The sequence below is a fragment of the Capra hircus genome, chromosome 11 (assembly GCF_001704415.2).
Source record: "Capra hircus breed San Clemente chromosome 11, ASM170441v1, whole genome shotgun sequence".
Taxonomy (NCBI): Eukaryota; Metazoa; Chordata; class Mammalia; order Artiodactyla; family Bovidae; genus Capra; species Capra hircus.
Window position 1 is genome coordinate 81,009,266 of NC_030818.1, and position 144,179 is coordinate 81,153,444.

Sequence of the window (144,179 nt, forward strand, 5' to 3'; positions counted from 1 at the left end):
TCCACTTTAGTTTATCCAGACTGGAGGTTAAAAACGCAAATGCATATTGAAACCAGGAAGATATATTCTTCAATAAAGTAGGCCCTGGAGAAGACGATAATGGTGAATAGTGTGGCAAACTGGAAGAGGCATGTCTTGTTCAAATCTGGAATAACTAATCTGTTCCAGCTTCTTGTTGCCACGAGAAATCAGTCAGAGTGTGATCAAATCTTCTAATTTTCCAAGGTACTTGGGAATCTGAATTTTATATAAAATCTTCTGATTTTTAAATGGGAGGCTTTAATTAAAATCTTCTTGAAATACTCTTCAGGGGCAACAAACAGAGGTTAAAGCCTCTAGGCTGCCGCCACAGACTGAAATATTTACAAATATAAACTAGTTGATCCTAGAAAACATTTTAAAAGGATTTTCAATCTTTGAAGTTTCATGGTCTGAATTATATATTTAAAAAGTACTCCTGAAAATGTCTTGGAGAAATTCAATGGAAATCAGATAGAAAAAAACATTCACTACTATAGGTAAGAGACTTTGCTCCTTAAGCTAGAGTTTTAGCAGTACAACTTGGAATTGGACAATTTGTTGGAAATTTGACAAGTAGATGCATTTGGTGATGGATTGGATAGAGATAGGTTAAAGGAGGAATATGGATCAAAATTCATTATACATGAGGAGCAAGAGAAACTTCTATTAAAGTGGAGGAAAGAACAGGTATGTGGTATTATAATCCCCATTTTACAGGTAAGGAAACAGATTTTGAGAGATTAGGGAACTTGCCACAAATCACACAGGAAAAAAAAAAAAAGAGTCAGACCAGGGCTTCCAATTCTTAGTTCAGGATTGCTATCTCTACCTCATGATCCCTAATGTGTTTTCATTGTTTTGACTTGAATGATAGTAGGAGTTGCTGAGTGCTTTTGTTTAGGTGTAGTCCTTGGTACAAAAGGTAGTGCCTCAGTGATCTCTGATGGTTTCTCAACTTTCCGGAAATGGAATGAAGAATCACAAATACTTACCCACAGCCAAGGTTACAAAAGAAAATTATATTGATGGAGTGAAGAATTACAAACTTACTCTTATGCTGTGAAAGAAAGGAAAGGTAGTGAAAAAAGTGGTAAGAAAATAATTACATGCGGTGTTAAACTGCTAGTGCACGACAACCGCAAGTCATGTTTTTATTTATCTGTTCTAATTAACGTCTAAGAAGTTTGAGTGATTAACACTAAGTTTCTTCTGTGCTGTCTGGCTTCTACATTTCTAAGCTATAACCAGTTAATTGCTCCCATGGGCTTCCCTGGTGGGTCAATGGTAAAGAATCCGCCCACCAATGCAAGAAACGATCCTGGGTTCTGAAAGATCCCCTGGAGAAGGAAACGGCAACCCACGCCAGGGTTCTTGCCTGAAAAATTCCATGGACAGAAGAGTTAAGAAGATTCCAAGTTAAGCATCTTGGAAACCATAGTCTCTGTATCCTTACTTTCTTTGCATTTATTGTTGCCTGGGAGGGCTTATGAGTTCTACAACAAATGTTCTTGCTATTGATCAAACTACTGGGCAAGAATGTTCAGGGGAATGGCCATATGTAATGTGAAAGAGTGGGTTTTCTCACTCACTGGAGAGAAGGCTTGTAAACTGTGCATAGATACTGTAATGTGCAGATGCTGTAATACTGCAGGATCTGTGAGGTGGGGAAGGAAAACCAACAGACATGAAACCCATGAAACTGTATACACAATCCATCTGCAACCTCAAAATGCCAACTAGATCTCTCAATGACTCTGGGCTGCTTACTTATACTTGCATATTACTTGAAATCAGAAATATGGATAGACTCTACATAGACTCCATGGAAACAAGTTTTATCAGAAGGATGGTTATGTCAGCCTGTTTTTGAAACATAAACCAACTCACTGAAGACCTCTGAATGTGTTTTTAAAGTAGATAGGGAAGGATGAGACTATGCAAGCAGGCTGGAACACTGAACCATCTATTTCCCTGGTTGTGATCAAGCTTATTGCTAGGGCTTCCTGTTTCTTTTCTGGAGGTAAAGACTCTGAGAGAGTAGGCAGAAACCCTCTATAGTAACATTTCTTCCTAGAATTTGGGGGTAAGAATTTTAAGAAAAAAAAATCCTGACTTCAAGGATAAAGAGGAATGTTGAGAGATAAATCTGGGCTTCAACCCGCTGTCCTGGACAAATGGAAAGATCAGAAACTTTCCCTGGGTATGAAGAGACCCAGTACGAAAATTATCACCACAGAGTGGAGGGTGGGAAGACATGTCTCCAGTGTTCAGTAGGAAAATGAGGATGGAAGTTTTCTAATTGGTCAAAGGTGGACAAGTCACCATCTGGGTGGAAAAATTCCCATAATTCCTGACATTATTTCATGTGGGAACGTTTGAAGAGAAGATTGGTCCAGAGAAGCCTGAACATGCTCAGGGGGAACCCAAACTTCCTGGAGATATTGCAAAAAGATAGAGTGACACTCACATGGAGAAGGTTGTTTGAGCCCGTTTGATTAGAAATGGAAAAAGACAGGATACCTTAGTTGATGTCTGCATTATGCAAGTGTGGACTGTCCACTTGGTTGTTATGTTTTAGCTTGTAAGTAGCTTGAATGGGGCCTTTCTAAGTGGTGCTAGTGGTAAAGAACCTTCCTACCAAAAGAGACATGGGTCCGATCCCTGGGTCAGGAAGATCCCCTGGAGGAGGACATGGCAACCCACTCCAGTATTTTTGCCTGGAGAATCCCATGGACAGAGGCTACAGTCCACAGGGTCCCAAAGAATCATACAGGCCTGAAGTGACTGAGCACACACACAGCTTGAAGGGAGGCCAGGCAAGAAAACCCAGGAGTAGAGAGAATAACCCAGGATACTACGGTGTGCCGCCATCAGGGTCTTAAGAATCCAGTTTGGGAATCAGGACACCTTAATGTCTCTCCTTGAGAAGCCATGTGCTGCTGTGGAGGCAGCTCAAGTGCTGCAGGGTCAGACAGACTTGAGTTAGAATCCTGTCCCTGCCAGGCTGGTTATGGGACCTAGTCTAGTATTTGAGTCTTATCATGGCAAGTACTTCATTATTGCTGATTGTTATCATCTCACTTTGCCTTGGAGGGTGCCCTGCACATAAGGAGTTCAGTGTGATTTTGTATTAATGACAAGTTATAGCCTTGAATGAGATACGTTTGAGTGTGCACTTGCTCTGGCTTGTCTCTGAAGTCTAATCAAAGCATCATTACCTTCAGGGGTCCTGCTGTTTCTTCACTCTCCTCTTAGGGCAGTAAAGGGTAGTGGTTGAGAGTATAGCCTTGGGTTTTGGTTCCTAGGTCTTGCTTATAATTTGTCTGGCTTGGGCAAGTATCTTAACCTCTCTTTGTTTCATTTTCTTTATCTATAAAATGCAGAATACAACAATCCTGAGCAATCTGAAAGGATCAAACAGATATATGTGGAATGTTTCAGTACAGTTCAGTTGCTCAGTCATGTCCGACTCTTTGGGACCCCATGAATTGCAGCACGCCAGGCCTCCCTGTCCATCACCAACTTCCGGAGTTCACTCAGACTCACGTCCATCGAGTCCGTGATGCCATCCAGCCATCTCATCCTCTGTTGTCCCCTTCTCCTCCTGCCCCCAATCCCTCTCAGCATCAGAGTCTTTTCCAATGAGTCAACTCTTCGCATGAGGTGGTCAAAGTACTGGAGCTTCAGCTTTACCATCATTCCTTCCAAAGAAATCCCAGGGCTGATCTCCTTCAGAATGGACTGGTTCGATCTCCTTGCAGTCCAAGGGACTCTCAAGAGTCTTCTCCAACACCACAGTTCAAAAGCATCAATTCTTCTGTGCTCAGCCTTCTTCACAGTCCAACTCTCACATCCATACATGACCACAGGAGAAACCATAGCCTTGACTAGACGGACCTCAGTCGGCAAAGTAATGTCTCTGCTTTTGAATATGCTATCTAGGTTGCTCATAACTTTTCTTCCAAGGAGTAAGCATCTTTTAATTTCATGGCTGTAGTCACCATCTGCAGTGATTTTGGAGCCCAAAATGAGATGTTTAGAAGGGTAGTAAATGCTCAGTAAATTTTAGCTGTTATTAGTATAGGCTTCCTTCATACACTATTCATCTAAGAGATACACTTCCTTTGACATCAAAACAGAGGAGGGCCAGGGAGGGGATGAACAGGTGCATTCTTCTGACCCTGAAAAGCTACTGGACTGGACTTCTCTGGTGGACCAGTAGTTAAGAATATGCCTGTCAAAGCAGGGTACATGGGTTGGATTCATGGTCTGGGAAAATCCCACATGCCATGCAGCAACTAAGCCCGATGCCCCACAAGTACTAAGTCAGTGCTCTAGAGCCAACAAGCCACAACTACTGAGCCTGTGAGCTGCAGCCACTGAAGCCTGTGTGCCTAGAGCCCGTGCTCTACAGCAAGAGAAGCCACTGCCCCATGCACCACAATGAAAACCAGCCCCTGCTTGCTGCAGATAGAGAAACCCTGAGCACGGCAATGAAGATACAGCACAGCCAAAAATAAATAAATAAAATTTAAAAAATACTTTAAAAAATCTACTGAATGAATCTGGACCTGCTTCCCACTGACAGAGCTGTAGAATACACTGAGTATGAGATCTGCTCAAGGTCTCAGTTCAGTTCAGTTCAGTTGCTCAGTCGTGTCCGACTCTTTGCAACCCCATGAACTGCAGTATGCCAGACCTCCCTGTCCATCACCAACTCCCGGAGTCCACCCAAGCCCATGTCCATTGAGTCGGTGATGCAATCCAGCCATCTCATCCTCTGTCGTCCCCTTTCCCTCCTGCCCCCAATGCCTCCCAGCATCAGGGTCTTTTCCAGTGAGTCAGCTCTTTCATCAGGTGGCCAAGGTATTGGAGTTTCATCTTCAACATCAGTCCTTCCAGTGAACACCCAGGACTGATCTCCTTTAGGAGGGACTGGTTGGATCTCCTTGCAGTCCAAGGGATGCTCAAGAGTCTTCTCCAACACCACAGTTCTGATGAAGCCAAACCAAATTGGCTCATGGGAACCCACTGTGCTCCTATTACTGCTCTTGTACTAAGAATTTCCCATTGGCAAGGGTCAAGCTTAAGTGTCTTGTCATTCTCCAGCATGCAGTACAGTTCATAGAATGATCATTCATTTACTCATTCATTCATTCATTGAATATTTATTGAGCACAGCCCTTACCAGGCAGCAAGTATGTAGTGGGTGAGCTTGAGAAGCCATGCTAGAGGATGGTAGGGGTCAAGTGGGAAGGAACAGAGTCTCACTGTTGTCCTTGTTCACACAGTGACAGTAAAGAAAGTGGAGGTGGTTATAAGAAACACAGCATCCTGGACACTCCCCTTGCAGACTCATAGGAGAATTCTGGGCAGCTAAGTTTCTGCCTGGCTGGGGGTCAGGGGTGAGTCATTGATTATGCTGCTTGAGGCTTACACAGACAACTTTTCCTTCTCACACAGACCACTTTGTCTTCTGTTTTATTTAAGATTGGATATATGCCAAGAGGGGAAGCGAGGTTTAAGTAAAGCTCAGAATAGAAAGTGAGATCTATACTTGGCTGAAGGCCACTCTTGCTGCTCTTCCTTTGGGTTCTGCTCTCATTGGCTGGGCTTCCTGCCTGCCAGGGTGGCTTCAAGGTTACAGCCCTCAGTTCCAGCACTTGCTTTCTCTCTGAATGTTCAGTAGAGGATTTGAGTGTGTTCTCCTTCCATCCCACTGCTGCACACTTTGGTGTCCTCTAAGTTAATGATTTTGATGTTCTTCTTTTTTTAAAAAAACTATTTTAAAAAGCAGATTCTGTAAGGAAAAAGAAACAAAACAAACAAAGAAATTAGTAATCCTATACCTGTATATAGATTTTGCCAACTTTGTGATAAAGCACTCTCACACTCAATATTTTATTTATCTGCACAACATCACTATAAATCAGGTAGGGAATTTGCATCCATCCCATGGATCACTGCCATGTTCAAGCACTGTGCTGTATAGAAACATTCTTGTACACCTCTGATTGCATTATATTCAGAAATGAAAGTCAAATAAATGGTAAAGTCATAACTGGAAATCATATTTCATGCTTTCTACCCAGTTTTCTGACTACTAGTCCAAGTGTTTACTAGAATTTTGTTAAAAGGAAGAGCGATGAATGCACATCCTCACTGGACCCATTGATTTAACAAGTGGTGGCTTAGACGGTAAAGAATCTGCCTGCAATGTGGGAGATTCAGGTTCGATCCATGGGTTGGGAAGGTCCCCTGGAGAAGGAAATGGCTACCCATTTTAGCATTCTTGCCTGGAAAACTCCATGGACAGAAGTGCCTGGCAGGCTACAGTCCATGGGGTCAAAATGAGTCAGACTTGACTGAGCGACTAATGTGCTTTAACAAGCTTTAAGAAAATAGCACCCTGAGGAGGTGCAGTCGGTCTTAGAAAATGTTTCTGTCACCTCTCAACTTAAGTACATCCCTTTCAAATTATCTACTTATGTTACGGTACAAATGGTGAAACTTTTGCTTCTTCTGCCTGAGGATAATCCATCCTAACATGTTTTTTAGCTTATTTTTCTCTGAATTCCTCATTGTCTCTTAATACTGATTCTCCTATATATAGAAGGAGATATTGATTAGATCCTCTCTCCCTTCTCTATATACAGTAATATCCTCTTTATGCAACTATTATCATCTGCACTTCCAATTGAAGTATAGTTGGTCTACAAGTTTGTTTTAATTTGTGCTGTACAGCAAAGTGAATCAGTTTTATACATATATTCTTTGCCAGATTCTTTTCCATTATAAATTATTATAAGATACTGAATGCAGTTCCCTGTGCTGTATAGTAGGACCTTATTGTATATCTATTTTATACATAGTAATGTGTATCTGTTGATCCCAAACTCTGAATTTATCCTTTCGCCCTACCCCTTTGGTAACCATAAGTCTATTTTCTGTGTCTGTGAGTCTTGTTTCTGTTTTGTAAATAAGTATAAGTGATATATGATATTTGTCTTTTTCCGTTTGACTTGCTTCACTTAGGATGATACTCACAAAGTCCATCCATGTTGCAGCAAACGGCATTATTTCAGTCTTTTTATGACCAAGTAATAGTCCATTTGGGCTTCCCCAGTGGCTCAGTGGTAAAGATTCTACCTGTAATGCAGACCTGGGCTCGATATCCCCTGAGGAAGGCATAGCAACCCACTCTAGTACTCTTTCCTGGAGAATCCCATGGACTGAGGAGCCACGGGGGCTATAGTCCACAGGGTCACAAGAAGTCAGACACGACTGAAGCGACTGAGTCCACAGTATTCCATATACCACATCCCTACAGACCATTTGTCTTCACATCTCCATTCAGTGCTTCATGTATGCTTATTAAATTAATATACGCTGCTGCTGCTAAGTCGCTTCAGTCGTGTCCGACTCTGTGCGACCCCACAGACGGCAGCCCACCAGGCTCCCCCGTCCCTGGGATTCTCCAGGCAAGAACACTGGAGTGGGTTGCCATTTTCTTCTCCAATGCGTGAAAGTGAAAAGTGAAAGTGAAAAGTGAAAGTGAAGTCACTCAGTCATGTCCGACTCCTAGAGACCCCATGGACTGTAGCCTACCAGGCTCCTCCATCCATGGGATTTTCCAGGCAAGAGTACTGGTGTGGGTTGCTATTGCCTTCTCCAAATTAATATATAGTTAGTAGGAAATGGCAGCTATGTGCCAGGTGCTATTTTTATAACCATGCATTCAGCCATATTTCAATACCTTGGTCTTTAACAACAGGGTGAGCATGTATTGGGGTACTCGCGAAAGTTCAAAAGGAAATATCAGCTGGATAATATAATAAAGCTAACATTTCTGTGCCTGTTTTTGTTCAGAGAAGCTGAAAATTTATGTGTTGGCAGTGAGAAACTTTCATGGTCTTTGTTATGAGAATAACATAGAGTCTAGTTACTCACCAAATGGAAGGTTCCTAATTTCACACCCTTTGCACTGCTTTCCAAATTTTTAGTTTGAATATTCATAAGCCCCTTAAGATGAATTATGTTGAAATAAGAACTGTCACTATGTGACTCAGGATTATCAGAACATTTAGACCAGAAAATAACCTGAAAAATTTGGGTAAATTTTGAGTATCATACTCTCCCCTTATTTGGGAGAAAATAAGAGATCTGAGGAAATTGCTTATTTGTAAAGAACCATGTAGTTAGCTGTGAACTCCTTGTACTGTAAATTCAAAGAGCGGTTCATAAAACCTGCACCCCACTGAGAATTGGAGAATGTAAAATAACGGATTTTAGATGGTCTCTCATTCATTTTTATCAACCCGGAAATAGGAAAACTGAAGCATAGATTTATGGAGTTACCTGCCAGATAGGGCACACATGATAGAACTGATCCTCAATGTTCAGCGTTACTCCGTGAAGAGGAACTGAACCTTCAGACTAGATGCTCACACTCTGACCTTCCACGGCAAGTGTCACACTGAAATCAAACGACTCATTTGCTTTCTCGTCTTCTCTTTAACAAGTGGCCTCTGAGAGCAGACCTGTGTGTGATGTTTATCTGTACCCCAGGCATCTAACACAATAAAGAGATCATTGTTGAGTATGTGTACGTGGCATGATAGGTACTATGTTGGATGCTTAGTGTACAAGGATGTAAAAATGATTTAGGTCCTAAAATAGACCCTTATGTCCACAATATGTCATTTAATCAATTCCAAATATATTTTTTGAACCCTTGTCATAGGGCAAGCATTAAGGAGCTGGATGTTCAGTGGTGAACAAACCAGAAATGGTTTCTACCTACAGGGAACTTAAGATGTGGTAAGAGAGAGATGGTAAATAAACACTAATAAAAAGAGAATTCTGACTAATAATACCTTCTAAGAAAGGAAAATGAAAATCACTCAATCTTGTCCGACTCTTTGCAACCCCATATGCTATATAGTCCATGGAATTCTCCAAGCCAAAATACTGGAGTGGGTAGCCTTTCTCTTCTCCAGGGGATCTTCCCAACCCAGGGATGGAACCCAGGTCTCCCACATTGCAGGTGGATTCTTTACCAGCTGAGCCACCAGGGAAGCCCCAAAATACTAGAGTGGGTAGCCTCTCCCTTCTCCAGTGGACCTTCCCAACCCAGGAATTGAACCAGGGTCTCCTGCATTGGAGGTGGATTCTTTATCAGCTGAGCCACCAGGGAAGCCCTCTAAGAAAGGGAAGAGCATATAAAGTTATGAGAGAGACGATAGCAGTGTGGAGGGCATGTGATGTGCTGTGGGGGTTCAGGACAGGCTTCTTTGTAAGGAAAGAATGCTTGAACTGAGACCTGAGTGATGAGGAAGATATGATCAGGTGTCATGAGAGGAACATCCCAGGAGGCTGTAACAATATGTGTGTGGTGGCCCTGAAACAGGAATGTGATGTGAAGGAGATGCATCTCATTGAATGCAAAGGAGAGGGTGGGGGCAAGGTGAAGTGGGAAAGGTGAGCAGGGGCCAGATCTTGATGGGAATGATAAGGATTTGAATTTTATTTTAATTGTAATCCAATTTTTAAAAATAGTCTTCTTATTTGAGAGCAGCGTTGACTTTGAGAATTATTGAGATAATAGTATGATGTTTCCATATATATCATATCCAGCTTCCCTATTATTAACATCTTACATTTATATAGTACATTTGTCACAACTTTAAAGAATCAGTATGGATACTTTATTATTAACTAAAGTTCATATTTTATTGATTTACCCAGTTCTCCTCTAATGCTCTTGTTTGGTTTCATTATCCCATGCAGGATAGTACATTAGGTTGAGTCTCCGTAGGCTCCTATTGATTGTGACAGCTTATCAGACCTGTGTCAGATTTATATTTCTATCCAATTATCTAGCGCAGGATGCTAGGGCTCCATAGGTTTGTCAAATATAGGAACACTAATGTCTCTCTCATCTCTATCTTTACCTCTATCATCTCCACCTTACATGTATTCACAACATTAAAATTGTCCTGCATATCTGTTCTTCATTAAATTGAGGCACTCTTAAGGGTAGTCCTAGACATAGATACACAGACACTTCTCTGTAGAGCTTATTTTTACCAGCTGCCAATGGCTGCCTTTAGGAGTCTCTCTTTGGAAACTTTCACTTATGTAAGTTGCATAAGACACATAAATAATAGTTTTTGAATTTTAGAAGAGCTCTATTTAGTTTCTGCCTGAGTTCCGGGAGTACTTTGGGTTCCATGGCAAACATATCATTTTAATCCCCTGGCATCTTGCTTTGGGTGGTATCTTTGTTTCTACATGCCTACCATTTCCTATACACTCCCTGTCTTCTCTTTATTAGCAAGAACAGGGGACATGTGGAGCCAACACCTCCTTTAACTTTGAACTATGATGAGTGACTACTTTTCAATATGTCTGGTTCTAGAAAACTAAGAAAGTGAAAGTCGCTCAGTCGTGTCTCATTCTTTGTGAGCCCATGGATGCAGCCCATGAAATTCTCCAGGCAAGAATCCTGGAGTGGGTAGCCGTTCCCTTCTCCAGGGGATTTTCCCAACCCAGGAATTGAAGCCAGGTCTCCTGCGTTGCAGGCAGATTCTCTACCAGCTGAGGCACGAGGGAAGCCCAGAAAACTAAGAACTTTCTACTATATTCCTGTTATGAAGGAAATAGTGACCCTTGAGCAACATTGCCCCTTCCTCCCACATGACTCGCCCTAGCTTCTCAGCCATGTTGGCCTGAGAGGACAGCGCAGATAGATCACTTCCTGCTTTTGTTTTTCAAGGCCCACTTTACTTCCCACACCAAAAGGCTTAGGTTTCCCGAGCAACAAATTTTCCTTCAAAGTAGTCAATGGTGTTTGCCTAAATATATTTTTTGCTCACTCAAATTTTGTTTATAAACATAGACCCCCTTCATTTCTTTCACCTCCAACTTCCTTAAAAGGCTTTTCTTCATACAACAAAGAGTAAGTGTGGAAAGGCAATGGCACCCCACTCCAGTACTCCTGCCTGAAAATCCCATGGACGGAGGAGGCTGGAAGGCTGCAGTCCATGAGGTTGCTGAGGGTTGGACACGACTGAATGAATTCACTTTCACTTTTCACTTTCATGCATTGCAGAAAGAAATGGCAACCCACTGCAGTGTTCTTGCCTGGAGAATCCCAGGGACAGGGGAGCCTGGTGGGCTGCTGTCTATGGGGTCACACAGAGTTGGACATGACCGAAGTGACTTAGGAGCAGCAGCAGCTTCCGACACAAATTAGCAGAGCAAACACAAGTATGCATAGGACCAGTTAGTTCAGGGCCGATCTTATCACATGCTTTGGAGACTTCAGGGCAGATAGAACCATATCATATTCCTAATAAAAATCCTTAGTTGGTAGGAAAAAGCTAAATCGTGAATAAGGAAAGGAGATGGAACAATGGATATATAAGGGAAGATGATTCTATCTCAGAGGGGACAGTCAGTTCAAGTGCCCTTGGGGAACAAGAAGGCTAGAATGATTGGGACAGAGCCCATGAAATGGAGACAGAGATAAGAGAAGCAGTCTTGGTGTTCTACTGCTACTCAACTAGGGACTTAAACGCCTTGGGAGGATTTTAAATAAATATATAAATAAAGATTTTTTTAAAAAAAATATTGAGCAGAGAATTTAGATGATCTCACCTAAAAGTATCACCCTTGCTGCTGTGTGTGGAGTTTGGATTGTCAGAGGACAAGTGGGGAAGGACAGAGACAGGTAAACTATTATACCAATCCAGGCAACTGGTGATGTTAGTTTGATTTGGATGACAAAAGTGTTTCATTTGTGGATATTATCTAAAGGTACAGTAATCAAATATTGAATTATTTAAGGAGCATGAAAGGAAGCTATGATGTCAAGGGTGATTTCACTGGTTTCGGCTGTAGAGACCTACAGAGTATAATTGCCATTTACAAAAATAGGGACTCCTGGAGACTCCCAGGTTGGAGTAGGTGACATGCAAGCTATGGGCTTGGATATTCTGAGATATATATTAGATGTTCAAATAGAGAGACTGTACTAATTTACTAGGGCTGCTGTAGCAAAGTACCCCAAAGTATGTGTTTTAATTGACAGAAATGTAATGTCTCACAGTTGCAAAGGCTAGATGTCCATGACTTCAGGGTCAGCTGGTTTACTGGCTGTGAGGGAAGGATCTGTTCTAGGTCTTTCTCCTCAGCTTACAGATGGCTGTCTTCTCCCCATGTCTCTTTACATTTTCTTCCTCAATACACATCTGCATTCAAACTTTCTTTTCTTATAATCACACTGGATTAGGAGCCTCCCTACTAACTTCTTTTTAACTTGATGACCTCTCTGAAGACCTTAATGTCCAAACAAGATCACATTCTGAGGTCATGGTGGTTAAGGACTTTGAGACATGGATGTTGGGATGGATGCACACAGCCTATAACAGATATTAAGCTGTTTGGGAAAAGTTTGGAGATGAAACGTGTATTTGCTGTATAATGCACATTTGTTGTTATTTGGTTGCCAAGTTGTGTCTAACTCTTTGTGACCCCATGGATTGCAGCACACCAGGCCTCCCTGTCTCTCACCATCTCCTGGAGTTTGCCCAATTCATGTCCATTGAATCGGTGATGCCGCATAATGCACATAAATAATATATAAAGCCATGGGACTGCATGAGAACACTGTAATAAGTGGAGACAGAGATGTTTTCAGATGTTTTAACTATTAGAGGTGAGTTCCAGAAAAACATCTACTTCTTTATTGACTATGCCAAAGCCTTTGACTGTGTGGATCACAATAAACTCTGGAAAATTCTTAGAGATGGGAATACCAGACCACCTGACCTGCCTCCTGAGAAATCTGTATGCTGGTCAGGAAGCAACAGTTAGAACTGGACATGGAACAATAGACTGGTTCCAAATAGGAAAAAGAGCATGTCAAGGCTATATTCTGTCACTCTGCTTATTTAACTTATATGCAGAGTACATCATACGAATGCCAGGCTGGAAGAAACACAAGCTGGAATGAAGATTGCTGGGAGAAATATCAGTAACCTCAGATATGCAGATGACAGCACCCTTATGGCAGAAAGTGAAGAAGAACAAAGAGCCTTTTGATGAAAGTGGAAGAAGACTATGAAAAAGCTGGCTTAAAACTCAGTATTCAGAAAACTAAGATCATGTCATCTGGTCCCATCACTTCACAGCAAATAGATGGGGAAACAATGGAAACAGTGACAGACTTTACTTTTTGGGCTCTAAAATCACTGCAGATGGTGATTGCAGCCATGAAATGAAAAGACACTTGCTCCTTGGAAGAAAAGTTATGACCAAACTAGACAGCATATTAAAAAGCAGAGGCATTACTTTGGCAACAAAGGTCTGTCTAGTCAAAGCTATGGCTTTTCCAGCAGTGAGGTATGGATGTGATAGTTGTACTATAAAGAAAACTGAGCACAGAAGAATTGATGCTTTTGAACTGTGGTGTTGGAGAAGACTTGAAATCCTTGGAAAGCAAGGAGATTCAACCAGTCCATCCTAAAGGAAATCAGTCCTGAATATTCATTGGAAGGACTGATGCTGAAGCTGAAGCTCTAATACTTTGGCCATCTAATGTGAAGAACTAACTTGTTAGAAAAGACACTGATATTGGCAAAAATTGAAGGCAAGAGAAAGGGATGACAGAGGATGAGATGGTTGGATGGCATTATTGACTCAATGGACATGAGTTTGAGCAAGCTCTGGGAGTTGGACATGGACAGGGAAGCCTGGCGTGCTGCAGTCCATGGGGTTGCAAAGAGACGGACATGACTGAGCAACTGAACTGAACTGAACTGACCTGATCATCACTCAGACTCATTCTGAGTCTTCAGTTACATATATTTTCAAAATTATAATTCTGCCTAAATTCTGAGTTTGTGACTTTCTGGGACACTCAGGGTTCAATTCAATGGGCCTTTCTTTCAGAGAAAAAGGGCACATTGTAGGATAGTTAAAATCAAAGCAGAAACTTTGTATATAGAGGGTGAAGGTTCTGATGGACTCTGATGCCAGTAGCTGTTGTTTTCTTTAAAATGTTCACTTCTGGAAAGTATTTAGCATTGTCTTGGAGGAACTTTAAGTATATTAAGGAGCTTTGCCTTGACTGAATGATATTTTGATAAAAATGGAAATAGGAGACCTATTTCAGGTGAATAGCTCCCACAGTGTCCTGGACATGAACTAACAATTATAGGCATTTTCCTTCAGTCTTTTGTTAGTTAGTGATATACAATAGATCATTTTGCTTATTTTGAGCTTTCTGAGTGACTGCAAATCATGGTTTGGCCATGTTCCTGGAAAGGTGGTTTCCATTAATCTGGTTGTTGAACATTTGCTGAGTACTCTTAGCAAATCATGACTCTAAGGGGGAGAATGTGATGTTGTTCCTTTCTGGGATGATTCTCCACACAGACAGGAAATTATAGAAGGAAAACCATGATGCAGAGGTGTGAATTCTCTTCCTAGCTCTCTCTCCAATCTAGTGAGGACTAGATTGTCCAGGGACTAGTCACTTATTCCTAGACTTTATCCAACAGAGCAGGTGTGGACTTGGTGACTTTTGAGATTTTTCCTAGATATAATGTTCTATAATCTTATGACTTGAAATAATCTTTAATTTTTAAATGCCATCACTGTTTCCAAGGGGCTTAAACAGACACACTTCGCCTAGTTTTGTGACTTGACATGAGCGGTGGTATGACATTCTGGATTGGAAGAATAAGAATGTTCTCGTTAACAAAATAGCAAGCATGTTTCAAAAGCAAGTCCCCAACACCCTAAACCTTCCCTCCGGTGTAACTTTTTTGCTTTTGCTCTCTTTGTCTGTGACTCATGTTCCATTAAAATGTGTTTAGTGATATTTGTGAGTGTTAGACTTCAAAGTGTTCAACTTTCCTGAGAAATGTATTTTAAAATGTTATCTTTTGATCGCACTTACAGATTGTTACTTAGGGCTGTTTTTGTCTTATTTGGGTCCAGTTAAGGGCATTTCAATGGCACCCCACTCCAGTACTTTTGCCTGGAAAATCCCGTGGATGGAGGAGCCTGGTGGACTACAGTCCACGGGATTGCTAGAGTCGGACACACACGACTGAGCGACTTCACTTTCACTTTTCACTTTCATGCATTGGAGAAGGAAATGGCAGCCCACTCCAGTGTTCTTGCCTGGAAAATCCCATGGACGGGGAAGCTTGGTGGGCTGCCATCTATGGGGTCGCACAGAGTGGGACATGGCTGAAGCGACTTAACAGCAAGGGGACTTCTTGTCACTTTGTGCTCTCAGATCAACACTAAAAAGTGTGATTGTGTGCATAAGAGGCTGCCTTTGGTGAATACTTGTCCACTTTATACCTATAAGGCCCAGGAATCTCACCTTCAGCTAAGACGACACCTTACAATAGGTGTTCAGAATCTAAAGTTCTCCTTGAGTTTTGGCTACCCACCCACAATACTGGGCACATTCATTTCCTGTCCGATATTATTCTGAATTATCCACAAAGGAAACACAGGATGATGTCCCTTCAGTGGCACAGAAATTACCCAGCTGATAGCAAACACAGAGGTTGCCTCTTTCTCCAAATACTGAATTCCATTTTCTTCACCCGGAGTCTTCGTTGGCAGACTCTCTTCTCATGAGACTCTAACTTGTCATTTGCTCTTGAATTAATTAAATTAAAAATCTTAAAAGGCTAAAGCTAGATGTAAACTTGAAGATAATTATACTCATGAGAAAACATGGTTAGTGGTAAAGCAAGTTGTTCGAGGTCACACTGAGATGAGGAGTGCCAGACTAGAACACATCTGGAATTCTGATGGAGCCCTAGGCACGAGGATGAGGTGCAGCCCGGGCTACATCCACACATCCTACATTGCTTCCCAGGGAGTCCAGGTTTTTTTCCCCTAAATGAGACTCTATGTTTTTGATGAAATACAAAGTTCCATTTACTTAGAGGGGTGGGATGTGGGGTGGTCAGAGGGAGGTTCAAAAGGAGGGGGATATATGCATTGGTATTGTTCAGTTGCTAAATCATGTCCAACTCTTTGTGATCCCATGAACTGCAGCACACCAGGCTTCCCTGTCCTTCAGTATCTCCCTGAGTTTGCTCAAACTCATGTCCATTGAGTTGATGATGCTATCCAACCATCTCATCCTCTGCCACTCCCTTCTCCTCCTGCCCTCACTCTTTCCCAGCATTAGGCTCTTTTCCAATGAGTCGACTCTTCACATCAGGTGGCCAAAGTGTATACTTATGGTTGATTCATGTTGTTGTATGGGAGAAACCACCACAACATTGTAAAACAATTATCCTCCTAAAAATATCGGGAGTTGGTGATGGACAGGGAGGCCTGGCATGCTGCGGTTCATGGGGTTGCAAAGAGTCGGACACAACTGAGTGACTGAACTGAACTGATATTAAAAATAATTTAAATAATAAACTTTGAGAACTAACTGCTACTTTAATGGGACTGGCGCATTATGAATTTGGGGATGAAGGGTTTTGTGTGGAAGTAGAGATTTTTGTGTGCTCCTTTATTGTTTTGGAGGGATAAAGACCAGGCAACTTCTATAGATTATATGAAAGTGAAAGTCACTCAGTCATCCCCAGCTCTTTGTGATCCCATGGACTACAGAGCCCATGGAATTCTCTAGGTCAGAATACTGGAGTGGGTAGTCTTTCCCTTCTGCCGGGGATCTTCTCAACCTAGGGATGGAACCCAGGTCTCCTGCATTGCAGGCAGATTCTTTACCAGCTAAGCCACAAGGGAAGCCCAAGAATAGTGGAGTGGGTAGCCCATCCCTGGCCAGAGGATCTTCCCAGGCGAGGAATCGAACCAGGGTCTCTTGCATTGCAGGCAGATTCTTTACCAATTGAGTTATCAGGGAAGCCCAATAATTATGTAAGTTAGGTTATTTTCCTAAAGGTAAGTGAAATCTATTCAGAAACGGTGGGGGTGTAGATCTGCTTCATCCTCAAAACTCTGTGCCCATAGATCCTTCTCTATAGGTGCCCACAAAACCATGGATCTATTTCAAGAGGATAAACCATAAAGGAGAGAACTTAAGCAGAACTCCTTTTCCTTTTCTAATAATTCAGCTCAGAAGTCCATAAGAACCCTCCTCCCTTCTCTTCCACATTTCCAGATCATGAGACTCCACATCTTTCTGTGACTCCCTCCATTAAAGCACTTATCATGTGCTACAAATGTCTACTTATTTGCTTCCTCCTACCCAGCTTTTTGAAGTCAGGGACTAAGTCTCCTTTTTGTGCTCATACAGTATTTAGCAGAGTGCTTGAGACATCGTGCATGGTTAATAAATATTTCAATAAGTGAATAAATGAGCAAATGTGCAGTTGTATATAGAAAATATTGGGCTGGTCAATAAGTCTGTTTGGATTTTTCCAGAAGATCTTATGGGAAAATCCAAATGAACTTTCTGGACAATCCAATTATCCTGGGTCTTTTGAAAAGCAGCTGTCAAGGCAGGATAAACGGTGGAAATGCTTAATTATGGAAAACACTGGTGAGAGGGATAAGAGAGGGAGCTGGGAAAAGTTGGAGGTGCATCAGACTGCTGGACATCTGACCTGGAGTGAAGGAGAAGAAAGAAATGGGGTGGGCTTGGTAGAAGCATCCTAGTGGAGGGAGCAGCCTAAGGAAAGTGGGGGGTAAGGACATGGGAGAGTCCTCAAGCCAATCCTAGCCATCCAAGGAGTACTAAGTCTCCTTGGGATAGGCCTGTCTTAGCTGTCTGCATAGCCTTGTGGGAAGTCAGGCAAAGACTTCAGAGCATAGCAGCTGGGGAACCTCAGCCATTTATAATCCCTTAACCGGAGGTCTGTGAGGGGCATCCTAATAGTTGAGGCACATATGGAGGATTTTTGCCTTGTTTCTGAGAGCTGCTTGGGGGATAGAGGTTTTACGGGTTGCTGGAGAGCTTGACAGAGGCAAAGAAATGACTGAGCTCCCTGGGCACTGATTCTGCTTGCTTTTCACTAGTTGAGAATGCGGTCTTACTGGTGCTATTTGTGAATATAAACGTAAATATGAAAGAGCACTGAATACTGTTGTAAGCTGCTCAGGAACAGAGATGTTTGCTCGTGTGTAGAAGGGCAGGAAGTGGCCCGCTTGTCTTGTTCCTGATCTGGGAGGAAAGGCTTTCATCTTTTATACCTCAACTTAATCAATAAATAAAATGAAAGGGCAAGGATGCAGCAAGACTTTGGCTTCTTTCTCAGTCCTGGGGGCACCTCACCTGCCACTAGAGGCAGGAGATCTGTTGTAGACACCAGGTCAAGGAAAGTGGAAGTGAAAGTCGCTCAGTCCTGTCTGACTCTTCGCGACACCATGGACTATATATACAGTTCGTGGAATTCTCTAGGCCAGAATACTGGAGTGGGTAGCCTTTGCCTTCTCCAGGGAATCTTCCCAACCCAGGTCTCCCTCATTGCAGGTAGATTCTTTACCAGCTGAGCCTTAGGGAGGCCTAAGAATACTAGAGTGGGTAGCCTATTCCTTCTCCAGCAGATCTTCCTGATCCAGGAATCAAACCAGGGTCTCCTGCTTGCAAGCAGACTCTTTACCAACTGAGCTATCAAGGAAGCAGGTCAAAGAAAGGCTGCAGACAAGCAAACATCTGCTCTGTATAGTGCTATGGTGACCTTGCTTTGGTTAGGCCGCACGGAGTTCCTGGCTAAGTAATGTGTGTGAGGGTGCTCAGTTGCTCAGTCGTGTCCCACTCTTTGTGACTCCATGGACTGTAGCCCGCCAGGCTCCTCTGCCCATGGATAAGTAAACTGGGCAATAAAGCACACGTGTGTTAGGAGGGCTCTTCCGTCCACCCTTCCCACCTGAACGGTTGCCCTTTCTTTGGTGTAGTCTCTACTTTTTACGTTCATAGCATTCTGCTCACTTTTTCTGGTCCTTGTTTTCTTATTTTGTCTGACTTCTGCACATTTGATATGCAGGTCTGATTTTATAGTTTAACGTCACGTGAGCTCAGTGCCTGGCACATAAAAGATACCCCTCAGTGATAAAAACCACTTGATCATTTGTGAACTCACTCTGTTTCCTTAACTTACATCTCTGCATTCTTTGTTTCACTCCAAATATTCATACATATAGGCACAGTTAATAGTGGTTTAGTCGCTAAGTTGTCTCTGACTTTGGTGACCCCATGGACTGTAGCCTGCCAGACTCCCCTGCCCATGATATTTCATGATAGGCATAACTGTAATGTTTCCCCTTCCCAGTAGTTCAGTGGATTCTGCGAGCTCTCTTCATGATTTCAGGCTTTAGTTTCAGTCAGGTGCATTGAGTGCTCTAGCCTCTGAGACACAGGGGAGGAGCAATCAGGACATGCTTGATGAAGAGGCAGCATTTGAACTGGTCTTGCAAGGGGAAGTATGACCTGGATGGGGCTTCCCAGGTGGTTCAGTGGTAAAGAATCTATGTGCCAATTCAGGAGACCTGGGTTTGATTCCTGGGTTGGGAAGATCCTCTGGAGAAGGAAATGGCAATCCACTCCCGCATTCTTGCCGGGAAAATCCCATGGACAGAGGAGCCTGGTGGGGCTACAGTCCATGGGGTCACAAAGAGTCGGACACGACTGAGCTCTCACTCATGCTCTGCATGCAAGATGTTTGTCACATGACTCAGAAGTGGTGGAGCTTGGATTTTAATGCAGATCTCATTGATTGAATTCCATGGTCTTTCAAGCATTGAAGTGTCTTCTCTTCTTCAACCCCTTCATAGATTTGCTTCTGAGGGTCAAGGCTGGCTTTTAACAGAAAATTTCTCTTCAGGGCCAGCTTCTTGGAACAAGCAATATTTAACTGGCTTGTTGCCTCAGTGTAGCATTTAGCAGTTCAGTTAAAGTATCTGAAAGGAAGTAATAATAACTAAAAGCAACTCCCTGTGAACATTCTTAATTTATTTGGGATCCTGAATTCTGGATTTTCTTCTACTCAGTAAGGGAAATTTATTGCCCCTTTATATCTTGCCTTCCTGAGTGTTTGTGCTGTCAGAATCTCTGCAGACCAGGACACTTCTCTAGAATGATCTTGTTTTATTTAACCTAAAAATGTGGTGGTGGTGGTTTAGTTGCTAAGTCATATCCAACCCTTTGTGACCCCATGAACTTTAGCCCATCAGGCTCCTCTGTCCATGGGATTCCCCAGGCAAGAATATTAGAGTGGGTTGTCGTTTCCTTCTCTCAGGGTTCTTCCCGACCCAGGGATCAAACCTGCATCTCCTGGGTTGGCAGGTGGATTCTTTACTATTTGAGTCACCAGGGATGCTCCTCAACCCAAAATGTATTATCTTGGGAATCCTAGGAGGTTCAGAATTACTAAAGTCATTTCCCTTTTCTTGAGGAGCCTGTTTAGTTACAGGAACCAGATGCATACATGTTATGCTCAACATGTTATGTGACAGGCGTTCTTCTAATCAGTGCAGGTAAGAGTGCCTCTAATTTCAGAAGGACCTACTAGCTGATATTCTTTCCATCTCAGTTTTACAGAGCAGGAATCTGAGGTACAGAGATATTAAGTAACTTATCCAAGATCACGTGGGTAATAGAATAATAAAGCAGAGTTTAAATCCTAGAAGATTGATCTCAGAGCCCACACTCTTAACCCTGTCTATGGCTCTGCTGCCTCTCTTTAAGTGAGGCCACCCTGCATTCCAAAGTGAGAGCATAATAATTAATGATGTTGAAAATCTGATTTAGATGAGTTCAGAAGGTGGAGAGCTAAAAAAAAAAAAAATCCTTCTCACCTACAGAGGTTGACATGATATATAGGGTTTCTACTTATTATCTCTTCATTAATCTATTCCTAGATGAGAGCTATTTGAGAATTCCACAAGTATACTTCAAACTTCCCACCTAGCTTTCTGGGAAAATATGTAGCGATTCAGTGGTCTGTCATAGGAAGAACCAGGAGTCCAGGCAACTTTAGTTGAGTTTGAAGCACATTCAGTTCCTTGAGTGTATGGCTTCACTGTGCCTTGAGTTCCTTCTTGGTAAAATAGACACAATACTGGGATACAGAGAAAGTAATTGGATCTATACAGAAAGAAACATTAATATTCTCTAATAGAAAATCTTACAGATATATAAAATATGTTACCAATACCCACACTTTCAATAGTTTGCCCTCTTTGAATCTGGTGTATGAATAGCTTTAAAAGCCTATTCAATTTCTGAGCTCAGTTTGTGAATTTTAAAAATTCTACCTCCAAAATATATTTACTCTGCTGACCCATCCTTCCTTTCCTATTGATACCTTATGTCAAAAAACTGAAGTACAGCTATGTTAGTTTCTCTTTATTCCTAACAGAAGTTTATTTCAAGCCAACCTAAATGTATAGATCAAAATTAATCTCTGAGTCCCCGCGTATATCAAGTATGTCATTCTTCATATAAAACATTTCAAAGACTTTAGACCAAATTCTACGGCTCATAAGACCTTGTGTTTATGGTCTCCTACATAAGAAGTCTCCTTCAGCTCTGTTGAACTTTTTCCCCATTTGAAGATGGATCCCACGTGTTTCATTCCATTTCCAGTCCATGAAATTATATTACTCCGTCTAGGCCCATTTAAAACGGTAACTTTCTTCAGAAGATTTTTATCATCCCTCTAAATTAGCATGCTCTTTCCCTCCTTTAAGCATGCATGCCACATTTCATGTTTTACTGTTTGCCACTTTTTAATTTCCCTTGTGTTAGAGGAATTTGTAATGATCTCATCGTCTAGATACTGCACTCCTGACCTCTTGTTCTTTTCTACTTTTTCCCACAGTACTTATCACAAAAGAGCTGTCACCAGATTTCTGGTGAGATGCTCTCAATTTTCTTTTCTGAACTCTTTATGTTGACTTCTATTTGTGGGACAGTTTTAAGCATTAAGATTGCCAGGATTTTTGCATCAAACAAGGGTTTAGATAAGAAACGTAAATTCCTCATTTACTGTCTATGAAACTAATAAGGTTCCATGGGATGTGAAAGACAAGAAAGACATTGCAAGAAGGCTTGGAGTAATAAAAAAAAGTGAGAACTTTAAGCCTAGAACTTGAAGGGAAAAGTCCTAATATTAATGTTGGGTGACTATCACCTCTGATGAAAAAATACCTGCTTTAGCTACAGATGCTGTGAATAGTACATAGCAAAATGTTTGTGGATGAGTAACAGTAGAAATGGACATTATTAATATAATAATACACCCCTAAAGACTATTAGGTAAACTCAGTGGTTTCTTTATGGAGCAAAATTCTGTCTTTATTTTTAAAAAATCAACCATTTGAAGCCTGTACTCTTTTACTGATTTTGCTCAAGGAGAGAACTTTAAAATAGCCTTCCTCTTAGACTCATTGCATGGCAGCTGTGCAGTTCCTTGGTCCATTTCTGGATTAAGCTGTAGAGCATGTGGAAGTATTTTCTGAAACCAGCTTGGGGGCAGCAATAAACTACATCTCATCATGCAGGCTTATAACTGTGATTTTTTTTTTTTTTTTTGGCCTATGCTGATCTGAATTGCTTTTGTCTTCCCAATTCTGTGGCAGTGTGAAGAACTGGAGCACAAAGGAATGCTTGAAATGCAGTTTGTTATTTGGGAAATAGAGTTGAACCTGACAAAGATTCTAGAAACAGGTAAACAAAACTATAATCAACATGTGATCTTGTAAAAAAGACTTGTTATCTTATGAAGTCTCAGTTTTCACCTTTTAAAAGTGGGGATGTTAATAAAAATACACACTCTATAGCACAGTTATGAGGGCTAAATGAGATATGAAATAAAGGTTAGGTATGTTTTAACTGCAATATTAAGCAAATTATGGTAAATTTAGGGCTTCCCTGATAGCTCAGTTGGTAAAGAATCTGCCTACAACGTGGGAGACCTGAGTTTGATCTCTGGGTTGGGAAGATCCCCTGGAGAAGGGAAATGCTAACCACTCCAGTATTCTGACCGAGAGAATTCCATGAACTCTATAGTCCATGGGGTTGCAAAGAGTCAGACATGACTGAGCGACTTTCACTTTCATGGTAAATTTATATGGTTGTATGCCATGCAGCATTTAAATAATACTATAGAATAATGACATAAAAAGCTATCAGCGAAAAAAGAAGTGACGACATTAACCCCAAACTCATCATTTATGCTTGTGTGATTGGGTCTCTAGAAACCTTCATTTATTTTGATTTTTCAAGAAGCATCAACTCTCCACACATAAACAAGAGATAGGGGAACTTGAAGACATATTCTGAGCTTCTATGACTCCAGATTCAGTGACAGGTTTTTACACTCAGTACTGTTTCTTGCAACGTACAGGACTGTGCTTAAGATGGAAAGTTGTCCACCAAATACTTATTTCCCTTCCTGAATGTTGTAGAACTAGGTACCTATCAGTTTTACAGCTCTGCAAACCTGCTGCCACCTCCTTGTGCAGACAAGTAACTGGCAAATATGAGCAAAAATAATATGCAGTTTCCAGACTTGACCCCTAAATACTCATGCTCCTTCGTGGATTTTTCCCTCTTCTGGCTGTCAACAGTGGATGAGGTGATCTTGAAAACCACATATCCAAGATAATAAGGTTTCTGACAGCCTGGGTCTTTGAAGGAGAGCCTGGAGAGGAGCCATTCCACCGACCTTTACACTAGTCTAAAACCGGAAAAGGGTCTATTGTGCTTGACATGGTATTTACTTTAGGGCTTAGCTGTTACAGCAGTCTGCCTACCATAACTAATACACTGGAATTTGATAGTTTACCTTTTTGATATTTTCCAAGCCCTGAGCACAATGTTTTATTTTATTTCCTGCTATGAAAAGAAGAAAAAAAAACAATCCAATCTCATACTGAGTATTACTGAGACAATTTTCTAGCTATATTTGGTTATCTCTGACTCTTCCTGGCTACTCCCACAGAGGTTACTCAAGCAATTTTCTGGACTTGTTTTCATTTTGTAAGATCTTCTGATCAAAGTTCTTAAATATATATTTAAAGTGCTTTCATGATAGATACCAATATAAATCTTTTCTAAGTAATTTTCCATCTCTCTCATTAAAAATATTATATCAGGATGTGGGAAAGAGAGCACATAATCAAAAGGATAAAGTAAGAAGTGACCTTGAATACAAAGTTTATGTCTTTCATCAACCTTCTCTGTGAGCTTTAGTGAGATATTTAATTTTACAAGGAACTGTTCTGTGCACTAAAGTGAAATGCATAATTTAAGTTCCCTAAGAAATTCTTTCAGCATTTTTGTTTTGTTTTGTTTTAGTTCTTGGCAGACAGCCAAAACTTGAAATAGGAATTATAGATTCTGAACAGTATTAAGGGGGGAATTTAGGAATGTGCTATATTCTTACATTTTAGATTTCAATTTTTTAAAATAAAGTAAGGAAATGACAATACCTCACCTTTTTCACTGAAAAGAAATGGGCATTGTGATCCTTTGAAGATGAGACATGAATCATTTATGGGGTCCTTGGAGATACTGGGTTATTTGCCAAGCTATTTCCTGGGCTTAATACTCTATTCTAACTTTAACCATTATAACATTTCAGTTTTTTGACATCTTCCAAATGTATTTATCTTTCAAAAAATGTCTATTTCCCCCCTTTCCCTGCTGGAATAAAGTTGTCATGTTTGGTTGCTTTTGCCAAATGACCCCTCCTCATAAACCTGATGACTTTTTCTCAAGACTTTTTCTTTTTGGCCACTTAGAAGCATTCAACACTTTTTGTTTGTCTTTTTCTTTCCTTGAATTTTCTGACACTATTTAAATCTTGTTCTTTCATCTAGACCCCAGGTATCCTTTTGTATTCTAGAGCTTAAAATAAGCCAAGAGCTGAGTGAGTGTGAGGTCTGGGGACAAATCAAGAAAGGAAATTTCCTCTAGTCCCTCCATTGCTGACTAAAAATCAGAAACTAAGCATTATTGAATGCTTAGTTTCTCATGAAAGAATCCATTTATATAGAGGCATCTTAGTATATTTTATTTATTTATTTTTCATAGTACATTTTAATATTGGTTTTATTTACTTTGGAATTTGTATAAAATTCTATTTATACTGCATATGTCTGCTACAGGAGTGAAAAGACATCTCTCAGGCAAAAATTCCTTTCTTAAAGAGGTATTGTTTAGGGAACCCCTCCTTTGTTGCAGGCGCTGGGATCAGTGTTGCAGTCAGCAATGGACAGATGAATGTGAGGAGACAGAAGTGGTAATGTTAATGACGTTTTCTGAGTTTTTAGAAAGCGTACTATCTGTTAAAGATAGAACGACAATTACAATTACCCAGACACAAAGCAGGATTTTGATAAGTGACATAACAGAGTACCTAAGCTGTTGTTTCTAAAGGGAGAAAAAGTTTGTACCCAATTGAGATGGAAGTTTTCAGAAAGTAGTAGCGTCTGAGAGTAGCCTTGTAGGATGCAGGCACTAAAAGCTAAGCAAGATGATTACATTTGATTCTGATTTGAAATTAGATGAGAAAAAACAACCCAGGGACATCTGTGATTATTCTGACTGACCATAATTAAAGTTAAAGTGAGGGAGAGGGATCTAATTAATTAAAATAGGTCTTCAGGAGTTCCACTTTGTAAAGCTTTCAAAATCCAGTTTAGGCATTGCTACTTCTCAGTTGCCCTCCTTGTTATTCTTTTCCCACCTTCAGCATCACGTGTTACCCTGTATCACTTCTGTTGGTACATTTGCTATTCCATTTTTTTTTTTTTTGGTGTTTAAAAAGCATTTATTCTTCTTATATTCTTCTTTTTTTAGCTTTATTTTTAATTGGAGAATAATTGCTTTACAATAGTGTGTTGGCTTCTGCCATATAACAACATGAGTCAGCCATAAATATACATATGTCCTCTCCCTCTTAAACCTTCTCCCCACTTCTTACCCCATCCCACCCCTCTAGGCTGTCACAGAGTACTGTGTTGATCTTCCTGCATTATATAGCAACTTCCTTTTAGCTGCTATCTATTTTACATATGGTAATGTGTATGTTTCAATGGTACTCTCTCAATTCGTCCCACCCATTCCTTCCCACACTGTGTCCCAAGTCTGTTCTCTATGTCTGTGTCTCTATTCTTGCCCTGCAAATAGGTTTATCAGTATCATTTTTCTAGATTCAACTACCTAGCAATCCCACTGCTGGGCATACCCTGAGAAAACCATAACTGAAAAAGACACATGTACCCCAATGTTCACTGTAGCTCTATTTACAATAGCTAGGACATGGAAGCATCCTAAGATGTTCATTGACAGATGAACAGATAAAGAAGTTATGGTACATATATGCAATGGACTATTACTCAGCCATATAGAAGAACATATTTAAGTCAGTTCTAGTGAGGCGGATGAACCTAGAGTCTGTTATAGAGAGTGAAGTAAGTCAGAAAGGGAAAAACAAATATTATATATTAATGCATTTGAGCATATATTTGCTGACATTCTCTCAAGAAGATAGAAAGTTCATTGAGACAGAAGCAGTATCTTATCTCTATGTTTCTGGAAACAGGGTGAGTGACTACTCTATAGAAAGGCAGTAAATCTTTGCGGAAGTCAATTAAATTTAATCAAGAGATCTTTTGTCTAAATTTAATCTTTTCCTAGGGTACTGTTGAGTTAAATGTGGTTAGATGCCTCATGGAGTTATTGAAAACCCCAATAAAACTTTAAAATACATCTTTAGTTTTGATGTGAACTTTAACTGTAGGCTTGATTCATAAATAAATCAACTGTATTTAATAAAAAAAATGTTTAATAATAGGCTATGAGTTTACCAAGGACATAAGTGGGTAGCTGGAAGCCATTTCATAGCAGATTACCAGAAATATGGAATCTTCCCAAAGTTTAAAGTTGCAGAATGATTCACCTAGAAACTATATAATTATTTCAGCTATTAAAATTTTATCTAAAGCAATTTATATTTACAGAGCAATGTATAGCAGAGACATTTGTGTTTCTGAGTGAAATGGATGCATAGTTCCTCTAATTTAAATCACTTTAGACCATATCATTTAAGTCTATTTAGCTCAGAACAGAAAGATTTGTATAATAAAAAAAAAAAATTGAAGGTTAAAAGAATTAATCACTTTTAAAACCTGTTTTGTATTTGATGACTCATAAAGCTTCTTAAAGTAAATTTTAGGTTAAATTATAAGAAACTGAACTTTGCAGTTAGACAGACCATGGTTTTCCTCCCTGTCTTGTACCTTGCTAGCTGTTTGGCCCTATATGAATTACTGAACCACACTGAATGTCAATAACACATCTATGAAATAGCTGCAATATATATCCGGCAGGATTGTTTTTGGAATGAAATAAGATTATGACTTTCCCAGTGGCTAAGACAGTGAAAAGTCTGCCAGCAATGCTGGAGACTTGGGTTCAGTCCCTGGGTCAGGAAGATCCCCTGGGGAAGAAATGGCAACCCACTCCAGTCTTCTTGCCTGGAGAATTTCATCGACAGAGGAGTCTGGTGGGCTATAGTCCATGGGGGTCACAAAGAGCCAGACACAACTGAGCAACTAACACTTTCACTTTCTTTCATGGTTGTGAAATGCCTAGATCCCTGGTCATCTGTTACCTGTGCTCAGAAAACATTGCCATCTTTACAAAGCATGCTTAGAAAGGGGTGATCCTGGACAATTCTCAGGACAGATAACACTGTCAAGAAGTGGGGTGCGTTTTTATCAAACCTTAAGGAAGAAAAACTGATGATGTGAGAGATATGTGGGATTACTCTAGTTACTGAGTGCTGACAATCTGATGTATGTCTCTGTACTGTTTTAATTTATTCCTTGGCATCTCAGTTCTTCTCCATGACACGTGAAGGGGTTATTCTAGCTTGAGATACAAAATCCAGAGGCAGATGCTGTTACCTATAAGCTCAGCTTTTCAAGGCAACAGTTTCATTGGAGACAGCTCTGTAAATTGACAGAAGAGTGAGCAAACGATTTTAAGTTGCAGGATGACAAACTGTTCTGGCTTGGCCAATACCGAGGGATTTCTGGGGAACAGGATTTTCAGAGGTTACAACCAGAAAAATCCCTGTGCAGGGCAAGGCACAGAGACAAACCTGGTCATCCACTGGGGATTTATAAAGCCCCCAAAACTTGGAGGCAGGGGGGATATGCGGTGGACTGTGTGGAGGGGGAATTCTGGCCCTTTGAACAGTATTCTGTGGGTTGCCAGGGCTGTTTACCTAGTTTCTCACCCTTTGGTAATCAGCATCTCTAAATGTGTGTGAATTTCTCTTTATTTCAATCTGCAATTACGTGTTAAGTTCCAAGATTATTTTCCTTCTGTTTGAACATTTCTCTTTAGAAGATTTATTTTAGTTCAGGTTTGTTGGTGGAAGACTCTCTCTTTTTCTATAAGTGTGATTACTTCATCTTCATTTTTTTAATGGCATTTTCACTGAGTATAGAATTTCATTTGGCATTTCTTTCTCTCTCATAATTTTAAATATGTCTTTTCATTTTTGTTCCATGATTTCTATCAAGAAGTCAGCAGTTTCATATCCTCCTTTGTAGGTAATACATCCATATTTCTCCAGCTAATTTTAAATATTTTTCTTTTCCTGTGTTTCCCACCAGTGTGTCTATCATGTACTCTGCTTCCGTTTTCTTTGCATATATTTTTTCTAAAATCTTCAGCGATACTTGAATCTGTGAGATAGTATCTTTCATCAATGTGGAAAAAAATTTTTCAGTCACTCTGTCTTCACCTCCATCCTTTTATCGTCTGAATAATAATCCTTCTGGGACTCTGAATGAATGAATGAATGTGTTAGTCACTCAGTCGTGTCCAACCCTTTGCGACCCCATGGACTGTAGCCCACCAGGCTCCTCTGTCCACAGAATTCTCCAGGCAAACATACTGGGTGGGTTGTCATTTCCTATTCCCAAGGGATGGATCTTCCTGACCCAGGGACTGAACCTGGGTCTCCCGCATAGCGGGTAGATTCTTTACCATCTAAGCCTATCCTTCTGAGCCTCTAGTTTACAACATTCATCTAACCTAATTTCAGATTTGGAAGTTGTTAGTGCAAGACTTCCATTTTTCCCTATATATTATGATACTCTAGTAAATTCTCAACAATCATATCTATTTTCTCCTATTTTGAAATAGCTATAATATCTTTATCAACCATGTACTTATTTCTAATGATTTTTTCCCTCATGGATTCCAGTCATATAATTTTTCCTCTTTTCATATCTATTAATTCCTGATTAAATGACAAAGGTTGTATAAGGAAACTATTTAGAGGTTATTTTTCCTCTAAATGAGCTCATTCTTTTTTTAGTAGATTATTATGTTCATTCAATCAGAGACTGTCCCAGTGTGAGTCCTAGAAAGGTTGGGCATACCATTAAACCACTCCTGACCTTTCAGAGTTTTTAACTGAGAGCATAGAAAAATCTATGTAGGGAGCTTGAGGGATTTGGGGAGAATCAAATTAAAAGGTATGGTCACAATATCCTTGATCCAGTGGCACTTGGACAGGATGGCATGAAGTGAGGAGCCCCTCACTGTATGAGACCTTCCAGACACTTATGGCATGGACGCCACTGTTCAGAAGGGGAGGTAGTTACAGGAACTCCTAGGAGCCAGAAGAATCAGAGAGGAGGCTTAGAAGCAGGGTGGGAAGTATCAAGGTCATTGTGCTCCAAAGGAGAACAGTGGTTTGGGGCCTTATGACTAGTAACTGTCCAGGGAGATTTTATGGGACATACAAAGCGGGCAGACTCTAAATAGGTAAAAATCTGCATGTTTGAGCTATTTTTAAAATATCAATAATTGTATCTGTAAAAATGTGAGTTTGGAGCAGTCAGGTTTTTGAGCTAAGTGTCCCAGTCTGTGGTGAAGAAATAAACAAAATAGGGGCCAACACGCAGAAACCTTCTTTGGCTCATTGAGGTAATAGTCTACAAGCTCCTTTTCTGGAAGAGGAAGAGAGGAAGCTGATGGAGGCAAATGATCAGGGTCTATATGAAGAACAGTGATACCTGTGGCTGGTCAGAATGTGGAATACATGAAATGGAATAATGGGGATATAGTTGTTGTTACCTAGTTGCTAAATCATGTCCTAGTCTTTGTGACTCCATGGACTATAACCACCAGGCTCCTCTGTCCATGGTATTTCCCAGGCAAGAATACTGGAGTGGGTTGCCATTTCCTCCTCTAGGGGATATTCCCGACACATGGATTGAACCGGGGTCTCCAGCTTGACAGGCAGATTCTTTACTACCGACTCACTAGGGAAGCCCAATGAGGACATAATGTGGATCAACTGATGCTTGAATTTAGAACACCACTGCTCACCGTGCATACATAACAGATTTATCATATGTACCCCATACTGTTGTGATAACAGGCCGTCACAGACGCTGATTTATTCCTTTTCCCAATTTTATGTCCTCCTTCTACTCCCTTTCTCTGAAGTTTATTTACACATTTTATAAGAAAACAGATGCTCCAACTAAATAAAATCATTCTGGCGAAAAATATTTCCCTTCTATTACTTGTGCCTTTAAAGAATAATGAGGTATTATTCTTTTCTCTTCCAAATTCTTAGTGGATTATTTATGTTTTCTTTTGAAAATTCTCACTCTTAATTGGTTCCCAAGATACTTCCAGAAGTTCATTTTGCCTCATTAAGCCTCCTGTCCTGGATGAGGAACTTGGAAATAGTTGGTTTCAAAGTGAAATATGTTTGCTATTTAAGTTTACATGGGGAGCAGAGCCAATGATAAGACCATAGGGAATACTTGAGAACTTGGAATAACCTTGAGGACACCAAAAGATCATTCCCTAGGATAAAGAGGAGTATTCTGGCAACTTTAGTGTATTGTGGAGAGGCAGCAAGAAACAAGAGAGAAGAGAAAAAGAAAACAAACAAAACCGTACTCTAAGAATCAAAATCTGTGTGCTGAAACTGGCTGAGTCTTTCATTAGCTGTGTAACAACATGACGGGGGCTTCGCAGGTGGCACTAGGGGTAAAGAACCCTCCTGCCAATGCGGGAGACATAGGTGATGTGGATTCGATCCCTGGGTTGGGAAGACTCGCTGGAGGAGGGCATGGAAACCCACTCCAGTATTCTTGCCTGGAAAATCCCATGGACAGAGGAGCCTACAATCCATGGGACAAAGAGTTGGACCCAACTGAAATGACTTGCCAGGAATGCAGGATGCGGTAATTCTCTTCCTGCAAAATGTACCATTACAGTGTGGGTACATCTTTTCCTTCAAACTAGGAGGATCAATATTGTATTGTTTTATATTCTATTAGAACAATTCTGTTTTCATTTGAAGGGTGCCTTTTGAGACTGTGGAGTGGAATCTATCATATTCTGGGATCATTGCTGGGTCACAGGACAAGCCTTAGATAAGGCTGCTAATGATATTCTGTTCTCTCTGGTCATCTAAATCTGGAGACATGACTTCAGAGCTGTGTTCTGACTATCATGACATACAGCTCTACCCCTGGTTGTGGATAAGAGTATGTAGACAGAGAGGGGGATTTGGGAGGCGTGACTTTCAGAGATCATGCTCCAAGAGCATCCATGGACTATATGTTCATCTTTACATCAACACATACATCAATTATTGTAGTTTTAAATCTCAATATCCATTAGAGTAAAATCTCATGCATTGTTCTTCAAGTTGTCTTAGCTATTCTCAACTGTTTGAATTTTTATGTAAATCTCAAAATCAACCCATAAATTTCTACAAAGAAACCATTCTTTGCTTTCAATCCTAATTCTTGTAATTTAATTTTCATTATGGAGGTGCAAGTACTATTTAGTCTTAATATAAAACACGGATAACATCTCTTAAACGAGAAAAGAACATTTTATTCTCCCCAGCAGACTGTTAGAGCAAGGAAAGGAATAATTTTAGGTAAATACAAATCTTTGAGGTTTTGAAACCACATTTGATTCATTATTTTCATGGCATTAGTATAATATTTTATGTTACCTTTCTTAACAGTTGACTTTAATGTAGAAGTCTTTTTTTAAAGTTATTACTTATCAGCTCACTCATGTCAGTCCAACTCTTTGAAGCCTATCAATTATATTAGTTAATGTATCTAAATTAGTAATACGCCCTATCAGGGACCTTTAAAACTCAACCCCAAAATTCAACCAAAACAATGCTTGAAGGTCCAAGTTATTTTTAACAAGACATCTATTCTAATTTCTGTTTAAAAAATGATCCAATTAAGGTAAAGGAAAATCAAATAATTTGTCTAAGGTTGCATACCTAATAAATAAGTGGGAGCTAAAATGGAACTCTAGACTCCTTATCTCTGCAATCTGATGCTTTTTAATATCACATTTTGCTTCTTCAAGCCTTTCAGACTGTCGCCTTGGGCTTGTCATTCCTTCCAAAATGAATAGACTCCTCTTCCATCTTCATCTAGTGAGATTCTGTTTACTTATGAACTTACAGCACCTGGACTGTCTTGCCTCAGAAACTGCTACAGACAACCTGAGTCAATAGTGGTCTTTCCTCATTGCATTCTCAGAACTCTTTGTAGCAAGACTGTGAACATCAGGATGACAGGGACTTATTATTGTACATTCAGTATTCACACTGCAGAGGATAACTGCTCACTGCTTGTTTAATAAACGAATGAACTAATGAATTCAGTGACTAGAGCAATTGTCTTTATACATATAAATATATATGTATATGTATGCCTAATATATAATATATATGTGTAGTATAAATATATATTTGGGATTATGCAGGCAATGGACAGAGAATGTCAACTAGGAAAAAAAATCCAGGTAGTTGGCTCCTGTTAAACGAGAAGAAAATTAGTATCGTTCCGAAGGAAATACTGTGCATTGGTTGCTGATACATTTGCTGTTTTCCATCTAGTGACAACTCTCTCCCAGTGTGCTCTGCTGGGGCTGGAATTGCTGTCTCCAAGCTCTGGGGACAGTATGTTCTTTACGGTGTTACAAACAGCAACATGGGCTGTTCTAAGTCCTATCAGATTTTGAATCAATGCTTTTAACTTCTCCTTAAGATAAACCGGAAGTTCATTCTTTGAAGAAAAATGAGAATGTGCCTTGTTTGCTGTAAGGACATAGGTCATCCAAAAAGGCAAACAGTTTTCAAATTAAAGATAGTATCTTGTGTATCGGAGAAAACAGGAATGTGAAGACTGCCCAGAGCTGCAGGAAGAACACGCCTCTCTCTGGTTGGGAGCTACTGCTGCCTCGTCCTGGGAACTAGGACAAGTCACTTAATCTTTTAGGGCCTCAGTCTTTCAGCATCCAAGTGAGAGAGAATTTTCTTGTGTCAGGGTAAGGATTATACAAGAGATAGCATATGCGGACGTGCGCTGTGAGCTCGACAGCACTGGATAACGGCGAGGACATGTTCGTATTGGAAACAGCCACTGATGTGGTCGACTAATGACTGAACTGCAGAGTTGAAGTCCTGAAGCTGAGATCCGAAAAGTTAAAAGTTGACTTTCTCTGGAGCCAAGCAGTGGAGGACGGGAAGGGGGCTGTGGCTCCTTTTGTCTGACCTCTCTCCACCCGAGTCTCCATAGAGTTTGTAAGTCACCATCGTATCTCATTCGAGCCTCACTACTCACTTATGTTTATTATTAATCCTGCTTTAGAGATCACAAACCTGAAACTTGTATGTCTTGGCCCAGGTCACGCAATCAATAAGTAGGTCAGCTGAAACCTCTACACAGGTCATCTGATTTCAAATTACATGTTTCTAGGAGAGCACGATGACTATTCACTGTGTGACAACAACAGCCAGGGAATAATAAACTCATACATTTATAAAAACTAACTCTAGGCTTTCAAAATGGAGAGGTTAGTGTGATTATGAAAGTGTAAATCCTCTTGTGTTTGTAAACTTGTAAACACCGAGGGAGGAGGATGAATTATTTAACAACTTGTCATCTATCTTTGCAGAGTGAGGAAGACAGTGTTTGCTGGTAGAATTTATAACTTTGACATCTTATTCTAGACTGTCCCTTTGACACATCCAGGTGTGCTGAATTTATAAGATCTGCAGCCACAGAGTTCCATGAATGTAAACAAAATCTGTTCTAGAGGGAAAAATTCCATTTTTACAGCCACCTATAGTAAATCTCTTTTTACTTAATATAAGAATATTTCTCATTAAAATTTTACTTTGGAAGAAATCTTGAAAACTTTTTAGTTCAATACCTGTCTGACACTTAAACCCCTCTCTCTGAAATCACTGGACTGTGTTTACTCAATCTCTGTTTATACCCCTCCATAGTGAAAAGGCTGCGAGTCTGGGCCAGAGGCACAGTGCAATAAAGCCATAGGGACTAGAATCAGAGACATGAGCTGAAATTCCACTTCTGTCCCTTATGTTGTAATTGATCTGGGAAAAAAAATTATTATGGATGCATAATCCTATTAGCAGACATAAGAGACACAAGTTTGATCCCTGGGTTGAGAAGATCCTTTGGAGGAGGGCAGGGCAATCCACTCCAGTATTCTTGCCTGGAGAATCCCATGGACAGAGGAACCTGGTGGGTTATAGTCCATGGGGTCATAACGAGTCAAAACAACCAAAGAGCCTTTGCACATAAAGAATATTAATAGAGTAAATAATATGGCTACAGGGTTTACTTAGCTTCCTTAGAAGCAAAAGCCCCTTTAGATACTACCTTGTCACTTCATAGCTATGTTTATGCTTTCATTTATTCATTCTTTATTTACCCACAGATAACTGATTGAGTGCCCACTGTATGTCAGGCCTTGTCCTAAGGACTGCAGACTCCATGTTAGATGAATCATGGCACTTGCCTTCGCAGAGACTGAGGAAAAAATAGAGATGATATGAGAAGATAATGGATTTAAAAGTACTTTGGCAATGGAAAAGTCTGATAGGATTTTAGGTATTATCTGTCAAGGTAGAACATTAGTTGTGATAGCATTAAAATATGATTTCATAGCAAATGAAATTTTGGTTTAAGTAAATGTTGGGAATAGGTCTGGGGAAAACAGACTGCTCTGTGGGGGTGCGCAAAGAGAGAAGCACAATAGGAGTGTGTCACTGACCTGTCATCCCAGGGGAGCACTGTGCCATGTGGAGAGAGTCCTGAACTGTAGTCCTGAGTTTAGAAGGTTGTGAAATATGAAGAACCACGACGGCATAGACAGAGGACTGTACACTGTGAGACGTCATCTAGTCTCTTAACCATCCAAATTGTCCTGATGCTACCAACTTCATAAATTCCTAAGAATGATGAGATTTCTTACAGAGAGCTACAAGGGCTATGCTTTGAGTGTTGGTTTTATGTGGGGCAAAATTCAGGCAATGCTCGTTGAAGTGAATCAGAAAAGAATACAAGAGAGGAAGTAAGACATGAAAACTTGGAGAGGATTTTGAATTGCCCCAGCCCTGGAAGTAGTATTGGGACCTTATTTAACCAGATTCAGGGGCTTCCCTGGTGGCTCAGACGGGAAAGAAGCAGACTGCAATGCAGGAGAATTAGGTTTGATCCCTGGGTTGGGAAGATCTCCTGGAGAAGGCAACGGCTACCCACTCCAGTATTGTTGCCTGGGAAATCCCACAGACAGAGGAGCCTGGCAGCTACAGTCTGTGGGGTCACAAAGAATTGAACACGATTGAGTGACTAACTCACACACACACACACACACACACACACACACACTGTATCAATCCACTTTTGCTGAATAGTTTGCAAAGGCAGTCTATCCTGTCTTTCACACTGGGTGTGGGTCCACTTTAGTTCTGTACAACAGGATTTCATTCTGTTATCTAAGCTGAGGAAGCAGCCCTTAAGTGGGACATGCTGTTCTCATGGCAAAAGAAAAAGAATTATGTCATGGCTCTTAAAGCTTCTGCAAGGAAATGTTACATCTGCTCATGTTTCATTGGTCAAACAAGTCACACCGCCAGGCCTGATCTCAGTGTAGCCGAAACATTTGATCCTTTTAACAGAAAGGAGAAATGAATAATTTAGAACTATAATGAAGCTTCCAAAATATCTAGGGGCAGGGAGACACCAGCAAATACCAAGATCGCATGAATGCCTAAACAGAGCAGTCCACAGTAAGCTATGAGCATCCAGCCCTCAAACTGGAAAAGACAGCGGAGTGGTGGGTTGATGAAGAATGGAGTAACAATAAAGGAGGCAGATGAACAACAACAAAAAAAGATTGGACAGGTTCTTTATGTTTTGAGTACCATGGGGCGAAGTATACATTTTATTTTTAGAAGGTGAGTGGTTATTTATTTTTGTATGGATCACTAATAATTTTAACACTGTTTTCTGGTGGCAGCATGAAGACTAAATTGCAGAGATGAGAAATGTAGATAAAAAGAATCAGTGGGATACGAGTAAAAAAGTCTAGGAGAGTAATGACAGTGGCATGTCAATGCGAATGAAAGAATATGGAGTAAGCAAAAGTTTCAGAGATGTATTCGGTAGGGCATGGCTGCAGAGTTGTGGTCACTGAACTGGGAAAAATTTTACTGTTGCAAAATCCTATTAAGATAAAAATTTCAAAGGATGTTAATCGAGTAAATAATATGATAGCAGGGCTTACTTAGCTTTCTTAGAAGCCGAAGCCCTCTTAAAAGCATATTAACAATCTCATTCAGTAATGGTGACCTTGAAGAGCAAATTAAACTCAGAGGCAGGGGAAAAACTCTTCCCCAAACACAGGGTGGTTCTGGTCAAGTGTTCTTTCTCTTCCTGCTCTAGCACAAATATCTCTCATTTTCCTTAGTACCAAGTCACTTCCCTGGTGGCTCAGATGGTAAATCTGCCTGCAATCAGGGAGACATGAGTTTGATCCTTGGGTTGGGAAGATCCCCTGGAGAAGGGAATGGCAGCCCACTCCAGCATTCTTGCCTGGAGAATCCCATGAACAGAGAAGCCTTGTGGGCTACAGTCCATGGGGTCGCAAAGAGTCAGACACAACTGAGCAACTAACATTTTCACTTTCAGCTCTCTTCCACATTCACTGGGCTAAGATCTGATCTTCCATTTGCCAAGAATCCATGGATTTTACACAACACCATAAAGACTGCTTATAAACTTTGTTTATATCCAAGCACCTGGGTTAAAAAAAAAAATTTCTCTGTAATTTCCCAGAGTGAGAGGAACTTCTTTCCCATTGAGATTAGATTCATCTTGTCCTTATTGAGTTCTCTGCACACGCAATCCTCTAACCTCATTCTTTTCTATATTACACACTGAGTTACAGTCTTGTTGCATGAATTACATGCAAATAATATTGTAATCACATAGCACTATTAGCCACCAAATAAATAAGACCCCCTAAGTATTCTTATTACCCAGTAGTTTTTCATTCTAACTTAAGTTGAGCCTCATCATCTCCCTCTGGAATATCTCTGCAGGTATCTTGTTCCCTGTGCATTTCTTATATGTTGATATTTCTCAGAACACTTACTTTCCCCAGTTCCTTCTATTTGATCTAAGTTCATCAACTCTTTATGTGTGTTGAGAAAAACAGGACTTATCTTTCAAATTCTCATCAGAACACATGAAGACTGGCTCTTTCATTTTGTTGATGAGCAAAGAAACTAGTTTTAGTTTCTAGCATCTAGGGAAATTGAAAGACTTTTATGTAAGATAAAGAAACAACTGCTTCTCATCATGAATTTTCTGCTTGATGTAAAATTTCTTCTCCCTGTCATTTCCAAGTTTAGTTGGACATTTTCATGCACATTTATGACATAGTCACTGAGGGCTGATATTGTGTGTGCTGTTTTACTTATATTCTTTGCTTTTTGGTGCTGCCTGTGGGTCTCCTAGCAGAAATAGCACTACCTGAAGGCAATGGCACCGCACACCAGTATTCTTGCCTGGAAAATCCCATGGACTGAGGAGCCTGGTGGGCTGCAGTCCATGGGGTTGCTAAGAGTTGGACACGACTGAGCGACTTCCCTTTCACTTTTCAGTTCCATGCATTGGAGAAGGAAATGGCAACCCACTCCAGTGTTCTTGCCTAGAGAATCCCAGGGTTGGGGGAGCCTGGTGGGCTGCCGTCTATGGGGTCGCACAGAGTCGGACACGACTGAAGCGACTTAGCAGCAGCAGCAGCAAACTCCACTGACTAGTATCTGCATGAGTGAGCCCAGTTCCACAGCACAACAGCCCCCCGGTTCAGCAGATACAAATAACTGAGTCTTGTAGAATACTTATTTGACTATTTCTAGTTGGAAAACAGAATTATATGTTACCTGGCTTACAGAGAGTCAGCGTTGATTCTTTCCAGGGACTTTATTCCAGAAGTGTTGCCAGATGTAACTAAAAATGAATCTAAGCAGTCATTTACAGCTGATCTAATAATTAGAGATCATTTGGGGATGTCTTTTCTAAAGCAATATTTGAATATTGTAGTATGTGTCAAATATTGTGTGTGTGCATATATATATATATACATATATATATAATAGTTATATGCTTAAGTCTATGTGCTGTTAAATATAACACATCTTTCTTTAAGGTTAGAATTTGGAGAGGTCACAAAGGAATGTTAACTCATACAATCTGAAAGGAAAGCAAATATTAATACTTTAGAATTAATCTCAATTCCTACTAACTGTAAGTTCTTCATCTCCAGCATTTATAGTCTACTGGACTCTATATATATTATCAGATCACTGCTGGACATTTTCTTTGACTGCTCTTTAGAACATTCTAAGTCATGACATGACGTCTAAATTAACCCATCATATTTTCTCCCAATTTTCATTCTGTGTTGCACATCTTAGTGAATATCATCACCATTCACTAAGTCTGTGAAGTCAGGAACAAGGGTATAATCATTAATACCATTTTCTTTTTCACTTCTTAATTTCCACTCAGTCCATATTTTCTTCAAACTTTGGAATTCATATTCTTTTCACCTAAAGGTGCATTACAGGGAAGTTCATCTGAATTTTCCCAAATTACTCTAATAGTTGATAGTCTATTTTTAACTTTCAATCATGTTCCACTTTGTAATGATCTACATTGCATACACAGATCCTTTCTCTCCAAATAGATAAAGCATTTTCCAAAGGTGAATAGTATATTCTATATCCTCTGGTAGTCCCTTCATGTTACTTCTGGTGCTAGGGCTACATATAAATAGATTAGAAATTGAAATTCCTTGTAAGGAGTTCATAGCATTTTTCTTCTTCATACAAGACCTCATGCCCCTACTGTTAAGGCTGAAATTGGGCCCCTTGGTTAACTGAACTTACATAACCCTAAACCAGTCTGTTGTAGTGCTGCTGTGCTTTCAGGGCTGGGAAATTTTCAAATGAGATCACAAGCAGCCAAGCTTCACTTTCTCTGAGTCTGCTGCCACTCCTGTGGGTATAATGTCTCTCTGTTCATCAAAAGACAGGGTTTTTTTTTTTTTTTCCCTACTTAATGTACTTACCATGTGGTTTTATTAGAATGAATAGCTCTCTCCTTGTAAATGGATTTGGTTGGAAATCCAATTTCTTTCAGGGCCAGTGGGAGAGGTCTAAGGGCTATAAATATTCCTCCTCTAAACTGTTTATAAGTAAAATGGCATTGCTGCAAAAGCCAGACAAATGTCTCTCTATATCCTAAATTATGTGCAAATCCCTGGCAATCTTCTCTTTCTTTCTCTGATGATAACAGATTGCATCGTTGTCTCTCAGTCATGAGTTATGCTGATGAATATCTTAATGAATAACAATGTCTATGAGAATGAGAGTGCATCACCAGGGAATCAACCCCAACTCCTAGCCTTTCTTTCTCCTAAAGTTGGGAAGTAGAACTCACCATGTTTCCCTCATTATTCTGTCTACAGTTGGAATAAGAAGAAATCTGCCTCAATTGTATGACTTTCAGGAAGGCTGGTAACCACCACTTTAATATTATTCTTCTTGCATTAAATGAAACTATTATCTTCTATGAATTCTTCATGTGATTGATATAGATGCAGACTTTACCCCATTTTCAAAATTAGCACTTAATCTGTGGCATTATATAATTAGTTTCAGGAAATTTCTGGATGGCATATGTGCATAGCACACAAAGAGGTTTTATAATGTTCTTGCATATATATTCTACTATATAATTTTTCTCCTCAGAATGACTGGAGAAAAATAAGCAAAGTCTCGATATAATTTTCTTCATTTAAAAAGTGAGATTCAATAGGGATGACGTGAAAACTGCAATGGATAGAGTATGTACTATATGCCAGCCATTACGCTAGGTGCTAAATACTTAGATTGAATAGTCACAAACTGATTTCATTTACATTTACTCTTGGTTGGGTTGACTTCTACTCTGGGGTGGCTTTCTCCTCATGTTTCTATCATCCCCAGAGGTGTCTAAGACACCTTTTATGGAGGCTTAATTTTGTCCTGTCTCACTGGAAGATAGATCGGCCTTACATAAGAACTGATTAAAATGTGAGTGGCAGCAACTCTGAAAAGTATATTTTCATCCCCAAAACTCTTGCAACTCAGAGATTGGCGGTGTTGGAGCTGGCAGCAAGAGGGAGAACTAAGTGTTACATGAATATAAATTAGGATGGCAATGAGGGAATTCTTTCTATTTCATTTTGGGCTAAGGATTACAAAGACTGAGAGTAATCAAAGCAAAGATGATATAGATCCCTTGGCTAATGAAATTCCTCACATTTGAATCTTCAATTCTGTGGTCTTAATATCTATATAAAGGTAAATTCAAATATTAAATTCTATCTCTCAAGAATGGAGAGGTTGAATAAACCTTTTTAAAAAATTATTTTGGAAAGTAGTTGATGTACTGTTTATGCCTGCCGTCCACTCTCTTACCCATACAGGTGGGAAGACTTTGTAAGGAACTTCAGACAAGTATTCAGACTTGCTGACCTGTTAGAGTTTTGAGGTAAAGGTACCAAGGGAAAGTTGATGCTCCAAAATCTGTCTCTAGAGGAGAGCCTGGCAGAAACCACCAACCTATGTCAGCAGTTGCAATGCTGAAAGCTAAACAAGGAGTGATCTGTGTGTTTCCTCAGAAGGGAGCCAGTTGGGGCCATCTTAGATCTTTCTGAGATAACTGTCCAATGAAGCAAATAATCCCCAAAGAGGGGCAAGACTAACAGCTGTCCAGGGCAGTGAGGAAGGAATTGGAAGTAACCAGCCAGGCTGGAGATAATGAAAGCATGGGGGGAGTTGCAGCTGGGGGTCTCCTGTAGATGCAACCATGAGAAACTTGCAGGAGTTGTCCACATATTCTCAAGAGAAGGAGCTAGCTTACATACACTGCTGCCCAAGGAAGCTGTACCCTTCCTGCTAACATCACTTTCCCTGTTCCTTACCCTGGAGGGTCTGAAACTACTGCCAGTCAGAATGGGGGGGCAGTGGGGAGTTGGCAAGCACACACATACAGACCCTTTTCTCTCTATTGTAGGGTGAAGTGAAGAAGTGAAAAGAAGTCGCTCAGTCATGTCCTACTCTTTGTGACCCCATGGACTGTAGCCCACCAGGCTTCTCGGTCCATGGGATTTTCCAGGCATGAATACTGGAGTGGGTTGCCATTTCCTTCTCCAGGGGATCTTCCCGACCCAGGGATTGAACCTGGGTCTCCTGCATTGTAAACAGATGCTTTACCATCTGCGCTACCAGGGAAGCCCCCTGTAGGGTAGGGTAAAACTTTAAAGTGGATAAAAGGAGAATGTCATATAATTCTGACACTGGGATAGGTGTTTCAGTTTTCAAGTCAAGGTTCTTGTGTAGAAAATATTTGGATGACTGTTAATTATCTGAGAGTGATCAGACAAAAAATATGAGACTTCCTCAAAATGTCAGGAGTCAGAGAAAGTATCAGAATATATGCACAGGCCAGGTTGTAATAAGCAAACTGGGAGAAAAGACACTTATTTTCTGCAGGGTTCCTTTTTTCCAAAATAGTCTAGTTGAATTCTACATCTTTTTTGGTTCCTGACATTCTTTTCTTTCTACTCCTTTCTCTGTAGATTAGAATAATTTACCAAGCTCTGAAAATATTTGCACTGCAAGCATTGTGTATGAGAAAATATAAGGGGATCCTCACTTCATTGTTTTTTCCTGAGATGACTAAAACCATTTATATGGTTTTCTCATTTTTATTTCCAAAAAGAGGTACCAGGGTACAGGGACTTCTCCTAGTGATGAAAGCAATGAATAACTTCGTCTACCTCTTCGTCTTCACAATAGATACATAATCAAATCATTATGTTGTGAAACTAAAACTACTGCAATATTGTGTGGCAATTATATTTCAATAAAACTGAAAAAAATTTCAGTAAAGTTGATTTTATAAAAGTGAAACCAATAGAGACCTTCAAATTCCTCTCTGACACAGGCAGCTGTGTTAGAGATCTTATACAGCTGTGTGGATCTTATACAGTCCAAGGTCAATGGCAATTTATCCCACTGTCAAGACAAATGCATTGCTTTTCCAAATAAATCCAACAGGGAGTGAACTGTGTGTTTCCTCAGGAGGAAGCCAGTTGGGGCTATCTTAGATCTTCTGAGAGAACTGCCCAATGAGGCAAATAATCCCCAAAGGGGCAGGACTAACAGCTGCTTGTGTTAGAGAGGAATTTGAAGATCTCTATTGGTTTCACTTTTAGAAAGTCAACTTCACTGAAAATAATTTTTTCAGTTTTATTGAAATATAATTGCCACACAATATTGCAGTAGTTTTAGTTTCACAACATAATGATTTGCTTATGTATCTATTGTGAAATGACTATTGGAGTAGGTTTAGTCACTATAGATCACCTTCAGTATAGTTCAGTTCAGTCACTCAGTTGTATTTGACTCTTTGCGACCCCATGGACTGTAGCATGCCAGGCTTCTCTGTCCATCACCAACTCCCTGAATTTACTCAAACTCATGTCCATCAAGTCGGTGATGCCAACCAACCATCTCGTCTGTCGCCCCCTTCTCTTGCCTTCAATCTTTCCCAGTATCAGGATCTTTTCAAATGAGTCAGTTCTTCAGGTGGCATCAGGTGGCCAAAGTATTGGAGTTTCAGCTTCAGCATCAGTCCTTCCAATGAATAATCAGGATGGATTTCCTTTAGGATTGAATAGTTTGATCTCCTTGCTATCCAAGAGACTCTTAAGAGTCTTCTCCAGCACCACAGTTCAAAAGCATCAATACTTTGAGGCTCAGCTTTCTCTATGATCCAACTCTCACATCCATATATAACTATTGGAAAAAGCATAACTTTGACTAGATACACCTTTATCAGCAAAGTGATATCTCTGCTTTTTAATATGCTATCTTGGTTTGTCATAACTTTTCTTCCAAGGATCAAGCATCTTTTAATTTTGTACACCTTACACAGTTACAAATTTCTTTTTCTTGTGTTGAAAAAATTTTAAGATATATACACTTAACAGCTTTCTAGTATACAGTGCAACATTGTCAACTTTAATCACCAGGCTGTACATTGCATCTCCAGAGCTTATTTTTCTTATAACCAGAAGTTTGTACCTTTTGACCATCTTCACCCGTTTTACCCACTCCATACTCCCCACCAGTCTGTCTGCTGTATCTATGGATACAGAGAACAACCAGTCTGTTCTCTGTCCCTATGAGTACAACATATATATATTTTTAAGATTTCACATATAAGTGAAATCATACAATATTTGTCTTTCTTTGCTCTCACTTTGAGTAAGGGTCCTCTTGACAGCATTTTTGAGAGCAGTCATTTAACTCACGCTTGATCTTTTACACTGAGGAGGTCTCACTGCCTCCCTTGAGGCTTTTCCTTATAAAGATACGCACAGTTTTTACCTGAAAACAGAAACACTGGATATAATTTTTCCAACCCATGTGTAGTTGATTTGGTTCCAACCTGTAATAAATGAGACAATTCATTTTTATAATAATTATAACTTTAACACAGATTCCAATCCATCCTAGGGAATTAAGAGAGCATACCATTGTATATTTTGCTGTTATTGCTGTGTTTTTTTTTAAATTTTCTTCATTGCTGTTAATTCAAGAAAAAAATGGTTGCATAAAATTCAGTCTGTTCTAGAAACATAAGTGGCCTTTCCAGCACATAACATTTCAAATATCAAAGTATGTAGAAAACATACAAATAAGGAGAAGATAACCTTCCTAGGTACAATACCATAGACTGCGTGGCTTATATCAACAGAAATGTATCTCTCCCTGTAATGGAAGCTGGGAAGTCCATAAGTAAGTCTCTGGCAGATTTAGTGGCTGTGTATCAGCTTGTATGTAAACTGAATCATATATAGCTGTTTTCCCATTGTGTCCTCATATGATAAAAATAAGAAGAAAGCTTCTTAGGATTTTACCTGAAGGCTGTCTTTTCTTCCCAATTTGATCTCACCCTTCCTCCAAAGTGACTTGCTGGCCTCAGGCATAAGACACTCAATTAATTTGCCTTAAGTCATAAAGAATTCCAAAATAAGATGATCAATTAAATTGTAACATGTAAATTGTAAATTTAGCGAGGCCTCATTCTACCTGACTTTAAATGTGCAAAGTGAGTGTAAGACAGTACAAGAATACCAGCACACCTTTCTGAAATAGAAATCAGAATTTTGATGCTACTAATTGGGGAACCAAATGTATAGAATAAAGTAATTTATGGAAGAAAAGTCTTGAAAGTGCGGGAATATTCTAGTAGTCAATTTTTTTATGCTGGGTTAATTATGTTACATTTTCTCTGTTAAATTTAGAGATGTGGCTTTTAACTCCTGAGTATACATATATATGAGACACACACACACACACACACACACACACAGACAGAGACAGAGAGAAAGAGAGATGAGAGAAAATCGCTGAGTATCTGGTAGCATATCCTTGTCTCTTCAATTACTTTAGAGACCACAGCATGGGTATTTTTAGAGGGGAAGCTTCTTCATTTTGCATTTGAATAAAGGATCTTAGGCTCATATTGAAATATTAGTATTTGATAATCACTTCCCATTGTATATCCAGTTTTCTTTTATAAGTGAAAAAGCAGATATAGATATATATAAAATGGCTTCCAAATCCTGAAGTTCAGAAGGATTCATATCATTAGGAAAATCTACATTGGAGTCAGCGCTTCATAGTGTAAGCCAATAGCTTATTGCTCCATCATCTAATAGAGGGATCACATTTCAGCTAAATTACACTAGACTAAGTTTATAAAGATAACCATAAATCACTGTTAAATAACAATTACTTCACGAGCTTGCTTAAAATGTCCCAACTGCTTAATCTGGCATTCAAATGAATGACTGGATTGACCTTTTCCCACTTTTCTAAGTCCTTTTATTACTATTTTTTTCTCTTTTAGTCCAAAGCAAAATGCGACTACCTGCCTCTCTATCTGTCCTCACCTCAAAACATACTTTATACTGTGTAAGCTTTGAGTTCCATGAAATCTGGAAATATCCTGTGGAGACTCTATAATGGTAGAATGTGAATTTCAGTTTCCTAGTCTATGAAGAGGAGAACCACTTGTTAAAATAGGGAAAACAATTGGGAAATGGTATAAAATACTGTATATCAAATAGTCACATTACAAAGTAAATCTCAAGTGGCTCAGCTTTAGGATGTCCCTCTTGCTCAATGTGGTCCTGTCTTGGAAATATCCAGGACTTCCTGGAGATAAATGTGTGGCATATCTCAGAGTTTAGCCATTGACTCAAAGACACCCTGATATCATGCCTATCTTCTATGTCTTTTTGATATCTTTTTCTAAGGTTAGACCTACCTTTGCTGAAAAAAAAAATTAGTAATGTTCTAGTGATGTCACTGTCTTATTAATAATGGTTAATTTATTTATTAGTTGTTGGTTTCTTTATTTTTACTTGGTAGCCTGTTTACCAAAGTTAGTTTGAGCTCTCCCTTAGGATCGTGGTGGGAATGCATTATTGAGGAAAGCACAGTATTTCTCCCCAGATTCTTTCATCATCATAATGGTGGATCGGCTAAGAGACATAGTTGTGTCCAGTGTTATTTGGACTGAGAATGGAGATACAGAAAATGGACTTTCCAAAGAATCAAGTTGACATCTGCCTTCTACTCAGCTTTCTAACCACAATGCAAAAACATTAGTAGATAATCCTTCCTGTTACTGGAATCAGTTAAATCATTGAGTTCATTCATTTATATGTAAAAACATTTACTGAGTACCCACAGGGTTACAGGTCTTTTCAACACCAGAATACAATCACTGTGGCTAAATTTTGAATCAGTCAGAGGGCCCTGTGAATCTGTCACACCATTCTCTTTGTTCCTTAAATTAATAGGTGGCACCTCCAAAGAGTTTTTATTTTTATTGATGTATATTTGATTTAGAAAATTATATTAGTTTCAAGTGTATAACACAATGATTCAAAATTTTTATAGATTATACTCCATTTAAAGTTATAACTTGTTTGCTATGTTCCCTGGACTGTATTGGAGAAGGGAAAGCCTACCCACTCCAGTATTCTGGCCTGGAGAACTCCATGGATCGTATCATCCACGGGGTCACAAAGAGTCGGACACGACTGAGTGCCTTCCACTTTCATTAGGCTGTGTAACATATCCTTGTAGCTTATTTATTTTACACATAATAGTTTGTGTCTCTTCATCCCCTACTCCTATCTTCAGCTGCTATGAACATGAGTGTACATTTATTTTTTTTAATTGATGCTTTTATTTTTTCTCAGATATAAGTGGAATTGCTGGATTGGTTCTATTTTTCTATGTTAATTTTTAAAGGAAATTCCATACTGTGGTTTTTTTGTTTTTTTTTTTTTTTTTTTTTTAGTGGCCGTACCAATTTTATACTCCCACCAACAGTATTCCCTTTTCTCCACATCTTCACCAATGTGTGTTATTTGTGGTCTTTTTTCATGATAGCCATTCTGACAGGCGTGAGATAATATCATGGTTTTGAGTCACATTTCTCTGATGATTAACAAGGTTAAGTGTCTTTTCATGCACCTATCAGTCATCTCTATGTGTTCTATGGAAAAATTTCTATTCAGGTAGTCTGTCTATTTTTATAATCAGGTTGTTCTTTTGATATAGAATTGTATGAGGTGTTCATATATTTTGGATATTAACTGCTTATTGTCTATGTCATTTGAACATATTTTCTCCCTATTTTGTTTCATTAATCTGTGTCTTTTTGTGCCAGTATCATACTGATTTGAACATGATAGCTTTGTAATATAGTTTGAAGTCAGGGAGCTTTATACCTCCAGCTCTGTTCTTTCTCAAGATTGCTTTGTCTATTCAGAGTCTTCTGTGTTTCCATACAAATTTTGTGATTATTTGTCCTAGTTCTATCAAAAATCATATTATTTTGGTAGGATTGCTTTGAATCTGTAGATTATCTTAGGAAATATGGTTAACAGTGTAGTTCTTCCAATCCATAAACATGGTCTTTATTTCAATTTGTATCATCTTCAACTTCTTTCATCAGGACCTTAAAATTTTTTGAATCCAGGCCTTTAACCTCCTTAGTTAGATTTTTTTCTTGGTATTTTACTTTTTTAATGTGATTGTTTTCTGAATTTCTCTTTCTGATAGTTTGTTGTTAGAGTACAGAAATGCAACATATTTCTGTATATCAATTTTGTACCCTGCAACTTTACTGAATTTGTTGATGAGCTCTAGTAGCTTTTTTGTGATATCTTTAGGATTTTCTATGCACAATATTATATCATCTACAAACAGTGGTATCACATACTTTTACAAATGACTCCCTTCCTTATCTCTCCAATTTTCTTGCCAGTCTTTTTCCTTTATACTGTTTAAAATCAGAGAAGTGTTTATATTTTCTTAGAATCACCCTGTTCTGTCACACCTTTGCTTGTTCAACAACAGCTACTTGGATTGCCCTTGTCTGTCCTCTTGCCTGACCAACTGCTAGTTAGTATCAACGTAAACTGAGATTGAATTTTCCCTAAAATATGTCCTGATTATATAGATTGTGGTTCTGCTCCTGTGCTTGACACTATCATAAAACCTATTTTTTATAATGAAATTATTGCTTGTACTTCCCCCTTTGGGCTTAGGTTCTGGAAACATAAGTGTGTGTGTTCTGTCATGTCTGACTCATTGTGAGCCCACCAGGCTCTTCTGTCCATGGAGTTTTCTAGGCAAGGATAGTGGAATGGGTTACCATTTCCTACTCTGGGGGATATTCCTGACCCAGGGATCGAACGTGTATCTCTTGCATCCTCTGCATTGGCAGGTGGATTTTTCACCACTGTGCCACCAGAGAAACCCCCAGAACATAAAGAACATGATTTCTTTTGAATTTGGAATGACTAACACAGTATGGAAGTGGGCTTCCAAGGTGGCGCTAGTGGTGAAGAACCTGCTTGCTAATGCAGGAGACATAAAAGACACAGATTCGTTCCCTGGGTCAAGATGATCCCCTGGAGGAGGAAATGGCAATCCACTCCAGTATTCTTGCCTGGAAAATCCTATGGACAGAGGAGCCTCGTAGGCTAGTCCATAGGGTTGCAAGGAGTTGGAAACGACTGAAGTGACTTAGCATGCAAAACACAATATGGAAACAAACCACAAACTATTAAAAGTTTTGACCTGCCTAAACTTCATAAGACAGTTTTCTTTCTTGCTCAGAGGGGAAAAAAAAAAGTCTTCCACTTTTTTTCCAAACACCTGGAGCTACACTCAGACTTCACTACTCTCTGCTCAGATATCAGTTCAATCTCACCTAGGGAAAAATGCCTTATAGCCTTTGAACTCCAGAGTAGAAAGAAACCTCAGGGCGCAAGTTCAATACCTTCCTTTATTTGGATTTTAAAGCCATCTTGACACAGTGTATAGGATCCTGAATTTGTGAGAGAGTTTGGGGGTTCAAGATCTATAATTCCCGGGGTTTATCAGGTACAGTGTCTAGCCCACAGAAAGTACTTTTGAAAATACTTGCTTAATTGATGAGAATAGAAGTATCATATTTGGCAAATCATTTACCTACTCTGAGTTTTTTTTCTCATTTTCATATAACCCAAATTATATCATAAAGTCAAAAGAAGTTTGCCAAACCTCAGACTCGTTAAACAGTCTCCCAGTGATTTCTGAGAATTCCCCATAGTGTGTTCTGAACAACTGGGGATTTTTTTCCTCTCCTTCAGCTCCCTCTGTAAGCTGCCACATAGTTGCCTTTGCAAACTGCTGTGTTAACTGCACCCCTGAGAGAGGAAACCTTGCTCTCCCATCTGGTATTTTATCACTTTTTCTCCCTGTTGGTTGACAAAGACCAGGCTCTATCTTTTAATGCTGCTGCTGCTGCTAAGTCACTTCAGTCATGTCCGACTTTGTGTGACCCCATAGACGGCAGCCCACCAGGCTCCCCCGACCCTGGGATTCTCCAGGCAAGAACACTGGAGTGGGTTGCCATTTCCTTCTCCAATGCATGAAACTGGAAAGTGAAAGTGAAGTCACTCCGTCGTGCCCGACTCTTCGCGACCCCATGGACTGCAGCCTACCAGGCTCCTCCGTCCATGGGATTTTCCAGGCAAGAGTACTGGAGTGGGGTGCCATTGCCTTTAATGAGATTTTATTTAAAACTCTCAGATAGTGGAAGAGAAATGACACAAAGAGTCATTTGCACCTCTGCAGGTTTCTTTAGCCTGTTGCAGAGTCGATATGCAAACACAAAGTATTACAGATGTGGTCAGTAATGCAAATACGCTGAAGCAGAAATGCAGGTGTTCTAGTCGAGACCAGATCTCCTCTCAGCGCACTGGCACTTGAGTCCAGACCACATTTTTGTCCTTTATCACCCATTGTTAGTATCCATGTGAGACATTCTTTACAGGTCTCATCCCAGTGATTTTGGAATGTAGTTTCTGTCATTCTCAATCTTTCTGACATCTTTTCAAAGTTAATGACCTCCTTCTAGGTATGGTTGTCAATAAATATCTTGACGTTATGAGACATACCTAACTAGTTGTGCCTTAATTCTCATGCTCAGATACCTTCTTTTGTATAATGCTACAGTAACCTGATTTATTTGTCTGTGTGTGTAGTGCACAATACAAGGCACAATGTTATTAATAGATAAAGTGTGAGTGACTCTCTGGAAACTGATAAGTAAGTGGGACATACATAGGAAAACACCTAATATTCTTTAATTAAGGGTTCATATGTTAGAGGAGGGGCTTCCCAGGTGGCACTAGTGGTAAAGAACCCATCTGCCAATGTAGGAGACATAAGAGATGTGGATTCGACCCCTGCGTCGAGAAGATCCCCTGGAGGAGGGCATGTCAACCTACTCCAGTATTCTTGCCTGGAAAATTCCATGGACAGAGGAGACTGGCAGGCTACATTCCATAGGGTCACAAACAGTCAGACATGACTGAGCCACGGACACATGCACACATATTAGAGGACGGAGAAGGGGAATTAATTTGGATGGGTGATATGGGGTCAGTAGCGCTTGAGTGAGGTCTTAAAGGAAGTGCTGGGAGAAGGAAAGACTTGAGCAGAACCCCAAGAGCTGAAGAGTCAAGAGCATCTTGAGAATGTCAGGAGAATGTCAGGTAAACTGAGAGGGATGAATTGATAGATGGGAAGTGAGGGAGAAGAGAGTGTGATAAAAATGAAGCCAGAAGTTCATTTGGGGCCGCCCTAAATGTGGAAAGCTTTGAATTTTCAGGACGTGGAGTAAAAGCCCATTCAGCTACTCTAAAGAAGAATGAGTCATGTGTCAGGGACAGCAGTGACACGTTAGCAACGGTTGGCAGTTGTCGGAAAGCTTTTGCGTGATTTTTTTCCCTCTCGCAGCCCTTGCGGATTTAGAGCACAATAATGATCCTTGGGTAAATTTCAAAGAAGCGATGAGTCTGTGCCTGACACCTTGAAGCCACAGGGATGATAAGAGTGAGGTGAACCAAACCCCAAAGCCAGGGAAGATCAATGGCTGTAAGTGACTACAGCCCCGAGCTGCAGATCGCTCTAGTAGCTGATGCATTGATTTCAGCTGCAGCTTAATTGCTATAGCAGGCAAAATGAATGCTTCCCTCTTGAATGTTTAGAGCTATAGATTTTCCTCGAGCATGAGCTAGAGCTCTTTTTGCTTCCAGTGCTTCTGTGTATTGCTCATTTGAGAATTTCATTAAGTCATGACCTGTTTGAAATGTCTCTGTTTCATGGTTTTGTCTTATCTTCCAGGACACAATGTGGTTTTCAAGGACAGAGGCCATGGCTTAGATATTGTGGTCTGGTGTACAGGATGAATCATATCTTTAGTTGAATAATCCTTGATAAACTGAATTAAACGTGAATTTATGTTGTGGTCATTATTAAAGCATTATTGCTATGATAGCAAAAGATATTATTTTTAATCAGGAAAAAAAGCTTGTAATTTCACTTTTGCAACATAACTGCTTCATTTTTCCAAGTTCTTTTCTAGTCTTTCTCATTTCCATATCCATCTTGACATGGTTGCAATACGTTAATTAATTTATCTAACACATATTCATTCACTGCTGCTGCTGCTGCTGCTGCTGCTAAGTCGCATCAGTTGTGTCTGACTCTGTGCAACCCCATAGATGGCAGCCCACCAGGCTCCCCCGTCCTGGGATTCTCCAGGCAAGAACACTGGAGTGGGCTGCCGTTTCCTTCTCCAATGCGTGAAAGTGAAAAGTGAAAGTGAAGTCTTTCAGTCTTGTCCGACTCTTAGTGACTCCATGGACTGCAGCCTACCAGGCTCCTCTGTCCACGGGATTTTCCAGGCAAAAGTACTGGAGTGGGTTGCCAGTGCCTTTTTCATAATTTTCATAATAACTCATCAGGGTAGCAAACTTGGTAGCTTCCTTTGCTCATAAGCAGAAGTGATGTTTGGAGAGCTGGAGAAAAGTGCACACACACCATGCTATAATAAAATGTGAATTCACAATCACCCTAATCAGTTCAAAGAGGTCAGGCAGCCAGGCCCATGGTGGGTGCTGATGTTGTCTGACACTCATGTAATCTGCCAAGCTTGACAGAGGAGACAATTCTTCCCATGAGAAAGTGTTCACTAACAAAGACTTACATAAAAGCTAAGGTCAGACTTTAATGCTTAGTGCCCACATCTTGGAATTATCAGAATCTGATATAATAGGTCATGGAGGGTTTTAACTACTGTGAACATAAGAGGTAACTAAATCTCTTGTCCTTTCTATCCCTTATCCTAAACACTCACTCTAACTGAATAAAGATGTTTCTGCTTAAGCAGGTCCCCTTCGTCCTGCGTTGGAGTATATGTTTTACCCCAAACCAGCTGAGCAGAATGAAACTAGAGAAGGCTATCTGCAATATTCCTTGCTGTGCTTTGAATACGGGCGACCAAGTTGAGCAACTGAGGAGAAAACATACAAGTCTAGTTGCCTGAAGTTCAGTTTTCTCTTGTTTGCAAAAGTGCTGTGCTTTCTCCCTGGTTAATACATGGCCCACGTGCATTGGACAGGCATGATTAAACAGCCATGCCCTGGGCAGTCATATTCCTAGTAATCGTCATGTCACATGTCACTGTCCACAGCAAGATTCGCTTTCCTCTGGATCCTGACAGAGATTGGCTCTCATAACAAAAAGGGGAGTTAAGCCTTTTTAACCCTGCATCTCAAAAGAGCAGAGTCTGATCACAATATAGAGAATACAGCTGACAAGAGGAGGCATAGCACTAGGGATGGAAAATGCAGCATCACTTAGCCATCTCTGCACTTAACACTGAAAAGCAGCCAGGCAGTTTTATGGATGACATATATGGAGAAAAATATTGCCTTTTGTAGTAAAACTTCAACATGCTAAGGAATGTTGCTTAGCTTTAGTTTTCACAGATTGTATACAAAAGATTAGGAAGTTGTTTCAAAGTATAAAATCAGAATATTGAATAAATTTTTGTAAAACACCCCTGGAGTTGCCCAGGTATTTTTATATGAGCCCCTAAAAGGCATATGTCCCTGTGCTTAACTTTAAGTGTGCTTATTAGGTTCTTAGTGATGATGAATTTGAGAATAAACCTACAAAATGTACACTTTTGTTGTATTGTGTAGTAAACTGATATAGTCTCATTCCAGAGAGTGTATATATAGTTTCATTTTCACTATTTTTATTTATTACATACTTTTCCAGGTTAAGGGATTTCTTCCAGTTATCATTATAGCTAAGTTGCTAGCTAAGTAGACTTAGATGTAGGTAAATTAACAGACATTTAAGGGTAAATTAACCTGATCTGAGCCTTACACTCTGGATTCTTAAACTAAAAATTAGTCACAGAAAGTGAGAAGGTCCCACTATAGAAGACATCTTAAATGACCTTTTTTTTGCCCATATGTTCAGAGTATTAAAAATAATTTATCTAAGACCTCTGATTGAACATTTTCTTTCTTCTCATAATACAGCATAAACTCCTGTGTTTTCAAAGACATTAAAAGGAGTTTGAGATGAAAGTATCCCAGGGTCTTTTCACCCTTTGATCATACATGTGTGTGCTCAGTCTCAGTCAAATCCGACTCTTTGTGATGTCATGGGCTGTATCCCTCCAGGCTCCTCTGTCCATAGGAATTTTCTCAGGCAAGAATACTGGAGTAGGTTGCCATTTCCTTCTCCGGGGTATCTTCCTGATCCAGGGAATCAAACCCAGGTCTCCTGCATCTCCTGCAATGGCAGACAGATTCTTCACTTCTGAGTAACCTGGAAAGCTCTTTGATCATTCACCCATCGCCACTATTTGATCTAAACTCCTATAGTGGTTTTTAGTATAGCTTTATAACTTAGAACTATTTTTCATCATCCATAACGAGGGCCTTCAGAAGATTTTACTGGTTTATGAAATTGTCCCTTTGTCTGGAATATATTGAATTAGAAGAGACTACCCAAATGCATCTCAGCCAACTGGAATAGGGACTCAAAGATCCTAGTTGGTCATCTGGAATGAGCCTTTAAACTTCTGTAGCTGCAAGGCATTCATCTTCCTCCCTGCAGATTTAGTAGCTACAGAAAGTACCTGCAGATAGAAAGCTACAGAAAGAGAGAGCATGAAGTAGTTCCTTTTTGAGCCTTACCTGAACGCCTGCCCTTGGGTCAGTGAGGCATGCCAGTATCCTGAGAGCTCTAAGTAATACATTCCTTTAATGTCATCTTAGGAGCTAGACCCTTACAAAAAGCAGATCTCTGTAGGCCTGGGAGATGATATGGGAAGCTAGTATATGTTGCTATTTGTAATATAAACTCATGCAGTCTTAAAACTGGACTGATCTTCAGAGAGCTTCTAATTCAGCCCTATTTTGTAGCTGAGGACATTGAAGCCCAGGGAGAAGAAACATATTTTGACCAAGCTTGGCAACCCACTCCAGTACCTTGCCTGGAAAATCCCATGGACAGAGGAGCCTGGTAAGCAAAGAGTCGGACATGACTGAGCAACTTTACTTACTTAGGCCATTAGCAAGTTGTTAGTGACAGAGTCAGAATTAGAATTTTAGTTCTACAAATTCCCACATATATGTCATATGAATAAAATAATCTGAAAATGATACAGCAATGCCTGCACCTCTTCAAGCAGTTTCATGGCAAGTATTGTACACCCCATTACATACATTCATGTACTATGCCTTATGCAAAAACATGTTAGCGTTCTCTCTCTTTTCTTGGTGAAACATCTATTAACTAAAAGCACTATTTCCATTTGCATGATTTGTTTATATCACTTTGTCTCCCTTCAACTTATTCTGTGGATGAGAGATTCATTATCTTTTTCACGTCGTTGTACAAGCTGCTTAATCAGTTGTTTTGCTTTGAGCTCAGCAGGGCCTGCACAGTTGCGCAGTAATCTTTCTCTATCTCTGTGGAAATTTTTTATTTTTCCTCAAGGTCCCTACACACCCCTTTCTCATTGTTTACAAACAAACCTCTTATTTTTCTGAGCATAAACAGTCTGAAACTGATAAGGGATGAATTCCCTCTAGTAAATATGTCTTCCATTTTCTCTTTTTAAAAAATATTGATTTATTTTAGTTGGAGGATAATCACTTTGCACTGTTGTGATGGGTTTTGCCATATATCCATATGAATTAGCCATAAGTATACATGTATCCCCCAATCCTGAACCCCCCTTCCGCCTCCCTCCCCACCCTATCCCTCTATGTTATCACAGAGCACCTGGATCTCTCTTTTCCAAGGCTAAACTGGACCACTGTGGCTTTTTCACCATATGCTCCTGCATCTTCCTTGGTCAAAATGCATTGATTGCCTCCTTCAAAATATCGTCCCCTTTTCTCCAATTAATGGTACCAGGCTCCACATAGAAAAGTAGCTAAGACTTCCCCATTTGTTGAAAATTCGCCTTAAACTTTCTTTCCGTCAAGTTGTTGGGATAAACTGGCATTCTTTCTCCATTTAAACTTCTACACTGACTCGTCTTATTTCTTCCCCTTGCATTCATTTCTTAAGTGTTCCGTTTGATGTCTGCCCTTCCTAATCTGCTCAATTGTCTTTTGATGTTTCCAGGATTTTCTGACTGTGGAATCCAGCAGTCGTTTCTTATATTACACTTCTTTTTTCCTTTTGCAAATTTGACCACCTCTTTCCTCCAATAGCTTTGCACCCCTCTGTCCCCAGCACCCTGACCTGTTGTTAATTTGATGATGCCTTCCAAGAGCACTTAACTAGTGCTCTGGTTCCTACTCTGATTAAATGTAGGCATTCCCCAAGGTTACAGTCTTGACCTTTTCTTCTTCACTATCTGAGTGAAGCTAGTATAAAAGTTGAGCAGACTTGGGAGTACTACACTTACCATTTATTTAACAGTGTGCTCTTTACTAGTTATTTAACCTATGACTTAACTTCCATTATCTGTAAAATGAAGTAAAAATAATTGTTCATGTTTACTGAACACTTGCTATGTACCCAGAGTTGTTATAAATCCTTCATATGCATTAAGTCCCTTTGTATCATAGATTTAGGGACTATTATCCCCATTTCACAGATACGAACACTGATGCACAGAGAAGTAAATAGTTTGCCCCAAATGACAGAGATAGTTAACAGTAGAGCCAGGATTTGAATATAGATAGTTCATTTCCGGATGTTAATTGCTACATTATTCTGGTCTGCAGTAGTGATATTTTTTATTCATAGGATTCATATACAATTAAATAATACTATGCATATAAAACTCTTAGCACAGCTGCTGGCTTAAGTTAAATGCCTAGCTCAGTGGTTAAAGAATCTGCTTGCAATGCAGGAGACATAGGAGATGCAGGTTTGATTCCTGGGTCAGGAAAATACTCCAGTATTCTTGCCTGAAAAATTCCATGGACAGAGGAGCCTGATGGGCTCCAGTCCAAAAGGTCATAAAAAGTCAGGCATGATTGAGCCACTAAACACTCACACACAATGTTAACTGTTAATATTCCTCTTATTGTTAATAATTTTGCCTAGGGGGAATCATATTTGGGCCTTGTGTTCACTCTTTTCAGTTGAACACCTAAACAGTTCTCTCTGACCCATGCTGTCTCCTAAAACACCTAACTGTATATCTTTGTCCAGTTACAAGTTAGGAATTTAAAATCATTGTATACAAAGTTGGGTAGGTCCCATTGCTTATCTTCCCTTCAACCTATAAACCTTATCTCAGTGAATAATATCACCGTATTTCTAGGTCCTTGAGCTTAAACCCTGGACTCAACATTGTATGTCTACTTTGTAGCTCATTATCTATATTCAATATGCAGACAGTTCCTGCTTGTTACAGTTCAGAATATTTTTTTAATTTTCCCATTTTCTACTGGTGTTGATTTCTCCAATTAATTGTTCATCATATTGTAGCTAAATTGTTACAATATCTTCCTAAAATATCATTTCCTTTCCAGTTATCTTTCCAAATCTTTGGGTAGTAGATATTTTTGAAAATGGTGGATCTTTGTTCAAATCAAACCCTAAGTGGAAGCCTTGTATGAAATAAGATACAAAATAGAGCCACTCAGATTGAATTGGGGATATGAAATTTGAAAGCCAGTGCTCCTGTATTTTCTTCTGTCTGTATTTACTTTATATTGTCTCATGAGAGATCTCTGTACTACCCAAGGGAATGGTTAGAAAATTTTGCTTTTAAATGGACTTGATCATAGCATTTTTTTGCATGAGTCTTTTGTTAATATGACATTCCAGATCCTTCATATTTTGCCCAAAGTACATTTTCAGTCTCATCCACTGCTACCCACCCCTCATAGTCAGATTTGCTATTCAATATTCTTTGCTCATCCCATTCGTCCTCACATATTCATTCCTTTGATTATTGGTTTGGACTTCCTGAAAGTCTCTCTTCATTCCCTTTCTCATTTAGTGTAATTTATTTTTAAAGACTTGGCTTAAATGTCATCTCCTTTATATAACCTTTATAGAAAGTGAAGTTGCTCAGTCGTGTCCGACTCTTTGCGACCCCATGGACTGTAGCCTACAAGGCTCCTCCGTCCATGGGATTTTCCAAGCAAGAATACTGGAGTGGATTGTCATTTCCTTCTCCAGGAGATCTTCCTGATGCAGGTATTGAACCCGGACCTCCTGGTGGCTCAGATGGTAAAGCATCTGCCTGCAGTGAGGGAGACCCGGGTTCGATCCCTGGGTTGGGAAGATCCCCTGGAGAATGAAATGGCAATCCACTCCAGTACTCTTGCCTGGAAAATTCCATGGACTCAGAAGCCTGTTAGGCTACAGTCCATGGGGTCGCAAAGAGTCAGACACGACTGAGCGACTTCACTTTCACTTTCTCCTGCCTTATAGGCAGACGTTTTACCCTCTGAGCCATCAGGGAAGTCCATGGTCAAAATTTAACTCATTCCTTCATACTCGATAGATTTTGAGTTTGACTTATATTTAAGATTGAATCATTCCCTTATTTTATTAGAGTTACTTGTGCTTGTACTTAGTCTCTCAGTTGTGTCCATCTCTTTGCAACCTCATGGGCTGTAGTCCACCCGGCTCCTCGGCCCATGGGATTTTTGGGGCAAGAATGCTGGAGTAGGTTGCTATTTCTTATTCTGGGTGATCTTCCTGATCAAGGATCGACACTGTGTCTCTTGCATCTCCTGCACTGACAGGTGGATTCTTTGCCACTGTGTCACATGGGAAGCCCCCAGAGTTACTTATATATGTACATGGTCTTCAAAGACGTCTCAGTGGTAAACAATCTGCCCACCAAAGCAGGAGATTCAAAAGACACGTTTGATCCCTGGACTGGGAAGATCCCTGGGAGAAGGAAACAGCAACCCGCTCTGGTATTCTTGCCCGAAAAACCCTATGGAGAGAGGAACCTGGCGTTGCAAAGAGCTGGAGCCGACTGAAAACTCACACACACAGACACACACACATGCGTACTTCCTCTTCTTTGCTCTTCTCCATATCAGTATGTCCTGAGCTCCTTGGTTCAAGGACTGTGTCTTTTTAAAGTGTTATACCTTCATCACCTACCTAACCTCCAACCTTGGACTAGTTGTTTACTTGATTATAATAGTTTGATCCATTTTCTGTAAGTATTTGGGCTTTTAGAAACAGGGAGTGTTCTTTCTTTCCTTGCCTTTTAACCTTTTGGCTGCGGTCTGACAGCTCTTGCTTCAGATTCCTCATTATCTGGTATCATTAGTGGTATTCTTACCCCAGATATTCTGATACATGATTATTTCTTTATCTAAGCCAGTTTTATTATCATTCATGGTTTTTACTGTTTTATTCATTTATCCAAGCATCCACTCATCTTTCCATCCTCAGTTTACTTATTCTTAGAAGACTCATACCATCCATTTTCTTTAAATTATTTTCCCTAACCACACCCTTTTGAAAATACCTATAGTGCCATAGTCTCTGCTTCTCCTTTAAATCTCTTAAAATTTTTGTGTTTCTTTTTATTGCATATATTTGCATTATTTTCTCTATCTAGAATCTAAATCCTATCAGAATTAAGACCATACATTTGCGATTTCTTTTGTATGTCTCATGGAGCACAGTTCATATACAAATTGTGACCCTCTTTTCTTGCTTTGTATCCCCTTTCCTCAGATGAGGTTCTAGCATGGAAATGAGCTCATATTTACAGTCAATGACTCTCCAACCTCACATGATTTCCTGCTATTAAAAATAGTTTTCCTCTTCATTGGGAAGAATTTTATTTTATATCAACATACTCTGAGCTATCCTCCCCCCACATAACATCCCCTCCTCCATTTTATGTTTTTTGTCAAAGGATTTTGCTGTATCTTCTGATGACTTCCTAACAGTAAATTCAGCACCTTTGCAAGAGGACAGCTCAAAGCAGGGTTCTGACTATGCTATCTAACTGCAAGTTCTATTTAATTCTCTCTAAAAAACTCTAAAAAACTCTTTAGACGAGCATCCCCAAATTACATGTCATAGATATTATGCTAAAAGGTTTTCACAGTCAAATACATTTTGCAAGCCCTATCCTAAACAAAGATAAAAATATTACTTCACTGTAGCACATTTTAGAGTCCGCATTATGGTAATACACACTGAATATACCAATAGGGGAGAAAAAAATTTTTCTAAAAACATTTTCTAAAATTATTTGACCATGGAATGCTATTTTTCAGAATTTCTCCCATGGATTAGAGTTGAGAAAAACACTTTGGGAAACACTGCACCAAGAATTCAAAAGTACCACATCAAACATCTTAACAACTGATTTATTTTGTAGAGGAGGGTATGGAGGTCCAGAGAAAATATGCTTTTTAAGGATCATGTGACTGGCTATCAGCATAACTTTGATTAGAACACCTGCTTATTTTGTTGCTCATATCACTGTGGTACCGCACCCTTGATAGGGCTGCTCTTCCTGAGTCTCTACCTAGTTCTTCTGCTTCCCTGAGGCAGATTTAGTTGTGAAGGTCTCTCCTTACTCAAGGTAAACTTATATGAATTTTTTATGATTCTCTTGCTTGAGAACTATAGATTGTTTCTCCTTGACAACAGTTTCAAATATAACAAAATATGCTCCTTTCCAATAGTGCAAAAATGTATCTATACAAATGAAGTTTCCAGAATAGTATCATTCCCAGAAGCAACTATAGTGATCCCTTGGTATCCAGGAGGGACTGGTTTTAGGAAACACTGCTGCTGCTGCTGCTGCTGCTGCTGCTGCGTCGCTTCAGTCGTGTCCGATTCTGTGCGACCCCATAGACGGCAGCCCACTAGGCTCCCTCGTCCCTGGGATTCTCCAGGCAAGAACACTGGAGTGGGTTGCCATTTCCTTCTCCAGTGCATGAAAGTGAAAGGCGAAAGTGAAGTCGAGATACCCAAACCCATGGATACTCAAGTCTTTTATAGAAAACAGTATAGTATTTGCATATAACCTACACATCTTCCTGTATACTATAAACTATCTTTAGATTGATTATAAGCATAATTAAATGAAATTCTATAGAAATAGCTGCCAATGTATGGCAAATTTGAGTTTTGTTTTGTTGGAACTTTTTGGATTTTTTTTTATTCTAGATATTTTTGATCAGCATTTCATTCATTTTGTGGGTGTGGAACCCACAGATAAGGGGGACCAACTGTAAGCCTTGGGTTTAAGCTTAGATTATGTATTTATTATAGAACAATTATTTTATAGTGTGGCTAATTGATTTTTAAATTATCTCTCAATAATAATTTATTAATGGTATCTATATTTTGGAGATTGTTGTCAAATACAGAAAGGTCTCTATCATATATCTTTCATGTATAAGTTACAGGATTTGAAAGAATTCTGAGACTGGCTTTCAGCTCTATGCATTCCAAACCTCATCCCTCCTCCATTATCCACCTAATTCCAATACCAGGTGCTACAGAACACATTTATACCAGCATACAGCCTCTGTTCTATACTTTCATGGAGTCAGTTGGCATAGCTGGTGATAGTGGTGTCTGTATATAACAGCTGTCAATGACTTAGGGCTTGCCAGATGGCGCTAGTGGTAAAGAATCTTCCTGACAACACTGGCGATGTAAGAGGTGTGGGTTTGATCCCTGGGTTGGGAAGATCTCCTGGGGTAAGAAATGGTACCCACTCCAGTATTCTTGTCTGGAAAATTCCATAGGCAGAAGAGCCTAGTGGCTATTGTCTATGGGGCCACAGAGAGGTGGACATGACTGACTGACTGAGCATACATCAGTGACTTACTTATGCACAGAGGTGATTGCATACCACATAAGTAATCTGGAGGGGGGGTTCATGTTTGGGAACGCCTGTAAGAATTAAAGATTTTAAAATTAAAAAAAAAAACAAACACCAAACTAAACATATTCCAAACTGAACTACCCTTTGACTAGACACCAAAAATACCTGCAGATACCTGAGAGAAGGAAAAATATGACAGAAGTAAAGTGCAAAGTCAATGGTCTTAACTCTCTGCTGGTAAAGCATATTTATTTGGCAATTTTTATAAAACCTCATAACTGATTGAACACATTGTTGGCCTCTTCCAGAGCCTTGAAGGGATCTGTGCAAATGAGAGCCTTGGAAGATTAAACTTCATGACAAACCTGCTTCTGAGGAGAAAGTCTTGTCATTTCAGAAAACAAAAACCATTGAGGGCATGATCTGAAACTAGAGCAATGAGTCAGGGTTTTAACTGAAGGAGAGTTATGTGTCTATTTTTAAATGAGAAATGCTCTCTAATGATCTTTCCCTATAGAAAGTCAATTTAAGATGGGAATTCTTTCCTGGAGCTTTAAGTGCTTAGAATAACAGTAATCACTATTTGCTGACTACTTATATGTATGGAGGGCTTCCCCTGTGACTCATCTAGTAGAGAATCTGCCGGCATTACAGAAGACCTGACTTCAACCCCTGGACTGGGAATATCCTCTGGAGAAGTGAAAGGCAACCCACTCCAGTATTCTGGCCTGAAGAATTCCACGGATTGTATAGTCCATGGGGTGGGAAAGAGTCGGACATGACTGAGCAGCTTTCACACACTATATGTGCAGACACTTATCATATGCAATTTCTAATCTCACAAAACCCTATAAAATTAGGAGAGCAAAAACAGCAACAGGCCTCACCAGTGTTATCTTTGTTTTCTAGACTCCTGAGAGAAAGTAAAGGCTCATAGAATGAAGCTCATACATTTATACAGACTTGTTTCATTTGAATTTCAAAGGTAAGTTGGGTTCTGAAAACTAGGTAGACAAATCAATTTCTAGACATTAAACTGTGATTCAGAATAAGGAAAGCTCTCAAATGTGTCAAAATTTAGCTGGTAGTAGAGTTGAGATATTGGAGTGTATAGCCATTTCTTTCTCCAGGGGATCTTCCCAACCCAGGAACTGAACCCAGGTCTCCTGCGTTGCAGGCAGATTCTTTACCATCTGAGTCACCAGTGAAGCCCAGAGTTGAGACACAATTCTATTTTTCTTTGAGAGTTAGCCAGATATTAACTGTGATGGATTTGTTGTGTGTGATTAATATTGCACATATTGTGCTTTTCTGCATCTTTATACAGATGCTTAAGGACAATTAAAACCTTCTATTAGCCTAACTCCTTACAAGAACAGACTTCTTCCAATATTTCAGGTATAGTTTCATCTGTTTTGTAATCCTACGTAATGCTTTCACTTGATTTTCCATTTGAAGCCTGCTAGAAAAATGTTTCTGTTCTTTTATATCTAAATAAAACATGTATTTCAACTGTTTGCACAGTCTTCTAAATTAACTTAATGATCTTGTTCATCATGCAGAAGAATCATAGGATAAGAAAGTGAAAGTCTGCATCACTAATCATCAAATAAGCTAAAGGGTACTGATAATCTCTGTTTGCCAGTCAGACCTCTCAGAAATAGATTATTCCATATAAATTAAAAAATGAGTAGACAGCCATAAAAAAGAGCAAAATATGCCATTTGCAACAACATGGTTGCAACTATAGATTATTGTGCAAAATGAACTAAGAGAAATACCATTTGATATCACTTATATGTGGAATCTAAAATGTGGTACCTTTTTTAAAAATATAGAAACATATAGACATAGAGATTAGATTTGTGGTTGCAAAGGGGAAGGAAAGGAATGGACTGGGAATTTGGAGTTGGTATTAATGGATGCAGACTATGACATGCAGAATGGATAAGCAATAAGGTCCTACTATATAGCACAGAAAACTGTATCTGATTACCTGGGATAAACTATAATGTGAAAGAATATAAAAAAAGAAAAAAAACAAGTCACTTTGCTGTACATAAGAGAATGTCACAACATTGTAAATCAGCTATACCTCAATAAAAAAAGATAAAAAATATAAAAACCCCACAAAGTTTAATATTGTTTGCATGTTAAAACAATAACATTTTGAATATAGTGGGTTAAATAAAATACGTTACCTTAAAAATGAGTAGAAACTAACACTTTGAGGAAGTAAGACTTTTTTTTTTATGTTTAAGTGAGTTTTGCCTTTATCTTTTTTTAGAGCTAAAGGCAAAAAAGAAAAGGAAAGATATACCCATTTGAATGCAGAGTTCCAAAGAACAGTAAGGAGAGATAAGAAAGCCTTCCTCAGCGATCAATGCAAAGAAATAGAGGAAAACAACAGAATGGGAAAGACTAGAGATCTCTTCAAGAAAATTAGAGATACCAAGGGAACATTTCATGCAAAGGTGGGCTCAATAAAATACATAAATGGTATGAACCTAACAGAAAGTGAAAGTGAAGTCGTTACTCTTTGCAACCCCGTGGACTGTAGCCCACTCGGCTCCTCCATCCATGGGATTCTCCAGGCAAGAATACTGGAGTGGGTTGCCATTTTCTTCTCCTAACAGAAGCAGAAGATATTAAGAAGAAGGGGCAAGAATACACAGAAGAACTATACAAAGAAGATCTTCATGACCCAGATAACCACGATGGTGTGATCACTCACCTAGAGCCAGACATCCTGGAATGAAAAGTGAGCCTTAGGAAGCATCACTACGAACAAAGCTAGTGGAGGTGACAGAATTCCAGTTGAGCTATTTCAAATCCTGAAAGATGATGCTGTCAAAGTGCTGCATTCAATATGCCAGCAAATTTGGAAAACTCAGCAGTGGCCACAGGACTGGAAACGGTCAGTTTTCATTCAAATTCCAAATAAGGGCAATACTAAAAAATGCTCAAATTACCACACAATTGCACTCATTTCACCAGCTAGCAAAGCAATGCTCAAAATTCTCCAAGCCAGGCTTCAACAGTATGTGAACTGTGAACTTCCAGATGTTCAAGCTGGGTTTAGAAAAGAGCAGAGGAACAAGAGATCAAATTGCCAATATCTGTTGGATCATAGAAAAAGCAAGAGAATTCCAGAAAAACATCTATTTCTGCTTTACTGATTAAATAGCCAGGACATGGAAACAGCCTAAATGTACTCTGGTAGTTAGAAATGCTTTTATTTGGGGAACAGAGAGCTAGTACAGTGATTACTAGATTTATGCATTTTTCTGATTATTTTTCTTATTCTCAGTTAATATTTCTCCTTGGTTAGGTTCTCAAAAGACAATTGAAAACTGAGTTTGTTATTAAACTTGATGTCACAGGAAGATTTACCCTACTAGATGTGAAGATGGCGTCAGTATTTCATAAAGAAACTAAGAACATAGTCATAATTCACTTTGGTGAATTCGCTTTGTCATAATTCACTCTGGTACAGGGGAGCACTTTGTAGATTTGTGGCCCTATTCTGGATGACTGGGGCTTCCCTGGTGCCTCGGATGGTAAAGAATCTGCCTGCAATGACAGAGACCTGGGTTCGATCCCTGGGTTCGATCCCTGGGTTGAGAAGATCTGGAGAAGAGAATGGCTACCCACTCCAGTATTCTTGTCTAGAGAATTCCACAGACAGAGGAGCCTGGTGGGATATAGTCCATGGGGTCATGAAGAGCTGGACACAACTGAACAACTTTCACTTTTTCTGGATGATAATGATTGCTAGATATTGGAAGCATTACCGGTTAGTACTTGAGGAATGTTGGAACTGTTCATCTGAGTGAGAAATAGCCTTTGCAGTCCCCTAACTTGCTCTTTCATGACGGTATTTTCCACATAATCCTCCTTTCACTGGGAATGCTCTTGATTTTCATACTGGAGCCAAGCCAACTTATCCATTAGGACTTAGCTTTAATGTCTCCTCCATCTACATAGCCTTCCCTGGCACTGCCCTATTTTCCCAGGAATGTTTTTTTCTTCTATTATATTGAACTTGTTCATTTTAAAACTTACCACAATGTATACCTTCCTTAAACAGTGAGATCTTTGAGGGCAGAAAGTATATTTTATGCATTTTTTATATCTCTGCCTCTTGGTGTAATGCCTATCACAGAAAAGCCCTCAGTTAATGCCCATTAAATGAACTATTCATTCATTGATTTGTTCATGCAACAAATACAACTTAAGAAATTGTTATCTGAAACCAATAAACTACATTGGCAGTCTCCTCAAACAATAAGTATTGGATCCAGGGTCTATTATAACTTATTAGTCAGGCTGAGCTCTGATTTCATCACAGGTCTTCTTTAGCTGCTTACCTTAAAAACTAGCTTCATAGCCACACAGCTGCCTGTGTCCATGGCAACTGAAATGCATGGATACAGGTCCTGAAACGTACGCTTTCTAGAAAGTCAGGGCCTCAATTAAAACTGTAGTTTACATCTGTATCCTTCCTAAGCAGGTATTATTTCAGGCTTGCACAGGTGGCAATTTCAGCTAAGCAGTGATGACTCTGTACAACATTGTGTCTACCAAGATTTTTCCCCTTGCAGCACAGTGAGCTGTTGATAGATCTGGTGTGATGAGATCACAGAATCACATTAGTTCCTGAGAGCACTGTCTGCAGGGAAGGTGTAGTCGACAGCATTTTATTTATGTGTTAGGTGACATCACCATCTCTTTGCCTCAGCTTAACAGCCCCATCCGTTGCTTTGCATAGATGTCTAGAGGCGGAGGAAGCACTGTGTGTCCCATGTCTCTCTTTCTCTTTTTTATTTTTTTCATTGAAGGATAAGTGCTGTACAGAATTTTGTTGTTTTCTGTCAAACCTCAACATGAATCAGCCATAGATATACATCTATCCCCTCCCTTCAGAGACTCTGTGTGAAAATGGTCCCTGTGAGGTCTGCAGGAACAGAGATAGAAAAAGCCACTTGACAAGAGAAAGCACTGAATGCAGAGAAGTTAGGATTATGTTGTTAGGTCTTTAGATGAGTTTAACCCACCCTCTGGAGGAAGGCATGGCAACCCACTCTAGTATTCTTGCCTGGAAAATCCCCTGGACAGAGGAGCCTGGTGGGCTACAGTCCACAGGGTCACAAAGAGTCGGACACGACAGAAATGAGCACAACCCACCCTCAGCCGGAGGGTCTCTTTTTAGATAGAAACCAGGAGCTGCAGAGAATTGTGTAGATTTGGGAATATTTCTTATATCTCCATGACGGTTAATATGTAAGCATTTTTCTTTCTCTCCAGAGAGCTTATTGGTAATATCCTTACAATGTGTAATATCCTTACAATGTGTAATATCCTTAACAACGTGAAGAGGATTTGGCCTTGTCTTAAGGTACAGTGAGGAAGTGGCGAGCAGAGAGCAGGTATGTTCTTTTATTTATTTTTAAAATTCTTTACAGAAGTATACAGGAGTATAAGCGCTTTACAGAGCTGTGTTTCTGCTGCACAATGAAGTGAATCAGCTGAATGCGTACCTTCCTACCCATCTAGGTCATCACAGAACACTGAGCTGAGATTCCTGTGCAGTACAGCAGGTTCCCACTAGCTATTCATGCGTAAAATGTGTGTGTATGTGTGTGTGTAGTTGCTCAGTCATGTCCGACTCTTTGCAACCCCATGGACTGCAGCCCACCAGGCTCCTCCGTCCATGAGATTTTCCAGGCAAGAGTACTGGAGCCACCAGGGAAGTCAAAATACGTGTGTCAATCTTCATCTCCCAATTCGTCTCATTCTCCCCTCCCGCTGTGTCCACTTATCTGTTTTCTGTGTCTGTGTCTGTCTTCCTGCCCTAGAAATAGGTTCATCTGTACCATTTTTCTAGATTCCACATATATGCGTTAATATGCAATATTTGTTTTTCTCTTTCTGACATAGTTCACTCTCTATGACAGACTTTAGGTTTATCTGCATCTCTGCAAATGATCCAATTTTGCTCCTTTTATGGCTAATATTCCACTATATAAAGGTACCACATCTCATTTATCCATTCATTTGTCATTGGACATTTAGGCTCTTTCCATGTCCTGGCCATTGTAAATGTTCTTTAGCCTTTCTTGTAGAAAGAGTCATTTGGCCTGAATAGGTTGTTGCAGCTCTAAAGATGTAGTTTGTTGAGTCCATGAGGACTTAAATCTTCAGTTTTTCCATCATGGAGAAAGTCTTTAGGTTCCATGAAATGGGTTAGGGTAGATAGGGAGGCCAGGAGTGCCTAAGACTCAGATCAGTGATGCGATGCTTATGCACCAAATTGGAAGAAAATTAGCTCAGTATTTTGACAACCAGTCAGCTGTACCAGTACCTATTGACTATCACCCTGTATTGGTCTGCTAGGGTGGCCATAACAAGGTAGGGCAACTGGATGGCTTAGAACAGCAGTACTTGATCATGTCACTGTGCTAAAAACCAGAAGTTCGAATCACAGTGTCGGTAGGGCCATGCTCCCTCTTAGGCACTAAGGAAGGATCTGTGCCAGGGCTCTCTCTGAACTTCTGGTAGCTGCTTGGCTTGTGGCATCATAATGGCAGTCTTTGCAGAGTATTATCTCTGTGTGCATCTCTGTCTCTTCACATGGCATTCTTTTTGTAAGGATACCAGGCATATTGGTCTAGGGGTCTACCCTAGTCCAGTACGACCTCATCTTAACTAATAACATATGCAACAACCTTATTTCAAAATGAGGTCACATTCTTTGCTACTAGGGGACTAGAATTTCAACATATTAATTGTGAGAGGGGACAATTCAGCAGTAGCTATGAACTTTCTTAGGTTAATTCCTGGTGTATACATTCAAGATCTTCTCTCCAGTAGATACCTAAGTGTGAATTGATGAATCAGTCATTTAATTCCAGAGAACTTGGGAAACGCAGTTGCAGTGATGGTGAGAAGTCTGTGGGTTCATCTCCTGATTCCAAGCAGCTACTTCCCCTGGAGAAAAGAGTGAGAAGCCCACATCTAAAGATGAATCCCATATAGTATTGAAAGCTGAATAACTTATAAGGTAGTTGATAACTTATCAGTCACCAAAGGGTGGATGGGTCTTCAGCAAGTGTTGGCTTAGGATGGTTCTGCTTCGGAAAACAGAACCAAGGAACACATGCTCCCACTTCCATTTTACCTCCTTCTAATTGATTTCTTAATGGCTTTATGTTCTGAGGTGTCCTCAATTACTGCAATTCATTTCAGAAAATTATTTTTAAAAATGCAGAATGCACTTATTTTTAAGGGAAAGAGGAAGCAAAACAAACACTTACTAAGTGATTCCTCTAAGTGAGGTGTATCCTAGGCTTTTCCTCACAGCATTTCTTAAGAGAAGGTGATTTTATTCTGCTTTTTACAAGCAAGAAAATTAAAACTAATAGAGATCATATAACTTCCCCCAAAGCAAGCAGTAAGTAACTAAGATTTTAAATGTATTTTTTCCATTCCAAACTGTAACAATTTCATCATTGACTCTTAAAATATATTTATGCTGTGCAGGTTGGTTTGTTAAGGGGAAGGTAGTAGTTTTGTGAATAGTATAAGTCCTGGTAAGATATCCTAAGAAGAAAATACACAAAAGAGGATCAATCCTTTATCAAGTACCTATATAATAGATGCGTTTAATCTGTAATTTCTTTGGGTATTTCTAAAAATTCTCTTCTTCAGATTGTTAATCCAATCTTATGATGAAAAAATTAAGATTTACAGAAATACAGTGACTTGCTCAATATCATAAAACGGTAGAGATGTGACTTGAACCATAACTTTTTCATGCAAAGTGCCGTAATCATCCCTTTGCTCCATTTTTCTCCTACTTATAATTTATTAGAACATAAATTTAATGAAGCTGAGACTATGTATTAATTTTATATCCTGTGAAATAAAAACCTATTGAATGTTTGAATGAGCAAGTTCATGTGTTTTATTATCAGAGCAGTTTAAGATAAGAATGGATGATTTCAGGATTTCAGAAGGCATCTTAGCTGCGGTTTGCAATTTATGGTGACATTAAATTTATGCTACCCATAATCAATTGTGGATCCTATTTCAGAAAAATATCCCCAGCTCTCCAAAGTCAGATCCTTTGATCTCAAGGTGAAAAGCATATCGTTTTGTAGCAATTTCCCCCATCTCCTCATAGAGAGATGCCTATCACACAGTGGAGACACGAGGGACCACCGAGGGCAAGTAGAAGAGAGCTCAGTGTGGGAAGCTTGACCCACTATCTTAACCTGGGTCAAAGCTGAATTCTGTTCTTTGCGAATTTTATATTTCATAAACTCTGCTCTCAAATAAGAACTTTACAAATAACTTTATATATGACTCTCCTACAGATTTTTTTTAAAAAGAACTCCCTTTATTTGCTGTTCCCTTGCTTAATTTAGCTTTGCTCAATGCTTTCTGAAGAAAATCTGGCCTCTGAGTTGGGGTAGGTGAGTAGAAGGAAGCTTCTAGGCTGTTTATGGCGTGCCTGCCCCTTCATTCCTTATTTATAGTAAACTAGTAGCTCAGACACCTATCTTTTGATTTTACTTCTGTTTTTCTTCCATTTTAAATAGTTAATCCGTGCAAGAAAAGAATAGCCAGTGAGAAATCAATATCTTTATTTATTTTGTTCAGACATACAATCCCTCTCACCAAAGAAAACGTGTTAGAAGTTTTTGGTAACCAGTTGCCAGAGATGCTCTGTGGGAATAAGGCAGGTTTTCATGATTGTTTTCACAGTCCTGAGAAATGAGCAGGTCCCCATTAAACAAACAAGAGAGGGAGGTAGCTTTCTAGGCAGTATAACATTGAAAATGAAGTAATACAGTTATTTAGCAGTCAGTTTAATGCTTCACTATCCATTGCTCTGAGAACATCTTTTCCTTTTTCTCTCTAGTTAGAGGGCAGCCTGCCTATTTGTATTGCCAATAACTAGATCATTTCAGTAACAATCTTATTCCAGTGATCCCAGAAATTGATATTTCCATCAAATTCATGAATAAAAGGCTGCCTTTTACATAGTTCTTCTTAAATTGAAGAGCAGTGGTAATGCATAGGACCTTAGCACTTGTGCCATCTTCTTCCATGGGAAGAAGTTTCCTGAAGTCTTTGTGGACCATCTGGTTATTGGGAACTATACCTCTCCAAACGAGATCCATGTCCAGATTACTCTCCTGTTTTTAGATTTACATATTCTCCCCAATATTTTCTGCTGAGCATTTGTGCTGAGAGTGGCTAAGAGAGAAAATGTGGCTGTATTTTTGGATTGGGTCCTGCAGCTTAAGCCTCTGATGGTGGTGACAGAGGAAGCTATCCCAGGGCCTGACCCTGAGAAAGATGAGCCTGCAGAGACCTCTGATCAAACCATTTCCTGTGTTGTGTCCTCTGAGCCAAAGCCAGCAGCCTTTTTAGCATACCCAACTATTCTCCAAAATGCTTCTCATCCTCCTGGACAAATCAGATTCCCTTCTCACTTTCTATAATGGCAGATGCATGAATAAAAGCAAGCTCAGCTAGCTTTCCAGAATGATAAACTATCTGGAGACACAAGCATCAAGGATTTTATGCAAATGAAACCCCCAAAATACTGAAGTACAAAATCAGCTACTGTGTTATAAGAACTTAAAAGATCATCTAGGATGGTTCAAGGGTGGATCGCAGAATTTAATTTCAGTATCCACAGAAATCAAACCCCCAAAATATTGACTCAGTGTTCAGTCCTGTTGGAACCTGTTAGCAGGGAGGTAGGTTATGAATGAGAAGGTGAGTGAGATATAGACCCTGCCCTCAGGAAACTCGCAGTCTAAGGTCTAGAGTGTGGGGAAGACAGAATATGACAAAATACGGGGACAGAAAACCATCATGGTGAAAGCCCAGGTGCTGGGTCAGACTGCCTGGGTTTGAATCCTGGTTTCATCACTTAGAGCTGAGTGACATTGGGTGGAGTGAGTCTCTAAGCTTCAGTGTCATCATCGGTAAACCTGAGTTTCTTGCTCTACCTATGTCAGAGTGTCATTTTGAAAATTAAATCCCATAACCTGTCTATAACACTTATTTTAGCAGTAATCACAAGCACCTGATAGACAGCAGCGATGGAATGTCAAAAGGGAATCACAAAGCAAGTAGGGAAGGTTTGACCCATGGGAGAGGTGAGAAAAGACTTCAGTGAGTAACATTTGGAAAAGAGACACAAGTTACCAACTGATGGAAATTGGGGAGCAAGGCATTTAGCATAGGGGCTTCCCTCGTGGCTCAAATGTTAAAGAATCTGCCTGCAATGCAGGAGACCTGGGTTCAAATGGGAAGATTTCCCTGGAGGAGGGAATGGCTACCCATTTCAGTATTCTTCCATGGAGAATTCCATGGACAGAGGAGCCTGCCAGGTTACGTTCCATGGGGTTGCAAAGAGTCAGACATAACTGAGAGACTAGCATTTTCCCTTTCATAGTAGTTGCCTGTTAGGCTATATAGTCTCTGAGATGAGCGTTCATGCCTGTCACTTTCATCAACATATCCCCAGGTCCCAGCACCTAGAAATGAACTCATTTATGAATGAAGAATGAATGAATTCATGAATGGGGAAATAAAAGGGACACCATGAGCTAGGAAGGCAAGTGAGCTAGGAAGGCCGGGGTACCATGTATAAGTATTTCTGCTGGTGAACCCCTAGCAGGTGAGGCTGGATATCAAGTTGGAGCCAGACCATGAAGAGCTTTGAGTACAGGGCAAAGAGTCCCATCTACAGGCAGTGAAATCATTGTGCTTGCATTTCTTTTCCTTTAAATTTTGAAGAAAATTTAAAGCTGAGCTGTACTGCAGAGTCAGCTGAAATGTTATGGACTCATCGTTCATTTTCCTCCCATCAGTTATGTGCAAATTAGACATTCCCTTCTGCCTATAAATTGCTTAATCTAAGTTTGTGCTGCAAAGGACACCAGTCGCTTTTGAAGTTGCACTTAAAGCTAACAGCTTGGTTGATAGAGTCTGTGAGGGCTATTTTCTAGAGCAAGCAGAGTCTGCGGTAACTAAACCTGAAATGGTTGTTAGATAAAAACACTGCAGGGCTTCATTGGACCCAGGGACTCAAGTGTCAGGATTCTTTATAACCCTAGTTCTTTCAGTTCAAACATGTCTTGGGCTTCGTGTGAGGCAGGTCAGCGGTAGGAAATATTGTGGTCATTTCCCAGCCTTCGTTTTGTCAGCCTTCAACTTTTCATATTAATGAAGGCTTTTTTGTTTTAATGAAGGATTTTACAAGCCTTTTCCAAGTACCACATATCATTTAGTTCTCAGGACGAAATTGTTCTGGAGGTTTTATCATCACGACAGGGAAGGATTCATTCAGAACTCACTCAGGTCATCTGTCCCCAGTCTCAGGCTCTTGTTTCCCAGTCATATGGCTTCTGTGGACTGTCCGTGTTTTTACCTAAACTCTCTAGAATTCTTCTAGAGAATGGTGTTTCATCTTTAAGCTACAAAACAGCTTTTCTGCTTTTATGGCATCTCCCTGATAGATGCTTTATATGACTGCTGCTGCTGCTGCTAAGCCGCTTCAGCCATGTCTGACTCTGTGTGACCCCATAGATGGCAGCCCACCAGGCTCCCCCATCCCTGGGATTCTCCAGGCAAGAACACTGGAGTGGGCTGCCATTTCTTTCTCCAATGCGTGAAAGTGAAAAGTGAAAGTGAAGTTGCTTAGTCATGTCTGACCCTCAATGACCCCGTGGACTGCAGGCTCCTCCGTCCATGGGATTTTCCAGGCAAGAGTACTGAGTAGTCTTACTTTAATCTCTTTCTATTTTGAAATTTAGTTTTTATTTAACTTAATCAGAAAAGTACCAGAGAAAATAATTCAGTGATAAATTTGATTCCCATTTATAATGCCTCTTGATCTGATAATAGCGGTAGGCCCAGCCAAAATTTACAAGATTCTAATAGAGACCTCAAAAGATATTTATCTACACTTGTGGAAAATTTAGGAGAAAGAAAGTAAATGTATGCCCCATACCTCATTAACAAATGTGTTCCCACCTGAAGCTTTAAGAGTGACTGCAAGGTAGAAAATACCCATGCTTGGAAGTCAAATGTTCTTGGGGGCACTGGTTCAGGCAGTCTCAAGCTCTCAAAACTGGATCTTGACCTTGAGCTCAGATGCTGAACCTTGGTTTTCTAATTTGTAAAATGGGTTTAATCATCATTATATGGGTTTCCCAGGTGGTTCTAGTGGTAAAGAACCCTCCTGCCAATGCAGGAGACTTAAGAGACACACAAGTTCGACCCCTAGGTCAGGAAGACCCACTGGAGGAGGGCATGGCCACCCATTCCGGTATCCTTGCTTGGAGAATCCCATGGATAGAGGAGCCTGCTGGGCTACAGTCCAAAGGGTTGCAGAGTTGGATACGACTGAAGCGACCTAGCACACATTCACTTATTTTAACTCATTCGTGAATCCATAGATATTTATTGATTACTTATTATGAGACAGGCATTGTGCTAGCTGCTGGGGATAGGTCCATGGATAAAAATAAAATAAGAAACGATCACTATTTTTATGGACTTAGAGTCCACTGGAGAAGACAGAAATTGCACAGATAATTGTGCAATCATGTAATTAAAATTGTGATAAAGTTTATGGAGAAATGATGCAAGCTATGTTGAGAGTATTCTAGTACTGTTTGGGGGATCCAAAAGCCCTAAAGTTGAGACAAAAATGATGACTAGGATGAACTGCCTTATAGGATTGTTGTGTGAACCCTGGAGTATGTTTATTGAAGTGTCCAGCACAGCACCTGGGACATAACAGTCGTCAGTTGTCATAATGAGAATGAAAATATTGGCCTAGGTGACTGCTCACTTCTGGTATTTCGAGACACCAAGGAGAGGTTCCTCACCATCCCTCTTTTTCCTTCCCCTGCTCTCTTTTCTAGGGCACACAACCTCGTTTCTCAGGATTCAGTGGCAACTCCTCAGAGATTTACTCTAAATTACCCTGTTATTTTATGTTACTAATTGATGTAAAATCAGTCCTGAGAGTTACTCAGAGGCATGAGCTGTTACAGTCCATGCTAGGTTACTAATAACTGATATACCATCCCATCCCAAAAGCAGCTTTTATGAAGTGGAGAAAACTTAAGAATGCTTTCTGAGAATGGAGGAGAGTCCTCGGAATGTGAGTGTGTGGGGAGAGAGAATGTCAAATAGAGAGGCTGGGGGCTTTTATACTCAAGTTAATAGAGAAAGGTCAGGAGGTTTGAAAACAGGCTGGCTTCCTGAGGAACTCTATCCTGGAAGCCTGCAGAATGTCTGTTTCCCAAAGGCAAATGTGTTTCCTGTCACGTTCACAGCCTACAAAACCTTTAAATTAATTATAATGATGGCGAGTCCTCATGTTTCCTGGGGGTTTCTGACTGACCATCCGATCTTCTTTCATCCTCTCCCCAGGTCTGGGGAGGGCTGGCTGTGCTGACTGCGCCAGTAAGCAGGGTTGTTTCTGGACTGCTGGGGACTTCTCCGGCCTTCAAGAGGCTGAGGCCAAAGTATTAATACCCATCTTTACATCTCTTATCTATGTAGACTTTTTTCGAGCACCTGTTAATTCTTGGCCCAGAGTTAGAAGTTGTGGACAAAGAATAAATCAAAAATAGTTTCTATCCTCAAGGAGCATTTTTGGTGAAACTGAGTATCAAGAGCTGTGAGAGCACAGATAAAGGAATGGTTGGGATGGGTGTTAAGGAATGAAAGGCCTCAGATCCAGGGACATATTTGGAAAGGGATGAAATGACATCTGCCTACTGGAGATGGGCGTGATGGGCATTCTAGGCAGTGAACTGCCTGTGAATACACAGAGCAGAATGAAAAAGCATAGCATGCTTACCAGATGATGTGGTCCGAATATATTTAAGAATCAGTGGTTTAAATAAACAGGTTCTATTTTGAGGCTTTTTGAGTGATACAGATGGTGTGGGGAGGGAGGGAGGCAGAAGACGAGGCCAGGAGGAAAAGAAGCAGAAAGGAAGGCAGGAGGGTGAGGAAGAGGGCAGAAAGTTGCTGAGTCATAATCACTCTCTCCGGTATTAAGTAGATGAGGGCGACACTATATTAGTACCTTTGACTCATGAGTTCACAGGGTAGAGCGAAAGATACTTGAGTTCTTGTTAGCTTCGTGCACTTGACCCAATTGTCAACCTTATTCCCCTTGTCACCATGGATGAGCTGGCCTGGAATCATGTTTGTATTGCCTAGGATTCTTTCCCTGTCCTCCTAATTCTAAAAAGCAATGACTTTAGAACTTGATAACCTAAGATTTTTAACCCCAGTCCTTCCATTTGTTTTCTGCATGATCTTGAACAAGTTTCTTAATCTCATTAAGCCTCAGTTTCTTATGTAACATAGAGAGACATGGTGCCTCTCTTGTATTATTGTTGAAGCATCAGGTATAATTTCATATAAATAGCTGGTATGGTCTTGGATTTATAGGCAGTGCTCAGTGAACTGGTGGTGTTGTTATTATTATTTCTGTCATTCTTTTTCAATAGCAATGCTTTTCATATCATTTCCCTTTTGTTTCTATACTAGATTGTAAAATCTGTGGAGAAACGTGTTGGACCTCATTCTTCCCTAGGCACTTGCGTGATCCTGGTGCTCAAAAAATACTTGGTAACTGACTGATAGAAAATTCTGTGATGATTAAAATCGTGGCATTGGGAGACTAAATTCCTATTCATGTATCTAGTGTTAATTTTATTTAATGTTTATGTGCTGTACAGAACTTACTGCAACGTCACAAAATAGAAAGATAGAGTTCAATAATAAAAGGGACAGGTAATCCCTGGGTGTTTCAGAAAGGGTCCTTAATCCTATAAATATTGCCAGAAAATGGAGAGTGGGTTACATGTATATGGAAGGATAAGATATGGGGAAATCCTCTGGGTTATTTTGTTTAGTGTCTCTTGCATATAATTATTTGTCTTGACAAAGACCTCCTTCTCATTAATAGAGCTTTGCATTAATGTTGTCTGGATAGTAGACACTCGGAGAGATTCTCAAAAGTGAGTGAATAGAAATCATGTGGGGAACCTAGCAGATTGCAGAGTTCCAACTTCAGAGATCCTGGTTCAGAACTCCAATGCTGTTTTGTTCAGGAAGGAATCCAGATACTGAGGTCCTACCTAGGCCACCACCCCATCCTGGGCTCTGCCCTGCCCAAGGCTGAGACATGGAAGTGCTAGTGCTCAGACAAGAGTCATTGCAGCTAATATTGTCACCTAACGATGCGGCCTTCTGAGCTAACAGATAATGGTCCTTCCATTTCTGAACCATAGGGTTCAGGAATTTGCTGATGACTGTTCCCTGGTGACTAATTATCCACATCTAGAGTATATACGGTCTTGCCTAGTGGCTCAGTCAGTAAAGAATCTGCCTGCAATGCAGGAGACCTGGATTCAATCCCTGAGTTGGGATGATCCCCTGGAGAAGGGAATGGCAAACCCACTCCACTATTCTTGCCTGGAGAATTCCATGGACAGAGGAGCCTGGTGGGTTATAGCCCACGGCATGGCAAAGAATCGGACACAACTGAGAAACTAACACTTTCATTTTCTCACATTGTATCTATATACTTGGACACGTAGTTTTTAAGTCAATTTAAATCCCAGGTCCACAGCCATTTGTCTGAGTGGCTGCACAAGAAATACTTATGTGCTACTACCACCCCTACCACTACCTGTACCACTAAAGGTTGCCACCACTAATAATTACAGCTGCAGAAGCTGCTCTTGTCTGCTGATGTCTGCCAGGTCCCCAGAGCCTTTTGGAAGCTTTAAAGCATCCCTTGGAGGTGTATTAGTCCCTTACTGTGATACAGAATCCTTGGCTCAGAGCGATTAAGTATTAGGCTCAAGGTCACAGTGTTGGCAAGCAGGAGAGCTGTGATCTAAGTCCAAACATGTCTGATTCCAAACCCCCTGCTACTTCCCCTAAAATTAAGGGGAGGAAATCAGGTCTTTTCATTACTTGTACCAGGTCAGTATTAAATGTGACATTTTATATCTCTGGATGAGAAACAAACCACTTTACCAAGTTAAGAATTTAGACTAAATCTTCAAATTGATTATCTTAGATTCTTCTTGTCCTTTCAGTGCAAAGATTTGACGTGAGATGGGATGAATCAAGGGTGGGCTGTGGTGTGCGAGGGGACATAAACATCCTCAGGCATAGCCTTGGCTAAGGTCTCCAGATGCAGATGTTTGAATACAAGAGATGAAATACAACCTTCTGAAGCCCTTGTCTCTCCGTTAATTGTTAAACCGAAGAAGTACTGTTTGCTGCATTTCTAGAAGCCTTAGAACAGCGTCACCAGCGACTTCTCTGCAGAGGATAGCTTCAGAGTCCAGGGAGAACTGGAGGCCAGAAGCTGCTCAATCACAGGAACCATTTCTACTGCATTGCAGAGTCCAAGGAACCAGTGTGTGGAAAACAGCAGGCAGAGTGTGAGCCAGGGCTCTGCTTGCAGAGTGGTGAACTGCAGCTGCAGGTTCAGACACACAGAGATGGCGTAAGCACAGAAATAATGTGGAGAGAACATTTGCATTTTTCTTAAAAGATGAGCAGAGAACAACCCTCGTCAGAAAGGGGTTGAGATGAAAGCTTCCTGCTAGTGGAAAACAAGCTGACAAGCATAATTTCCTGTATTGAGGAAATCAGGACCTGAATGTGCACAGAGGATTGACCTTCTCAAGAAACTAGATCTAGAAGTCACTCAGCAATGGGTGCTGAATAAAATAAGATGCAAGGGAGGTGGGCACATGTGTAGTGAGATTTAAGGATGCTGAGGGCCAGGCTTCTGGAGCTACTCACGGTCAGGGTTATTTCTCAAGTTGCAGATTTAGTGTTTACAGGCTATTCCTGTTTGGTTTAGTTGCTAAGTCATTGTGACTCCATGGACTGTAGCCTGCCAGGCTTCTCTATCTATGGGATTTCCCAGGCAAGAATACTGGAATGGGTTGCCATTTCCTTCTTCAGGGAATCTTCCCGACCCAGGGATTGAACCCACGTCTCTTGCACTGCAGACAGCCTCCTTCATTGCACGTGATTCTTTACCAACTGAGCCACCAGGGAAGCCCAGGAAAAATTCCTATTACTGGGAGGCTATTCCTGTTGGGAGACCAGTCCAGTGAAGGGGTTATTCCAGTTAAAAGCATATTCGGGAGACTCTTCCAGTTGGGAAGATATTCCATTTGGGAGGCTATTTCAGTTGAGAAATGATGGTGGTTATACGAGAAGAGTCACAACAGAAGTAAATGCTTCAGGCATATAGATCCAGAGCAGGCCTGGTAAGACTGACTAATGAATTAGATGTGGGACCCGGGCCAGGGGAGGAGGGTGGATGCAGGGGGCTGGAGAGGAATAAAAGGAAAACTGAAGGATTCCTCCCTGCCCAAACTTTTATGTGATGTAGGAATATGTGTAACTTTATAAGTCAAATTTTCTATTTTTGAACAGCTAATTTGTAGGCATAATCTCCATATATTTAGTGTAAACCTGTTTCCCTGGAACTTCTCCACTGATCAGAGACCTAGCTTTTGGCATAGACTCCAAGTCTACTGCCTTTTCCTTCCAACAACCCCAAGTATTTAAAGGCGGAGATTATAACCCCCCTTTCCCTGAACACTTACCGGGAGAGCTCTCTCCTCCAAGAGAAACATGCTCTGTGTTCATGTGATCATTTTATACTTGGCATGGCTTGACTTTGCTTCTAAAACAAACTTGTGATGTGAATTGGAATTTCTCTGTGGTTCATCCTCCCCACCGTCTGGATGAAGCTAGATGTGGGATTAGTGAGGTCTGGAGTCCTTAGTCGCTGTTTTATGAATGTGCTACACATTGGAATCACTGAATAAATTTTAAAAGTGCCACCCATGGAGAGTCTGATTTAGTTGGTATGGGTCCAGTCCAGATACCCAGAGTTTCAGAAGCTCCCCAGTTGATTCAAATTTGCAGTGTAATTTGAGAACTGCTCCTATTTTGAACTTTGTTGTTCTAAGTGAGGTCTTTAGACTGATAGCACTGGCATCTCCTGGAGCTTGTTCCGAAGGATCTTAGCCCTCACCCACCTCCATCCAACCGAATCAAAATTTTCATTTTAGCATCATCCTCAGGTGATGTCTTTGTGCATTAAAGTTTGGAAGCATTTGTTTAAGTCAATGGGCCTACAACTTGGGTGTGCTTTGAAATCATATTGGGAACTTAAAAAATACTGCTTCCCAGTTCTGTACTGAGAGATCTGGAGGTAATTGCTCTGGAGTAGGTGCCTGAGTTGGAGAAGGCAATGGCACCCCACTCCCGTACTCTTGCCTGGAAAATCCCATGGATGGAGGAGCCTGGTGGGTTGCAGTCCATGCGGACACTAAGAGTCGGACATGACTGAGCAACTTCACTTTCACTTTTCACTTTCATGCATTGGAGAAGGAAATGGTAGCCCACTCCAGTGTTCTTGCCTGGAGAATCCCAGGAACAGAGGAGCCTGGTAGGATGCCATCTATAGGGTCCCACAGAGTCGGACATGACTGAAGTGACTTAGCAGCAGCAGCAGGTGCCTGAATATTAAGATTTAAGAAAACCCTCGAGATTATTTAAATGTTCAGTCCAGTGAGAATCATTGCTTTAGATCTTACCGTGACAGTAATTTAGCTAGTGGCCTTGAGCAAGTTGGGTTTCCCTGGTGGCTCAGACGGTTAAGAAGCTGCATTGCTGCAGACCTGGGTTTGATCTCTGGGTCGGGAAGTTCTCCTGGAGAAGGAAATGGCAACCCACTCCAGTATTCTTGCCTGGGAAATCCCATGGACAGAGGAGCCTTGCGGGCTATAGTTCATGTGATCGCAAGAGTCAGACACAACTGAGCGACTCACACTTTCTTTCTATTGAGCATTTAGAGAATACTGTCCAGCAAGGGCAGTTTTATACCTACATAATTAGGAGCTTATTCAGCAGAGAGATTCCAACATTGAAAAGTAGGCTGATGAGGAAAGATGAAATCTGAGAAAGATCAGAAAAGTGAAGATTGGAGATGGGTGATAGAGTCTCAGTTCTCAGCAAGGTAATGAAGTAGAAAGCATGGAACAGCTCTTTTCCTTTGCCACAGGAGCCACAGCCAAGACTCAGTATGAGCCTTGTAGTCACGGCACCCGGGGTTATTTCCTGATCGTCACTGAGCCAGGCACTCATGTGCTGCCATTCTTAGAGTAGTTTATGTCAGGCATGGCAGGTATGAGCAGGACTCTTCATATAACAATGAGGTTCTCCAAGGAATATAGGCGTGGCGAATCAGATCCTGGAAATGATGGAAGCTCAAGGATACGGCAGAAGAAATGTAGTCTTAGGAATGTTGAATCTGTCCTCTGAGGGTCCTGTGAAACATCACCTACTATTTGACATCTATATGGTGAGGGTGGGCTTCCTCTGTGGCTCAGCTGGTAAAGAATCTGCCTGCAGTGCTGGAGACTTGGGTTTGATCCCTGGGTTGGGAAGATCCCCTGGAGAAGGGAAAGGCTACCCACTCCAGTATTCTGACCTGGAGAAGTCCATGGACTGTATAGTCCACGGGGTTGCAAAGAGTCGGACATGACTGAGTGATTTTCACTTCACTCATGGTCAGGACACAGAAGGTTTTCTTGGACTCACTTGAAGATCTGGGCAAAGAATAGGCTTCCCCTGCTGAGTTATAAAAGAACAATTTACATCTATATAGACCTTTACTTACCAAGTCCAATTTTTCAATTCCTCTGCTTATATACACTGTGAATGTTGTATTATTCTCTTTCATGTACAAGAAAATCTAGACAGGAGGTGATGTGCTATGAACAGAGTACTAAGTGGTGGATCTGAAACCGGAACCCCAGTCTCCCAACATGGATTCCTAGATACTTCTGAATACAAAGAAATGGACCTTATTTTATCTCTGAAATACTTCATGTGTCAGCATCTTAGGACTTTTAAAAAGAAGTGCCCTGGAGCAGAAGGACGTGGCCCCCAAATTCCAAAATGATCTTGGTTCTGCCCTATTTGCTCATAAATCTATAGGATTGCAGAGTGGTGAGACTAGGTCCTGAGCGACCACAGGTATGATGAAAAAATGACTTAAAATTGCACAGCAGGGATACAAATCTTAGCCCGGCAACTACTAGGAGATGACCTCAGGAAGATTGTTTAATTTTCCTAAAACAATATTTTTAGTTCTAAAAGGCAGAGGGTAATTCTTATCTTACAGGGTTATTGTGATGATGAAATAGGATCATGTTAAAAATGTCTTTTATAGAATTTGGCACCAAGATGATGTTTAATAGATGGTAGATGTTGGTGGTGTTTTTGATATTGTCACTGTTGCATTACGAGGAGAGTTCCAAGAAAATGCAAGATCAATGACTAATTTAATCAGAATTTCTTTTTCACAAGCACATCCTAGCAGAGACATGATTCCCTGATTGGAAAGGGCCCAAATTACAATTGTCAGACTCATTCATTACACAAAGGTCATCCCACAACCAGTTGTGAAATTCCCTTGAATCATCAAGTTTCAAACTGGCTCTGCCATATAAAGAAATGGCTTTAACAGGATTATCAGATGAGCCCCAAACATCATTCTATTTAGCCATGTGCTTTGAGAATGAACATTTAATAATAAAATTCTGTCCTTAAATCAGTTTTTCCTTTATGCCAAGCAAGTGGTAGTTTCCTTGTATGGCAGCGGTCAGCTTTTACCTGAGTATTGCCTTTCTTCCTAAATTTAGGAGTATGCACTCAGCAGTTATGTTATACGTGCCTGCCTGCTTAGTTGCTTTAGTCATGTCCGACTCTTTGAAACCCTATGGACTGTAGCTCACCAAGCCCCAATATTCATGGGATTCTTCAGGCAAGGATATTGGAGTGGGTTGACATTTCCTTCTCCGGGGGATCTTCCTGATTCAGGGATCAAACCCATATCTCTTAAGTCTACTGCATTGACAGGTGGGTTATTTACCACTAGTGCGAACTGGGAGGCCCTATATTTGCCTAATCCTTCCCTTTTGTTAGATAAAAATGGAGTATATACATTTATATCCTTAATATGTCTATATTAAGGATATTTACGTAAAGATCCATCTTTGCTCTTCTTTACAGATGGAGAAACAGCTAGGTATACTGTCTGAGACCATGTAGCAGGAGTCAATCCCGGGTCTGTTTGATTCCAAGGCCCACTGTATTCCTCCTCTACTGCCTTACAGACAGAAATAAGGCTTAGAGACAAGAAAACAGACTTCCAGTCAGGGAAGGTTTAATGAAATAAGTTCTGCCAAAGAATCACTTATAAATAGCTCAGATAGGGAGTAATTATGCCCAGGGAGAATGGAGAAGTGCACACAGGGGTAATATTTTTCTATATTATAAGTCTAACTCTTTCTCTTAAGTTCATCATTAATTCATTTATTTATTCATGCTGTCATCTGTATAATTATTGAATACCTACTTTGTGCTGGACATTGTTCTGTGCTCAAGAAGAAGCCGGAGATTCGTAAGACGGATATGTACGTGCAATTTTACTCAGCTTGTGAAGCCTTCCTTGATTCCTAAGATGGAAATAATTTCTTCATCCTCTGAAGCATCACACCACTTTTACCCAACTTCTGTGGTACCGAGTGCCCTTGGCAATGGCATACTAGAAAGAACAGAGCCTCCGACCACACCTCTATGTCTTCTGCCTCCAGGACGTCTTTCCTGATGATGTCCCCCACTGAAGTCCACCTTTACTTTTCTCTGCCCTGAAGTCCTGCAGTGCTGATATCTGACCCTTTCCTAAAACCCAGACTTAGAGGATATGGGCTGTCATAGTGGGGGATGAGGAAAGAATGGAAGAAGACAGATTAGGATGGGACCTTTTACATCAGTGCAATGGGAAGAGCCCTCTGAAAAGCTCACTCATATATCGCAAAAGAAAGAAATCAAAGCTGATGGATGGCCATAGAGATAGCAAAAGAAGCAGTGCCAAGCAAAAAAGAATGGACTTTAATCTGTCCAATCAAGTAAGAGAAATATGCCTGCCTGCATCCTGTCCTTCCTCACCATGTGCAACATCTGAGAAACCATCATCCAGAAGAAGGAGGAGTGAAAGGAAGTTTGTAAGCTGGACTGACCCCCCACTACCCTACCCCTCCACCTACCATGCTTTGAGCCCTTGTTCTATCCTGTGCTGAGTTAGGAGAAAGGAAGAGCTTTGGTCACCATTGGGATTATCATTTAAAAGGAATTTTGTACCAGAATAAGACTCCTCTAATGATTTTTCCAGTGGTCATGTATGGATGTGAGAGTTGGACTCTGAAGAAGGCTGAACACTGAAGAATTGATGCTTTTGAACTGTGGTGTTGGAGAAGACTCTTGAGAGTCCCTTGGACTGCAAGGAAATCCAACCTGTCCATTCTGAAGGAGACCAGCCCTGGGATTTCTTTGGAGGGAATGATGCTTAAGCTGAAACTCCAGTACTTTGGCCACCTCATGCGAAGAGTTTACTTATTGGAAAAGACTCTGATGCTGGGAGGGATTGGGGGAAGGAGGAGAAGGGGACGACAGAGGATGAGATGGCTGGATGGCATCACTGACTTGATAGACATGAGCTTGAGTAAACTCCAGGAATTGGACATGACTGAGGAACTGAGCTGAACTGAATTGAATAATGTCAAAAGACTTCAGACCAAGATCTCATTAAGGGAGACATTCCCCATCAGGAACCCCCATAGCACAGCTAGAAAGTAATTTTTTGGGGAAAAATCATGTTTGTAATCAATGGAGCCTCCTAGGTGGTGCTAGTGATAAAGAACCTGCCTGCCAATGCAGAAGCCTGAGACAAGGGTTCAGTTCCTGGGTTGGGAAGATCCCCTAGAGGAAGGCATGGCAATCAATCCACTCCAATATTCTTGCTTGGAGAATCCCATGGACAGAGGAGCCTGGCAGGCTATAGTCCACAGAGTCGAGGAGTCAGACATGACCAAAGTGACTTAGCACACAGGCGTAACCAATGAGATACATCAGTAAATATCAACATTACTTTTCAAAAGTAGCATAAAAGTTAAATTGAGACTTTGAGAAAAGCGACACTGAATGATGATTCACTTAGCTTGGATTCTCAGCAAATTTTATAGGGGACAAGTTTGGTTAAGAGGAGTTGTCTTTTTTCTAACACCTGAAGTATTAAAATAGCAAATAAACAACGGAAGAGGAAATTTGAGCTGAGAAGGTTCTGGGGCCATAGATGAATGGTTCATTACATCTACCATTTCAAAAAAAAAAATCACAGTTTGCAGTCAATTTACCACCACAGAGAAAAACATTAGAGAAATGCTTAATGTTTCAGGCTTAACTGGAGCCAAAATTCAATTTCCCATTAATAATAATTTTACTCTCTGCCGTCAGCTTGGAGCAATTTGTTGCCACTCTTTCTCAGCCTCTCTTTGCAGATTCTGCTGAGTCTGGCTAGACTTGTTAAGAGATTGAGATTCTTAATTAAAAGTACCAGGAACCATAATATCTCCAGGGCAGTATTTGTGTAGATAGTGAATATGCATTGTTCAAAATGGAGAAGGCAAGGTTTGACTTCTAGAGAAGCAGGGAATTTGTTTTTAAAACCCACAGGTAGGAGTCTGTGTTATGGTCAGTAAATCCAGGTACTCTAGCCTGCTCACCTCAAACTTCTTCAGGTTTTGTGGAGGAAGGTGGGGCGTATCTGCTTCTTACAGGAATATTCTGCAACTTGGTGATGGGAAGACTGGAAGGAGGACTAGAGGGCAAAGGGAACAACCAAAGCCCCTATTCTAGGAGATGAATGTCCTGGATCCTCAAAGCACAGAGGAGGCAGAGGAAGTCATTAAACAGGGTATAAAGCAAGGGATTGCAAGCTTAAGTAGGAGGCAAATAGGTGTATATCTGAGGTGTTCTTGTTATTGCTGCTAACTGCTCTAGTTGCAACCCACAATGCTTATTTCAGGCTTACACGCACAGACACACAGAGACACAATTACATGCACAGTTGTGCACCTAGCACATGCACACACACACACACACAGATGAGAAGCTGTCATAAACAGCAGGCATACATCCTCTTTTTTCGTCATTTTAGTAGGAGATGGCCTTTTTAGTCAGGAGAATAGTCCAAATAATCATTCCAAAGAACCAAGTAGGTAAGAGAACTAGAGATGTGTGATCTTTTGTGATTTATATTATTTGGTGACTGTTTATATTACTTGGTGATTCTTTGTTTTTAACTCCCTTTTCTCTCTCATGTCTGCTGTGATGCCAAATAATGTTGTGAGGTTAAGGGTCAGTAGCAACCTTTGTTTGCATTAAGAGCTGACTTCTCTAGATCTTCCTTGATTTTAGTGACTGGATGAGCAATTGCTATCACATGCCTGGGCCGACTGCTAAGTGAGGCAGCCTTACAAGTTTATGGAACCTGTAAAAATAGAGTGGCCAAGCCTGGAAGCATAGATTTCTCTGTCACCTGACACCATAGCTCTTTTCTCTGAGTTTTCTTTCCTGGCTGCCTGATGGAGACCAGGAACTAGATCTTTGATGATTACCAAGCAAGTCGAGAAGAGAGGAGTATCAGCCCAAAACCCTGACCTTCTTCTAAGGTTTCCAGCTGTATGTTCACTGATGTGCACAGTAGACCTGTAGTAAAATGTGCCTTTTGGGTAAATATTATATTCCTCCTCTTGTTTAAAAGAGAGACCTTTAGATTTCAGTTGTACTTTCAGAAAACTCATAAATAGGAAAGATGGACTTACAAAGGAAGAAACAATTTTATTTAAATATGAAGAAAAAAGTAACAAGTCCAGTAAGATTTAGGTAGATGATGGAAAAGGAGGTCCAAATCTCCCACTCCAGTGTTCTTGCCTGGAGAATCCCAGGGACAGGGGAGCCTGGTGGGCTGCCGTCTATGGGGTTGCACAGAGTCGGACACGACTGAAGCGACTTAGCAGGATGGTACAGGCATTTGGACAGATTGTGCATGCATGCTAAGTCACTTCAGTCATGTCCAACTCTTTATGACCCCATGGACTGGAGCCCTCCACCATGGAGTTTTCCAGGCAAGAATACTGGAGTGGGTGACCATTTCCTTCTGCAGGGGATCTTCCTGACCCAGGGATTGAACCTGAGTCTCTTATGTTTCCTGGATCAGCAAGTGGGTTCTTTACCACTAGTGCCACCTGGTTGAACATATCAGTCTGGGTTAAATTGTCAAGGACAGAATAGATGGCACCTTGTTGAGCTGTGAGGGCCTCAAGAGACAGAAATACAAACAATAGGCATAGTACCCAGCATACAGTCAAACTTCAAAGCCAGTAGCAGTCTCCACGACATGTAGCAGGGTTCTGGACCCTGGAATGATCCTTCTTTCTGAGTTCTCCTGGCTTTCTGTCAATAGCTTTATGCCTGTCACCCTTGACTTCAGGCCTTTTACTCCTGGAGGAACACCCTTTATCTCAGGTTGATCCAGCACCCCTCTTGCTCTTACAACTCAGTTCCTCATGGTCTTGCATTCCTCCCTTCCATTTAGGAAAATATAGTTCAAGGAAAAGAATGTTGCCAGTCTGGGAATTTCCAGGCATGCCCAAGACTTATCTAATGAAGTCCCACCAGGAGATGATGTCCACGTTTGGCTCGTTTCCCTGAGCTATTTATATTTCCTTAGGACTGCTAGATAGTTGGGTTAACTCACTTTACTATGAGATCTCTTGTACAAAAGAATCTCCTCTTCAATAGGTCAGTTTTAAAAAGCTACGGCCTTCCTAGCCACCCTGGGGTGAGATCAAACATGTTACACTTCAGATCTTGAAATCTAAATAAGAGAGTTGATCTCAATAGTCTTTGAAGAGAGCAGGTATATATACATACCTGGCTCTCTATCTGGCAAGCTTTGAAGTTCTTGCTATTCCTAAAAGTGTCCTAAAACTGTCTACTTTATCTCCTCTGAAGATCTCTTTTTTTTTTTCGCAGATTGATTCCATTTAATTAAACTTATTGGAGATAATTTTATGTCCATTTTAATGAGGCCAGTGTTAATCTAGGGATTGAAGACTGGTTCGGATTTGTGATTGTTTAGGTGCAGAGTTTTCTAAGCAAAAATTGAGAAAAAAAATTCTAGAGTTTAGTCACATGAAAATAGTTTCTCTTAGAGAGTTTATGGACTTATATTAAAAAGCAGAGACATTACTTTGCCAACAAAGGTCCATCTAGTCAAAGCTATGGTTCCTCCAGTAGTCATGTATGGATGTGAGAACTGGACTATAAGGAAAGCTAAGTGCTGAAGAATTGATGCTTTTGAACTGTGGTGTTGAAGAATACTCTTGAGAGCTCCTTGGACTGCAAGGAGATCCAACCAGTCCATCCTAAAGGAAATCAGTCCTGAATATTCATTGGAAGGACTGATGCTGAAGCTCCAATACTTTGGCCACCTAATGGAAAGAATTGACTCCTTTGAAAAGACCCTGATGCTGGGAAAGATTGAAGGCAGGAGAAGAGGATGATAGACGATGAGATGGTTGGATGGCATCACCAACTCGATGGACATGAGTTTGAAAAAGCCCTGAGAGTTGGTGATGGACAGGGAAGCCCCCATGGGGTTGCAAAGAGTCAGATACAATTGAGTGACTGAACTGGACTGATTTCTGGAAAATCCCAATTCCTCGGTTAATTTTAGCTAACTAGAGTATTCCAAGTAGGTGGTCACATTTTTACTCTAGAGTGGCAGATTTTACTTTCTCAATCTCATTGTTGAACCTTCATCCTTAAACTGACATTCTTGAAATGTCATGGTCTTGGATCCTGTTTCCCCTCTCCAGTGCTTTCGTGCTTTAATATAAAATGTTCTGGTACTGTAATAGTGTGGCAGAAAGAGCACTGGACTTGAGCCCAGGATAACTGAGTCTCTGTCCTACTCTGCCAGCAACTAACATTCCACTAGGTAAAGGTTTCACCTCCAGATGTCATATTGGAAAGGAACAATGGTAGAAAGATCAGAAAGTGATCAAATTAATTCAGATCTGCAGGTAGAACATATTTATCCCAGCTTTCCTCTTCTTAAGTATTTGGAATGTCTATATAAATTCTTTCAATGTGAAGAGAGAGCAATTTTGTTGAATGATCATGTCCCTAATCATGAATTTAGCTATATTTTGCGTGTTCTGATAGATGTAAAAAAGGTATCAAAGGAAAGCATCAGTTTTCATTTGTTTACCCTCAGTGGGCTTCCCTGGTGGTTCAGGTGGTGAAGAATCCACATGCAATGCAGGAGACCCAGGTTTGACCCCTGGGTTGAGAAGATCTCCTGGGAAAGGGAGTGGCTACACACTCTTTGTCTGGGGAGTCCCATGGGCAGAGGAGCCTGGCTGGCTACAGTCCATGGGGAGGAAAGAGTCAGACACATCTGAATGACTAACATTTTCTTGTGAGTCATGTGAGCTGCAAATCATTTCACTCTTTTGGGCTTTGGTTTCTTTATCTGCAAATTGCAAGACATAACTTACTGAATTCTCAATTTCATTTTGCCCAGCTGTATTATCCTGTGATTCTTGATTCTTTGAAAATTCCTGTGACTCTCCACTGGTATTCTTATTCTCATCCAATTGTCTGTTTATTCAGCAAATACCACTAACACCTGTGATGTACAAGAGCTGCACTAGATTCTAGGAAATGGCTGTGAACAAGCAACATGCTTCCTACACATCAGTTCAGTTCAGTCGCTCAGTTGTGTCTGACCCTTTGCAGCCCCATGAACTGCAGGACGCCAGGCCTCCCTGTCCATCACCAACTCCTGGAGTCCACCCAAACCCATGCCCATTGAGTTGGTGATGCCATCTAACCAGCTTATCCTCTGTCGTCCCCTTCTCCTCCTGCCCTCAATCTTTCCCAGCATCAGGGTCTTTTCCAATGAGTCAGCTCTTCGCATCAGGTGGCCAAAGTATTGGAGTTTCAGCTTCAACATCAGTCCTTCGCGTGAACACCCAGGGCTGATCTCCTTTAGGATGGACTGGTTGGATTTCCTTGCAGTCCAAAGGACTCTCAAGAGTCTTCTCCAACACCACAGTTAAAAAGCATCAATTCTTCAATGCTCAGCTTTCTTTATAGTCCAACTCTCACATCCATACCTGACTACTGGGAAAACCATAGCCTTGTCTAGACGGGCCTTTGTTGACAAAGTAATGTCTCTGCTTTTTAATATGTTGTCTAGGTTGGTCATAACTTTCCTTCCAAGGAGTAAGTGTTTTTCAATTTCATAGTTGCAATCACCATCTGCAGTGATTTTGGAGCCCCCCCAAAAGTCAACCACTGTTTCCCCATCTGTTTGCCATGAAGAGATGTGACAGGATGCCATGATCTTATTTTTCTGAATGTTGAGCTTTAAGCCAACTTTTCACTCTCCTCTTTCACTTTCATCAAGAGTCTCTTTAGTTCTTCACTTTCTGTCATAGGGTGGTGTTATCTGCATATCTGAGGTTATTGATACTTTTCCCGGCAATCTTGATTCCAGCTTGTGCTTCTTCCAGCCCAGCGTCTCTCATGATGTACTCTGCGTATAAATTAAATAAGCAGGGTGACAATATACAGCCTTGACGTACTCCTTTTCCTATTTGGAACCAGTTTGTTGTTCCATGTCCAGTTCTAACTGTTGCTTCCTCCATACAGGTTTCTCAAGAGGCAGGTCAGGTGGTCTGGTATTCCCATCTCTTTCAGAATTTTCCACAGTTTATTGTGATCCACACAGTCAAAGGCTTTGGCATAGTCAATAAAGCAGAAATAGATGTTTTTCTGGAACTCTCTTGCTTTTATGATGATCCAGCGAATGTTTGCAATTTGATCTCTGGATCCCCTGCCTTTTCTAAAACCAGCTTGAACATCTGGAAGTTCATTGTTCATGTATTGCTGAAGCCTGGCTTGGAGAATTTTAAGCATCACTTTACTAGCGTGTGAGATGAGTGTAACTGTGCAGTAGTTTGAGCATTCTTTGGCATTGCCTTTCTTTCTGATTGGAATGAAAACTGACCTTTTCTAGTCTTGTGGCCACTGCTGAGTTTCCCAATTTGCTGGCATATTGAGTGCAGCACTTTCACAGCATCATCTTCTAGGATTTGAAATAGTTCAATTGGAATTCCATCACCTCCACTAGCTTTGTCTGTAGTGATGCTTCCTAAGGCCCACTTGACTTCACATTCCAGGATGTGATTCCTACCCATAAAGGTTATCATTTAATTTTTTTTCCCCTTTTTCTGTTTCCCCCTGAGAACCTCCAGTATTCATTAAAATATATACAGATGAATATAAATAAAAAGCACAAGGAACAAATAAAAATATTTTGAATAAGTGATCGTAATCCTGCAAAGGATGGGTTGAGAAGCAGAGGCCAGCAAAAAGTTCAAATTGTAAGTCAAAGGTATAAATTATTTAGTTTCAAGAACAGGGTGTGGAGAAAAGCTCTTGCACTGTTGGTGAGAATATAAATTGTTACAGTTACTATGGAATACAGTATGCTGCTGCTGCTGCTAAGTAGCTTCAGTCGTGTCTGACTCTGTGTGATCCCATAGACAGAAGCCTACCAGGCTCACCCGTCCCTGGGATTCTCCAGGCAAGGACACTGGAGTGGGTTGCCATTTCCTTCTCCAATGCATGAAAGTGAAAAGTGAAAGTGAAGTTGCTCAGTCGTATCCAACTCTTAGTGACCTCATGGACTGCAGGCTACCAGGCTCCTCTGTCCATGGGATTTTCCAGGCAAGAGTACTGCAGTGGAATACAGTGTGGAGAATCCTTAAAAAAATAGGAATAAAACCACCATGTGACCCAGAAATCCCACTCCTAGGCATGTACCCTGAGGAAACCAAAATTGAAAGAGACGCATGTATCCCATTGTTCATTGCAGCACTATTCACAATTGCTAGAACATGGAAGCAACCTAGATGTCAGGAAATGATATCACATGAAGCTAAATAAATTTAAATCCCAATTGTTATTCATCCAGCTATAGTAATTTAGAAAAACTTCCATTTCTTAATGAATTGTGCCTTAATTTTGTAGGAAATTTTAATGGAACAAATAATCTACTGCTAATATATTTATTCTTGTCCATCAAGATCTACTGATTAGCCTATAATGCAATCATTGCCACTTTATACTATATTTTAATATATTTTAAGATGATTTCTTTTTCATTTTCTTTGAAATACATATTTTTAAATGAATTTTACAACTTCCAGTTATACTTTATACTTTTCCTTCTTTAGGTCATACTTTATTCCATTAGGTTTAGTCATGAATGATCTCTTTTTGTTCTGCAAAAACAGCTTGACAAGAAACTTAGTTTCATAAATGTTTCAATTCTTTTTTACAGGGAACAAATTGAATGTTTTGATCATATTTGCGTGACGTGTTTAGTCCTAAATCATCCATTTAACATCTTGGCAGGTCTACTTTTTAAATTTATTATATATATATATATATATATATATGGCAAGAAAATAAATCACTTGACATTTCAAGATTTATTAGTAAACAATATTGTAGAAATGGGGCCTGTTCTGGTGGTCTTTGCCTTCTCGTGTGTGTGCGTGCGCATGCTAAATTGCTTCAGTCATGTCCAACTCTTTGCAACACCATGGACTATAACCTACCAGTCTCCACTGTCCATGGAATTTTCCAGGCAAGAATACTGAAGTGGGTTGCTGTGCCCTCCTCCAGGGGATCTTCCCGACTCAGGGATTGAACTCTCATCTCTCTACATCTTCTGCATTGGCAAGTGGGTTCTTTACCACTAGTGCCATCTGGGAAAGCCCCTGCCTTCTCATACTGGAAAGCAATTGCTTTTCCTGTGCCTCAGCTGATATTAATGAAACAGCCTCACTGTGAGGAGAACAGATGCAAAGGTGTTTTAAATGGTTAATAATAATGATATTTGCTAGTCAGAAGACATCTAATGCATACTGGGCTGGGCATTTCACATTAAGTGTTTTAATTCTCACAATACCCTGACAAAATAAATGTTAAGGCCTAATTTTACATATGAGCATCATATCCAAATCATCTAGCCTCAAACCTGTCTTGTCCATCTCCAAAGCCCATGCTTGTATCCACTGTAAATACTGCCTCCTTTTAAATAGAAAACTATGAATAAATAGGCTAAATAGAAAAGTCTGAAGCAGCTGCAAGACGTTAGATGTTGCTAGAATTTGATCTCAGCACAAGGAAGGAGCTCCCAGCTCTTTGTAGACAAGAGATATCACAGCAATCAATAGCTTTGTCATCTAATTTATACCATATTTGCAAAATAATTTAAAAATTATCAAAAATGAAAATCTTCCCACAGCTCTCATCACAGATCCACACACACATCTACACACATCACACACATATCACACACACACACACACATCACATTGCATGTCAACTTTTAAAAAGGATGTTATACCCTTCCAAAGTGAGAACAAAATCATTTTATTTCTATTATTTTATTTAAAATTAGAATGAGTTTTTAGCATTCAGCTTTCTGAAACCAACAGATTGTATTGATTTATTAAAGAATTCTCTTCAAAGAGCATTTTTCTCTTTTGTTAAAAAAATTCCCAAGAAGTAATAAGAATTCAAAGCCCTTTAAAGAGAATATGAGTGTAACTCACATAAGTATTCTAGTCAGGCACACCAAAGGGTGCTTTGTTGAGAAAAATAATTATTGTTATCCACTTGAGTCAATGTGAGAGTGTTATATTCTTACAAAAAAAAAAAATGGAAGTGCATTTGGGTATTTTTTTGCCATAGTAAAATAAAGATATTGGATCTGGTAGTAGCTAAATATTTCCTTCCAGCCTTCTCTACTCAACTTATATTTCAGAAAGACGTTTGAAATCATAATAGTTCTATCATTAAACTTATTTCATAGTATTATAATTACTTGTCCACTGTTCACAATATTGAAGACACAAGGGTATGAGGCCCTGTCTCTATTGCTTGGGTCCAGAAGAGGTTCTGGTTCCTAACACAGATAAATGTTTTTCATGTGATAAAATTGTCATTCAGTTAAAAAGACCACTTAATCTATGTTTAGTAATATTTGTCTGGAATATGGTACTCACTTAGAAATGAGTAAATTCAAGTACTAGAGCTGCCAGGATTTTAAAAAGATTATAGGGAGTTGAATAAATTAGTCAATCATTTTCAACTCAAATAATTTGATCAACAAATGTATCCCATGCACTGAACTGATTTGAATTTTTCCCTATATGAAACATTGAGAGGTCTCCTTTTTTTTTTTTGATTTATACTTTTTTAATGAAGCACAATTAAAATGATAATATAGAAAATTTCCTTGGAAGATATAAATAGCTATGTCTTAAATATGAATTCAATAGCAGTTACTCCTCTGTATGTCGTATTTATCATTTACTTATTAATTGGAGGACAATTGTTTTACAATGTTGTGTTTGTTTCTGCTGCACAATAGAGAGGTCTCCTTTTGAAGGAAAAGAGGATTTGCTCTAAGGAATTTTCTTTTTTTAAATTGTAGTTGATTTCCAATATTGTATTAGTTCATGGATGTGAGATTTGGATATAAAGAAAGCTGAGCACCAAAGAATTGATGCTTTTGAACTGTGGTGTTCAAGAAGACTCTTGAGAGTCCCTTGGAATCCAAGGAGATCCAACCAGTTCATTCTAAAAGAAACAGGTCCTGATTATTCATTGGAAGGATTGGTGCTGAAGCTGAAACTTCAACATTTTGGCCACCTGATGCAAAGAACTGACTCATTTGAAAAGACCCTGATACTGAGAAAGATTGAAGGCAGGAGGAGAAGGGGACGACAGAGGATGAGATGGTTGGATGGCATCACCTACTCAATGGACATGAGTTTTTGAAAAAGCTCTGGGAGTTGGTGATGGACAGGGAAGCCTGGCGTGCTGCAGCCCATGGGCTCTCAGAGTCGGACACGACTGAGTGAGAGAACTGAACTGACTGATAGCCCATTTAAAGTTATTATAAAATAACACCTGTATTCTCTGCGCTATGCATTACATCCTTGTATCTTATGTTTTTTATGCCTAGTTGTTTATACCTCTTAATCCCCTTTGCCTCGTTTGCCCTTTCCCTCATGTATTTTCACTTATATTTGGAATACAGAAAGAAAACAAATGAATGAATGTATTAAAAACAAGAAATGGTTTTGTTCTTTGGCAACAGTAAAGCAAACAAATAAAACAACTTAAATATGTGAGCCCCTTTTTAGAGGAAAATATGTATTTGAGATATTAAATAAACATATGTGTAAGTATGCATATATGAACTATGTATATATAGACATATTACATACACATACACAGACACCAGCTTCATCTTTTAAGATGGGTACTATTTTGAATCAGTAGATTGCTTTGCTAGCTGGAATTGCTAGGCTAAGAATATCAACTTCAAATCAGATTGGATTTTGCCTCATGCTATATTTTCTTTCTCTAAGACTCAAAATAACAAAGCAGAAAAACATAAGACCTTTCCTTTTGACACTTTGCATTTCTCTTATAATAAAGACACATATTTTATAAATCAATGCTTAAAGTTATTCACATAAGGTTACTAACCAATGACTATAGTAGAATAAAAAAATGAAGGCAAATGTATAAATTGAATCAGTTGGTACAAATGAATCAGCAATCTCTTAACTTCCTGTCTGCCGGCCTTTGTTTTTAGAGTTATAAATATTTCTGTGTCACTAGCTGTGGACACACTAACTTGTTTTGCTTCCTGCTGCATTTGAATCTATTAACATAGACTGATTTCCTAGAACACCAAAGCAACACTATTTTCTGAAAACAAGCGATGTTGAAGATTGTGGCTGAGACTAATATTTGCATTCTCAATAGTTTCTCTTCCTGTTTTTCTTATCTACAGAGCCCTAATGAAGAAGGAGCAAGAGTACAGTCTAAATACACACACATAATATTTTAAATATATACACACATATATATGTATGCATCTCCCACATATTTCCCTTATACTTCCCGTATACAAGCAGAAGTTATTGGGTTGGCCTTTCAGGAAGGCTCTTTGAAAGAAAGACAGCCTGAGATGGTGCATAGCCCTTTTTCTCTTCTTTCTACCTAGGAGAAATCTCAGCTCAGCTCTCCTAACACAGCAGCAGCTATGGAACAACAGCAGCTCTCAACGCCGACTTAAAAAAATAAATGGTACTAGTGGTAAAGAATCTGCCTGCTACTGCGGGAGACATAAGAGACACTGGTCCTATCCTTGGGTCTGGAAGATCCCCTGGAGGAGGAAATGGCAATCCACTCCAGTATTCTTGGGCTTCCCTGGTAGCTCTGTCTCAGTAAAGAATCTACCCACAGTTCAGGAGACCCAGGTTCGAGCCCTGGCTTAGGTAGTCCCCTGGAGAAGGAAATGACAACCCACTCCAGTATTCTTGCCTGGGAAATCCCATGGACAGAGGAACCTGGTGGGCTACAATCCGTTGTCTCACAAGAGTCAGGCACAACTTAGCAACTAAACCAATATTCTTGCCAGAGGAATCCCACGGACAGAGGAGCCTGGAGTGTTATAATCCACGCGGAAGCAAAGAGTCATATGTGACTGAGCTGAGCATTTGAGCATACACATACACAAAAAAATAAACCAAACAGAGTCATAGAGACCTTGTTGAGGCTCTGAACCATAGATTTCTAGCAGACTTTATTTTGTGAGGAAAAATGAGAACAAAACTACTTCTATTGCCATGATTTCTGTTGCCCTCTAAGCACAGCTCCCAACTGACAAAATGTATCTTCAGATAAAAATGCCTTCAGAAATCTGGAAAGACGGATGTCTAGAAATCAACAATGAGAAAACCAATATATTTTGGTCTTGTAGTCACAGTTGTTAGTAGGAATGCATTTTTATTATACATTTTGGAAAGTAAGTCTTCAATTTTTATTTATTTTTTCCTTTGGTCCTGGATTGATTCATGGCTGAAAAACTTAATTAGCTTCAAGATCCTGAGTCTGTCTATTTGGGATATGCTAAAGGGGTAACACCTCCGCCAAAACAAAATGTCCTTGAAGGTAGTGAATGTAAGACAGAGAGAGGTCCATAGTATCCATCCAACATGCTGTGTGGACTTTCTCATCTTTGCAGCTCTCCTTTTGCCCCCTTCCTTGGAGTTTGCATAAAGCTATCTTTGCCCTCGGAATGCTGACTTGTAATTTATCCTTATGGTTTCACCCTCACTGGTCTGTGAACAAATTGAGGGCAGGAAAATTGTTTTATCATTTCAGTCAGTTCAGTTGCTCAGTCGTGTCTGACACTTTGTGACCCCATGGACTGCAGCACGCCAGGCTTCCCTGTCCATCACCAACTCCCAGAGTTTGCTCAAACTCATGCCCATCGAGTCAGGGATATCATCCAACCATCTCATCCTCTGTCGCCCCTTCTTCTCCTGCCCTCAATCTTTCCCAGCACCAGGGGCTTTTCTAGCGAGTCAGTTCCTTACACCCAAATTATGTTCATTGTTGTAGCTCAGTCACTAAGTCATGTCAAACTCTTAATGACCCCATGGACTGCAGCACACCAGGCCTCCCTGTCCTTGACTATCTCCCAGAGTTAGCTCAAATTCATGTCGGTTTAGTTGGTGATACCATCCAACCATCTCATCCTCTGCTGCTCTTTTCTCCTTTTGCTTTCAATCTTTCCCAGCATCAGGGTCTTTTCCAGTGAGTTGGCTCTTCACATCAAGTGGCCAAAGTATGGGAAATTCAGCATCAGTATCACTCTTTCCAATGAATATTCAGGGGTGAATTTCCTTTAGGATTGACTCATTTGATCTCCTTGCAGTTCAAGGGACTCTCAAGAGTCTTCTCCAAAACCACAGTTCAGAAGCATTGATTCTTCAGTGCTCCGCCTCCTTTATGGTTGAAAATATATTATTTGAAGTTTAACCCTTTCTGAGTCTCTATTTTCTCTCATCTGTGTGGGGATTTGTCTCCCAAAGAGGGCGAAGATAAGGACTGGAAGAAGTAATCTGTTTAAAGTTCATGCCTACTTCCATAGAAGCTACTCAGTAAGGGAATTATAACACTTTACTAGATCATAGTTGTGTTGGTGTATGATGAAACGTTGTCAGCATTTTTCAGGAGTGTTTCTGTGATGCATGATGAGGAAAGAGTATTCCTCAGACTAAAATACCTCTGGAACATGACTTCATTTATTGTAGAAATTGTCATATTAATGTGTATCAATATGACATTAATGCAGTAATATTAATATTACTAGTATATTAATTAATAAATCTGTCATTAATATTAGTATATACTAATATATTGATAGGTCATGTTAATAAACCAAGTAACTTCCCTGTCTCAGGGATATCTTTACTGCTCAAACCAGTAACTGCTTCTCCAGTGGATGGGGACTGAGAGCAAGCAGTCTGACTCAGAATCTAACATCAACTCGCCCTAACCTAAGACCTTGCACACCAAGGAGAGATGAAAAAAAAAACCAGGCACTATTGTTTCCGCAAACTCTTCCTTGATGATGCCCCTTTCTCTTGCCTCACATGCTATTTTAAAACAAGTGAATACAATTATTTCAGCAAGAATAGGCTTTCATTCTGACATTTCAAAAAGATGGATGCTCATATTAATTATGGACCAACTTTGTCTCCACCAGCAGCTCTTTTATTTATTTTTTTTTTACTGCTACAAACATCTTTATTCATTTAAAGTCGCCTCCTCATCCAGTTTCTAGTCCTAGGAGGTTTCTGTAGACTGAGAGTAAATTTGGGGAACAGTAACGACTGCTGTTTTAAGTTTTCTGTAACTTTTTCCATTCAGATACAATGGCAGTGCCATGGCACTCCCCTGTTGTCGTATAACTTGCTGTTTAAATCCACAAACACAGGATATTTGTAAACATGTAGTTGCTTTTCTGTTTATCTCTTGGGAAATAAATGCATCTTCCCAAGTTCCTTGTAATAGAACCTGAATATAAATTTCTTCAGTCTTCTCTCTACTCCCCTTCTCCTTTTTGATTCTGCGTTCTAGCCAGGGCCACTCACAGTTCTGAAACTGGCCATGTCTTCCTGGGTGTCCATGTACTCGTACAGACGTTCGGTCTACCTGGAGCAACCTCAGCGCATCATTACTCTTCCTTTCTTTGCTCCTAGTCATCCTGCCATGCTTGACTCTTCCCATTCCCACCCAAGCCATTGTTATGAGTTATTTCCATGCTCATGCTAATGGCTGCTCCAAACCTTGACCTTATTGGTTCCACTTATTCTTTATCTCTACCCCACTTCATCATGCCTTCCTAGAACACACCACTCTTGGGAACTACTCAGCTTCTAAGATCCTATCTTTAAACCTGCTACTCTCTAACTTGAATCTCTTATCTTTCCCAGTGCCTCATCAAAGATTCTTACTGAGTAAGTGAGTCTATGAGTTGTACAGATCTGTAGTCTGCAGATTCCCACCTTTGTTCCCTATCTCTCAGCCTTCTCCAGTTTTTGATTCTGTCTGTACCTAGCTTACATGTCATGGTCTTTTACTTCAGTTGGCCTTGCTGATAGCCGCAAGGTTTTTGCTGCAGCTTTTCTCCTTATTCTTGTTACATTCACTTGAAAAACCATTTACATGAATCAAAGGTCCAACTTCTTTTGTTTTTTAGCTATGTTCATGAATATTTTGGAACCAATATATCAATACATAACCATGTAGTTTAATGCAACATATATGCAAGGCCACAGATATGAACTAGGGCCTCAAAGACGCCCAGCAAACATACGGTTTTAGTTAGCCGTTCCGTTTTTATTTTGTACAGCTAAGTTCAAAATTTCCAACTTTTGATGCACATTTCTCTTTCAAGATTATTATTAGACAGCCTCATTTCTTATCACACACACACACACACAACACATGGGATGTGGCAGAAACTCCTTCAATTGTTGGCCTCCATACCTATTAATACAAGTGTTCTTTCTGAAAAAAGTGAAAACCCTTCTTCAAGGTCTATATAGTCAAAGCTATATATTTTTTTTTCCAGTAGTCATGTATGGATGTGAGAGTTGGACCATAAGGAAGGCTGAGTGCCTCAAAATTGTTGCTTTCAAACTGTGGTGCTGGAGAAGGAGAGATGGCTGGATGGCAGCACATGAATTTGAGCAAACTCTGGAAACTGGTAAAGGACAAGGAAGCATGGTGTGCTGCAGTCCACATGTTCATGGAGAGTTGGACACAATTTAGTGGCTGAACACCACCAGTAACAAAGGCTAACAACCCCTTTACCTGTAACATGAATTTCATCCACCTCTTGTATTTCCCTCTCCCCTCTTTCCTGCACACACATGCACGTACACACTCACTAGAAAATCACTCTGTTGATTCTTCCTTTCCTCTTTGTAACAGTAATATCTTCCTTTCTTCTGGCTTTCTTAGAAAATATTTAAGCATACTAAAATCTCTTTCAGCTTAAAGAAACAAAACCGAAAAACCTCTGTCCTTGACCTTTTGCTTCCCCCAATTACAGCCCTTTTCCTTCTATTCACAGTTTACATTAAAAAATGTATTCAAATTTAATATGACTTGTTCTCCTCCTATTCACCCTTCTAACTGCTGAAATTCATCTTCTGCCCCATCACTTGCTCCCAGTGCTGGAACAAGGGTTGTCTCATTATTTCATCATAGACTGCCTTCTTGCTCAAATTCATGTACACTTTTTATTACTTGTCTTATTTGACCATCTTGTAGCATAGGACAGGGTGGGGGCAGTTTCTTCAACTTGAAATACACAGACTGATAGAAGACTCTCTAACTCTTCTCCCCTCCCACCCTCCACATCTGGAAATCAAGCTCTATCAAATCTCTCTCAAACCTTTTCTACTCATTTCTCTCTAGACCACCTGCTGCTGTTCATTCAGATTGTGCTTGATCATCTACCATCTTCCCTGTTGGGTTTTCCTGCAGGTTTCTTCCAGTCCAGTTTGGATTCACCACAACCATGCCAACACAATCTGTTCAGCACGCGTGCTAGAGAATTTCCAGTGCATCCATGTGTGCGTGCATTCTAAGCCATCTAGCTGTGACCCTGTTACTACATGGACTGTAGCACACCAGCTCTTCTGCCCATGGGATTCTCCAGGCAAGAATACGGGAGTGAGTTGCCATGCCCACCACCAGGGAATCTTCCTGACCCAGGTATTGAATCCATGCTTTTTATATCTCCTGCATCGGCAGGCAAGTTCCGCTGAGCTACATGGGAAGCCTCTAGAACATCTAGTCACTTCCAAATAAAAGCAAACAAAGTCCTTCACCATCTTCATGTTGTCCTCAGAATAAAATCTAATTCCCCAAACATAATTTTTAAAAACAAAATCCCTGTTTTTGTATCCAGTTTTCTCTCTAATCTCTCTTTTCACCTACCACCACATCATTCTTACAATCTGCCCACAGTCATCCTGAAGGTCATTTCATCTCTGCAATATATTCCCTGTTTTTCTCTCCTAGGAATTTTGCCTGTGTTGTTTTTCTCTGCCTGAAATATCTTCTGCACTTCAATCTCCCCCTGCATTCATTTCCCAAACATCATTTCTATTTCTTCATCTGGTTAATTTCTCCTTAGTTCTAGGAATCCATTTGGCTATCAGTCCCTGAGTTAAGACAGACTTATATAACCTTCAATTAATGACCATAACATCCTCTATTTACCCCCCGCCAAGGACAACCTTTCTTACATTCAACTGTCAATGTAAATTACTAGATAGAAAATATTTTGAGGTCAGAGATCTGCTTTTAATTCTTTATTCCAAGATCCTAGCTTAGTGATATAATAGGTACGAATAAATGTTTATTGATTAAACAACTATAAACTCAAGTATGTAAATAGACTGTTCATTTAAGGCAAATAAGTTTTAGTGTTTATATCCTTTAAACTATTTCCATATCTATTATAGTATTTGATTGTCATAACAATCTTGTATTGTATGGAGAAATTTCAATTTTTAATGATATCCAATTTACTATTACTTAATTTTCCACTTAGAGCTTTTTGTATACTGTCTCATAAATCTTTACCTAATCCAAGCTGGGAAAACATCTACATTTTCTTCTAGAAGTATTACAGTATTAATCTGTACTTTTTACATTTAGATATATACACCTCAAAGTAATTGCTGTGCACAATGTTAGGGAGAAGTTGAAATATTTTTTTCCCATGCACTTATCAAGTTGTTCCAGTAGAAGCTGTTGAGAAAGCATTCATTTTCCAATGGAATTACTCAAGCACTTTCATCTAAACTCATTTAGTTACTTAGGTATGGGTCTTTTTGCGGACTCCAATTTGTCCCATTGATCTATTTCTCTACTCTTTTACCCATCTCACTTTGTCTTGATAATATAACCTTATAACACATTTTAAAATCAGAGAGTGAATCCTTTAGATTCATTCTTCTTTTTAAATATTGTTTCATCTAGTGTCAATGCTTTGCATTTTCATAGAATTTTTAGAATAGTCAATGTGTGCCAAGAAGTCACTTGAGATCTTGATTAGTATTTGTTGAATCTACATACACATTAATAGTATGTAATCTTCTAATTCATAAAAATAGTCTATTCCTCAACTTACTCAGATCTCCTTTGGTTTCTTTTAGCAATATTTTATAGTTTTCATTAGAGCTTTTGCTTGTCTTTTTCTTAAATTTATTCCAAAGACCTTATGTATTTTTGATGCTCCTGTAAATTTTTAAAGATTCATTCTCCCATTGATTCTTGAATATAAAAATGCATTATTTAATTGTTTTATTTCCTTTTACCTTGCTAAATTTGCTTATCAGACTGAAAGGTTTCTTTTTTTTTTTTGTATATTCCTTTGAGTATTTTCTTCAAGTGTTTTCTTCCTTTAGTATTTGGGATTATGTCTTCCTTAAGTATTTGATAGAGTTTAAACAGTAAGACATCAGGGTCTTAATCTAATAGATAATGACCTAATGGATGAAGACAGTCTTAATAGCTAAAGATCCAATGGTTGGAAAAAAGTAGTTTTAAGCTTGTTATTTTAAACTTCGAGATAATAATTAAATTAAGTCTTAATAATAATTATTTAAATTAATTATATAAATAATAAGGTTGAAGAGAAGAGGAATAATATTAAGCTAATTTTTTTCATTTTTTATGTAGGGAGCCAATATTTAAACAAAATGTGTAACTACAGAAATGGATCTCTGAGTATAGGCTTTAGAATTGCAAGAACTACCAACTTTATTAAAACAAACCAACAGTTAAAAGAGAATTAAAAAAAAAAAAAGAGAATTTAAATGAAGAGTGAAACTGGGAGTGTAAGGAAGGAGGTGAAATATTTAAAATGCTTTTTAACCCTTCAGTATAGACATTTTAACCTTGTGAACATACTGATTCTATTATGCTACTGCTGCTAAGTCGCTTCAGTCGTGTCCGACTCTGTGCAACCCCATAGACGGCAGCCCACCAGGCTCCCCCGCCCCTGGGATTCTCCAGGCAAGAACACTGGAGTGGGTTGCCATTTCCTTCTCCAATGCATGAAAGTGAAAAGTGAAAGTGAAGTCGCTCAGTCGTGTCTAGCTCTTAGTGACCCCATGGACTGCAGCCTACGAGGCTCCTCTGTCCATGGGATTTTCCAGGCAAGAGTATTTATTGTGCTAAAATATATAAACATTTTCCAAGATATATCATATCATTTTTTATCTCAGTTTTGCCAGGTTTTTTCATTTTGGTTATAATAAATTTTTCTTAAAAATAATTTCGAACATCTGCAAGTTTATCTCTGCAAACAAAAAGCCCCTACCAGATGTTTCTGCCTGGCTCTGGGCCCAGAAATATTAATGGAATTATAATGGAGAAGGTCTTGAGCAAATGTATTTGTCAATCTGCTTGTGCTCTCAGTCTTAAATTGTACTAAAATAGATGATAGGATGGCATTAAATAAAACTGCTGTGGGGTCTCAGCAGTTTATCTGAACATGTGGTTGATTCTATTCGCCTCTGTTCTCTACTTCAAAAGCCAAGTTTGTCCTTGTATCATTTTTTATAACCCGAGATTGAGATTGGTTTTGCAGAGAATTTTAAAACTCTTTATTTCCATATGTACTTGAATGTGAACTATCCCTTGGACTCCTTCAATCTCATACAATTTCCTCATTTCTATCTACTCACACCTCATTTTTAATACATTTTCCTCACCTTTGCATGGTCAAAGAAAAGTAGCAATTAATTGCTGAAAATACACTTAAACGCCATCAAAGAAGACCAAAGAGAATCAAGCAGTATCATTTTTCAAAATCTTTTTGGAGCCAGATTTAATTATAAATTTCTTAATTTGCTTTGCAACATTTTGTATGGTCAGTTTTTATAGTGATTTATTAAGACAGGACACCTGTAGTCAGCTGGTTCTGTGTTCCTTGCGTATATGATCAGTCACTTCAGTCATATCTGATTCTCTGAGACCCTATGGACTGTAGCCCACTGGGTTCCTCTGGTCCATGGGATTCTCTAGGCAAGAACACTGGAATCGGTTGCCATGCCCTGCTCCAGGGCATCTTCCTGACCCAGGGACTGAACCCTTGTCTCAGGTACCTCCTGTATTGGCAGGTGGATTCTTTACCACTAGCACCATGTTTTTTGCCATGCCTGCGTACTTAGTCATGTCTGACTCTTTGCAACTCTTTGGACTGTAGCCCGCCAGGCCCCTCTGTCCATGGGATTTTCCAGGCAAGAATACTGGAGCGGGTTGCCATTTCCTTCTCCAGGGTATCTTCCCAAGTCAGGAATTGAACCCACGTCTCCTATGTCACTTGCATTGCAGGCAGATTCTATACCCCCTGAGCCATCAGGGCAGCTTGTTCTTTAAAGCCATGTTCTTTCAGTCAGTTCAGTTCAGTCGCTCAGTCGTGTTAGACTCTGCGACGCCATGAACTGCAGCATGCCAGGCCTCCCTGTCCATCACCAACTCCCAGAGTTCAGACTAGACAGACCTTTGTTGGCAAAGTAATATCTCTGCTTTTCAATATGCTATCTAGGTTGCTCATAACTTTTCTTCCAAGGAGTAAGTGTCTTTTAATTTCATGGCTGCGATCACCATCTGCACAGATTTTGGAGCCCCCCAAAATAAAGTCTGACACTTTTTCCACTGTTTCCCCATCTGTTTCCCATGAAGTGATGGGACTAGATGCCATGATCTTCATTTTCTGAATGTTGAGCCTTAAGCCAACTTTTTCACTCTCCTCTTTCACTTTCATCAAGAGGCTTTTTAGTTCCTCTTCACTTTCTGCCATGTTCTTTAGAAACTCCGTAATACCTCTCAAAGTTGGCTGGCTGAGTTTCCATGAGGTCAGGATCTAAGCCACAGTCTTTTATAGCAGACAACTTACTTTATTATTATTGTTAAAAGGTGATAGAGGGGATAGCAGAAGGAATTCGACACTCGCTTTTGTACTTTTCTCCTTATCATTCTAATTTCTCCCGGTAGATTACAAGCTTTTCAATAGCAAAATGGGTTTTTGATTCTTCCATGCATTTTTAAAATTACCATAAACAAATTGCTATTTCTGTTTAAGAAACAATTTGTTACAACTAAAATTCTCATTGATTTCTCTAGATTGGTTTGATTAGTACATATACAAATATACATTGTTTTCATTGTGTTAAGAAATTAGTGAACTTCTGACTTCCAATTAGGATATGAAATGTTGGAAAGATTATTGACCCTACCATAACAATAAGAAATAGCCAAGTCATATAAAAGATCATAGTGAGTATAGTGAAGTCGTTCAGTCGTGTCTGACTCTTTGCGACCCCGTGGACTGTAGCCTGCCAGGCTTCTCTGCCCATGGGATTCTCTAGACAAGAATACTGGAGTGGGTTACCATTTCCTTCTCCAGGGGATCTTCCTGACCCAGGGATTGAACCTACATCTCCTGCATTGGAAGCAGATGCTTCAGCCTCTGGGCCACCAGGGAAGCCCATAAAAGATCATAGTTGTTATCAATTCAAAAAGGTGAAGGTGCAGAGCAGGCAACTAAGCTGAAATCTAAGGAAAGACAGGCATATCCAAAGAGAGATGGAGCACAAGAAACGACTAACCAGTGCAAATTAGGAGAGGAAACCAGGTTCCCTATTTAAGTGGAAAAAATTTCAGCTAAGATGTTGTAATGAATTGTTAAAGTTTGACTGTGGGATAGTGTGAGGCTTCTGAGACCTCAGACACAAAAGGAGTTTGCAACTAATCATGAGTTCTTCTCCATGCATCTCTAACAGGCAATCAGAAAACATTGATGACATTGCAGGAGACACAGAAACATACCTTGCAGTTCAAGCTTAGAAGATATAAACTCTATACTAAATAGTTAAGCAGAACAAGAAGTGTTTATATGTTCAGGCACAAATGCTATTTACTTTAATCTCTACTATCCTTCACATTATATCTGGCTTTCCAACAACATATGTCTATTGCACAGACAAAAATAAGGAAGCAAACAAACAAACCCACTGTCAAGAGGCAAAATAGTCAGCAGAACCAGACTGACAGAAGAACCAGGCATTAAAACTGTGAGACAGGGAATTATAAATTATTTCAATTGATATGTTAAATAATCTCGTGGAAAAAGAGGAAAAAAATGCATGAGCACATCAGAAATCTCAGTAGGGAAATAAAAACTATTAGGAAAGATCAAATTAGAAACTAGAATTAAATTATAGTAACAGAAGTGAAGCATATTATTGACTAAATCACCAGGAGACTCAACAAACTTAGGGAATATAAATATCAGTGAATAGATCAATATAAATTATCCAAAATTCAACACAATGAGAATGATAGTGGAAAAATAAAAACAAAGCATTTAAGCACTGTGGGATAACATCAAAAGATATATGTAATTCAAGTCCCAGAAGGAGAAAAGTAAGATAATAAAGAAAATGGATTGCTTAAATGAGTAATGACTGATAATTTCCCAAAATACAAAAGACCTAAAAACCCACATTTCTAGAGAGCTCAGACAACACTGAGTGTGATAAAATCAACACACACACACACACACACACACACACACTCATAGTATTCAAACTGCTGAAAACCAAAACCAAGAAGCAATATTTAAGGCAGCTTATTAAAAAAAAAAAGCAGCAGCAGCAGCACATAATACACAGAAGAACAAAGATAAAAATATAACTTCATCAGAAACTATACGAGTCAGAAGACAGTGGGTATCTTCAGAGCACTGAGAGAAGAAAAAGACTGACATGCAATTTTACATCCCCTGAAAATAAATTTCAGTAGTGAAGCAGAAACAAAGACTTTCAAAAAAAGATATAATTCTGCATTAACAGACCTACACTAGAAAAAATATTAACAGAAATTCTTCAAGCAGAAGAATGTGATAGGACACAGGAACCTGGATGTAGAAAAAGAAACAAAAGTCTCCAGAAATGATCAAAATGAAAAGAAACATTAAATACCAGGATAAAGCAAAAATATTATTGGCTTCATTCTCATTTCCCTGTATACTTTCTCTACATACTACTTACTGGAACATGGAAATGGTGGACTAAGGTAGCTTTAGGTATAGCTGTAACTAGACATAGAGCTAGATATACAAGAAATATGGAAGATGGGTGCGTTTTTTTCCATTATGGTTTATCACAGGATATTGAACTTAGCTCCCTGTGCTATACAATAGGGCCTTGTTTTTTATCCATTCTATATATAACAGTTTGCATCTGCTAGTCCCAAACTCCCAATCCATCCCTCCCTTCTTCCCCCCACCCCTTGCAACCACAGGTCAGTTCTCCATGTGCGAGTCTGTTTGTTTTGTAGATAAGTTTATTCATGTCATATTTTAGATGCTTCATGTAAGTGATAAGAAGATAGACGATTTCTGTTTAAACGGCAGTCAGAACCCTAGATAGCAGGACTATAGCCTTGGCTCAGTTGGTTGGATAGGTTTTGGCTAGTGCAAACCAGTCATAGCCATCTGAAGAAGAGAAAGACTAGGTTTGATGTGGAAGCTGATAAGTTTAGTCATGGATATGATAAACATAGAATGTCCAATCAGCTCTTGAATGAATGAAGCTTGATCTCAGCAGAGTAACCTGGGTTGGAGACACAGTTTGGGGAGTCATCATCATATAGATAGCATCTGCTATATTAGAAGGTGGTAATAAATTGCTTTTGAAAGGAAGTTTAAAAATTGCTGTGAGTCTTATGAGCTCACTTCATCTTCACCTGTTGTAATAAAGGTCTTTTTTTTGGCCAGATCTTGCTGACTTGATAAGTGTCTGAGGAAATTTTCTCTTTGCCTAGCAAGGTTAGTTATAAAGAATTTTAGGGTTTATATTTGTCATATCAAAATGGCATTTCTTTCAAGCACATAAATGGTCTTTACTGACAGGAAGCCATGAAATTGTTCCCCTTTTACAATTTACTGAAATTGCTGGTTATTTTTAGAGGGAGTCAGGCATTAGCAAACCCAGTGCTGAAAACAAGCTTTTGATAAACTGACAGTTTAAAATTCAATGTAAATTGCACCATTTCCAATACCAATAATTCCAGAAGACTTTTTTTACATTGTGCATTATAATTTTCAATAACGTTTAAAAAGTATCAAGCATCCTGAGGGTTACCAGGGCAACCATCATCCTGGTTCTGAAGATGAGTAAACTGAGATGCCAGAGAGTGAAACTGACTTGCTTCAGGCTCTAGAGAAATGAACAAAGAGGCCAGCTCACTTGACTCTTATCAGCAATTTTCATTTCATCATTTTCAGTCCCCATAACAATGATGAGAAAACTCTTATTATTGTAGTCAATGAGGAAATCAAGACATGACTGTAGTTTAATTTTAATAATTTATGATTATTCATAAAGTTGCAAGCCTGTGCTTTAGAGAATATTATTTATAGATAAACTCTGCAAGTTTAGGTGATAGAGTTCTATGCTAATAAGCTGATGAGAAATTCAGTGGGGTGAATTAGAGGTAGAGAATTAGTCATCTCCTATTGATAATATAGTCTGGGACTCAGTGAATAATAGCAGTAAATTTTATTTTTCTAGTGGCTTTTGAGTGATGCTACAAATTCCCAATACTTGTTGACTAAAATTAATTCATACATTTGCTTGAACTTCCTGTTGAGAAATTGACAGTCAAAAATTATCAGGCATAGCTACTGTCATAGGTTACCAATATTGTTTTAATAAAACAATCAGAGTTATTTTCAGTTCAGTTCAGTTCAGTTGCTCAGTCATGTCTGACTCTTTGCAACCCCATGAACTGCAGCACACCAGGCCTCCCTGTCCATCACTAACTCCTGGAGTCCACCCAAACCCATGTCCATCGAGTCGGTGATGCCATCCAACCATCTCATCCTCTGTCATCCCCTTCTCCTCCTGCCCTCAATCTTTCCCAGCATCAGGGTCTTTCCAAATGACTCAGCTCTTTGCATCAGCTGGCCAAAGTATTGGAGTTTCAGCTTCAACATCTGTCCTTCCAATCCAGGACATCCAGGACTGATCTTTAGGATGGACTGGTTGGATCTCCTTGCAGTCCAAGGGACTCTCAACAGTCTTCTCCAACACCACAGTTCAAAAGCATCAATTCTTTGGGGCTCAGCTTTCTTTATAGTCCAACTCTCACATCCATACATGACTACTGGAAAAACCGTAGCCTTGACTCATTGGAAAAGACTTTGATGCTGGGAGGGATTGGGGCAGGAGGAGAAGGGGACGACAGAGGATGAGATGGCTGGATGGCATCACTGACTCAATGGATGTGAATCTGAGTGAACTCTGGGAGCTGCTGATGGACAGGGAGGCCTGGTGTGCTGTGATTCATGGGGTCGCAAAGAGTCGGACATGACTGAGTGACTGAACTGAACTGAACTGAATTGACTAGATGGACCTTTGTTGGCAAAGTCATGTCTCTGCTTTTCAATATGCTGTCTAGGTTGGTCATAACTTTCCTTCCAAGGAGTAAGCGTCTTTTAATTTCATGGCTGCAATCACCATCTGCAGTGATTTTGGAGCCCCCCAAAAATAAAGTCTGACACTGTTTCCACTGTTTCCCCATCTACTTGCCGTGAAGTGATGGGACTGGATGCCATGATCTTAGTTTACTGAATGTTGAGCTTTAAGCCAACTTTTTCACCCTCCTCTTTCACTTTCATCAAGAGTCTCTTTAATTCTTCACTTTCTGCCATAAGGGTGGTGTCATCTGCATATCTGAGGTGATTGATATTTTTCCCAGCAATCTTGATTCCAGTTTGTGCTTCTTCCAGCCCAGCATTCTCATAATGTACTCCTGCATATAAGTTAAATAAACATGGTGACAATATGCAGCCTTGACGTACTCCTTTCCCAATTTGGAACTAGTCTGTTGTTCCATGTCCACTTCTAACTGTTGCTTCCTGACCTGCATACAGATTTCTCAAGAGGCAGGTCAGGTGGTCTTGTATGTCCATCTCTTTCAGAAGTTTCCACAGTTTATTGTGATCCACACAGTCAAAGGCTTTGGCATAGTCAATAAAGCAGAAATAGATGTTTTTCTGGAACTCTCTTGCTTTTTAGATGATCCATCGGATATTGGCAATTCGAGCTCTGGTTCCTCTGAGTTATTTTCAAGTCTATACTATATTGTTGCTCTTTTGAAGCCATATTAAAGTGAGCCCTATGCTTATTAGAAAAGCACTTACACTGAAGGCAACCACAACCACATATTTCTGTCCTCAAGATACAGACAAAAGTGATGCAAAAAGGCCTCTGAAAGGGCAATTGAGGAGCCAGGACAAGTTTTGTTGGTCTCCTTTGTGTTCAAGGATTGGATGCCTCAGTCCCTCCTGCACTTTTGAATACTGCTGAGAGCTGGGATAAACTTACCAAGCAAGGTACATACCTCTAGTCTTCGATCTGGTTGAGGGTAGAGCTGAGAATGAATGAACAAAAGTAATGTGTGTGTACTGGCTATGGTGTATCTAATATTGTGCTACATGCTTGATGTAGTCTACCTTGCTTCATCTTCACAACAGCCTTGTGACATAGGTACCACAATCCCCACATTACAGACGAAAAAGGTGAAGCTAAGACTGTTTAAATAGTGTATTCAGGATTATATACTTACTGAATGATAGACTGGAATTCAATCTCTGGTATTAGGTCTGCAAAACCCAGTTTTGTTTCCTTGCCTTCTTTTCCTGAGAATATTATTTTCCAAACTTGGTTTCTGATATATGTGCCTCTCCTTCACCCCTTAACACCTCCCAGAGTTTTTTTTTTTTTTTTTTTTTGAGAAAGAGAATTATTTCTGTGGGTAATGAAGGCAATACTTCTCACTGGCTCTGGTGTTTTTTTTCAAAGTCACTTCTCAGCAGCTTCTTTTACCCCTTAAGGGTACTTCAGATAAACTTTCTGTCTTTCTTAGTCTATAATCAACCTGGCTTTGTGAGTCCTTAGGAAAATTCCATACAAACCCTTCTTGGCCAATGGATCAAGGCATCAGCATTTTGCTACATCAGAAAAATTCTTATTTAGACTCTGCCTCAGGCGTCCATCCACTAGAATAAGCTCTAGGATCTATAAGTTGTACTCCACCTTCTCTTTCCTGAGTTCAGTTCAGTCGCTCAGTCTTGTCTGACTCTTTGTGATCCCATGGCCTGCAGCGCGTCAGGCTTCCCTGTCCATCACCACTCCCAGAGCTTGTTCAAACTCATGTCCATTGAGTCGGTGATGCCATCCAGCCATCTCATCCTCTGTCGTCCCCTTCTCCTGCCTTCAATCCTGGGCTCTCTTTCCTCACAGCTCTGTGAACCATGTATGTTCCTGTATTGAACATTTGATACCTCCTTGGCAGATTTTCTTCCTTTGGGGATTTTCTTGAGTAGAAAATCTCACCTGTGTCTTGCAGATTTCCTGCTGTTCTATTTCAAGGTTATATCCTAAAGACTTATCTCTCTCCAGGTGAATAACCTTCAACATCGTGTCTAACCTCTCAATGTGCCATTTAATGTTATTGGCAAACTGGATTCATCTTTTTGATGAATCCAAACTGAATCTTAACACTGTTATTTTCTTCTGCTCTTTGGTTTAGCTCTCTAGACTTCAAATATATCAAAATACTCATCTCATGCTTTAAAAAAAGCTTTCTGATCTCAGAAATGTTCTTCCTCTTTAGGCTGCTCCTCTACCATTCTCCACTTGCAAAACTCTCACTTATCTTTAAAGCATCAACTCAAATATAATTTCCTCTCTGAAGTCTTTTTAAACTTCCCAATACAGATTTAATGACTTTCCTCTTGGAATTTCACAGCACTGAGGTTTGCTTTTGTTGCTGAAATCAACACATTCCCTCACACTCAGCTGCATTTTCTCTAGACAGTGAAAGTTTAGAGGGCAGATATTCTGACTTATTTCTCTAGTCCTCCCTGCCTATGACACAGCCTCATTACTCCTTTCTAGTTGCTAAATTTAGACTTTTACACCTGGGTTGACAGGTTTCAATCTTTTGTGCATACATGTCTACCTTAACATTTAAAAAATTACTTTAAAAAAAGTGTTAGCACACACTGGACTGTTAGTACACAAGACCTTTTCAGGCTTTTGACATGCATTATCTCATCTGATTCTTAAATAATCCTACAAAGTACAGATGGTTATCATCCTTATTTAGATGAGGTATTTGCAGCTCAGAGAATGAGTATTTTACCCAAAATCACATAGATAGAAATCTGCAAGGGACAGACTGTTTCCTGGGACCCAGATTAGTGACCCTGAGCAAAGGAAATGTGTATCTAGGATAGCTACTTGAATTGTTCACATATAAGTGTCCATATTTTCTAGGTAGTAAAGATTTGGAAAGCAAAGGATCAAGCACAGTAGCATGGACATTAATGAAGTCAGTTTAGCCTTGCCCTTCCAGGTTGTAGCTTCACATGTTTGTAGTCTGTCTCTGTAAATTGCAGCTTAATCAGTAAGAGCTTCTGTGGTTTTTCTACTTGCATTACTTCTTTTTGAAATGTTACCAAATAAACAGAAAAGATTTCTTCTGGGAGGTTGATTTTCCTCCTCTGAGATGGATCCTGTGTGTTTTGTTTACTACCGTTCCTCAGCCATTTCCAATTTCCCTCTTTCAGTCATTTCTCCCTAGTTTATAATGCCATCCAGTTTAGAAGAGCAAACTTAATTAATATGATTTATATTCCTTAAGATAAACAAAAATGAGAAGACCAAAGGCAATGTTTAGCTTTCTGGAAGTTCATCCTAACTTAAAGTATTGATCAATTCACTTTGTGTTATTTTATTGTTCATAAGAGATTCTTTTGGAGGCAAAGAGCATTCTGATTAACTTATTGATTATTATGGAGATAATATATTGTTTGTAGGGTAAGGAGTTCAGTTTACAGGATGTAGGTTTAGTCCAGATACAGTTGAACCCTACTAACAGCAAAAAGTATAATCTAGAGTTGAGGCTAAGTTACCAGGTTTACAGTTCAATATAAAAGCAGTGAGGAGATAGAGTGTAAGGATGACAGTTCAGAAATATAACCTCATTTCATATGTAGAGACTTGATTCTAGCCAACTTCACCACTCTTCCTTCTCCTGACTTTAATATGTGCCAAGATCAGGACTTGGAGAAAGAAATGGCAATCCATTCTTGCCTGGAACATCTCATGGACAGAAGAGCCTGGCAGGCTACAGTCCATGAGGTTGCAAAGAGTTGGACATGGCTTAATGACTGACACCCAGCACACATCTAGCATGCACAGGATGGGGACTAGCCAATGGCCATCATTTTCTCCCTTGAGCATCTCTGCAATTATAAAAATCTAGTGTGCTTCTGTTGCTCTCTTTGGTATGATGTCAACCCATGAAACATGGCAACCAATTAAACTACTCATCAGTCTACAAGAAAAGCATGGTTTTGAGCCTTCAGATATCATAAGACTTTGACAATGATGGCAGGACAAAGAGTTGAATATGAACTGCTAAAAAAGATCAAACTTCCCTCCAGTATTCAGAAATCTCTAGGATGCCAATATCAGACTATTTAATTAACATTCTAATGAGTTTAGATTTTCCTTTAGAGTCACATAATGTAAACTTAGTTTGTAAGATCCTTTATGTAAATGATTTTGATACTCAGAGGCATAAATGTGGGAATGCCTTAACATGTTATAGGGGTGCAAGATAGACCTGCAAATCCAATGGTAGAATGCAATTGGATTTCAGGACAATTTGTCTATAGACTATAAAATAATCATTTAGAAGGCAAAGGAAATGTTTAAATAACCACATTCATTCAGATTTCTTACATTGAATGCATCCAAATATTTCCTCTTAAGACAACTTAGATTAGAGGAAAAGCAAGGAATTTAAGCCAAAAAGAGTAGATTAATTTTTCCTGTTGTTCATGTTCACATGATCTTTTACAATTCACTGCATGTACCTTCAGTTCAGCTCAGTCACTCAGTCGTGTTCAACTCTTTGCAACCCCATGGACTGCAGCACCCCAGGCTTCCCTGTCCATCACCAACTCCCAGAGCTTACTCAAACTCACGTCCATCAAGTCAGTGATGCCATCCAACCATCTCATCCTCTGTCGTCCTCTTCATCTACTGCCTTTAATCTTTCCCAGCATCAGGGTCTTTTCAAATGAATTAATTCTTTGCATCAGATGGCCAAAGTATTGGAGTCTCACCTTCAACATCAGTCCTTCCAATGATTATTCAGGACTGATTTCCTTTAGGATTGACTGGTAGGATCTCTTTGCAGTCCAAAAGACTCTCAAGAGTCTTCTCCAACACCACATTTCAAAAACATCAGTTCTGTGGCTCTCAGCTTTCCTTATAGTCCAACTCTCAAATCCATGCATGACTACTGGAAAAACCATATCTTTGACTAGACTGACCTTCGTTGGTAATGTCTCTGCATTATAGTAATCTGTCTAGGTTGGTCATAGCTTTTCTTCCAAAGAGCAAGTGTTTTTTAATTTCATGACTGCAGTCACCATGTGCAGTGATTTTGGAGCCCCCCAGAATTAAGCCTCTCATTGTTTCCATTGTTTCCCTACCAATATGCCATGAAGTGGTGGAACTGGAGGCCATGATCTTAGTTTTCTGAAAGTTGAGCTTTAAGCCAACTTCTTCACTCTCCTCTTTCACTTTCATCAAGAGGCTCTTTAGTTCTTCTTCACTTTCTGCCATAAGGTTGGTGTCATCTACATATCTGAGGTTATTGGTATTTCTCCTGGCAATATTGATTCCAGCTTATGCTTGATCCAGCCCAGCGTTTCTCATGATGTACTCTGCATAGAAGTTAAATAAGCAGGGTGACAATATACAGCCTTGACATACTTCTTTTCCTATTGGGAACCAGTCTGTTGTTCCATGTCCAGTTCTAACTGTTGCTTCCTGATCTGCGTACAGGTTTCTCAAGAGGCAGGTCAGGTGGTCTGGTATTCCCATCTCTTTCAGAATTCTCCACAGTTTGTTGTGATCCACACAGTCAAAGGCTTTGGCATAGTCAATAAAGCAGAAATAGATGTTTTTCTGGAACTCTCTTGCTTTTTAGATGATCCATCGGATGTTGGCAATTTGATCTCTGGTTCCTCTGCCTTCTCTAAATCCAGTTTGAACATCTGGAAGTTCTTGATTCACATACTGTTGAAGCCTGGCTTGGAGAATTTTGAGCATTACTTTACTAGCATGTGAGATGAGTGCAATTGTGCGGTAGTCTAAACATTCTTTGGCATTGCCTTTCTTAGGGATTGGAATTAAAACTGACCTTTTCCAGTTCTGTGGCCACTGCTGAGTTTTCCAAATTTGCTGGCATATTGAGTGCAGCACTTTCACAGCATCATCTTTTAGGATTTGAAATAGCTGATGTGGAATTTCATCATCTCCATTAGCTTTGTTCGCACGATGCATCCTAAGGCACACTTGACTTCGCGTTCCAGGATGTCTGGCTCTAGCTGAGTGATCTCACCGTTGTGGTTATCTCAGTCATGAAGATCTTTTCTGTATACTTCTTCTGTGTATTCTTGCCACCTCTTCTTAATATCTTCTGCTAGATCCATACCATTTCAGTGCTTTATTGTACCCATTTTTACATGAAATGTTCACTTGGTATCTCTAATTTTCTTGAAGATATCTCTAGTCTTTCCCTATTGTTTCCCCCTATTTCTTTGCATTGATCACTGAGGAAAGCTTTCTCATCTCTCCTTGCTAATCTTTGGAACTCGGCATTCAAGTAGGTATATCTTTCCTTTTCTCCTTTGCCTTTAGCTTCTCTTCTTTTTTCAGCTATTTGTAAGGCCTCCTCAGACAGCTATTTTGCCTTTTTGCCTTTCTTTTTCTTGGGGATGATCTTGATCACTGCCTCTTATACAATATCATGAACCTCTGTCCATAGTTCTTCAGGCACTCTATCAGATCTAATTCCTTGAATATATTTTTCACTTCCACTGTATAAGCATGTACCTTGGTATTCCACATTTGGGAAGTTTTGCTTAAAATATTTACTTTAAAACAACTCCAGTTATTCAGGTCAATGAATGGGATTTTATTTTATTGTCTACTGGTGCTAGTGAGGCTTAACTGGAAGTTTAATCACCTCCTTCAGGTTGTATCAGTATTTTGACTTTCTAAGATGGTGTGTTGTTGTGCTGAAGGTGGCATGGGGAAGGGTTTGGGGGAGTTCACATCAGAGATATGATTGGCTCATTGTTGCCAGTCTCTAATACTTAGAGACAAACATCTGCAACTATTTATCTCCATGATATGATTCAAGTAATAGACAAGCTGAATTTATTATCCTATCACGACTAGAATGATTCTATTTTTGGCATGGGTATTCAAAATGTATTAAGTACAAGATTCTTAAGTTGGGAAAAGAGACCTGAGACTTCAACCACTACTCATTTAAATTCTCATTTCTGGAGGTATTTTTATAGAATTAGAAAGCAGAAGACACATCCAATAAATTTTTCTTACTTTTTGAATGCTAAATGCAGGATAAAAGACATAAGTATGTATTTCTCATTTCATAGAATACTGAACTTCAGGAAACAATAGTAAATGTATTGGTGAGAATCTAAAAAAATATTTGATTATCCATTTTTGGGGTATATGTTTGGGAAAATGACTGAATTTACACTAAAAACTTTTTGTTGGTGACCTATTTTGATTCATTAAATTATTTATGAAATCACAAACTTAAGGCTATTGTGAAAATTATTCAATAAATTATGTTAAAATAATTGAATTTAGGGGAAAATTCTATACAACCTGTCAAACTTAATAATTCACCAAAAATAAATTTTAGATATATAAAGTGTTTAAGAAAAGTGAAATTATAAGCTATAAATTATACACTGTATATATAGTTAATTAATCTTGCAGAGCATGAAATTTTAAGGATATAAATAATAAGAGCAAAGGCTGATTTATTTGATTACATTAAATTTAAAACTTTCATACATTAATAATATTTGTATCACATATGAGTTGATGTTTTTTTTTCTGTGAAACATTAACCAATAAGAAAAGCACTAAAACTAAAAAAAGTATGTAGAGGAAAATTCTAAAAGGTGAAATACAAGTTGATAGTAGGCACCAATAAAACAAAATTATTAGTCATTCCGGTGGTCATGTATGGATGTGAAGAGTTGAACTGTGAAGAAAGCTGAGCACCGAAGAATTGATGCTTTTGAACTGTGGTGTTGGAGAAGACTCTTGAGAGTCCCTTGGACTGCAAGGAGATCCAACCAGTCCATTCTAAAGGAGATCAGCCCTGGGATTTCTTTGGAGGGAATGAGGCTGAAGCTGAAACTCCAGTACTTTGGCAACCTCATGCGAAGAATTAACTCATTGGAAAAGACTCTTATGCTGGGAGGGATTGGGGGCAGGAGAAGGAGGGGACGACAGAGGATGAGATGGCTGGATGGCATCACTGACTTGATGGACATGAGTCTGAGTGAACTCCGGGAGTTGGTGATAGACAGGGAGGCCTGGCATGCTGTGATTCATGGGGTCGCAAAGGGTTGGACACGACTGAGCAACTGGACTGAACTGAACTGAACAGTTTATTTATTTATGGCAAATTTAAATGAAATACTATTTTAAATCATTAAATAAAAGAAAGAAAAGGAGGTCAAGATTTAAAAAGTATAATAGGGGAAATAATGTTTTAAAATAATGTTTTAAATAGTGTAAAGTTTTAATGATAGTATATAGTAATGTGAATTGTCCTAAAATATTCACATTCAAAACAAATATTCATATTTGTTTTGTCTGTAACCTTCACCTTAGGTATCATATTTAGAGTATTAACCAGAGATCCATAGAAAAATTAACCCAGATGGAAATTTAAAAAGCTATTCTAAACAACACAGCAATTCTTCAATAAGTGTGCAATAATATAATGGGACTTCCCTGGTGGCTTAGACTGTAAAGCGTCTGTCTACAATGCAGGAGACCTGGGTTCAATCCCTGGGTCAGGAAGATCCCTTGGAGAAGGAAATGACAATCCACTCCAGTACTATTGCTTGGAAAACCCCATGGAGGGAGGAGCCTGGTAGGCTACAGTCCATGGGGTCACAAAGAGTCGGACATGACTGAGCGACTTCACTTTCACTTCCACTTTCAATATAATGGAATATTATGCAGACATCACAAATATATTTTCAAATTATGTTTTCCACTAAAGGAATATTTTAATAATTTTTTAAAAACTAAAGAGTAAGTAAGTACAAAGTAATGTAGTAGACAAGTAGAATGTACAGTAAGTAGGAGTAAATTAGATTGTAGAGTAGAAATTATATTTTTATAGTACAAACCTGAGAGATTAAAGAGGCTGAATCAAAATACAGTAGAATTTCAGGACTGCATGCCTCTCTGTTATACAGGAAGGAGTTATGATGTGAATGAAAAATTTAATGAGCTCAGTTTAGCTGTGCAAGTTCTGTAACTTTGAGCATGAAATGGTATGTATGGAAACAACCTCTGGCGGACCTTGAGGTTTCTCTCTTTTGTTAAACATTGTGATAACTTTGAAATCAGTGTTTTGTGTGTTTTTGCATTTTAAACGCTCATGTTTTCTGTGCTTAAGTTGCAAAGCAATAGCTAAGTACGATTAGAGTGAAGACAGGAGTAGTGTAGGAAATTTTAGAACCTGGTCAAGGATCTAATGTCAAGATATCATGGGCAGGAAGCTGAGGAAGAAGCCTCAGTTCAAGGACTCCACTCAGGCTATATGCTGCTCAAATAGAAGCTACAAGTCTGAGTAGGAAATGTGGGGAAAGTTAGTTTGGTGTCAAATCTGAGATGTAAGCCTGAAGCATTGAAGTATGGGACCAAATGTAAGGTCTAGGATAACTAGTAATATGAGGTCCCTAAGGGTAATGACCTATTATTATAATAGCCCTTGGTATTTTTTTTTAATGTCGATATCTACATCTGATGCACAGTAGAAATGCAGACGATTGGAAATAACTCCTGAACTGAGCATTCAGAAAATGAACAGATTTGTTTATGTTGTCATTTAAATTATCAGCTTAATGCTTTGTTAAATGTTTTTATTAAGGTTTCTTAACAAGTAGAATTCATTTAAAGAATTCAAGCTGTGATAAATGCAGTACTCAGAAGAATGCACTAAAATGTATTCATCCAGTTCACAGAAATATTCAAAACATTCAAACCAAGAAGGGAAAGGAAAATAGCAACAAAGCTTCACAGTATAAGAAAGAAATTAATAAGAATAAAAGAAAAATACCATTAACAATAGCATAAAAATTATGAACTACTTAGATCCAAATTGAATTACGGATTCATCTACTTAAGCCATTCAAAAAGATAAGACATAGAAAGATGAACTCCCCAGGTCAGTAGGTGCCCAATATGCTACTGGAGATCAGTGGAGAAATAACTCCAGAAAGAATGAAGAGATGGAGCCAAAGCAAAAACAGCACCCAGGTGTGGATGTAACAGGTGATGGAAGTAAAGTTTGACGCTGTAAAGAGCAATATTGCATAGGAACCCGGAATGTTAGCTCCATGAATCAAGGCAAATTGGAAGTGGTCAAACAGGAGATGGCAAGAGTGAACATCGATATTTTAGGAATCAGTGAACTAAAATGGACTGGACTGGGTAAATTTAACTCAGATGACCATTTTATCTATTACTGTGGGCAAGAATCCCTTAGAAGAAATGTAGTAGCGACCATAGTCAACAAAAGAGTCCAAAATGCAGTACTAGGATGCAATCTAAAAAACGACAGGATGATCTCTGTTCATTTCCAAGGCAAACCATTCAATATCACAGTAATCCAAGTCTATGCCCCAACCAGTAACACTGAAGCTGAAGTTGAACAGTTCTGTGAAGACCTACAAGACGTTTTAGAACTAACACCCCCAAAAGATGTCTTTTTCATTATAGGGGACTGGAATGCAAAAGTAGGAAGTCAAGAAACACCTGGGCTAACAGGCAAATTTGGCCTTGGAGTATGGAATGAAGCAGGGCAAAGGCTAATAGAGTTTTGCCAAGAGAAAGCACTGGTCATAGCAAACACCCTCTTCCAACAACACAAGAGAAGACTCTACACATGAGCATCACCAGATGGTGAACACTGAAATCAGATTGATTGTATTCTTTGAAGCCAAAGATGGAGACACTCTATACAGTCAGCAAAAACAAGACTGGGAGCTGACTGTGGCTCAGATCATGAACTCCTTATTGCCAAATTCAGACTTAAATCGAAGAAAGTAGGGAAAACCACTAGACCATTCAGGTATGACCTAAATCAGATCCCTTATGATTATACAGTGGAAGTGAGAAATAGATTCAAGGTATTAGATTTGATAGACAGAGTGCCTGATGAACTATGGATGGAGGTTCATATGGTCATTGTCCAGGAGACAGGGATCAAGACCATCTCCAAGATAAAGAAATGCGAAAAGACAAAATGGTTGTTTGAGGAGGCCTTACAAACAGCTGTGAAAAGAAGAGAAGTGAAAAGCAAAGGAGCAAAGGAAAGATATAGCCATTTGAAGGCAGAGTTCCAAAGAATAGCGAGGAGAGATAAGAAAGCCTTCCTCAGTGATCAGTGCAAAGAAATAGAGGAAAACAATAGAATGGGAAAGACTAGAGATACCTTCAAGAAAATTAGAGATACCAAAGGAACATTTCATGCAAAGATGGGCTCAATAAAGGGCAGAAATTCGTATGGACCTAACAGAAACAGAAGATATTATGAAGAGGTGGCAAGAATACACAGAAGAACTGTACAAAAAAGATCTTCGTGACCCAGATAATCATGATGGTGTGATCACTCACCTAGAGCCAGACGTCCTGAAATGTGAAGTCAGGTGGGCCATAGGAATCATCACTATGAACAAAGCTAGAAGGTGTAATGGAATTCCAGTTGAGCTATTTCAAATCTTAGATGATGCTGTGAAAGTGCTGCACTCAATATGCTAGCAAATTTGGAAAACTCAGCAGTGGCCACAGGAGTGGAAAAGGTTAGTTTTCATTCCAATCCCAAAGAAAGGCAATGCCAAAGAATGCTCAAACTACCACACACTTGCACTCTAGCTCAAAATTGGAGAATGATCAAAATTCTCTTAGGCAGGCTTCAACTGTTTGTGAACAGTGAGCTTCCAGATGTTCAAGCTGGTTTTAGGAAAGGGAGAGGAACCAGAAATCAAATTGCCAACATCTGTTGAATTATCAAAAAAGCAAGAGATTCCAAAAAAAAAAAAAAAAACACCACCTATTTCTGCTTTATTGATTGTGCCAGTGCATGTGACTGTTTGGATCACAATAAATTGGAAAATTCTGATAGAGATGGGAATACCAGAACACCGGACCTGCCACTTGAGAAATCTGTATGCAGATCAGGAAGCAACAATTAGAACTGTACAAAGAACATCAGATTGATTCCAAATAGGAAAAGAATTACATCAAGGCTGTACACTGTCAGCCTGCTTATTTAACTTATATGCAGGGTACATCCTGGGAAACCTTGGGCTGGAGGAAGCACAAGCTGGAATCAAGATTTCCAGAAGAAATATCAATCACCTCAGATATGCAGATGACACCACTCTTATGGCAGAAAGTGAAGAAGAACTGAAGAGCCTCTTGATGAAAGTAAAAGAAGAGAGTGAAAAAGTTGGCTTAAAACTCAATATTCAGAAAACTAAGATCATGGCATCCAGTCCCATCAGTTCATGGCAAATAGATGGGGAAACAATGGAAACAGTTTCAGACTTTGTTTTCTTGGGCTCCAAAATCACTGCAGATGGTGATTGTAGCCATGGAATTAAAAGACACTTGCTCTGTGAAAGAAAAGTTATGACCAACCTAGACAGCATGTTAAAAAGCAGAGACATACTTTGCCAACAAAGTTCCATCTAGTCAAAGCTATGGCTTTTCCAGTAGTCATGTATGGATGTGAGAGTTGGAATATAAAGAAAGCTGAGCGCCACAGAATTGATGCTTTGTACTGTGATGTTGGAGAAGACTCTTGAGAGTCCCTTGGACTGCAAGGAAATCCAACCAGTCTATTCTAAAGGAAATCACTCCTAAATATTCATTGGAAGAACTGATGTTGAAGCTGAAACTCCAATACTTTGAGCACCTGATGCAAAGAACTGACTCATTTGAAAGGACCCTGATGCTGGGAAAGATAGAAAGTGAGAGGAGAAAGGGACGATAGAGGATGAGATGATTGGATAACATCACCAACTCAATGGACATGAGTTTGAGTAAACTCCAGAAGTTGGTGATGGTCAGGGAGGCCTGGCATGCTCTAGTCCATGGGATCACAAAGAGCTGGACACGACTGAGTGACTGAACTGAACTGAACTGATTTAAGCCATTAAAACTTTTATAGAATGAAGCGATTTAATGCACGATCAACCTAAAAATATCAATAGCTGTCTTAGATATCAGAGCTGTGAATAATCAATTTATAAACTGTAATGAGAAAATAAGAGATCTTGATTGTAATAGAAGCAAAAGTCTCAAAACATTTAAGACTAAGGATAATTAGGAAAATTTAGATCCTATAAGGAGAAAAATACAAAATGTCATTGAAGGAAACAAAATAAGATTTAAATAAATTTGTTTGGCTCTGATTTCCATTTTCTTCATTGGAAAATATTGTAAAGATGTCATTTCTTTCTAAATGAAACTCTAAAGTCAATGTCCTCTCAAAGAGATACTTTTGGAAATTAATAGTTTGACTTTGAATTTTACATGTAAAAGAAGTCTAAGAATAGCCAGAAATTTTGAACATAAAGAACAGTAGGTCATCTACCTTACTAGATAGTACAGTCCTATATAAATTTATGCTAACAATAATATTTCGATCATTAGAACATAATAAATAGGTCAGAGACAGAAACGTGTAAATATGACATGGTAGTACTTTATAGGAAAAATTCACATTTAAAATTAGTGGAAGAAATGTTATGTATTACATAAATGCTGTTCTAAAATTAAGTATGAAGACTAAAAAGCAGTAGTTTAGAGGTAATGTATATTATTTTATAATTTTCTAGTTGGCTTATTCATCCTCTATTATTAAACTTTAACTTGGCATTGACCTACTAGAAGGCAATTTTATGCTAACTAATGATTTAAATGCTTATATTTTACCCTGTCATTTTTATTTTTAGAAATTTACTTTAAAATGCTCAAATAATCTCCTTGCATTAGGCACTGTTCTAAGAGTTGGTTGTAAAATAGTGAACAAAGCAAATATAATTCCTTGTCTAATCAACACTGCTTTCACTGGGCAGACTGATAATTGAATAAGAAGCCAGACAGCCAGAGTATATAATTACAAACCAGGATAGAATCTGATGAAAGAGCATAATGAAGGAATCACACATGCATATACATGCACTAACACAGCACATACACAGACAAAATGCAAACACTTCCGACTGTGAGATGTTTGTCAACATTATGCTCATATATAATGAGATAGACTTAGGTTAGTAACATGAACATTTCTCTGAATAATAATGTCAGTGAAAAAAGTTTCCAAATTAGTGTTCCTAATTGTTCATGTCATATGATTCTTAGCTCTTTCTGCAGCATACAATCATTTCAGTATCTTCTCTAAAGATTCTTAACTTATCCTTTAAACAAGTGTTTAGAACTGGGTCCAGAAACTTCACATACCATGATTAGTTTTTTGAACAGATTGCCCCACAATATTTATCACTGTGCTTTGAAACCAAATGAGAAATCAGTGATCTGACGAGAAAGATACAGTGGTAGGCAATGAGCAGCACACAGCTAGGGGCTATATATAGCAGTTATTTACATGGGAGGAATGATGAGATATAAAGGGTGGAAGGAAGAGTTCCTGTGCTGTCAGTATCTCCTTGCTGTTGTTGTTCAGTCGCTCGGTCGTGTTCGACTATTTGTGACCCCATGGGCTGCAGGGCGTCTGACTTCCCTGTCCTTCAATATTTCCTGGAGTTTGAGCAAACTCATGTCCATTGAGTTGATGATGCCATCCAACCATCTAATCCTCTGTTGCTCCCTTCTCCTCCTCCCCTCAATCTTTCCCAGCATCAGGATCTTTCCGAATGGGTTGGCTCTTTGCATCAGGTGCCCAAAGTATTGGAGATTCAGCTTCAGCATCAGTTCTTCCAAAGAATATTCAGGATTGATTTCTTTTAGGATTGACTGATTTGATCTCTTTGCTGTCCAAGGGACTTTCAAGAGTTTTCTTCAGCACCATGGTTTGAAAGAATCAGCCTTCTTTATGGTCCAACTCTCACATCTGTACATGACTACTGAAAAAAACACAGTTTTGACTGTATGTACCTTTGTTGACAAAGTGATGTCTCTACTTTTCAATATGCTCTCTAGGTTTGTCATAGCTTTTCCTCCAAGGATCAAGCAGCTTTTAATTTCATGACTACAGTCACTCTCTGCAGTGATATTGGAACCCTAGAAGATAAAGCCTGTCACTGTTTCCATTTTTTCCCATCTATTTGCCATGAAGTAATGGGACCAGATGCCATGATCTTAGTTTTCTGAATGTTGAGTTTTAAGCCAGCTTTTACATTCTTCTCTTTCACTTTCATCAAGAGGCTCTTTAGTTCCTCTTTGCTGTCTCCCATCACCATGGAATCCCAGTTTGTAACTGGAAATTAAGATTAACATGTATATCCCTTGGATGGGTGAGTGGGGGAGCATTTTCAATACACTTATTAGCCTCCTAAATTAATTGTGGATTATCTTGATGCTATTTGCATTTTTATTCTGTGACAGGAATTGTATAAGATGGTTAATGTCTACTTCTGTAGTATTTAATAGAATTTATCATAAAGGTATCTATACCAATTTGCCTTTATTTTTAGAGAACTGTTTGAAATTATATAGTAAATTAATTTTTTTTATTATTTATAGATCCATCTATTTTTCTGTATTTATTTTTGTGAATATTTTGAGGTGTTACTTTTTCCACATGAGTCTATGCAGTTCAATTTCATTTTCAAATTTTTGACTGCAAAATTATTTAGAGTATCCCATTTTTTTAATTTTTATTTTTACTTTATTTTGCTTTACAATACTGTATTGGTTTTGCCATACATTGACATGAATCCACCACAGGTGTACATTTAAAATATATTTCTGAAACTTAATTTTGTCTCTTTTTTTTTAATAAAACTGTTATACTGAAAATTTTATTCTTAATAGCATTAAAACATTGTGTAATTTTCTGTATCTTGCAATATATATCATTATTTCCTGGACAACTTTTATCTACATAACATAAAATAATATTTAAAAGTCCGATTTTTTACTAACAGAAATACATTGTTGTTCAGTTGCTCAGTTGTGTCTGAATCTTTTCGACCCCATGGACTGCAGAATATCAGGCTTCCCTGTCCTTCACCATCTTTCCGAGCTTACCCAAACCATGTCCATTGAGTCAGTGAAGCCATCTTTCAAAAGTGAAGAGAAACTAAAGAGCCTCTTGATGAAGGTGAAAGAAGAGAGTTAAAAAGCTGACTTAAAACTCAATGTTTAAAAAACTAAGATCATGACCTCTGGTCCCATCATTTCATGGCAAATAGATGGGGAAACAATGGAAACAGAAATATAATTGCTGATTATTATTTAGATTTTTAAGTTATCTTGCTCTGAAAATAATCCTACTGAGAATATAGAGTTAAGATTTTTTTTTCAAAATTTCCCAAAATGCTTATTTGTGAGTTTTATTAGTAGTTTATATATGATTATATGTTTAATTACATATTCCTTTCCATTTATTTTCATTCCTATGACTTGCATTTTCTTATTTTGACTAAATTTTATTTTCTGTAATATATAAAACATTGATATGATTGAAAAAGCAAACTTTTCCTAGTATCTAGAAATTCCAGTCTATGGAATTCCATTAGTTCCCAGAATGAAAGGTGATATGATGTGTGCTTACTCTTTTTGCTATCCGTGTTATAACTTCTTGATAAGAGTAGATTTTTTTTTCTTTTCTTATAGCCTCATTCTTTCTTTCACAAGAATATTTTTAATAATACATTAGAAGTTTTATAGTTGTATTACAAGAGGCTTTCCAGATCTCTAAGCCATCAGATTGCCAAAATAGGATCTCTCAGGACTATGTCTATCTCTAGTCTCAGAATTTAGGACAAGCTTTTTGCTTCTTAGTTTCTTAACAAAAGACTATTGAATGAAGACATAAATTGTCCATTTCTAAGCTACGTATTTCTTATCACTAAAGAACAGGGTTTCTTAACAGTGATGTTACTGACATTTTGATTGGAATGATTCTTTGGTGTAAGCACTGTCTTTTGCATTATACGATATTTGGCAGCATATCTGACCTCTGACTACTAGATGCCAATAATCTCAGTCATGGCATTCAAATAATCCTCCAGACATTGTTAAATATCCCTTGAAGGAGAAATTATTCCCAGAAAAATTGATACTAGATTATGTAAGAATATGTTTTGTTACGTTGATAATGACAATATTTTTATACTTTGGTCAACATGGTTGATGTTTGTGATGAGAAAGAAATTACACACCGTTAATTCTTGACTTGATCAAATCTCTCCATGACACTTCATTGAGGAGTATCTATGCCAGAGAAAGTTATCCTTCTAAACCCCTTATAAGTGATAAAAACAGGCCGATGGGCTTCAGGAAACATACTTTCTGCCACATGACTGTGATCAAAACCAATTAATTTAGAGAGCTTTCCTACCCAGCATCCTCTTCATTCTCTTCTGAGACAGTCAGCATCGCACTTGCCCCTCCCAGCCCAAGTCAACCACAGCACCGATTTCCGTAAGACACTTGGTGTCAGTCTTAAATAAGCAGTTGACACAGCTATATGACAAGGATTTATTGGTTCTGGTGACAAAGGAAATGAAAACTCCTGCTGTGAAAAGTCTGATAAGCCCCATTAGTGAGGTCTGTACAGTCATTAATGCAGCTTTCACGTTTTGGCCAAAATATTCACTGTTTTCCTCCATCAGTGTATCACTGTTTCTACTGACTGATATTTTTAAACCCATCAATTATTTAAGAGTAAGGGAAGCATTATTAATGTGTCGGAAATAAACTCTTTTGGAGAAAGTATTCCTCTCAGAGAAGAGCTGGGGGCAAATACACACAAAGAGTCAGGAACCCCTGACTCTTATTAAATTGCTTAGTGAAGCGTAGTTTTTGTTTTAGCCAGCCAGCATCAGTTGAGTGTAAATTTTGCACTTTGGCATACCAACGAGACATAGGGCATGTCTCACTAGTCACTTGTCATTAGAATGGCAAAAGTAGGGCATTTCTGAGCGTGAAAGGGACACTAGTAATAAACGCACTGGATAACAGGCATAACCAAGAAGGTCCAAGGCAAACCAAGATGAATCGGCTCCAAGTTCTTTAATAAAATGGGGGATATAAGTCATCTGATTGACCAGAATTTTCTGGCCTTGCACTGAGAGGTATAATGGACAAAATGTTTTTACTTATTTGGGGCAGGCAAAAGAAGCTAACTTCCTGTGTGCTGGAGACAGGGTGGGAGGAGAGACCATTTGTGGGAGATCTTGGAGTAACAACTGGCCATTGTTTGAGGACTAGCTGTCTGTTAACCATGTGAAATAGAGCATGGCCCCATTCTGTGTCTTCTAGAGTTCTCATAACCTTCTAAGTGAAACAATGCTTTACAAATCAAATGCTGTAACATGCTGTAACTTAGTGATGCATTGCTGATATTGTCATTAAGGCTAGATGAGTCCAGTTCAAAGTTATTTATTGAGCATGTCATATGTGCCAGGTGCCTTTCATCAGAACCCAGAGATAAACAGACTGCTTCTCTTCATGAAGTGGACAATCTGTGTAAGGAGACTGCAGCATAGAGAGTTTTCACTTTAGGGGAGCTGGGCTTCCTTGGTGGCTCAGATGGTAAAGAATCTGCCTGTAATGCAGGAGATCTGGGTTTGATCCCTGGGTCAGGAAGATCTCCCAGAGAAGGAAATGGCTACCCACTCCTGTACTCTTGCCTGGAGGATTCCATGGGCAGAGAAGCCTGGTGGGCTACAGACCATGGGGTTGTAAAGTTTCAGACATGACTGAGCAGCTAACAACCCATACCATCATATCATGTGCATACATGAATTCATATGTTCATCAGTTCACTGTATGAATTACATCATAATTTTCTATTTTCTCCTTCTGTATTTTATGGATAATAAAAACAATAATTTTCAAAGACCTGTAGGCACTTTCGTCATTGCTCCTTCCCAATCTATCCTTCCACTTCTGCTTCTACTACATAAACTGCCATACAGGTTCAGAGGGTACTACCCTGGAAGAGTCCTCAGAGAACATCTAGATTAACTCTTTATTTCTTAGAGAGACACTGCGTTTCTGGATGATGGTAGCAGGGGCAGGTGTGGGGAGGGTTTGTAGGAAAGCAATTGAGATCACCTGCCTGCTTATTACATGACTGTTATTGACTTTCATCACAATACTCTGCCCCTCCTGCTCCCCCCATGTTTTTCCACATCTTGAATTTTAGTCATCCCCTTTGTTCTGGAATGTTAGTGATTATGGTTACTGTCCTTAAAAAAATCTGTGGTGCAGGATACTATGAATATAGTCATTTATAGGAGAAACGGGTGCTTGTCCATTTCCCTGGGCATGCACTCAAGAATTGATGCTTTTGAACTGTGGTGCTGGAGAAGACTCTTGAGAGTCTCTTAGACAGCAAGAAGTTCAAACCAGTCAATCCTAAAGGAAATCAACCCTTAATATTCATTGGAAGGACTGATGCTGAAGTTCCAATATTTTGGCCACCTGATGCAAAGAGCTGATTCATTGGAAAAGACCCTGATGGGAAAAATCGAGGGCAGGAGGAAAAGAGGACAACAGAGGATAAGACGGTTGTATGGCATCACTGATTCAATGGACATGAGTTTGACCAAACTTCGAGAAGTGAAGGACAGGAAGCCTGGCGTGCTGCAGTCCATGGGGTCTCAAAGAGCTGGACGTGAGTTAGCGATTGAACAACAACAATAATTCCCTCAGAATCCGCTTTGTTTAGACGGTTGATGTTGGCCCTTTGCAGCCTCTGGCCTTGACCATCTCTTTTTATTAACTAGGTTAGGTTTTTATGTTTCCAAGAAAAGTTGAGCTATCAATATTTATTAATTATTGTAGATTAATTATTAATTCTCACGGAGCAATTGTGATTCATTCTGATGAAAATCTCAGCTCTAAAGAAAAGCTAGATGCTGTTAATATTCTCATTGCTGAGCAATAGGCTATTTTCTTTTGTGTCTCTAACTAAAAAATAAAATGACATTTGAAACAGTTTTTTTTTTTTTCTTAGAGCTGATTAATGCCATGGACAAGATTTATTTCTTGGCTGAAGCTTCAGGGCAGATGGATCAGGCAAAGACACAGGGAATATTAAGCTACTTGGCATCCTTTTATCAAATTCGTTGACATATTTTTTGACTCAGGGAATATCTTCTTAAGTTCACACTTGGGTATGACAGGTTGAAGATGACTAAAATATAAATTCACAAGCTCTCCTGGTATAACAGATGAGTCTACAGACTAGCTATTAGTAGGTACAAACTAAAGCAAGCGTTTCATCAAGGTGGAGAGCATGTGCTGTGGCCCAAACTCAGTGTGTGCTAAGTTGCTTCAGTCGTATCTGGCTCTTTGTGACCCTATGGACTATAGCCCCCCAGACTCCTCTGTCCATGGGATTCTCCAGGCAAGAATATAGGAGAGGGTTGCTATGCCCTCCTCCGGAGGATCCTCCCAGCCCAGGGACCCCTTATGTCTCCTGCATTGGCAGATGCATTGTTTACCACTAGCTGTCTGTGCTTAATTCCTGATCTAGTGTTCCAGTTACATAACCATAAAAAGTTAATTTTGCTGCCTCACTTGTAGAAGGGAGTTGATGATAGCATTTATTGAACAGGGCTTTATCAGGCTGTTCTGAGAGTTAAATTAGTGACTGCATAGGAAGCCCTTAGAATGGTGCCCAGTACACAATAAACACTCGACTAGGGTTAGTTGTTATTAAATACCTGTTCTTGTCAAAGTTGTTCCAAACCATCCTTTGCCACAGGCCTCTCTTGATTACTTTCTTTCATATCCTTCACTTTTCTCTGGTGCCATGGAAAGATTAGATGTTTAGAAGCTGACAACCCTGGCTCCAATCCTGACAGTTATGATTGCTAACAAAGTGACTGGGGCAGGATACAAAACTACTTAAACCTTTGTTCCATGTCTATAACATTTAGACAAAGTAAACCAATCTTTGCCTTAGAGCAGAAGTTCTCAAGCTGGATGGACCCTCAGCTCAGGCCACAGCCCATCTCATTGTTATGAGTAACTGCTTCTCAGCTTTCAGACTTATGTAGCTCTTTCTTGGAGCAGTTTTCTCTACCCCTCTGCCTATTTCCTATTACTGCATTGGTTTTATTACCATCAGAACACGCGTTACAACCTGTAATTGAAGCATTGTTTGTTTCCTTATACTCCATATCCTATTAGAATATAAGGGCTCTGAGTGAAGAAATATTGTGCAGGATCTAGCATGTTATCTGGCACACAGTAGGTACAATAAGTAAATATTAATTGCATGAATGACTTTTTCTTTTCTTGCCTTTTTAAAAAGTTTTTGATTGGAAGATAATTGCTTTACAATATTGTGTTGGTTTCTGCCATATATCAACATGAATCAGCCATAGGTGTACAGGTCTCCTCCCTCTTGAATCTCCCTTCCACCACCCCCACCACCCCATGCCACCATTCTAGGTTTTCACAGAGCACCTGATTTGAGCTGCTTGCTTCATACAGCCATGTATTTACATATGGTAATTTATTCATTTCCAGGCTACCCTCTCAAGTCGTCCCACCCTCTCCTTCCCCCATGGGGTCCACAAGTCTGTTCTCTCTGTCTGCATCTCCATTGCTGCCCTGTAAATAGGCTCATCAGTACCATCATGCTAGATCCAATTATATGCATTAATATATGATTTTTTTTCTCTTTATGACTTACTTCACTCTGTATAATCAGGTTCTAGGTTCATCCACTTCATTAGGACTGACTCAAATATGTTCTTTCATGGCTGAGTAATATTCCATTGTATATATGTACCACAACATTTTATCCAGTTAATGACTTTTTCTTAAGTGTCAATGAAAAAATAAATAACTGAGGAAAATACCAACCCCCTTAACAATAACAAGACTTCACTTGTGTGGCAACCATACAGGAGTGGGGCAAATTCACAGGTACCTTGCCAGGCTTCCTCTCCTCCTTGTAAGGTCTTTGCCAGCTTACACACAGCTGGGGTCCTCTTGCTTCCTGCTTCTGGATATCATGGACTTTTTCCTTAGCCAGGATAAAAGGCTTAGGTTAAAATCTTCTGATTTCTCTGTTTCCTTACTCTGCATTGGTTTCTGAACATCACACACATTTGTATGAACATTATTGATCAACAAAGAATAGAACCTCCCATTTTCCGGAGCATCTTATTTTCCCTTCAGTGCTGGATATTCTTATTTTTCAAGACTCTACTCCCTCATCATATCAAACATGTTACAGTGAATTAAGATCCTGCATTTAATGCAATACTCTTACTGTAAGATATATTAGAAGAAGTTTTTATAATTTGCTCTTGGAATGTTTGGCTCTGACTAGCATTTCATTTTGATTAGCTTCTGAAAGAAAGAGAGACATAAGATCTATCCGTACAGACAGACAGCTTTACAGTTATGAAGGAGGCAGAGTGAGTAAATAATTGCCCAAGTACTCATTAAATCAGTGCCTTTAGAGTTACCGTTTTTGGATTTTACTTCAGAAATAATTTTGGTAGAACTTTTACCTTTAATTCTTAAAAGCCTATGGCTTTACTGTTTAGAGTGTCTAGATTTATTAAATGGTGTTGTTCAGTCACTAAGTTGTGTCTGACTCTTTGCATCTCATGAACTGCAGCATGCCAGGCTTCCATGTTGTTAGAAGGCAGTGTATTGTGTCATTTAAAGAAATGAGCTGCTTTATGAAGTAACAAGCTAGGCATTGCTAGGATTTGTGCTGGCTTTATGGAATGTTATTACCTCCTTGGATTTTGTGAACCACACAGTACACTGTCAGCTTTAAGAATCCTGACCTGGAAAATATACTAAAATATTGATTTTCCAAGCTAAGAAAATATATACATTTGGCTGATATGGTGAGCTATGATGATAGTTTGACATGATTTTGACAACTGAGTCAGTTGATCTTTCTGGCTCACACTGCAAAGGTCCACTTCAGCTAAGCAAGGGCCCTAATGTCTATACAGAAATTGCAAATGGTTTTGAATGTGAAAACACACACACACACACAAACACACACAATTGAAACTCTGCAGAAGAGGTTTAGGCCCAAACTGAATTCTGCCCACAAATGATGCAATTTCATGTTCAAAATACATTCTGTCAAAACAGATTCATTTTCTCCTCAAAATGAAACTGTTGGGACTAATCAAGTCCTTTTTGCTTATTATTGTATCTATTGAGAGGGAATGAGTTTAAAGAAATCTCTGATGATTCTAAGGGAAACATGTGCCAGTCATTGGGAAACACACCATGGGTGGCTGAGTAGAGTTATGCACCATGGGTGGCTGAGTAGAGTTACGCACCATGGGTGGCTGAGTAGAGTTACGCACCATGGGTGGCTGAGTAGAGTTACGCACTAGCCCTGTTTGTTCTGAGGTGCTGTGATTGCCGGTAAAGTGCTGGTCACTCAGTCGTGTCTGACTCTTTGCGACCTCATGGACTGTAGCCTGTCTGGCTTCTCTGTCCATGGAATTCTCCAGGCAAGAATACTAAAGCAGGTAGCCTCCCTTCTCCAAGAGATCTTCCTAGCTCAAGGATCAAACCCAGGTCTTCCGCACCCCAGGCAGATTCTTTACCATCTGAGCCACTAGGGATTGTTGGTTAAAAACCTGCTAAATGAAAAAGGAGACATGGTTCTCTGGAACTAGGGAATGGAGTAAATGAAAGCTGAGGAGGACTCCCCCTCTCTCTCAGGTCTGCACCTCTTTTCCCTCCCTGCTGACTGGCTTTCCCTGTGACTCAGAAGTGCCTGGCAGGAAGTGTCCGCCCCACAACTTTGAGGTTTACAGCTTCTCTATTCCAGATACCAGACCACACTGGGATTGAAATCTCTAGCCACAACTTCAAATTCCTAAAAAATGGACTTGGATCTACCCAAGTTGTGTTAGATGTCCACCCTCAGCCCAGGACAAGGATCTTCCATGTAACCTGACTGCAAGCAGCCGACTTACATGACTTGGGTAGACAGTTCCAAGGAAAAACTGTGTCTTTGGCTTACAGCCTAGGAGAACTCCTTAAAAGATGTCCACTACTCTATCCATTTTACATTGCTATAAAAATAATTGAGATAGGAAATTTACATTCTAAAAAAGAAATTTCATTATATACTAATCTTGTGCAGAAACACAGGTAATGAAAGCAAAAGATAATGAAAACTCTCTGCATTTTGCCTCAACAGAAAGTACAATCAAGCTACTTCCCAAAATAATAATAAACATAGTCTGTCTTTATCTAATGCCTACCATTTGCATGCCTTCAAGCATTCTCATAATTAACTCAAAGTCACCCTGGGTTGACTTATTAATATTTTGCCACAGATAAGACTGTGAAGCTGGAATGATCCCCTGGAGAGATTTTCAGACAGAGGTGGCTACCCCACTGCCCTAAACAATCACCTTTGATACATGGGACACACTCAGAACTCCCAAAGAAAAACGATGCAAACACATAAGTGCTGACCAAATTAATATTGGATGAAGTTGCTTCTTAGTCTTCGGAGTTTAGATGAGGGGAAAGAATCTCACTAAACCTGTCCCAGTGTGCTAAGTTCTATAGCCCTCTCCCCTCCCCTATTTGCACCATAGGGGCTTCCCAGGTGGCCAGGTGGCACTAGTGGTAAAGAACCCACCTGCCAATGCAGGATACTAAGAGACTTGGGTTAGATCCCTGGGTTGGGAAGATCTCCTGGAGGAGGGCATGGCAACCCACTCCAGTATTCTTGCCTGGAGAATCCCATGGACAGAGGAGCCTAGCGGGTGATGGTTCATAGGGATGCAAACAGTTGGACACAACTGAAGTGATTTAGGATGCAAGCTTCAAATATTTCTAAAATCCCTGGCTGCTTCTTCATCTAAATAGACCTTATCATATCTTGGCAGATTTACTGAAAAACTAGTTTTTATAAATTATTCATTCTTTAAAGAGCAAACATTCATAAAGTCCATTCGGTTTTGGTTGCCCCTGGGAATTAGGAAATAGAGAAGACACACTTCCTGCTCAGGAGAGGCTCTACTGGACTATTTTCTGATTTAATTTGAACCGATTCTTATCATTATGATTGTCACTGATTTCTTGCTAAGGGAAGAGTTTTCAAGAGTGCTAAAGGCTAAGCCTCAGCTGGACTGGAAGCTGCTTTGGTTCAGTTCAGTCGCTCAGTCATGTCCAACTCTTTGTGACCCCATGGATTGTAGCACTCCAGGCCTCTGTATCCATCACCAACTCCTGGAGTTTACTCAAACTCATGTCCATTGAGTCGATGATGCCATCCAACCATTTCATTCTCTATCATCCCCTTCTCCTCCTGCCTTCAAACTTTCCCAGCGTCAGGGTCTTTTCAAATGAGTCAGCTCTTTGTATCAGGTGGCCAAAGTATTGGAATTTCAGCTTCAGCATCAGTCCTTCCAATGAAGGACTGATTTGGATCACAGCCTTACAATAGCTTTGATTAGTCAGATTCATTTTTATTAAAGGTCAGTAGTTCTTATTATTTAATTATGAGTCTTGTTTCTGCCAGTCTCTTGTGTGTATGTGTGTGCATGTACACGTACATGGTTGCTTTGGGTTGACATTAGGACATAAAGTTTTTACTTCTCCCAAGTATCTGAAATGCTTGTTTTACTTACTCTCACCAACCTACTCTTGATCAGGGCTCCTCAGGTACAATCAGATAAAAAATAATTGCAAGAGTTTTTGTGATATTTTGTGATACTTACTTTAAAAGATCAGTCTTCCCAGGTGGCACTAGTGGTAAAGAATGTGTCTGCCAATGCAGGAGACCTAAGAGATGTGGGTTCGATCCCTGGGTCAGGATGAATCCCTGGAGTAGGAAATGGCAACCCACTTCAGTATTCTTGCCTGGAAAATTTCATGGACAGAGGAGCCAGTGGGGTACCATCCATGTGGCTAAGAAGAGTCAGATGCAAATGAGTGACTGAGTGCGCATGCACACACACACACACACACACACACACGCACACTTTAAAAGATCAGGATACAATGGAAGACTTTTATTTGATGATCAGCTTGTGACTAATTTAGAAAATAGAAGAAATTGGGCTGAACATCTCTCCACCTTATGTCTCCCACTCTGTTACACTCATCTACAAGTGCACACAGTCATCCTGCTCTTCCTTCTCTCCCACGTGATAAGAAACCCCCCTGCTTGTGTCCTGGACGTTCTCCTGTAGGACTTGACTCTGTCTAAAACCTCATCTGATAAAACACACAAATAGGACAATATGCACATCTGATAATAGACACAAGTCTCTTTCATCTTAAAAGAAAAGAAAAAAAAAGGTTCACCCATCTCTTCTGCAGTTCACTATCTTCACCAGCCACAGCAGTGTCTTTTCTCTTCCCCCTGGATGTCTGCTCCCTTCCTGTTCAAACCTCAGTCAACTTTAAGGCACTTCTCATATCCTCATCACCTGATTGAAACTGCCCTATTGCCTCAGAGTTGCCATGAGAGATGCTTCCATCTCTAACCTTCTTGTCCTCGATTCTGTTCTTGATACTTTTGACCACTCTCACAATTCCAAACCTAACTCCTCCTGACTTTGGGGGCACCGTCCACTTTGGGTTCCGCCTTGTTGTTTTTCCAACGCTGATGTCCTGCGTGTGACTTCTTCCTTACCTGGCTTTCTCACTACGCCATCATTCTAAGTCTCCCTAATCTCTGTCTTCTTTCCACATTTCTCTTCTGGTGCACCAGCCACACGTGTGCAACTCTGGATATTTGCGCTTCCCCACCTGGATACCCCATGAGTCTCAAATCAACATATCCACCTGGTCTTATCTACTCATACACCATTCTGCCCACACGTGCTCATCTTCGTATGTTCCCTACTGCAGTGAACAAAACTGCTTTAAATGTAGTTTCTCAGCCCAGAAACTTTAGAGTCACCCACTTCTTTCTTCACATTCACCCCAAACATTGGGTCAGTTCAGTTCAGTTCAGTTCTGTCGCTCAGTCATGTCCAACTCTTTGTGACCCCATGGACTGCAACACACCAGGCCTCCTTGTCCATCACCAACTCCTGGAGTTCACTCAAACCCATGTCCATCGAGTCAGTGATGCCATCCAACCATCCCATCCTCTGCTATCCCCTTCTCCTCCTGCCTTCAATCTTTCCCAGCATCAGGGTCTTTTCAAATGAGTCGGTTCTTCACATCAGGTGGCCAAAGTATTGGAGTTTCAGCTTCAGCATTAGTCCTTCCAATGAATATTTAGGACTGATTTCCTTTAGGATGGGCTGGTTTGATCTCCTTGCAGTCCATGGGACTCTTAAGAGTCTTCTCCAACACCACAGTTCAAAAACATCAATTCTTCAGCACTCAGCTTTCTTTATAGTCCAACTCTCACATCCATACATGACTGCTGGAAAAACCATATCTTTGACTAGATGGACCTTTGTTGGCGAAGTAATGTCTCTGCTTTTTAACATTGGGTCAGACAATGGAATTTACCCTTCAGAGACTCTGTGACTTATTTAGTTCTCAATTGTACCTTGGCTGAATTATAAAAGCCACAGTAAGCAGTCTTATTTGATTGATTCCAGTCTTTACCCTCATATCCATCCAATTTCACTGAAGCCCAGGTAATCTTCCAGAAACGCAAATGTGGTGATGTCAATTCCCTGCTTAAAATACTTTGAAAGCCCTCAATCCTACAGAGTGAAGTCTGTGCTTTAGCATTGTTCGCACAGAGTTAATCTTTTGCTTATGACTCCCACTTCACTTCCTATCAGCTCCTCACTCTTAGCTTCTCAGCTGCATGCTCTGTGGCTTGAGAAAAGCCAATTTTTAAAAAAATTTGTCTCCATCATTTCAATCCATAAGAACTTCATTTCCTCTTACAGATTTGCCAAAAGAAAAATTGCAAGTCTGATCCCCAGTAATATAATCAGCCAATCATTTGCCTCGGTATGAAAATGTCTCAGTTTCTGATGTCCTTGGTTATTTCAGCTTCTCTATTCTTGCCCCCACTGCCCAGAAGAGAGTCATTCAGAGACTGGAGCACTGAGAGTGATGAAACAGGTAGGTTCTAGACCTGGAACTTAGCAGACCCATTCATTCATTCTTTTGTCTGATCCTATTGTGTTGTTCTGTGGAACTTGAAGATTTGTTTCCTGGCTACTTGGTAATCGATCAGTCCACACTCATGGTGGGTACTCACTGATTAGCACAAGTATGTGTTAAGGTTTCAGACCAACGTTATTTTGCATATGCTAATCCCATGCATAGAATTTTCTCCCAACTCCATGTTCTGTTTCCCTGGTTCAGCACCTGGTGAACTCACTTGCTTCCAGACGCAGCTCACATGCCTCCTCCTTGGTTTCCCCTCCCTCACACTCCCTCTTCTCAATGACAGTTAATTACTTGCTCAAAGCTCACACAGTACCATGCACATCCCTCTTGCATTGCAGGTAACACAGTGTGTGCTGAAGACCACACTGGGTTTTTGTTTCTCTCTCTGCACCTGAATGGATTCTTCATCATCAGTCTCTGAGTATCCATCATCACTGTTTTCAGTGTCTAGTGTGGTGCCTGCCGTGGAGTCATTGCTCAGTAAATATCTATCAGAAGAAATTAAGGGGACCTATGTATCCTATTGTCTAACTTCATTTACAGAGACATTTCAAATAGAACCACAAGGCATCAGAATGGAACAGAACCTTTGAAATCACTCGAGAGCGGTGTTAGAGGTTTCTTAACGAAAACCTTTAAACAAAGGTACGTGGATGAATGAAAGGAATATATGGAAGATTCCACTGGAGCTCTTTTGGTTTCCCAGGGTTGGCTGATGCCTGTAATGCAATTGTAGATTTGATAATGAGCCCTGAGTTGAACAGATTTGCTCTTTCTTTAAGCCCTTTGTACTAGGCTGCCTTGGCCTGTTTAAGGAGAACTCTTGGGCTTGAGTGACAAGTATTTCCCCAGGCCATGGCAATGTGGGACATTATTCAGTTTGTCTCCTCCCCCTCATGCTCCCAGTTGATTGATTTACTGGCACTATGGTTCTGACAAAATCTCTCCCATAGATTCAGATGCAAGATGGTCTTAGGCATGGCACTGCCCACTCTCTCCGCATGGCAGAAGTCTCCCTGCACTGCTCCCAGGCTCCAGGGCAAGGAGGTGATGGCTGACGACTCTGAGCAGAGCAGTGCCTGGCACCATGTGACTACAGGACATGCCGCTCTCTGTAGTCCCCCCAACACACCTGCTCTTTCAGGATTTAGTTTCTAGCAGTCAATGGCGGGGTTGGCTCTTTCACTACTTTCAGTAGTTTGGGGGCTGAATTCAGAGTTAGGGCTACTGAGAATTTTTGTCTCTCTTCTTTCCCACTTGGACAGCTATTTCCTACGTTTTATTGAAGATGAGATGTTTGGATGGCATCACCGACTCAATGGACATGAGTTTGAGTAAACTTTGGGAGTTGGTGATGGACAGGGAGGCCTGGTGTGCTGCAGTCCATGGGTCAAAAAGAGTCAGACATGACTGAGTGTCTGAACTGAACTGATAAACATTTCACTAGATTTTTATAGTCAAGAGTCAAACAAGGTGTGTTTGTGTTTAAGCATCAGTATCCAGAGCAGAGACCTGCATTTTCTTCTTCCCCTTCACACAAGGCAGTGGCAGACCTTCCCACAAAGTTCCCTGGCCAGCCCCCTCCCTTCCTCCCTCTCATAACTCTGTTTTTAGTTCCCACTTCAGGTTCAACCAGTGAATGATCTTAAATTTTTGTGCTTCACTTTGGGATCCACAAAATGCTGGAATTTTTCAAAAGGGCTTTAAAAAAAATAATTAATTTATTTTAATTGCAGGCTAATTACTTTTTAATATTGTAGTGGTTTTTGCCCTACATTGACCTGAATCAGCCATGGGTGTACATGTGTCCCCCATCCTGGGGCCTCAAAAGCCTCCCCGCCCTGACCTAGTCCAGGCCCCAATACGCTTTGTTACCTCATTTACACTGCTGTCTGGAACACGACACAAAACTGCCTTCATCCTACAGAGAGTGTGCATATTTTGAGAAAATTACTCAGCACTTAAATGTCAAGATAATCGAGCCCACAATCCCACAAATAATTACAGAAAGGACAGAAATGAGGCATCACCACTGCCCATGCTGCACGGGACCTTCGGGTCCAGCCCACACCTTTCCCAGGTAGAGAGAGGAGAAGGCCAGAGCTGGACCACATGACTTTGCATGGCAGCTCCTGCTGACCTCTCCTGAAGTCATGTCCAAGGCCAGTAAGCACTTGTACATTACACCCTCTTGAAACTCTCAATTTCAACTTTTTTTGTTTCCAAAATTATCTTACATTTCCCTCATGCTGAGATAAAAGAAGAAAGGAAATGGATGGTGAGTCTTGAGGAAATATTGTAATGCTCTTTGAGTCCTGACAAGGCAGACATCCTGATTCACTGGTGGGAAGTAACAAAAGACCCCATAGTTGTGTGTTAGCTTGTTTTTTTTTTAAAGCTTTTTAAAATAATTAAATTTCCTTATTTTTGATGGAAGGATAATTGTTTTACAATATTGTCTTGGTTTCTGCCAAAAGTGAAGTTGCTTGCTCAGTCGTGTCCAACCCTTTGTGACCCCATGGACTGTAGCCCACCAGGCTCCTCCATCCATGGGATTTTCCAGGCAAGAGTACTGGAGTGGGTTGCCATTTCCTTCTCCAGAGGATCTTCCTGACCAAGGGATTGAACCCAGGTCTCCTGCATTGCAGGTAGATGCTTTACCTTCTGAGCCAACAATATAAATCAGCCATAGGTATACCTACGTCCCCTCCTTCCTGTACCTTTCTCCCATCTCCCTTCTTATCCCCTCATGTTACAGAGCCCCAATTTGAGTTCACCGAGTCATACAGCAAATTTCCATTGATTGTCTATTTTGCATATGGTGATGTATATGTTTCCATGTTACACACAGCTGTTTAGAACCCATCTTGGAGGTAGATCCTGGAAACCAGCAGCCTTGAGCACTGTCTCCTCTGAAAATACCCTCACTGTGTTTCTGAGGAGCTGGGGAATCTGACTCAAACAGTGAAACATTTTCCTGATTTGTCTTTTAATACAGCAGCAGCAGCAACTAGAGATTTTTAAGGGGTAAGGCAACAGTGAGACGAGACCATGGTATTTACACAGTGGCTGGGGGAATAGTTCAACAGGAAGGGACAGAGCACTGGGATTAAGATAACCTGATACTCTGGGGTCATTTTATATCACAGAGGGATTCTCCCAATTAATTTCTTTTCAAATAATCAGTTACCTTGTTCTTTAGCATTAAAACCAAAACAACACTCACATGATTTTATTGTCATGGAAGGCAATATAAATGAGATATATGCTAGGTGCCAAACTCCATGATGGACTCAATGGGAAGACTAAACTCCCACAGGCCCTGATTAAGATTATCACCAAAACAGGGCACACAGAGTCAGTAACAGCGTCAGGGACCCAGACTGCTTCAGACAGTAAGAGAGTGAGGTCTGTGCCTGGTGATTAGCATAATCTTGGACTTGAGTAGGTCTTCTCTGTTGTGGGACTTTACAACCTTATATATGATGTTGCCTCCTCCTGGGCAGATTTTTATGCTTCTATTGTCAAAATAATGAAGGTTCATATAACTCTTAGAACTCAAAAATTACTCCTCTGGAAGAGTGAAGTTTGGAACTGGTCTGCTTGGTGGTAACCTTCTCTGAGCTTCCTAATCATCCTGTACATCTCCCCATTAGGTCATTAGTGACCAAGCTGCAAATTCTAGAGATCATTTCTTGGGCCTCATCCTACTTTATTTACTAGCAGTATTTGACCTAGGGGACTACTTGCCTTCCAGGGTACCATAATCTCTTGGCTTGACTCATTCCATTTATCCTTCTGTTTCAGAGTTCTCAGCAACCAGAACTCCAAAAGTTGTAATCTCCCAGTGCTCTTTCTAGAATTGACACCAGAGGGTGCATTCATAGTGGTGCCTATTAATACATTCTTGGTGTTCCTGGAATTCTGCGGTGCCCTGCTATTCTGTATCGTGATCATAATGTGGGCAGTGCTGGTCTACCAACAGTTACTAGTTCACAAAGAAATAAGAACAGAGATTAAGAGATCACACCTAAAAGCCTGTAGAGCGTTGTGACAGTGTTACTGCCTCTGTATCTGCAGTTGTTGGACTCTTCTCATTGTTCACAGTCTAAGCAGGTACAGTTTGGGCATCTTTAACTCATGTGATGAGTCACACCTATAGGAGCTGGATACCAGGCATATATAACCAGACCATGTTACCAAGTGCGGTATTTTAAGTGTAATTAGTCAACTGAAAAGTACATAACATTTAAATCCATTTTTTTCATTGAAAGATAGTTTAAATCAACTATAACATTATCAGATAAATTGTTGAAACTACTTTTGAAGGACTGAAGATGAGTATTGGAAAGAAATATGACTTCTTTTGTTTCATTTTGGATAAAAGTAAAAAAATGAATATTCTGAGCTTGCAGACCTTGCTTTAAAATTTCTTCTTCTGTTCTCGTTAGCCTGCCTCTTCTGTCATGAGTGATATTGAAACAAAACATAGCAACATTTCAGATGTTCATTGCCCTCAATGACTACTGCTGTCATCAACCCAACCTAGAGTAGGTATATTAACAGCAAGAAGCAAGCTCATTAATCACTTAAAAAAATTATATATAGATATCCAGAGTGTATGTTCAAAATGTATGTAGAGATTTTGAAAGTGAAGAATCACAATTTCATTAAGGTTTTGTTTTGATAAAAATTATAAAACAATAAACAGTTATAAGTGCAGTGTTCTTATTAATCATCAATATGCATAATTTCAATGTGATGCATTGTTTTGGTTGTCTTTTCTCTGTTGTATTTTTTTCTGATTAGATTATTGAAATGGAGTCTTATATTTGCTGAATCTAACAAAAATGTTGTTTGATTTTATCCGTCTTTATTTTTAATAAAATTTTCTCCTTCCAATAATTTACTTTTGTTTTCTTTCACAAAAATATCAGTTTGCAAGAGATTGAAGACATATGAGGTGCAGTATATATCCAGAGATAAGGCAGCCCCTGGAGTTGGACAACTCTTTCTCTGTTCTGTGTATACCCACTCCTGTGCTGATATCATCAAGACTCATTTCTTAAATTCCACTCAAATGCCAACCACTTCTAAACATATCTCTTCAGCACAGACCTCTCCCCTGAACTCAGTCTTACTTGTCCAGTTGCCTACCTGACATTTCCACTAAGATGAGTGAAAATTCCAAAACTGAGCTACTGAACTTTACCCATCCCCATGCAAAATGCTGTGTTTGCAAATTTCCTCATCTCAGTAAACAGAGATATCTTTCTACTAACTCAGGCCAAACAGAGTCATCCTTCACTCTTCTCTTCATCTCATGTTCCACACCCACCTAAAGCATGTTGAGATCATATTGATTCCACCTGTGAAATACATCCAGAATTTAACCATTTTTCACTACCTCCATTTCTATCAGTCAAGCACCAGCATTTACCCATCCGTACCTGGATGGCTGCAATAATCTCCTAAACAATCTCTCCTTTTTCTCTTGCTGTATAGTCTCTACTCAGCTCCTCTGGTGAATGAGCCTTTCAAAGATAAGAACAAAACTTGCTCCTCTTCTCTTCTGAAAGAGTGTCTGTTAGTTGCTTAGTAATGTCTGACTCTTTGCAACCCCATGGACTGTCAGTTTCCTCTGTCCATGGAATTCTCCAGGCAAAAATAGTGGAGTGGGTAACCATTCCTGTCTCCAGGGGATATTCTTGACCTCTTGGGGATCGAACCAGGGATTGAACCAGGGATCAAACAAGGTCTCCTGCATCGCAGGCAAATTCTTTATCATCTGAACCACGAGAGAAGCCCAGTGAAGCCCCATTGGGGTTTAGTTTAGAGTCACTTATAAGGTCACTTATAGAGTCTAAAGTCACTTATAAAGACTGAAAGCTATACATGAACTGTTCTCTTCCTTTGCTCACTCTGATTCAACTGCAACTTCCTTATTACTCATCAAATGCACTAACCATGCTTCTGCCTCAGAGACTTTATACTCATTGTTTCCTCTTCCCAGAGCCCTTTTCTCCTGCAGATCCCCTTAGCTTGCTCTCCCTTTAGATATTTGCTCTAATGTCATCAGCTCAATGAGATTCTTCCCAGGCCTTATTTAAGTTTGTGCTCCTCTGATTTCTCCTATTCCTCTTCCTAATTTTTCCCCCATAGAATGTAATACTTTTAAATGGACTGTATAATTTGTATTGTAAAGCTTTTCACTAGAATATAAACTCCAGGCAGGACAGTAGGGATTTCATCTCTTATGTTCACAATCAACTTCCTAGCAAATGTCTGGAGACCTGCAAATGATGAAGGTATACCACCAGACCTTGGGTTTTAGTACCTAAGCGTGAAGGTGAGACAGCTACAGACGAAACACTTTTAGATGAGAGAGACAAATAACAATTCATACATAGTTCTGGAAAAGAATATATTATTGAGGTTTGGGGTAGAGCAGGTGTGTTTTGAGTTCTGAGCCTTGGAAAGAAAGAGAGAAGAAAGGTTATCTTCAGGTGAGATGGGAAAAGATTTTAGGTATGTTTCGTGAGAGTTTAAGCAAATCACCTAGGCTGAATGCACCTCCAATTCTGAGGACTCACCTCAACAGTAAGAAATCTCTATTTTGTCTTTACTTCTTCAAATAGTGACATCTAGAAGTAAAAACTCTCACATAGTAGGGAGAGAACCATATCTTCAAAGTATTTGCCTTAAGACAACTAAGTGTTAGACTTGAGTTTCAGGAAACAAAATTTAGCTATTGTGTACATGGAAAAGATATACACTTCTAGCTGTAAAAAAAAATTATAGCCTTTTTATTTAAGAACAAATGGGGGGAATGATAGCTATATTTGAGGAGGGGCAGTGGCATATGGGTAATGGAAGCCCATA